At 39.6% G+C, this 144179-nt stretch overlaps 2 protein-coding genes across 7 annotated transcripts in view; one reads left to right on the forward strand and one right to left on the reverse strand.

Annotated features, from left to right (window-relative positions):
* The first annotated feature begins 759 nt into the window (after positions 1 to 759).
* mid2 (midline 2) lies at positions 760 to 118127 on the forward strand. Of its 5 annotated transcripts, none has more exons than XM_056240307.1 (11): positions 760 to 850; positions 39806 to 40514; positions 70865 to 70930; positions 72490 to 72585; positions 89209 to 89316; positions 94988 to 95136; positions 96155 to 96282; positions 96436 to 96579; positions 103497 to 103658; positions 112785 to 112992; positions 117443 to 118127. In XM_056240307.1, the coding sequence occupies exons 2-11, from the start codon at positions 39822 to 39824 to the stop codon at positions 117843 to 117845; spliced, it is 2157 nt and encodes a 718-aa protein (XP_056096282.1). In that variant the 5' UTR covers positions 760 to 850; positions 39806 to 39821; the 3' UTR covers positions 117846 to 118127. The 5 variants fall into 5 exon arrangements, with proteins under 5 accessions (XP_056096282.1, XP_056096281.1, XP_056096279.1 ...); XM_056240306.1 differs by having other exon boundaries at positions 766 to 850; positions 39766 to 40514; XM_056240304.1 differs by lacking the exon at positions 760 to 850 and adding an exon at positions 13055 to 13269 and having other exon boundaries at positions 39766 to 40514.
* A 25349-nt stretch (positions 118128 to 143476) lies between these two features.
* Positions 143477 to 144179, reverse strand: part of nek12 (NIMA-related kinase 12) — a 3069-nt gene continuing 2366 nt past the window's right edge. The window contains exon 3 of one of the 2 annotated variants that reach the window (XM_056240296.1): positions 143477 to 143817. In XM_056240296.1, the coding sequence (XP_056096271.1) occupies positions 143654 to 143817 (164 nt within the window). In that variant the 3' untranslated portion in view covers positions 143477 to 143653. The remainder of the gene's footprint in view (positions 143818 to 144179) is intronic. The other variant, XM_056240297.1, reaches the window with a different exon arrangement.

A 144179-nucleotide genomic window follows, 5' to 3' on the forward strand; every position in this document is an offset into this window, starting at 1 on the left:
TTGACGCATGCAGTTTCGTTTATTAACCACTAGAGTGCAAAAAGTTTTTTTAGATAGAAATAGATTGATTTTTTTTTTAAACAGACTGCAACAATTAACATTTTGTCAGAACATATAGTAAATTATTTTGTTTAGTTGTCAGTTCATCCAAACAAACAATCATGATTCTCTATTTATCAAGAGTCGTACAGCTCTATTACATTATATTACTGGTTTTACTGTATTTTGATCAAATAAATGCAGGCTTGGTGAGCATAAGAAACTGCTTTAAAATCGTAAACAATCGGTAACACTTTACATTAAGGTTTCATTTGTTAAATTTAGATAACTACATTAGTTTACATGAATTAACAATACTTATACAGCATTTAGCCTATTAATCTTAGTTAATGCTAATTTCTACATTTACTAATACAATTTTAAAATCAAAAGTTGTATCTGTTAGCAGTAGAATGCACTGTGAACTAACACAAACAAACAATGATCATTTGTATTTTTATTCAATAACATTGACAACGGTTAATAGATGCTGTAACTATACATTGCTCATTATGTCTATTACTTCCTTGCGAATTCTTTTTTACAAGCTAATGTTAACAAACAAGGCCTTATTTTAAAATGTTACCAAAAAAAAGCATAACTGACGCCAGTCTTTTGGAAGGGTAGTGTGTACATGTATAGTTGTTGTGAGACAATGCTTGTTTGTGCTGCACAGTTAAATTTGTTTTAACCTTATCTTCTGTTTATCTCTGATCTTGTAGGAGGAGGACGTAATGAGATCAGTCTGAACCTCGTTTACCAGTTTTGATTCATACCAGGCCCTGCTGTCTTGACCGAATTACAAACGCAAGTAAGTTTAAACACTCCACTTACTATTAACCAATAATTCCAGAATTACCATGTAACCCACCCAGATTCACCCAGACTGATTTATGCCTGCGAGGGCTGCTGATTTGTGTGTCGAGGTCATCAGTAGGCCAAGGGGCTGCCTGCCAAATTACTTTGAAGCCGCTCTGGTTTGCTCTGTTAATGATCTGTCATTTTAAATGGTTCACGCGTGAGAATTCATCTCACATACCTCACCAGCAGCAATTCCCTCACTGGCTATTTCCATTCACAGCATGGTGAGACCGCATTATGCCTCCTAATGACTTGTGTGAGGTCTGGCGGTTTACAATGAAAGTAGAGGTGCCTGAGATTAGTTCTGTATTGATTTTGCCTTAAGAAGATAAGATACACTAACATGTTTAAAGAGAGTTTAATCCTAAATAACCAAGGCTTGTCTATTCATTTTTAATGGTAATAGTTTCTCTAAAAGCAGTCATTACCAATTAACCTAGTCTAGACAAACAGGTGCTTTGTTTATAATTGATAAGAGATTCATAAACTTAATCAGACTAAACAAAACACTTTATAACATTATAATCACTAAATCACATTATAAGCTGACTGGCCACGCACAATATTTCTCATGTTTGATGTGAATGCTGATTATGCAATCATACATTCATGATCAGTTCAGCTGTTGTGGACCTTCTGTCTGAAGTAAATGCTTTTTTTGTTGTTTCTCCAGGGATATCATATGTGTGAGTGGATTTCTCTTTGTTATACAAAACTTTTTGATCATTATAAAGCCAGCTGGTGATGTTTCCAGTTGAGGGATTACGGTTCAAGGAACAAAAACAACTAGAATATTTTGCATAACAACATAGAAGATTTTACAAAAATACATTGTTATTTAAATTGGGTTAAAAACTGGTAACCAGTATTTTGTTCTGATAACTTTTCATGAAAACATAGACCAAATAAATTTTCTCAGTAAACTTTCAGAATTACTGTACACTTCCTGACATAGCACAATGTGTACTCTGTAAAAAGAAAAACCTCTGTAAAAACCTTTAATTGTGGTGTTAAAACAACAGGTTTTTTTAAAGAAATGAATGCTCTTTATTTAACAAAACCACATAATAATGTTAGAAAAGTTTTCAAACAAATGCTGTTCTTTTCAACTTTATTCATCAAAAAATCCTGTGAAATGTTAATAATAAGAAACGTTTCCTGAGCACCAAATCAGCATATTAGAATGATTTCTGAAGGACCAAATTCAGCTTTGCTATCACAAGAATAAATTGCATTTCAAAATATATTCAAATAGAAAACAGTTAGGCCTGCCTGGTTTCACAGACAGGGTTTAGATTAAGGATTAGACATTAGTTAAAATAGGACCTTTAAGTAGCTTTTTTTAAACATGCCTGAAAAAAAAAGACAAATCTTGAGACAAAACACTGGCACACATGTACAAACATATTAACAGCATTATGTTATTTAATGTTTGATATTTAAAAAGTGGTTATGTTTAACTTTCTATATTTTTGTATAGGTGTGTGTGTGCGTGCTTGTGTGCGTGCTTGTGTTTAATGTATTTGTAAACATTTTAAGGAACACTTGATATTAATGCAATTAATGTTGTTGAAATATTCCAATTTTCTGTGACCTAATCTAAAGTAAGAACTATTTACTCCTAATAACCCACTGGTTTAAAATACCGTACATCGCTTATATGGATAATAAGTTGTTAACAAAGCATAAAAACATTGTCTAACTCTTTATATATGAGCTAATAATTAAACAAAAATATTTGGTCACACTTTAGTTTAGTATCCGATTCTCATTATTAACTACGACTTTTGCCTCAATAAACTCCTAATTACTGCTTATTAATAGTTAGTAAGGTAGTTGTTAAGTTTAGGTATTGGGTAAGATTAAGGGAAGTAGAATATGGTCATGCAGAATAAGGCAATAATATGTGCTTTATAAGTACTAATAAACAGCCAATATACTAGTAAGTAACCGGTAATAACAGGTAAGTAACAGGACAAGTAATATGCATCTAGTTAATAGTGAGAATTGGACCCTAAACTAAAGTGTTACATAATATTTGTGTTACTTACAGTGGCAATGTATGAAGAACTCACTTTGTATATAGCCTAACAATGGAGAGACTATAATATATAAACTATGAATTAACTGTTAACTACTAGTTTGCAAATGAGTTGTAAGTACATTATTACTGTATACTTATTATAAAACGTTACCCATTCATCTACACACAATCTGACCACCAACCGCATATTTCAGTCACCATTTTATTTTTTACATCAACTGTCACATAATAGTGGAAGGATGCATCTATGCTGCATTAAAAAAAAAAGATCAGATAAAGGTATCTCAGTAGAAAGGATGTGACCTTTTGGATTCAGATTTGCCTTGGTACTGTTCATATCATGGCTGCTGAGGCAGCATTTTTAATCTTTTGGATGCAGCCAACATGACTGCAACACAAAGGCTGTCATGTCCGTACACACGGTGTGAGGCACACACTGCCAACTTGTTTTTACAGGCTCTGAGATCACCTGGATTTGTGTGTGAGAGGAATGTAACACATGGTTAAGTGCGGTGGACCATTCATTACTTATTTTACAACTTGAATCACATTTTATTTCCTATTGCTTTCCACAGGGCTGTACAGGCCATGAAATCAAGCAAGATTTTCCATCCCCATAAAACAAATCGCTGCCTTCTGCAATCATCTGCTTTCTAACAGCCAGCGCTGAGATAGCCTTTAGCACAACTTGTTGCGCAATAAAGTCGCTTGTGATTCTTTCTGACAGCTAACGACAGACACTTAGTTTGAGACCACATGTGGAGCTAGTAGCTCATGCAGAGCGTTTCACTGGGCTCTAAAAGATACAGTCTTTTACTGGCCCTGCGTTTTGTCTTTGACTGTAATTTCTTTTTCGTAAATGTATTAATGGTGTACGTCTCAATTAAATGGAAGCCTGGCAAGTCTTCAGATCAATTCACCCCCTCAGCAATCATGAACGTGGCACTAGTGACAGACACAAGCTGTATACCTAATTATTTTGTTTTACTGCTATTCTTCTGTAAAGGCAATAGTGCTATTACCCACTTTTAATTAAGGTCCTCTTTTCATCTGTATTGCGGATTCAGGAAATGCTATGCCTCCAATCTCATTGTACTGAGAACTTGATATGAGTTTATACAGGGTTATACAGAGCAATAAGGAGGGCCCCATGGTCTCCTGTAATATATTGAACATTGCTTTTGCGCATTCAGATCTTGAATACATAACCCAGGTAAAGGTACATAGTCGTGGAAGTATTATTAATTATTGTATTAAAGTATTAAAGAATTATTGAATAAAAGTGTTAATTTCTTTAAAAAAAAATGTTACATAGAGCACACGGGTAGCAGTACGATATGGCTGGATATCAGTGTGTAAGGGATAATGTACATTCAGCCGGTTGTTATCTCAGAATAAATCCCGACAGGGTGATCAGGACCCTGACGTGAAGCAGAGGGGTCATGCATCAGCCTGAAGGGGTTTATTCTGAGATAACAACCGGATGTACATTATCCCGCTTATTACATGGCTACTTGCTACATAAGTAAATAATTAGACACGAAATATTGATCTGAGTTGAAATATTTTATTAGGTCTTTAAACGCAAAGCTTCTGCTGAGTGAGCAGATGGTAGCGCGGCAAGTTCAAACTAGACAGATATTTAAGGAATATATATACATTTATTATGTTTCTACCATGTTTGGCAACAGTTCTTCTAACCCTAATTGATAGAGTGTGTAGCTTTTCATTTCTTAAACAACCATAGGAAGACGCATCATGTATTCCAGGACGCCATATTCCAGGATGACAATGTCAAGATTCATCAGGCTCAAACTGTGAAAGAATGGTTGGGAAGGGGGCATGAAGAATCATTTTCACACATGAATTAGCACCTCTGAATCCAGACCTTAAATTAATTGAAAGTAGTTGTAGGCCTAGATATAGTAGATATGCCCTATATGTGATATAGATATATGATATAAGTAGATATATGGAAGCAGTATGCAGATCATTATTTTGTTGGCTTTTTTTTTTAGTATTACCATATAACACTCCAGACATGAGTTGAGAGCCCAATGGTAGGACAGCATGGCCTTTATCTCAGTGGGATCCACAACAGGGGGTCTACTCACACTTTAACATCTTACACATTGTGACATTTGTGGCTCTATTGCTATTTGCTAATTTATTTTAAAAGAAAGACAGTAAATTAACTTTAAATAGCCATGCAGCTATAAACGCCAAATAAGCCTCTACGTTCCTGTGAAGCATTATAGCCACATTCTGCATTCGTCATCTTAAAATTTCTGTAAGCTTTTGCATTTTAAACATTTTCATGTAATGAATAGTTGCATAGTTGCTTCTGATTTATTGATAATTTGTTTCCTAAGAATGTTGAATAAATAAAGACAGTGCAAATGTTAACGTTATAGGGTGTGAGTCACAAGTATGTGAATGAGGTTATGCAGGCTGAAGAATCCCCCTAGGGACGGGGGGAGGGTATAACTCACATTTGTGGCAGTTTAATTTGGTTAGTCAGTGTGAAAGCATCTGTGTATGATAGTGATGGGGTCTTCGTATTAGAACTCCACATTTCTGTCAGAAACAATATGTCTTTGTTCGACTGCAAGTAGCAACAAAAACTACAGTGATAATATAGCCCGCCTGCTGTAGTTCTGTAGCCTGGCCAAGACATCAGCTCAGCCATTGTTTAATAACCAAGATACACGACAACATATAGAATATAAAAATGTACTGTGCCTCATTTATGCTTAACTATTTCTATATGCTTAACTTTTTTTTTTTTTTTTTTTTTTGCAAGGATGTTGTCATTTTCTAGAGTATTTTACATTCACAATGTGTTATTCCATTAGTTAAAGGTTGTTGTTTTTGAAAAACAAAAATGCATACACATCTAAATGAAGTGCTTGCTTAGAAGAAAAATCATTGTGGGTCTATTGCCATCTCTCTCTACGGTAGTTTGCGAGTTATAGTGAAATAAAGTCTGACGAAGCTGCGGTGCAGACAATAATATAACCGTTTTTTTACAAGACAAGTATTTAACATTGTGTCAAGTGCAGTACACACTTGTAAATACAAAACTATGCAGAAATGAATTGTCCTTCATTTATTTTAAAAAAACTTAATATAAAATATAGAGTATTAGATGTGTGCCATATTGTGCATGTTGATTTTATTTAACTGAATAATTTAGTACATATAAAAAATAATAATATTAGCATAATACTTTATGCATTTTTTTTTATTATTTAAGCAAATGCATTACAGAAAATAAGATATAGTCCTTGACATAACAGAATGTTGCAGTGGAACAGAAATAATAATCCACAATGGTAAAAAAAAAAGGCATTTTACTCCATAGCTGTTCTATAAAATACAGTAATACCTAGGCTATATGTTAAGCCTGGTCTATAATCATATGCATAAAGCAGGACTAAGGCATTTTCACTCATGTGATCAGAGACATCAGGTAGATTAATTTTTTTGCTGAGTTTAATTTCTATGCTGCACTTTAATTTTACACACTGGACCTGTGTGACCTTTCTATGGAAGCTTGTTCCCGCCACAGAATAAAACATTTTAAAAGATAATTGCGACTTTTTATCTAACAATTGCGAGTTAACATATAAAGATATAAAATCAGAATTGCCTGATACAAAGTCACAATTGCAAGATATAAACTCACAATTGCGTGTTATAAAGTCCAAATTAAGGAAAAAAAGGCTGACTTTTTTCCTCCGAATTGCGAGTTGATATCTCACAATTCTGACTTTACAACACAATTTCGACTTTATATCATGCAATTCTGACTTTATAACTAGCAATTGCGACTTTATATCATGTAACTAAGAAAAAAAGTCCGAATTGTGAGATTAAAAGTCGCAATTACATTTTTTCTTTTTTATTCTGTGGCGGAAACAAGCTTCCATAGCTTTCAAATGGCTCCAGTGGTGTGTAACTTGTGCAATGAACAGACACAGAAAACTGGCCAACGGAAATAGGGGGTGATCATGGCAGCACCCACTGGCTGTTCAAGAAACCAACTTGTGTAGCTACACAGTGCTAATCAGAGACATGGTCAAACTGTTCTAAAACAGGAACAGACATGCTTAAAGAACAGTGGGAAAGTTCTGTTAGTGGTTTTGTGCACATGTTGTGGTTCATCCCAAACTCAGATGAAAGTAAGTGGAGGTTTTATAAACCAACCAGAACTGTGCAGCCCATCTGTCTTTAGCTCCACAGCTTTCTGTGAACTTCAACCACTTGCTATTTCTGCTGCAATCAAACGGTTTTCTTTTCTTTCTTTTTTACACTTTTTATTGTTTCTTTTGTTGTTATTGTTGTTGCATCTTCTCAGAGGCTTGATTAGCTCATTGTCACCTAACCCTGCCTCCAATTGAAATATTTTGGAGCATCCATTCGTTGAATGCATTTGAAAGTTTCATTAACATATCTAACTTGAAAGCCGATCTGATCCGTCTCCTGTGTTTCCGACGCATGAGGGCGTGTGGAGGCAGCTTGTCGCCCACCTCAGATAGTCAACAGACTGAGTAAAAAAGGGGCGGTGATGCGTTTCCCCTGGATCTTCATGCTGATGTGTTGATGATGATCTGTTATGTAAGCAGCCTTCATGTCATTGTGCTTCCTGTCAGCTAGAGTTTTACCCTCATTCTTTCACCCAGGCTTCTCAAACCGTTGATCAGCAGCTTGTAATATTTCATCCTCTAAAATAAAATTTTAAAAAAGAGAAAAGAATGGCAGGAATGTCTCAGAAGCATTCAAGGCTTTTAGGCGGCACTAGACTCTTTGCGTACAATGAATGAATTCATCATGAAATGAAAAGGACAGTTTCTGAGAGCGCTCCCTCTCAAAAATTGCCACACTCCAGCAAAATACAAATTGATTTATTCTCCACATTATAATAATCCCCCCCCCCATCCAGACCACTGAGGTTTTGGACTTGAAAGCTTCTCGAGGAAGCTCTTGCAGAAATTGTCTTTATGTTACATCAGATGACCGCAGACACTGCTTTTTATGTTGCTGTAATGTCTTCGGACGTATCATCTCCCCTCAGATTGGAATAAGCTTTGCAAGTCTGACAGGTTTTCCTCTTGCAATGGGTGTGTCATGTGGCAGCAGGCGTTCGGAAAACACAGTCTTGTCTTTCTTCATCTACATGACCACAAGCATTTTATATCAGGCCTCACTGGGCCTCTCTGTTGACTAAACCACAGTCAGTTTGCATATTGGCTGGGTCTGCTTTAGGAAAACACTCAGGTGGCAAGAACAAACTGTACTACCTCATGTTGTGTTTTCATGTTTTATGGGAACTTTCCATAGACATAATGATTTTTATCATTTACAAACTGTACATTCTGTCCCCTAACACTAATCCTACCCCTAAACCTACCCATCACAGAAAACTTTCTGCATTTTTACATATCAAAAAACATAACTTAGATGTATAAGCTGTTTTCCTCATGGGGACAAAAAATGTACCCAATTTTTTTGTCACCCATAATTTAGGGTTTACCAGGACACACACACACACACACACAAGGGGCCGTATCATACACCCGGCGCAAACAGCGTCAGGCTGTGTTTTATGCTATTTTCAGCCAGACGCAGTTATCCTTTTCACGTACTGCGCCACGTTGTTTAAATAGCAAATGCATCATGGCCGTGCTGGTCTGAAAACGAGGTGTGTTCAGGGCAGGTGCATTGTTGGGACGTTGCGATTTTGAGGCAACTGAAATAGACTGCGTCATTGACCAACTGAAATCTAAAGTCAATGGCGCAATATATTTTTGGTTATCTAAAGAGCGCGTTAGTAATGTGCGCCTATAGCCGGATCCACAACGCACGTACACTTTGTCCTGTAGATCAGTGGTTCGGTTCCCAACCTTTTTTTGTCTGAGACCCCCTTTTTCTCAAGAAAATATTTTAGGGCCCCCCTTCACATTTAATGATATCATCGCTCTTGTAAGCTTGCAGCAAGGATGACAAAATATGTTGTTTTCAAACAAACGGTATGCATATGCACAAATAATAGCCTATAATATTGAAAATACAATAACAAAAACATCAGTAGGCCCTTTGTAATTTAAAAACGTAAGCCTAGGAGAAGCCTATAAATTGGCCCTATTTGAAATGCAAAAACAAAAATATTCACACTGGTGTGTAGGTAAAAAAAAAAAGAAAGAATATAGGCTATTACTAAATGACTGTTGTCTGGGGCCTCAATACTTGCATGTTATTTGTGAGGGTTTATCAATGTGAGGCTTTATTTTTTACGTTTTTGGCGCTATAGCGAGCGATAATAAACTTGCGTTTATTAACAGAATCGTGCGTCTTTCGGAAGAACATTGTAGCCGGAACTACTTTTCTCTGTGTAAGTCTATGACGAGTCACGCAGGCACTGGGCTACCTACTCCGCAGCGGCAGCGATCCGAACCAGTGTAAAATAGTAAAAATGTAAACACCTATTATAGGTGTACCATAGTGGTTCAGGATAAGACAAAAACATGGATTGGAAAATGGATTCATGATGAACTCGTTCATTATATAAATTTTGTAAATTTTGAACAGAAAAAAGTTAAGGACTTTTATTTAATGCTCATTGCTCAAACCTTTCAAAATATGACGCGACCCCCCACAGAGCTCGCTGAGGCCCCCCTTGTGGGCCCCCCCCCCCCCCGGTGTTGGGAACCGATGCTGTAGATGGTCTGCTTACGTGCTTTTACCTCGCGTACGAGCAGATCCGTTTCCTCGCTAGAGAAGCGTTCAGTTTTTCCACTTGCAAATTAAACACCATGTAAATAGCGAATCCGCCATGCCGCGAACGCAACTGGCTTTTAAAGGGAATGGGAGATGAGACTCTGATTGGTTTTTTTTTGCACGTTACACCCAAAACACCCTCATTACTCATTAAGTGAATAAGGATAACCCTTTTAGACCATGAGCCGGGTACGCCGACCATTTTCCCCGTCGTTAAACTATCAAAAGTGGATTCGGACACACCCTAAGAGCACTTTAGACCATGCGCTTAGATCGTTAAAATAGAGCCCAGTGACTTTATTTTCACGCCCCTGAGCATAACGCTGAACTAAACACAAACTGTGATTGGTTGCTTTACATGACGGTCAAAAGTCCTCTTGGGGCGGTCCTTGGCCAATGAAAGCTGCTATGGAGTCCAGACCTTCTGCCGTCAGTCTGAAGGTCAGGCGATGAGACTAGCCAAACCTTGACCTCTTGGTGGCAAGTGAGACGTTTCAGAAAAAAAGCCTAAAACAAGAGTGCCAAATCCTATTTATGAAGAGCTGCCTTCCTTCAGAGTTCAGTTCCAATCCTGCTCCAACACACCTGCCTATAGTTATCAAGTGCTCTTAAAGATCTTAATTAGCTGGGTCAGGTGTATTTGATTAGGGTTGGAGCTGAACTTTGCAGGAAGGCAGATCTCTAGGAACAGGATTGGGCACCCCTGCCATAAAGCCTTTTTCAGCAGCTGCAAAGAAGAAATCAATGGAAAATGTCTCAGTAGTTCATAGCACATTTATTTATTTAGCTACCTGTGTTTGTTTTTTTAAACTAATATCATTCAATGAAATCTCTTTATACAGTATTTAGAAGTCTTGTTTGCTCAGGTGACCATACACTAATGGCTCTCATTGAACCTCCATTGCAGGGTCAATCATACTTGCCAGTTAGAAGCAAGTGCCCTTTGATTTCTGATCTCTGTTGTAAATGCAAGTGTAAATTGTTTTGTCAGCAGTGCCGTGAGACTGTATCTGTGCTATATTTCTGGACTAACAATCCAGGAAGCAATTAGCAATTGTTTGTTTTGAATTGTTTGTTGTTTTGAGTGGTCGCACATAACACTTCAGACATGAATTGAGAGCCAAGTGGTAGGACAGCATGGCCTTATCTCAGTGGGATGCCCTCAACGGGGGGTGTGCTCATATTTTAAAAGCTAATACCATGTGTCTACTTCAATTTGCAAGGTTTTTCCCTGAAAAAAAGGAAATTAGGTTCACATTGCTTAGCTGAAAATCAGGATGTTGCTAATAAACTGTATTTAATATGGTACATTCTTGTTACTCATTGAAGTAATTTGTTTGGGATGTTATAGCTTTTGAAAGTGTAATCAGGTAGTCCGTCTTGAGGAGCTCTGACAATCAAATTTGAGAACCAGAACCAGGGCTGCGTTTCCCAAAAGCATTGTAAGCCTGTAAGTTGATTGTAGAGACCATTGGTGGCAATTGTTCTACGATCAACTTAGGATTGCGATGCATTTGGGAAATGCAGCCCAGAACTTGTACAGTATGATAATGTTTTTTCTATAGCTTGGGGCAAGTCAGGGGCAAGTTGTCACACGTGTTTAATAGTTATTTTATTTATTTAAAGTTAAGTAATTTACAGTGTAATTTATATAAAGTTAGAATGTATTGATTAGTATTATTAGTTTTTGTTGGCTAAACAATGGTTTGATATTGTTATCTTTTACATATTTGTTTCATATCTGTTTGACTGCTTAAAGGGATGGTTCAACCAAAAATGAAAATTGTCATTATTTACTCACCCTCAAGTTGTTCCAAACCGTATGAGTTTCTTTCTTATGTTGAACACAAAAGAAGATATTTTGAAGAATGTTAGTTACCAGACAGTTGACGGTCACCATTGACTTCTATAGGAAAAAATAATAAAATGGAAGTCAACGGCTACTAGGGGTGGGAATCTCTAGGCACCTCACGATTCGATTCGATTACGATTCAGAGGGCTGCGATTCGATGCTAAATCGATTATCAGAATCTTTTTTTTGTGTGTGTGTGACTATAAATACTTTGCTTTAAAAGTAGAAAGTAATGACCCATAAAGAATTAACGTACAATATATTTTATTAACATTGCAAAGAACCAACAGGAAAATACATGTGTGTCTGAACTAGCAGGAGCATATTTGTAGTAAATTAATAATATAACAACGACCGGTAACGTTACAGCCGAGTGTTTTTCCTCCTCTGGCTGGAAACGTGTCATATGGCTTCTCATATGTGTCTTGTTTCCGAAATATTTTACTTTTACTCTACAAAGCTTACAACTAGTGTGGCTCTTGTCCAGCTCCTTTCCCCCTTCAACGTCAGAAGCCAAAATATTTCCACACGTCAGCTTTTAACGAGGAGGGTGTTTGGATTTGGCGCTCAGCCATCGCGTCCGCGTCTGTTACGTGCACGCCACAGACGGTCCGGCCACTGCACTTCCGCGCTTCAGAGTTCCGTCTTTCGCGTTCCGTCAATATTACGTTATTATAAATATATATCTAAATTTTTTTTTTTTTTTTGAAAATCGATTTTTGACAATTGTGAATCGATTCAGAATCGTCCACGTCCGCATCGCGATGCATCTAAGAATCGATTTTTTTCCCCCACCCCTAACGGCTACCGCCAACTATCTGGTTATCAACATTTTTCAAAATATCTGTCATATATGCGTAAATGATGACAACATTTTGGAGTGAACTATCCCTTTAAATTCGGCTGAAAAGCCATTGTGACAAGCCACTAAATACAGTGTAGTATATAATATAGATATAATATAGATGTGTGTTCAATTACCTTTTTCCATATCACTGTGCAATAGCTTTTTTGAAGTCAAGACTTTGCTTATATAGAAATAATATAATTCACTGGAAGGGGGGGAAATATGCCATGCCAACTAGCCTCAGTCTCCCGTTTGTTGTAAACCCCTAACTGAGACAAGCAAATGACCCTCTTTATCATCATTGTATTTGCTCTCATAGCTAAGCTGTCCATGATGAGTAATTCTGTTTACCATACATCTCTGTGGGATTCTCGTTAATAATATGCTATATTATATCATCTCTCAACGGGTTTAGTCACAGTTATACGCGAGGTGTAACAAATGGGTCATGGCAGCTCCTTCCACAGCCGACCATAACATACATAATTAATTTTATGGTTGATATTGCTAACCGTATAGAGACGCAGGAGTGCCTTCTGGTGATGAATGACCCTGTCAATAAGGAGAGCCTGACTGGAGGGAGCCCGTAGCCGCTCTTAGCCATCATTCGGGAGACTATATGCGCGTAGCCGGTGGGAGGAGCCCGGTTTCCTGCGATTGTCTGCCTGTCTGTCTGCTCTCGCGCTGCACTCATTTCTCTAAAGTTGCGTTCTCGAGACATACTGCGTCGCGGAGGACTGCGCGTCGAAACAGGAACACTTGTTTCTGATATCAATATTTCTTTTGTGTCCTCTTTTGGTTTCTTTCAAGATGACAGAAGAAAAGAATGTTCGACATTTAAAGCTGGTATGTGAGTATGTGGTCGTATATCTCGCTGTGCTGTAGTTAGTTGCGCTTTGGACAGGATTTAAACTCTGTCAGACGGAGGATAGTTTAATGCATCCTGAAGTAAACGGAGAAGTTTTAATAATTCTTTGAACCAGGGCTGTGTTGCAAAACCTACTGAGCTGCTTGACTAGACGGTGTTTTGTGGCATCGTAGGCGCTTCAAAATGCTGTCTATGTAGTGGACTAGCTAGATATTGAGAAACAACTCACTAGAGTCGGTGTGCTTTACTTCTTAACCTGCCAGTTCGCTGTTGCGCTTTATTTCGACGTTGTCTGGATAAACGTCTGTTTTGTGATGCTGACTAACATTGTATTGTAGCGATCAGCAGTGATGTTCTCCTGTTGACAGAAATAACGGGATTATTAATGTTATACAGCCTACTCTCATTATGTGAACATTTGGGGGATTTGCGCATATCGTTACCATTGCGTCAAAACATAAATATCCCTGAGGAACTCAGCGTTTCTTTTAGTATAGACTTCATAATAAGAGAAAGGACAACAGTATAGTGGCTTTTAAGTAATAGTGTCTATCACGTATAGATTAAGTTTATATTTCAATTTTATATTTTTATTATTTTATTTTTTAATAGATTTAATAGTATTAACCTGGGGTCCGGGGCCCACTAGAACATTTAAATGGGGCCACAACATGTAGCCTTGTAAAATAATTATAATAAATTACATTATAATAAAAAAAACTGCACCTTTATAAACAACTGCCATATGTAATGTGCATTTCTTACTCTAACTGTAAAACATCTTTATTTTTATTTTATTTGTTGCGTTTAAGGGACATATAGTATATGCTACTTGTGATCAGCTGTTCTGTGGACAGGACATTGTTATAGTCTGTACCTTTCAGTGTTTATCCATTTATAGTACATTTATAAACATAATTTATATGAAATTAAAATGCATTTAACAAGCCTAACTGCCTGAAAATGTGTTTATCACAATAAAAAAAATGTTGGTTGTAGTTTAAAAAAAAAATTATTATTATTTTTTAATATTAGCATTACTCACTGGTTTTTGATTTTTGGAAACTCATACTACTTTTCCAAATCAGAGCATAAATCCAGGAACGGCGGTTTGGATCCGTTTTTTATCACAGGACCTCAGTTCAATTGTTTTCATACCTCAGCTGTTTTTGATTTGTAAGTGATTGTTTACACTTCTTTGTACAATATAATAAGCTTGGTTCTTTTGTCAAGCTTTTATCAAAGTCCTTTAACAGAAAGCAGGTATTATGGGGGTTTGTTTGTTCCTCTGGCATGCAGAACACCCTGTAGGCAGACCCCGAGTTGAAGGTCATTAAAATGTCATTTAGCAGCTGTCATTTTTAAAATACGTTGTGGTAGATTGATCTGATTTGCGTCTTTGATGAAAGAGCAACACTGTTGGCTTACATAGCTCATAGTGCTAAACCATTTAACATTTATGACCAGAATACATAAAAGTGATATTTAGTGTCATGTACACCATGGCTGTCAGTCCCTTCATGTTCTTTTGTACAGACAGCTAAAATATGGACGGTTAGCCCTTAAAAAAACATGACTTTTATTCCACTGCGACTCTCTGAGCAAAACAAACAGAAAGCGTGAGCATACACTTGTTTTGAAAGCACCTAATTTTTACGCTCCTGCGACTCATGACATGACACGTCCTCTCAGCTGAATTAAACATGAATAAGAGCGTAATGAGATGATTTGAGGTTCTGGGTAACAGAAGGCTAAATGAGTTGAACTGTGCTTCTTTTATTCCTCGCCATTGTTTTTGCGTCTAGGACATGAACAGAGGTATTTGTGTGTTCAAAAGGCAACCACAAAATTACATTTTGTCATTTAATTCTATAATTGTAATTGCGCCTGCTAGGGGGAAAAAAATCTTCTCTTTAAACCCTAAAATCATATTATTATTATTATTTTACATTATCCTTTGATGAATAGAAAGTTTTTGAAATAGAAATCTTCTGTAACATTATAAATGTATTAACTGTCACTTTCGATCAATGTAATGCCTCCTTGCTGAATAAAATTAATATAAACATATATTGCCCATCCCTAATCATAATCATAGTCTGAGTAAATTATATGTTGTGCATTACTATGCTTAAGATGGATTGCAATTCTTAAATCAGGAGTTTTTAGGCAGTTTAACCTCCCTTCGTTGGCAGAAGGCAGGTGTGGCTGGATTTTATGAGTTTGCATTGTCGTCAGCATTCCATGAGTAACTCTGTATAACCACAGTAAACAGAAACAATAACTTTTTCACAGCGTTCAGAGCTTGCACCCTTCCTGTCGGTAGCAGTTAGAGGGATATTTTTAGTCTACTGTACATGCAAACTTTCTGTCCAGTACTGCAGATATGCTCCATCTTTCACTCCATTATTTGTCACTGATGGTGAAATGATCTGTTGCATCCATTGTGGCCAGCTACTCAGAGCTTCATGTGCCGCTATTCAGCTGCTACTGATTCTACATGGCAAAAAAAAAATCATATTTCACCTGCTTTGCTTGCAGGTTAAATTGAATTGTGAGGAGATAAAAATTAGTTGCACAAAAATTGCCTGGATGCTGATTGCATTAAAAAACAAATATACAGTGCAAGTAGTGTACTTCGATTTATGAAATTATTTAATTTATGAGACCCTTCGAAATCTTTATAGGTGTGTGTGTGTGTGTGTGTGTGTGTGTGTGTGTGTGTGTGTGTGTGTGTGTGTGTGTGTGTGTGTGTGTGTGTGTGTGTGTGTGTGTGTGTGTGTGTGTGTGTGTGTGTAAACTGTATACACATATACAAACATCTATATATATATATATATTTAATTAATTCCATGATGTGCTGATTAAATAATCTAATTAATCGCACATCAAATTTGGCTGAGAAATTAACCCTAAAAGATCATTTAAAGTCATTATTGGTTTAAATGAGAAAAGCAAAAAACAAACATGTAAATATTTAATTTAATAGAATTTTTTACACATAAACTTTTAGGCTACAACGGCCATCAATGGGCATCTGGATTGGAATTTAAATATATTTATTGCAGCTCAGAGGTGGCATGAATGCATTTACACTGCAATAACATTTGCATAAATAATGCCATGAGTTTAATTTTAAATAGGTATTAAAGGTCCCGTTCTTCGCGATTCCATTTTTCAAACTTTTTTAATTAGTGTGTAATGTTGCTGTTAGAGCATAAATAATACCTCTAAAATTATAAAGCTCAAAGTTCAATGCCTAGCGAGATATTTTATTTAAAGTTGGGGTATGTGATTTGGAAAACGACCGGCAGATTTTGAAAATATACAATTCAAATGGTCCTAACTTCTTTCCTCCAACGCCGGCTCTGACTCCACCCATTCGAAGAACATGGACGTGCAATCGTGCACGAGCGAAAACTCAGATGCGCGAGAGATTGTAATGACGATTTACTACTAATCATGGAACCGGCTTTACTGACGAGATGTGCATGCGTCACAAACTTTGAGTATGCACACGACGGGGGTCACGCGCTGGGGGGAGGGGGGTGTGGTACAACCGTTTGATTGACGGACTTACTGTCCAATGATTCTGGTGGTCTTGGAAATGATTGGCTGGAGTCCTGCCCGTTCCACAGATGATTAAATTGCTTAATTTTCATTTCAGTGCTTCTAACTCAGTGGCTGTAAGTGGGTTAGGAATAGGATTTCAAGTTATTTTGAAAAAATTGACAAAAAAGAGAATCACATACCCCACCTTTAACAGAAGTCCCCTTTCAAAGCATACAGCGAACGCCCGGTTTGGACTACATCCCTCTACTTCCTTTTTTAATGACGTAACTAGAACAGTTTTTTTGACTAATCTCCGCCCACAGGAATACACCAAAAAAGGGGGCGTGGTCTTGTTGCGCTCCCACGGAGAAGAAGCACTTTTCCGCACACACTCCAATTTATGGTAAGAGGCGTGACCTTTCCGGGCAACGTGCGATAAGCTGCTGTCGAATCACAACACAGGAACCGCTGGCACAATCAGAACTCGTTACGTATTTCTGAAGGAGCGACTTCAGAGAACAAGGAAGTCATCGGGCCATTTTTTGGACAGTGAAAACAGCGGTATACAGATAAGTAAATTGTGTGAAAAATACCGTGTTTTTTTACACGCGAAACATGAACACATGTTATATTGCACACTGTAAACACAATCAAAGCTTCAAAAAAACATGAAGAACGGGACCTTTAAAGGGATAGTTTACCCCAAAATAAAAAATCTGTCATCATTTACTCACTGGTGCGTTAAATGCGTTAATCATTTTAACGTGTTTTATTTTTTTTTTTTCATAACTAATGCATTAAATCGATAGCCCTAGTATTCATGTATTGTTATTAGAATTGTGTTTATTGTATTGTAATGTATTGTCTTGATGTCACGAGACAGTGAATGCTGTGAGATGCAAGACAATTTTTGGAAGAAATTCCAACAAAAGTGAAATTGAAAGTTGAATTGAAATATTAGGGGGATTCATCAGCAGCAGTAGTACATCATATGGCCCTTAAATTCAGCTCACATAGAGCTCTGTTGAGAGCCTCTAGAGGGGCCGGCTGGGGACCGCGTCTGGATTGCACTGGCTGGCTCTGAGAGAAGCGTGAAGGGTAGGCTACATTTTGCACAGACGTTGCACTGATCAGGTCGCTCTTGCTGCTCACAGAAGGGAGGCGTAAATCTCAGTGCTTTGTAGGGTAAGGTCATTGTGTGCCTAATGAAGTTGTTGCATATTGATCACATGCTCCCATTTAAAATGTTTTATGCAGGGCGTGATGATCCTGTTCAACTCCTTGGTTATTCCACAGTGCCATACTGAGTGTCTATTCAGAGCCGAACCGTTCTAAGAACGGCAAGGAAAGGTTCCAGTTTTGTTTCCCCTTGAGCCTGGTACGCACGGCAGGATTACAAACCATTCCCGACCCAAATTATCATGATAACAGCAAATATTCTGTTAGTTGTTTGACCGTATTTTTGTTATACAGTTCCAATTAGAGACATGGTGGACCGAACCAAGCCTTAGATCAAATCTTCCCGTGAAAACATGAGATGCAGTACTTCCACCTCTGAAACACACTGGATGCTTTCACTCTGCTTTCGGTCCTGGGGCTATTTCTGTACCGCTTCTAACTTACAGTTTGTGTATGTCACATTTCTGAGTGTATTCTGAACAAAATAATGAGGCTTAATTGGATTTTCTGCCTATGTTGATCTCCATCCTGCCGCTCCCAAAGAGAGTGCTGAGCTGCGAGACGCTGGAAGTGAGATGGACGTTTGACTCTCACAGGACCGCTCACCCTGAGGGTGGGTGCTCATGTACAGGCTGTTCCACTGCAGCTTTGCCACTTCCTCCAGCAAACAGCAGCTCAGCAGGAAATGGGCTCTGGTGTGTTCGGTGCCAGAGAAGTCTCTCTCCATAGAGACCCAAACCACTAGCACATCCATTTCAAATTATTGGATTGTAAGTGCTCTGGGAATGTTTAGACCATTTGAAAAGCTGTTATAATTAGTAGTGACAGGCAGAATCTGTGGACTTTTTCACATTTTCAGTGCTGATTTGGAGGGAACCCTCTGAAATGCATTTAAGTTTTACCCTTGGAGGCTAGTCATCATGTATGTTGTCAGATTACGAATTTGATGTTATGTCAACATAAACGATTAGATTTTCAATTGATCAGATGTTGTTCTTTGTTGTTTGACACCTTGGAATTAGGGGTGGGCGATATGACCGAAATCTTATTTCACAAAAGGAGAAATGCTATTTCACGATAATGATATATTTCACAATAAAGTTATATTTTATTTGTGTAATTAAAAATAAGAACAAAGAAGCAAATTACAAACAATAAGACAAACACAGTACAGGTACAGTAAGTTTATTTAACATGTAGTAGGAAATACAGAAATTGAATAACCAAACACTGCATAGGTTTCAGTGTATGATTTAAATATATATTGATTCTTATTAAAGCTTCAAAAGTTATTTTTTGTTTGATTAACATTAATGACACAGACAGAAGCAGGGTTATTGGGCTACTGTCACTTTAAGAGCGAATACTGACACATCCTGTGCATGTTAACTTCAGACATAACAGACTGTTTTTGCATTTTGACAATTGTGTGTAAGGGTGTAATGGATCGTAGTTGATCCATGATCCACACAGACCAGGCCAGGATTATTTTCTCATTCATACATGTTTCTTTATCACTCTAACATGTCAATAACTTGAAGTAGTACTAAATATATTTATATACCGTGATATTACCAATTAAAAAAAAATCTAGAATGATAGACGGTTTATATCATCGACACAATATACCGCCCAGCCATATAGTGTATACCGCGCTGACCACGCCAAGGCCCGCATCTGCTCCGTCTCAGGGCCGGAGGAGGCAGAGGTGAGCATATGGGAGTAATTGGCTGTGCTGCTGCTGAGGTGGAGGCAGGCGAGAGGTCAGGAGTTTCCTGCGGCTGCTGAGGGAGGCTCCCGCTGTGGCTGTTATGAGCCAGCTGCCGCGTGCGCATGTATGCGTGTGTCTGCGTGCGTCTGCGTGCATTCTGTGATCTCACCTGGCATGGTGGTCAGGCAGTGGCGTCATCCACCCTCATCCCAGAACCTTGTCCTCAAGGGCTGGTAAAGCACAGACAGGGTGGAGTGCGGCTTAGCTTTTTGATTATAGACGCACACAAAGTGTGCTTTTCAACTCTAGAAGACACACCAGTGCGCCTTTTACATTGTATTAATATTATTGTTGTCACAGACACTTACAGTATTACCTTGATCCTGTAAAAATATATGCAGTGTTTCCTGCACCGCTACTGGTGGCAGAACTGGCTTTGGCAAGCGTGAGTTTGTTGTCTCTTGACCGAATGGGATAGAAAAGGCCCTATCATGAAATAGTGCAAAGAAAATACATAGGCAACAGATCTTTTGTTGAGTTGTCTCCATTGGCTGCATGCAAAATCAAACTGCACAAACGATTGACTTTTTTTAAAGCTGGTTCATTGAATGAATCAGTCAAAATATTCACAAACTCGCAAGTATTTGCTTTCAAGTATCTCTGTCACTACAAAGTGGCAATAAAGACTTAAATTGTTACAAAAAAAATCAAATAATTGTTCTTTTGAACTTTCTATTCATCAAATAATCCTCCAAAAAATGTAGAACGGTTTCCACAAAAACTGTTTTCAACATTGATGATGATAATAAGAAATGTTTCTTGATCTCCAAATCATCATATTAGAATGATTTCTGAAGGATCATGAGACACTGGAGTAATGATGATGAAAATTCAGCTTGGCCACACAAATTACATTTAAATATATATTAGAAATAACAGGTATTGTTAATTGTAATAGTATTTCACAATATTACTGTTTTTCGGGGTTTATTAGATAAATGCAGTCTTGGTGACCATAAGAGACTTTTTTTCAGAAACATTAAAAAATCTTCCTGACCCCAAACTTTCGAATGGTATACAGTATGAATTTTCAACCTTAATGAAACGCCGTTCGCAGTATATTATCTTCTATGATTTGGTATATTCACTAGTTAGGCAAAATCTTTGATGGAAAATACAGTCATGTAGTATGGGACTTGAATGGCATGTGAGTTGGTGAGAAATTATGCTCTACTCTGTTATTGGTTGAGGTGGCCTATAGGAAAGTTGAGGTGGCCAGAGTAGTTATTACATTTTGAAGAATGCAATGAAAACAAGTTAAACAACTTATTTTCCATAATAATGTATGCTTATGAATCATGAGGCATTTAGGAAAGACCAGAGACAGTTAAGAAAGCAAATAAGGTTAATGTTGATTTCATATTGACTTTGAATTAGTAACACCCAAATGCTGTACATGCACTGCCAGTGACCTTAGTAGCGTCAGCAATCCATATTTTAGCATACACATCATCTGTTCTTGACCCATTTATGACCATATAAAACCACAAAATAAATTCACATGCATAACTCCTTCTCACCTTTTGCGTGTTTACTTAGGACTCTCAGCAGAAGGAGCTCTGCACATTTAAGCTGAGCTCCATGGATTTATGGCCCTTTGTTAGGAATACAGGCTGAGGCTCAGAAAGCAGGTAGGAGGAAGAGAAGGGATGAAGGGCTGCTCACTCGCTCTCACTCACTTTGCCATTGTGTGAGCGGAGAGAACGGGGACTCCTACGCTATCCGTCAGCTCAGTAGCAGACCAACTTAAGGCAGTGCAGGATTACGGTGCATGACTGAAAAGCTCCCTGCAATGTATGCGATGCATAATCCGTGTATTATGAAATCAAACGAGTCAAATGTTTGTGTTTCTAGCTGAGGAATGCTATCTATAGCTCATTGTGTTGAAGCATATTTTTTTCCTTAGCTGTCTGTTTTTGACGGTTGAATTATCTCATTCAGTATTGAATAATCATAGAAATTGAACTGCCCTGAATACTATGTTTCAGGTGAAAATGCATCACTACTAGTACAGAAACGTTTGTGTAAAATAAGTCATATTTTAAAAAATAATCTAGCTGCTGAATTTTGCTACCGTCCATTTAAGATGTATATATGTAAATTACATTTTGCTTGGCTAACTTTGGCATGCACTGATGCTCTTTAGAAGTTCAGAGTTGTACTGAATAGGTGTTGATATGTAAACTTCAGCGGACATATGCTAATGTACTTTTGCTTGACAAGGACATATTTAATTGAACAAAAGTGACAGTACTGCACAACATTCTATTTCAAATAAATGTTGTTCTTCTGAACATTCTAATCATCAAAGAATCCTGTAAAAAAATTTGTTTACATGGTTTCCAGAAAAAAAGTTTCCTGTTTTCAACATTGATAATAATAAGAAATGTTTCTTGACCATCATCAGTATATTAAAATGATTTCTGAAGGATTATGTGACACTGAAGTCTGAAGTAATGCTGATGAAAATTCAGCTTTTATTTTAATTTGTAATAATATTTTATAATATTACTGTTTTTACTGTAGTACGTTTAATAATTTAGTTTAAATAAATGCAGCCTTTGTGAGCATAAGAGACATCTTTCAAAAACATTTAAAAAAAATCTTACTGACACAAACTTTTGAACAGTCGTGTACTTACTAACTCAAAATCGCATTAATTGAGTTGTTAAGTTACTTCACGAAGCCAATATCCATGCAAAAAAAAACTCACCAGGCTCATGGAAGAGCTCTGGCTTCTGATCTCAGTTTGATCGCCAGTGTTTAGTCCATGGTGAATCCACAGTGGTAAATGTGAGGCCTAGGGTGTTGAATGAACATAAAATGTAATAGTAAACCTGTTGTGCTACTGTACACAGCGAAGCCCGAGTCTATGGGAGAAAACTTAAACAGCATGACTGTGAGGGGGGTGGGGGGAAATCATGGCCTTCTCAACTCAACACAAATGGAAATGCATAAACGGAACAGCAAGACTTTGACATTTCAACAAAAAGAATCAGCAAAACAATCAAAGTCAGCCAAGGAAAACAATGCCTTCTCCCTACCCCATCCTCAGAGGAAATACCAAACATTACAGCAGCGTATAAATAGCATCTCCTATAGCCGAGTACAGGAGGGGTACTGCATCTCTGGGGGGCTTTGGAAACACGCCAACATCTCCAGCACGTCTGTCTTGCACTTCCCTTGCACTCTTTATTTCCTCGCTATCTGCCCTCCTTCTGCATGGGTTAGCAACCTTGTAACACCTCACAAACAGCCGTTTATTTATTAATAAGGAGCTGCACTTGTGCGGAGAGTGTTTTCATATGGGTGCTTCATTGGGGGAGTGTGTATATGGACATTGACCCGAGTGACTTAACAAGTTATCTGAGGTCCAGGATTGTTGGCTGATCACGTGTGGGAGTCCCCTCACACATTGTAACACACGGCTAATATAGATATAAGGCATTAGTGCACTACTACACTACAACTACTGTACATTCTTTGGGTGTTTCTTTAACTTTTTAACGCATTTATGTTCCAGAAGTTAGTTGTTTGTCTTGAAAAAATTATTTTTCTTTGTTTTTTTTTTCAGAATTTTTTTTTTTTTTTTTTTTTTTTTTTTTTTTTTTAGCTCCCAGTCTTGGAAACTTGATTTTCCATGTATTTCAGCTTTTTTTCTGCTACTTTTCAGTTGTTTATTTATATTTGTAGATTTACTACTGATTTTATTTTTATTTTCTTTAAAATAAAAACCGTACTGGCTCCAATGGTATTAATCTAAACAAAAGGTAAAATAACCATTTTAGCATTTCAATATTTTTTTTTTATATAAAATGTTCTATACATGTCTACTTGTTTTATTGAGGAAATAAAACTTGTGAGCAGAATATTTTAATTGTGCATAATTTCTAATCAAGCTGTAATTTGGCCAACTTATGCAAAATGTGTAAAAATATGTGTATTTAGGATATGAAAAATACTAACTGTGAAATTGCTCTTAGTAAGACAAAGGAGTCTGTCATTTTATTAAAAAATAAAATTTCCATAACCATAATTTCTATGACAGTACAAAATAAATCAGTTGAGATGTGGCAGAATTCTCTTGTTGGACATTTTAGTGTGCAAATTGAATAAATTGCATTTTAATATAGTAATTATTATTTTCACAGGGTCTACAGGGCCACATGTGCCTTTAGTCAAAGAAACACCCAAATATTGATTCAAGCTATTAATTTTCTCATTTCCTATTACCCAAAGGATATATCTGTTGGTACAGTTGGTTCATGTTCACTGCTGGCCTAAAGATGAACCTGAGGGAGACTCCAATCCCAATTCTTTCTTCAGTAGTATTTCTCATATTAAACTCTGTGCTTTGCTTGTCTTTCTTGCCAATGATCCAGGGTTTAAAAGATGGATTCTCTTGATCGCTTTAGATCTACTCTAATCAAAGGCCTCAGGGGATTATCCATTATAGACTCAGGGAAAGAATAGGTATGAAATTTACATTTTCAGTAGAGTTGTTTATTTTAGGAATTTCACCAGATGGGGTTCATTGACTATGTTTTAAAAAAGGTGACCTCTCTCTGTTATACAGTTCTGAATGAGAAAGGCATGCGATCTCAAAAATCATTTTAGTTTAGGACCTTGATGAAACACTGGACTGTTTTGTAAGGTTACATAAGTGTTCAGGCTGCAAGGTTCTATTAAACCTAGAAAGTTCATCCTCGGAACACAAATGAAGTTCATGTTGATGAAATCTGAAAATTCTGAAGAGATCCGATCGCTTTATATGATAAATAGATTGAATTAAGGCTTTTATTCACATAAACATTCATTAACTCACACATCAGTTGTGGTAAACGGAAGCTCAAGCATGCTCGCTTGACGTGCGAGAACCAATGAGGTTCGTTCTCGTGCGTTACACAGCACGCTTGAGCCTCAAGAACCAGTGAGGTTTGTTCTCGCGCGTCAAGCATGTTCGGTTGAGCTTCTGTTTATGTTCACTGATCAATGTTTATATGAAAATAAAAGCCTAAATTGCATCTGTTCATCATATCAAGTGATCGTGTCTCTTCAGAAAATTTGGACTAAACCGTTTAATTCATATGGATTAGTTTTAGGATCTCTTAAGGAACTTTTTGCGTCAAAGTGGTGGTTGCAGAAAGCTCTCTGAAAAGATCTTCATTTGTGTTCCGAAGTTGAAAGTCTTACAGGTTTGGAATGAAATGAGGGTGAGAAAATGTGGACAGAATATTCATTTTTGGGGTAACCTAAACCTTTAACCCTCTGTCTGAAAAAGGGGCGGCTCCTTTAGGACTTGTCAGTAAATGGCCACTGTTATGATTGGTTAACGTCATTGCAAAGGAAACAACACCCGTCGCTATTGCACGCGAGTAAGTGTTTTGAAAACATTAAAGGGTTAGTTCGCCCATTTAAGACATGAAGTTGTATGCAATCCTTACCAGCACTATAGTGCATACACACTGACCCACTCTGTAGTCACCTCCCTGGTCAGAGTTCTAGCTGCTGGAAGTTTTTCAAGAAAGTACTCCCGGTTAGTTTCCGGGGCCTCAAAACTGTGCGTTTTTACGTGAAAAAATTATTTGCGTTTCAAAGCTTGAATAATTTAACACACAAAAAACACGCCGGTCAAAATTCATACCTCAGTTTTAATCGGCACTATTTTCTTTCCATTTCTATCAATCCGCGCTGCTGTCAACGTCAACAGTGCGCACGTTCCGATCAGCTGTTCCATAGTGTTTACACAATCGATTACGAAACGATGTAAAAAAGTATAAAATGAACGATGGTGCGAACTTGTATATTCCTAGGCTGTGACCACAAGAATGTGCCGGGATCACCGTTCAGATCATTCCATCATTTTCCTGTTTCGGAAATAGCTACGAGACAGCTTTGGCTGGTTGCCATCGGCTACTCTGCGGGAGCTAAAATATCCAGAATCAAGGATTATCGTGTGTGCAGTGCTCACTTCAGCGAAGATGATTACATCCCCAACCAAGGAGGAAAAAGAAAAAAACAGATTTTAAAGAGTTTTGCTGTAACGTTACCAGTACCACGGGTAAGCTCTGTTTACTAACTTTATGATCCCATGTCTAAACTGTACGGTAAACAAGCTGATGTTTAGACTCCAGTGGAAAACACGTGAAAAGATGTCTAATATAAAAACAGTATCGAAATCGATTGTGTAAACACTATGGAACAGCTGATCGGAACGTGTGCATGTTGACGTTGACAGCAGCGCGGATTGATAGAAATGGAAAGAAAATAGTGCCGATTAAAACTGAGGTATGAATTTTGACCGGCGTGTTTTTTGTGTGTTAAATTAATCAAGCTTTGAAACGCAAATAATTTTTTCACGTAAAAACACACAGTTTTGAGGCCCCGGAAACTAACCGGGAGTACTTTCTAGAAAAACTTCTAGAAAAAAAAGAGTGGGTCAGTGTGTATGCACTATAGTGCTGGTAAGGATTGCATACAACTTCATGTCTTAAATGGGCGAACTAACCCTTAAAAAAACTTAATTTATAGACAGAGCATTTTGAAATTGTTTACTTACGGTTTGCGATGCATCTGCAACAAAAAGTTTTTTTGCGAGCTCTCCTTTACACTGTGCCTTGTTTACAAAACAATCTGCAGTCAAATTCTCCGAACAAACATATAATCCTCCGATGCGATTTTGTGCACCATTCAAAACCGTTACACTTGTTCCTGACGCTGGGATCCTTCTGAAATCTGTACAGAGATTCAAACGAGCTGTTTAAACTGGACGCATCAAAGCAAACAATCGTTCACTCTTCCATTTGTCCTGTTGTAGGCAGACTCGAACATGTGGAGTTCGTCAGGAATTGAACACTTATCTGTTTACTGTATCAGTGTAGATCCGGTGTTGACAGGTGTCAGCCATTAAGCGACTGAACAATAGGGGGCGGGGCCTATGCTACAACCATGTATCGTCAATGTCTTTTTCTGGAGGCAGTCATATGCAAATGTATTTGCCTATGTGACGTCATGGATCCCACAGTATCCAAATAAACTGTTTTTGGAGCTTAATTTAAATAATTGCTTTGTTTATATGAGGAGGATGTTTTAAGCTATAAAACTTGCAGGATGTTTTAATGATACGAAGATGTCTTATATGTCAAAAGCTCAAATTTCTCATGTCATGAGCCCTTTAAAGACAAGACCAAAAGCATGGTGTTATCATCGTACCAAAAAAAACAAAAAAAACATGGGACTCTTTTGCTAGTGACAAAAATCAATTAGTTCCAGGTATAGTGACTTTTAATATGTGGAGGCACTTAAATATTAAATATTTTAAGGGGGTTTTAAATATTTGGATAGGATCAGTGATACCCATGATACTGTAGCAGATTCTGGTGTTCATCATTTGACAGATAGGAATGCAGATTATGTTTGAGACTACACAGCAACCCATTAGATTGCCATTTATGTGCAGCACAGGCTGCATTTCATTCAGGCTATGGCAAATTAGCATATTTATGGGAAATTTAGCGAAAAGGTACGCCATTAGTTTGGTAGTCAGTTCCTCACACATTTTGTGTCAGCAAACTGGAAATGAAAGAAGATTGAAAATGAATTTTTGCAAGTGAAATTGTGTTTATGGTGCGGCATAACGAAAGAATTTGCTGCAGCTTTTGCATGTTTCACTCGTATTGATCAAATTCTTAATGCATGTCAGCAGGGACATTCACCGCAAAGCTGAACCAGACCTACTAATGTTTAGAGATTCAATGCATCTTGTTCTCCAAAATGCATGAAATAGAGGGAATATTAAAGAACGTGTAAGAAAATATCACAGGCTGGAAACATCAGAGAAACTCGCCGTTATCTTTCATAATTGTGAATCGATTTCTTGACGTGTAAAATGGAGAAATCAAAGGGTCTTTATGTGGACCGATGCCTGTGCCCATGATGCTGAACTACAGCCTAAAAGCTTCTGATGCTCTTCTGTTAGCTCCAATGGGAAAGGTTGTTCTCATGCCTGTTTTTCTGTGCCTTCCTGCGAGGATTCACTTCAACATTGGACACGGCAGCATAAGCACTTTCAAATTCTCACCCCTGTCTCTTCCCTGAATGAACTGGAGGTGAAGACATAGGGTCAGTAGTCCGTATCAGGAACACTAAGGCAATAAATCGAACCAACTCTCGACAGCTCTTTTTTATTTAGCCTGTTTCTCCATAATCTGCGCTTAATGTTTCATGAGAATTTGTGCTGCATTTTTATCCCGTTTTTGTTCTCACCAGAGCAAATGCACATCAATTATGGACGTGCTTTGGGGTAGCAGATAGAGAAAGCGTGAAGGTATTCTGTTAGTGTTTGACAACTCTTCAGCTAAAAGCATTAGGACAATGACAAGTCTTTCTAGAGTATTATCCCAATTGCGTTTGGTCTATTTGGCGTCAGTTCCATCTGCAGGAGGTAAATAATTAATTTTACAAACAGAAACGGTCGTTGTAGTGAAACTGTTGACCCCAATTCTGGGCTGAAGATTGTTCGGGGAAATAAGCTAGTCATAAGCTTCCTGTAAAAAAGATGTCTCATTTTTCATGTCACATTGATGGTTGCTGTAATTTATCCATAGTAAACTCTCATTGTATTATTGTATTTGGACTATCCAGTGCATGCATTTTACTTAAGACCATAATTGTGTGTGTGTGTGTGCGCGCGTGCGTGTGCATACTGCTGTTAAAAACTTTGCATTAAGTTTTTATAAAGTCTTTTATGCTCACCAAGGCTGGATTTATGTGAATAACAGTGATAATGTGAAATATTATTACAATTTGAAATAAAATGTTCTATTTTAATATGTTTTATAAAAGTAATTTATTCCTGTGATGACAAAGCTGAATTTTCAGCATCATTACTCGAGTCTTCAGTGTCAAATGATCCTTCAGAAATCATTCTAATAGGCTGATTTGCTGCTCAAGATACATTTCTTATTATTATCAGGGGTTTTTTTGTGTGTAAACCGTGATTTTTTCAGGATTATTTGATGAGTAGAAAGCTCAAAAGAACAGCATTTATATATTTTTTGTAAAAGTCTTTACTGTCACTTTTGACCAATTAAATGCTTTTTGAAAAAAGTTTTAAATTAAAATATGAAATAAATATTTAATAATTATTAAATAATGCAAATTATTTTTTAAAATCTTACTGGTCCCAAACTTTTGAAGAATAGTGAATATATTTTTTTTGGTCTTTTTTTCCTTTTATTTATTCTAGATGTTGTTTGAGATGCTGCTTAGTTAAAGGTAAAGTGTGTATTTGTGCCACTAGCAGCACCAAACACACACTAACAAAGATTATTTCCAAAAATAATTTCTAAATGCTTGTAATTCTGCCCTATCCGCCATTGTGAGTCAGAAAAAGCACCACAGAACCACAGTGTTTCAGGAAGATGACCTGAATGGGGGGAAACAAAATTGTCTCTGAAAAAATGAACACATTTTTGAACTTGAATGAACACAAAAACACTTTTTTACAGTTTATTTGTGACTATACATTATGTTGTGAAACACAAGACACATTTCCACTGGTGTGTACCCCTCCCTCCTACATCAAGATCCTGCCACTTCCATATCTGGGACAAAGGAAGCCTTTTCCATCATTTCACAACCCTGTTATTCCCGAGTGGTAGTAGGGCACCAGATGGGCTCTGACCTGGATCCGTAATCTTCGATTGTGAAGGTTACCCATCCGTGTTTTTGCAGATGCCGAGGGTTGAACCTCTCTCTAGTCAGCGGCCATTGCTCTGATCTCCACAAAACTAAGCCACCACGGCACTGTTTATATTCTATGAATAGAATCACATGTTTGATTAAGCTAGCCTAGTGTCAGATAGAGGATGTGGAGGCCAGCACCCACATGGGTCGCAGTGAAGTAGAAGCTACTGTAATCTCTTGGTGTGAAAAACTCTCACTACTTTTTATATGACACATTTGATGTGCAACATGATCTGGTAAGAAAACCAAAAAAAAACAGCACACCTCTGGGAATTGTTACTTGTGATGGAAAAAGGATTCGTAAAGATTTTAATGACTCTACGATTGTGGCTACTCCATTCTTTTATTACTTGTAAGGAAAAAAATGTTTGGGAAAAGAAATGCAGTTCCATTCCCAACAAATCATTTCAATAATCAATCAATTAAAACAATTCTTGCTAAAGGTGTTAACAGTTTTTTTTTATGACTTTTCACAGTCTTTTTAGAGCTGGAATAAATGCAGTACAATAATTGTAATTGACTCTAATTATAAATTAAACAACTGTACTAAACATATTCATATATATATATATATATATATATATATATGCTATCTGGTCACTCTGTACTGATATTTTTTAAAAATGTTGAACTGGTTCTGAATAAGAACCGGCTCTCTGTTCCTAACTGGTATTTATGTTTGTTTATTTTTTGAAAGAAATGTATACTTTTATTCACCAATGATTCATTATATTGTCAGTAAAGACATTATAGTGTCTTCTAGATAAAAGATTTGTTTCAAATAAATGTTCATCAAAGAATCCCGAAATAAACGTATCATGGTTTCCAGAAACATATTAAGCACCACAACTGTTTTCAACATTGATAATAATAAGAAATGTATCTTGAGCGGCAAATCAGCATATTAGAAGGATTTCTGAACGATCATGTGACACTGAACATTCAGCTTTGCCATCACAGGAACAAATTACATTTTTAAAATATATTACAAATAAAAATGGCTTATTTTAAATTGTAATAATATTTCACAATATTACTGTATTTTTGTTCAGCCTTTGTGAGTATAAAAAAAAAAACTTATTTTAAAAAAATCTTACCGACCCCAAACTTTTGATCAGTGTAGCCCTTTCAAAAGTGGAGAAAACACATAATGTAAATGGCCATCTATGACCTTGGTGACCAGAAAGCCATTGTGTATCCTTATAAAAACACACATCTACTGCAATTATCCAAGTCTGCCCTCTATTTCAAGCTTTGACATTAAAAATAAATAAAGTAGCACTTATGGTTTGAGAGACTGACCACTTACTTTCGAGATCTAGGCAGCCTAGTGTTGACCCTCCCTGTGTGGCTACATTAGGTTAGGTTGAGCTGAAGCCAATCGCGGCTGAAATCTCACTGCGGTGCTGCTAAAAACAGGCCTAACACATACCCTTATTACCCTGTCCCACGGGGGATGAAATAAACCGCCTGTTTAAGCAATACTTCAACCTGTTAAAGGCGTATTCACCCTTTGGGTCCCGTTCTAGCACCGCTGTGTACTTCAGAACGCTTATTTAATTAGCGACATGTCTCAGTTCCACATGAAGTCGTCGGTGGAATAATCCTGTAATTTGTAATTAACATCCATAACCTTTTGTTCTCATCAGATATTTGAGAAATGCTTACTGCATACTAACTCCTGCAGCTCAGTTCTGTCTGTCACGTCTTTTGTTAATGCTAATCACTGCAGAAAATCAGCATGTCACATATTAAGCAGACAGTTTTACTGTACAGAAGACACACATGTTCGGTGCATGCGCTCGCACAATGGCTCACCTGTTTGGCTCAAAGCGTTAGCTGTGGGTGAACAGATTATTACTCAGTGTGGGCTCTCCAAAACGTGTGTCGTATTTATATATATGGCAAGATTTAGCAGTTGAGGGTGGATAAGGGAATGGTGAATGTTCGCAGCCTGCAGAGCCGTGGATTCTGTGCCAGGCACTTCAGTTGAAACACACCTGCATGCTTTTATTCACTCCAGCTCTCTTGTGGGATTGAGCTTTTCATAAATGTATCAGTGAGGGTCAAAGACTTTTTGCATTGACATATGTTGAAGAGTTTGTGTGGTGATTATTGCACTATGAAGCTTCAACTGATCACTTTCATTTGATAACCGTAGTTGTATTAATTCACAATACATTGTGTACATTTCTTTTTCTAGATATTTAAACAAAAATGTACAGAGCCCGGAACATGATATGGACAAAAATCTATATATCGTGGCCACGAATTAAGATTGTTCTCTCGTTTTAGTAAATCATGGGGACAAATTAAGAATTCTTTCTCATGACTTTTTAATTCGTTCCCTCGTTTTAGTAAATCATCGCCACGAATTAAGAATTCATTCCCTCAGTTTAATTGAACTAAAACAAGGGAACACATTATGTTATGCCACGATTTAGTTAAATGAGGGAACAAATTATATTATGTGCACAATTTACTTAATACGAGGGAACGGATTATAAAACATGCTGACTTAATAGTAATTAAATTGATAATTTGTGACCACGATATATAAAAAAAAAAAATTCTGCATGTCATATGCAGGACTCCGTAACATAGCTAGATTTGTACTTTTTCTGAAGAAGCCCCAAGTCTATGTTCCCTATGGCTCAGCTCCTGCCTTCGATGTAAGTCTAGAAAAGTACTTATGTACTATATTGGTTATTGGTAATTTATTAGAGAATATAATTGTATTGGTCAATATTGGATGTGCATGCTATTTTTTTTACATTTAGCTCTCATCTAACACTCAATTAAAATAAATCAAGAAGACTGAAGACATGTTTCATACTGTATAATTATAATGTTGTAATGTCTGAATTCAATTCTAGCATTTAAAATGTTGTATTTCTTAGATAAATGAAATTAATTAATTTTGTTCTGAGACAAAATTTCATCTTTTTTAATTGTCCACCAGGAGGACGTTATTAAGAAATATCATTAAGTAAAATCACTTATAATAGCAGACATTATTGCTCAACAATTAAGCCTCAATATCTGAGATGTTCATGTCTGTAGTATTAACGGTGCATTGAGTATGAGCAACATTAATAGCCTAAGCTAGGACCAATTATAATTCAACGCCATATGAGAACTTTATTCAACGCCATATGAGAAATTTCCACAAAGAACTTTATGTACTGGTGCTTTAAGAACTTAGAAATCAATGAATAATACACTGATCTGAAAAGACTATAAAGTAAAATCTAAAACTTTGAAACTCTAAAGCAGGGGTCTCAAACTCAACTTAACTGGGGGCCGCTGGAGGTAGAGTCTGGGTCAGGCTGGGCCGCATCAAGTATTCCACAAAAAATTGTATTCAAGTATTCCAAAAAAGGAGCAAAACTGATCCAATCTTCTCAATATTTATTATTAACGTTTCTTCTGAACTGTTCCTCTGAATTTGAACATACCTCTCTGTACATGATTGGTTCTTTATGAGCTGTCCTTCTGACAGTTGAAGTTCATTTTACAAACTTTCTTTGTCTATAACACATATTTGTGATATTTATATTTGCTTATGTCCTTTTTATTTTCTTTATACAACACATTAATGATATTGAATGTTTTTTTTGGAAGGCACAAAAAAACTAACTATTTTATTATAGTTAGAAAAACAATTATTGCTTTTGAAATACAAATATTTGCAGTCATGTCTGCCCTATTGAATTCTTTCTACACATGTATAGTGTCTCAAATTACTGACTGCACAAATCAAAGCAAACCTTCTTATCAACCTGTTGGACACATATTACAAGCTCAAAGTGATTATTCTCACATTGTTTTAGAGCAGGGTCTCTCTCCAACACGTCGCTCGCGAGCTATCAGTAGCTCGTGGCCTGATTGGTGATAGCTCGCCAAGGGGCCGTTCACATATCGCGCTCACATATTTTGCGCGCTCAAGTTCGTTATTTCAAATGTAGGCGCGCGGTTAGCGCGCTCATAATTAAAGCGACGCACTAATTTTTTCCAGGCGCAGTTTGTTTGTACTTCGCGGTTGTCTATGACAACTATTGACAACAAACCCACCGTAAGCTGTCACGAGACTATCTATGGTAGCTCATAAGGGATAAAAAAAAATAAAAAATTAAAACGCGGCACACGCAACGACGGGCCGCACTAACATTAAAATTTAATGTCAAGTAGGGGGCCACAAAATGGCCGCGAGTTTGAGACCACTGCTCTAAAGGATCATAAAGCAACTCATGAACACTATCCAGCACAAAATGTTCCTTTTTAAGAATCCCACGGTGTAGAATTTGCCCCTCTTGGCTTTCTTAAACACCCCTCCTGCTCGCATCAGCCGCCACTCGGCTTGACGGCAGGTCAGTCGTAACAAATTCGGAGGTGATAAACTGCGAATGGCTTCCCTGGCACTTGTCCTAACAGCAGAGCTCTGGGAATCCCCAAAGTCCAGTCACTCATTTTTAATCGATGTGTCTTCATCCGTCCGTGAGGTGTGGGGCTGTAGTGCTCCAGTGGTGCTGTGTCCGGTCTAGACTTCCTCTTTGCCCGTGGCTCCAGCTCTCTGGCTATTCAAGCGGCAGAGGAGGCAGTGGGGAACCGGTAACCAGCTGCAGGTTGACAGGAGATAAATGGCTCCATTAGTGTGTCTGGGCCGTAGGGTGGAGTCTGACCCACTGGCCCACCCAGCCCCACAGTAAGCCACTTACAAACATCAGACAACATACTTCCTAATTCTGGACGGACCTGCCAGGGAACGCCAGCACAGTGGGTTATCTTGTGTCCTGGCTGGAATGGCCTATATTTTACCATATTGATGGTAGGTCAGTGTTATAGCAGGTTAATTGAAAGATTGCCATTCTAGTTTTACTTCATGTCGAATTCTATTATTTTGTCAAAGTTTGATAAAATGTTTAATTTCAGCGTGAATTAGATTATACTATATCATATGGTATACTGGATTGCCATCTTATCGACCACCTTGCTCTCTAGTTGTCAGACACGTAAAAAATCTATGTCAGTCAACCACTAGATTGTATATTGGAGGCTATATTTAGAAAAAAGTTCTAGAATGGACAAGTGCTTAAACTGATGTAATGATACATATGATACTGGCCTGAATTACTGACCCAGATAGAGTTTGTTGTTTAGACGTGTTTTCATTGCTATGAACGTATTTCTCATATGACCTACTCCACTAAGGACAATGACTTTTGTTTTGTCTATGTGTAAACCAGTAGACTTTCTACTATACCAGATAGATAGGTAGGTAGATAGATAGATAGATAGATAGATAGATAGATAGATAGATAGATAGATAGATAGATAGATAGATAGATAGATAGATAGATAGATAGATAGATAGATAGATAGATAGATAGATAGATAGATAGATAGATAGATAGATAGATAGATAGATAGATGGATAGATGGATGGATGGATGGATAGATGGATAGATGGATGGATGGATAGATATTAATGTGAATTAAACTAGTGACCCTTTATATGAGCAGCTGTAAGTAATCATTGTTTCATTATCATTGTATGCATATAATTCAAGGAAGAGCAGTCCTTAAAGACATTTTAAAAGTGAATTGCCCCTATTGTTTTGACAAGGCTAATTGTTGTCATTGTTCCAGAAATGCCATACTTCTCAGTAACGCACGGGTGTTGGTTTTTCATTTTCCTTACAGACACAGAACAAGTAGAGTCCCAGGAGACCCTGAGACTAGACGATTAAATGCAACTGCCATCTTTTAAACTAGCTTTGCTTCGAATTTGTATTCTATAGGGTTCTCTTGACATTATTTGAGAAAGACGACATTTTGTATTACCTTTGGATATTATTAGCAAATTTATCAGCAGCTATGTTTGCGTTCAAGCAAACATGTTAGGCACCTGATATACATGTGCATCTGTGATTGAGCACTAAGTGGCTTTGTTAAATCATTACCATATGAGTCATCTCTTATAGAGACAGTTTTCCGTCTTTTTTTTTATTCCAATTCAACATCAAAGGGGGAAATAATGCCATAATCAAGCCGAGAACAGATCAAATAAACCAGACTCGGCTCTGAGATCTTGTGCATGAGTGTTTGTGCCTGAGTAGGGCTGTTTGTGAGCAAAAGCAGACTCTGATCAGCCTCCATATGGAGCACTTCATCATAATCAGATTATATGATGTGGTGTCTTTCTTTGAAGGGAGTAAACTGTTTGCTTCTCCACTTCTCCAATCTATCCCTTCTTCTGCTTGTTACACTTAAACTAGACATTTACATGCTAAACCTCCTGATGCTTTCTGTATGTTTTAAAATATATGCATTTAAAATATCAGATCTGTATATAGACAGATCTGCTGACCTCATCACCTCATTGTGACCTTCATTAAAGGTGTGGTAAATGATTTTTGGGAAACATTGTTGAAAGTGGATCATACTGAGGATCTCAACAAACTTGTAGCCAATCAGCAGTAGGGGACGTGTGCACTCATGATGGGGGAGGAGAGAGAGAGGGCAAGAGGGAGATTTGAAGAAAGACTGTAGAAAGAGAGATGGCTGAGAGACATTACAAAAGAGAAAAGGTCAGAGGAATATCACTGGAAAAAGAAGGGTTATGATCAGGCAAGAGCTTTAGGACATGCGTAATATTAGAAATGCTATCTATTGCTGGAGAGATTGAAGCGGGAAGGCCTGAAAATGGATGCCGAGGTTGCGTTGTTTCTGCTCCATACGTGAGTTACATTGGTTTTGAGTGTGTGCTGCTGGCGACTAACAGTTAACTCTTACTTGCATATACTCGTGTACTGTATGTCATTTTTGTTCTTCTTTGTCATTCGTCATCTTCGCTCTATTTTTTGTTAAGATTTATTTACTTCGCTTCTGCTATGATATACAGACACTCTTGCATTGCCTGCTTGTTCATGCATTTTGGGGGTGAAGCAATGAATGGAGGGGTGTGTTTGTTTGGGATGCTTTTTCACATATCAACAGAATTCAACAATGATTCTCAGAAATCACTTACTGCACATTCAAGCCCCGCCTTAAAAACAATTGCTGACTGTTTCTTCTCTAGCAGAACTGCCAGATTACCAGGCAAGCTTTTGCTCTTTTCTAATCTAAGTCCTGTGTGTTTGGATAACTGTCAATGGAACTAACGGTGGCAAACAATTTAAACTTGTATAGAAAAGTTAAGAGCAGTTCTGTCCACTCATGCTAATGGTTTCAGCCCGAGTTTGAGCATTTGCTTCAATTCTGTTTCACAGTCTCCACAAGTTTTTTAGCCAGTCATTTACACTCAAAATGTGTGTGTAGTGAGGTAGAGAGAAAAAGTTTGTAAGTATATTTGTTTAAAAGCATACAAAAAGTATTACTCTTGATCGGCACTCCACTACAGGGTCCAAAAAGACCCACATTGGCGAGCAAACTGTTTTTGGCTGCGAGTTGAGTGTCTCACTTTAGTCCATCGTCATCTCTGATATGATTTTATGTCTTCTTTTTTTTTGTTTTATGAAGGATGGCAACCAACATTAAGGTGCCACCTACCATGCTGGCGTGTCAACAAGATAGCCTCTGGATTATTTACGATATTATCGCATGGGTAGTATTAACATGATATCAGTCTTTGATTTTTAAATATCATGGTTATTGTCAATACCGAAATAGTGTGACACCCCAGCGCAAACTTTCAATCGCACACAACAAGGTGACTATCACACAAGGACACAAACTCTTATTACCATAATATCTGCATGTTATTTATTTTTTCCAGTAATGACTGCATCCAGTTTCCCACTGGTCCACTGCTGTTTTAATCACATGCTTTTCTTGGCTTGCCGTCATAAGTACCTGTCGAGTTAAAGGTTTAATACAAAATCTCAGGATGTCTGCTGACTTCAAGAGCTTTTGGCTCCTCACAGGAGCTGTCAGATATTTTTTAGTAGCAGTCAGGGACTTCAGGTTCCCTGTCAGAAATGGCAGTAACTTGCTGCTCCAGTAGAGCCGTGTGTCTAGAAGATTCTGACACGCTCAATAGCCATTTAAGAGGATGGAGCTGAAGCCTAATGTGAGAATGATAGGATGGAGATGGACGGGGACGGGGTCGTTGTTCGATCAGAAGGTGCGAGGAAATGTGATAGACTAAGGCAATGTGATCATAGCCTTTTACGTGTGCCCGGAGTCTTGCATTGATTTGTATGTAACATCAGAGATGGAAATCGTTAAAAGCCACGAGGTGTCTGGCGCAATCAATATGAATTCACACAGGCCCAAAGAGGAGAGATGTGAATAAAAATTAAAGCTCAAATAATAATAATAATAATCATAATATATTATTGAATGAATTAAAAAATACCATTATTAAACAAACTAAACTTATTATTAAACATGATACATATTATTATTAGAAATATACATACTTTTAATTTAATATTTTTTTTATAATTTATATACTTTTTTTATTTTTATTTTTTTATAATAACAGAAATCCTACGGTGGACCCTTTTAGTTTAGACAACTTCATTGATTATAATGACAGCGATTTACTTTTCTGCTTATGTCTGGTGAACACATGGTGTCAGAAACACGGCTGACATAAGTATGTTTTAGAATTATATGTGATTACACAGGACGTTTTACTCAGACAGCCCAACAGCTAATCATTTTTTTAATTGTATAATTTTGCACATCCCTACTTCAATGGTAGTAATAAGATGTCATTATGCTATCATTTCTTTATAATTTCCCTTTTTGTGTGATTGTATATGTTAACCAAACAGACAGTGTATCATCATTAGCTGAAAAGACAAACACATTTTAACATGCAGGCTGGAGGCACAGGTGCCCGTGCTCAGTGATGTGCTGTGCTGATTTGGGCCCATTGATATTCATCAATACAGAAACATTGTGATCTGCTAAAGCCCCTCCATTAAAACAGCAGCTATGTGGCACGAATGTATGATTTCAAATAAATGTGCAGGAGTGGTTTTACTTCAGGGGGTTTAGCTTAAACTGTCTTAAGTGAAGTGATGCATCATATTGGGTCTTATTCAATGGGCAGAGATGTTCCTTGATTTGCTGTGCTGAAGCCCAGCAGGTGTGTGTGTGTGTGTGTGTGTGTGTGTGTGTGTGTGTGTGTGTGTGTGTGTGTGTGTGTGTGTGTGTGTGTGTGTGTGTGTGTGTGTGTGTGTGTGTGTGTGTGTGTGTGTGTGTGTGTGTGTGTGTGTGTGTGTGTGTGTGTGTGTGTGTGTGTGTTTGCGTGTGTGTGTGTGTGTATTGCTGTGCTTTTTACCGTTCCAAAGCATATGCGTATGAATAGAAGTGAATGGAATATCATGTATGCCTATTTAATCCTCATCTGTCACAATGACAATGCAGCTTGAAGGCAATCCTTGATCATGTTTCCATGTAAAACTATTAGCTTAAACATGCTGCCACTATTGAGCCAAATACAATGCTTTGTTGTTAACAAATCAATGTATGCTTGCTATCATTAACCAAACTGCTTACAACTAGTGATTTTCCGCTCAAAAATCAATCTTTTACTCTTAAAAATAAAGGTTCCATCATTTGCAGTGATGTCAGAGGAATGCCATTTTGGTTTGGTTTATCATCTCGTTCCCCAAAGAAACAAAACAACATTTTTAAAAGAACCATTTTTGTCTTAGTGTGAAGAACATTTTAATAATCTATAGAACCTTTTTTCACTATAAAGAATATTTTGGATTGGAACATGTCCATGGATGTTAAAGGTTCTTCCTGGAACCACAGATGCCAATAAAGAACCTTTATTTTTAAGAGTGATTTTTTTTCAAAGTTATTATTGTTGGATTTTATTTTATTTTTTGTCATTCAAGTTTAGCTTAGTTCAGTGTCCAATTTCAAAATACTTTATGGTCATAATTTGTATAAATGCAATATTACCCCAGCATCAGTACACAACAAAAACATTGAAAAAAGACAGAATAAATAAATATTTGTATATATATATATATATATATATACATATGTTTATTTTTTTCTGAAAAAAAAAACTAGTTTTGATATTATTTTTAGTATTTATAGCTGCCAGTGTTAGCAATTTCCTGATTTAAACCATATAAACACAAGTCACTGATTTTATACCTTGTATCCTTTTTGTTTTTTGAGCGGAATTTCTCTTTGTGCTGCTTTTGCCACACTAAAGTTGCTTGCCACTAACCCATAGCTATCCGCCGCACAGGTGACTGACCAGCTTCTGTGGGATTTGATGTCACCTTTAGATCGGTTCAATTGAAGATGGAAACACTGGAGTCAGAGCTGACGTGTCCAATCTGCCTGGAATTGTTTGAGGACCCCCTCCTGCTGCCCTGCGCCCACAGCCTGTGCTTCAACTGCGCCCACCGCATCCTGGTCTCGCACTGCTCCAGCACCAAGCCTCTCGAGTCCATCTCCGCCTTCCAGTGCCCCACCTGCCGTTACGTCATCACGCTCAATCAGCGCGGCCTGGAGGGCCTAAAGCGCAATGTGACGCTGCAGAACATCATCGACCGCTTCCAGAAGGCCTCCGTCAGTGGGCCCAACTCCCCCAACGAGAGTCGCCGGCCTCGGCCCTACAGCGCCACGCTCGGCGGGAGCGCGAGGGGCAGCCCCGCCAGCAGCGCCATGTCCCTAGAGCGCGTCGGCTGCCAGTTCTGCGATCAGGAGCCCCCACGGGAGGCGGTCAAGACGTGCGTGACGTGCGAGGTGTCGTACTGCGACCGCTGCCTGCGGGCCACGCACCCCAATAAGAAGCCCTTCACCAGCCATCGTCTGGTGGAGCCGGTGGCGGACGCTCAGCTGCGTGGGCTGGCCTGCTTGGAGCATGAGAACGAGAAGGTGAACATGTACTGCGTGGTGGACGACCAGCTGATTTGCGCTCTCTGCAAGCTGGTGGGACGGCACCGCGAGCATCAGGTCACCTCGCTTAGTGATCGCTTCGACAAGCTTAAGGTGAGTCCTGAACTTGATTCTTAAAGCAAGACACCCCAGGTGAATAGGATAGAAAATGCAACTAATAGATATCAATATACTGATCATAGGGAGCCCGAGAAGTCACCTGTTGGAGAAAAAAAAACAAGAGCCACAAATCATGGCCACAGTTTTTCAATTCGTCCCCATAGTTTATAAACCATACTCACAGATTCTTAAATTGTTCCCTCGGTTTAAGAACCCCATCCCTAGAAATCTTTAGTCTACCGACACAAGAACAGAACAAGCTCACAGTTCTGTTATCAAATCTTTTTGTATATTGTTTTATTGTGTATAATTGAGGTTGAATACATCAAACTGTCTTAACGGCATGCTTAAATTCTATGCTATACTTTGAAGTAGAATAGACAAAGACTTAATAAGAATCATATGTGTCAACTGTGGGAACTGATTGCGATAGCGATTATGAATTTGGGAGTACGGATTGAAAAACCGAAGGTACATTTATAAACAAAAAACATTGTTTTTTTCCTGAAGTGCCTTGCCTTAAGCAGCTGTTTCTGTAATGAAGTGCTACTAAGACTCATCTAAATGACCAATAGAAAGGGTTCTTGTTGACTGATTTTAAGCGAAATAGTTCAAGGTGATCTCTTTTGTAAAATCTTTGTTGTCCTGCATCATGTACCATAATTTATGCAAAATTGTTTTGTTTTTTTTCTCATTAGAAAGCTAATTTCATTTCATTAGCATCAAGCTAACCCATTCTATGCAATATCTGTCGGCCTTCATAGTGGAGTGCTTCATGCATAGTAGCAGCTAGAACTGCCCAGCTGTTCCTTTGAGCAGGACTCATTATCATATTAGATGAGTTTGCAGTCCCTAAAGCCATTCTCTGTTCGGCACTGAAACGCAGTGCTGACCTTCAAAGAGTCTGATTGCTGAATCAGGGCTAAAATACAGAAGCTCACACAGAGCCACAGAGCTCCCAACCTGTGAATACAGCCGCGCCCCGTCAGTATAATCATTCACAGCTGCAGAAGGCCAGAATTACATGATCCGTGCCTTGTTTTTTCAATGCCATCATAACTTCAGAGCAGTTCTATATAGGTTTCCTCTAGATCAGCCTCCCATTACCTCTATTATCCCTGCGAGGGTCGAGTTACAAGAGAAGAGCAGGTTAAGGTCACTTGTGCTATGTGGTTGTTGAGTTCTCATGGGGTGGATTTGTTAATATGAGCCCACATAGAGGCCTTTACACCATCATAATCTCGCTCCCATGAATAGACCGCCATTGACTTCTGCATCAGCATTATAATAGCAGGCATAGAGGGCACATGTGATCTCCCTGTGATCTCGTATCCCGGTTGACCTCTTTGTTCACACCAGCTCACACAAAGGAAATTCCGATCATTGACGCATGCTCGCCCAATCTGGTTTTTGAAGAAAACGAACGAGGCTCTGCTGAAGCTACCTCGATTGTGGTAGACGCACTTCATTGTGTGTTGCTGAAAGTTGATAGCTGAGAAAGTTGCTCTTCTTTTGTCCCAAGGTCTTCTTGCAAGGAAACAGTAAAGAGGCTGGCATTATGCAAAGGTTACAGCATCCAGATCGACATTTAATTTCCTCTAGGAATCCCGCCGGACTGAGAGGATTACCTCGGTTTGAATTACTCATTGGAATGTTGTCTCCATAATTACCTCTTGCACTGTAGGTGTACACATTCCGCACGGTATCTGTAATGGTCTTGACGTTTTAAAAGTTGTGCTATGTGTAAAATAAGATGCCAGGTCTAAAATGCACTTTTAATGCAAAACGTCTGGATTGGGTTTTGTATCTACATTGCAGAAGCTTATTCGAATGTTCCCCTGCTGAAGCTTTGAACCTGTCTAACTTTGAACTTCCAATCCACAACCTGAGAAAGAGAGAGAGAGAGAGAGTAAAGAAGCCGTCAGGGCTCAGGGCTTCAAACTTTTAATCTTTTTCCGGCTCAAGTAAAATGAGAAATCCTTGTTTGTACGTAAGCTTCACGGTGGATGATGATGATGATTCAAACAGTTCCACGCGTTTAAATGAGCTCTGCCATTTCCTAGTCAACATTCGCGTTGTGTTCGTGATTTAGTCCAATGAATCTTTTGTGCACATTCATGTGAGTCCCTGCTTGTAAATCAATGTCCCTTTAACGGTGCGATCACAGCTACATGCTAAGAAAGAGTTATTTTTCTGTGGCAACGAAAATATCCTTTATAAGAGTCGATATACTGAGTGTTCGCTGGACAAACAGATTAATTGATTGTAATGTTAATTCAGCTACATCAAGTTAATTCTATTAACTGATCCAAATATTTCTATTTAATCATAGCAAGTTATAATTAATTATTTATATTTCCCTTTTGAGCTAATTTGCTACATGCTCGTGCCCTAAAAAAAAAGGAATTTGTCTGTTAGGGGCTGTTTACACAACACCGTTTTCAACTAAAAACATAAAACTTTTTATGCATTTTGGCCGTTCATTTACACCACAAGGGCATTTTGGGTGCCTGAAAACGTAAACTTTTGAAAACGGGTTTCAAAGTGCAAGTTTTTGAAAACGGTCTCTGTGTAAAAAAAAAAAAAAAACACGAATCTCTGAAGACGATGACGTCATGCACATGCGTTTTACAAAATATAGCGTTTTTAGTCGTTTTCGGGGATCCGTGTGTATGGGGATCGTTTTGACAATGATGTCGTCTGTATGTAGAAAACTCAAAGGAATAACTTCTCCATTTTTAGCATATCGTTGTTGTGTAAACGTACTCTAAATTGACTGTTTTTCTAAAATGATAAGTGGTTTTGGTAACAAAAGTGGTTTTGGTAAATAATTAATTACTTAAAGGCACACCGCGGAACTTTTGGCCACTAGTGGCGCTCGACCTGTAACTTTCACGTCTAGCGTCCCTAGAGGCCACAAGCTCCGCAGCAGTGTCGCAAAAGTCAACAAACAGTCAACCGGTCAGCCCATAGACAGTGGGTCAGCCTCCCGTGTCTTTAGATTGTGTTTGTGTGTGCTTGCAGTGTTTGAGGCGGGCAGCCTTGCCGCGCTCGATTCCCTTATAGCAGTCTGCTGAGAGAGAGCGAGCGGGGCGAGCCCCGTGGGGCTTAGTGCTAACATGTCTGTGAGTGAATGTGGGCGCGGGACGGTGGGCACATTTACTGCACTAAAAACACCGTCGGCCTGAGCTGACTGTAACTTAGTGTGTTGGTTTCGTTTTACAGAAACCGTGGGACATGTTGTGTGTAGTGTTTGTGGGCACTGAGTCGTGGGCACGTTCACTACATTTAATGTAACGTTACATTTGACATGAGTCGACTTTATTTGTGCCAGCCCTGCACTGTGGCGGGCTGTGTTTGTGTGTAGAAATGAACAACGGGCTGTGGGCATTTTATTACACTCATAACACCATCGGCTGTGGCCGGAATACCAGAAAATACTACACTACTTATAGGATTTATCTGGGTCACCTTGGAAACGGCATTTGTGTGCAGGCAAGCGTCAGCATCGGTCGGGCACCCATCCTCCTCCTGTAGCTCACGCCAGCGAGCGAACGCTGGACCAATGGTGATCCTCGTCCTGGCTTTTCATTTGTCACTATGCCTTTTTCTTTTCTTTTTAGTGTCCTCTGACAAAACCTTTGCCTTCTTCATTGTAGCTGTTGGTTCGGCCATGACGAAAACATACAGACGGCAATCAAACGCGAGTTGAGCACTCGCGTCAGAATCTGAGGAAGTTGTGGGTGGTGGGGGAAGTGACGTATGCCGTAAAGCGGTTGAATTTTGTAGTTATTTTTGTGCTCGGGTTCCTACCCGAAACCCGAAGTTACATAGTGCTAGGAAAAGCGATACAGACACCTTCAGGCTACGGCAGACGTGTCATTCAACCTATTGTAAGTCGATGTACCATCTCAATGGGTTTTGGTAATATATTATAAAGGTTGAAAAGTTCCACAGTGTGCCTTTAATTATTTAATTAGAAGAAATTAAAGGGATACTCCACCCAAAAATGAAAATTCTGTCATCATTTACTCACCCTCAAGTTGTTGCAACCCTGTGTGAGTTTCTTTCTTCTGCTGAACACAAAGGAAGATATTTTGAAGAACGATTGGAACTTTGGCACCATTGACTTCCATAGTATTTTTTTTTTTCTACTATGGAAGTCAATGGTGCCAAACAACTGTTTGGTTCCAATCGTTCTTCAAAATATCTTCCTTTGTGTTCAGCAGAAGAAAGAAACTCATACAGGTTTGCAACAACTTGAGGGTGAGTAAAAGGCAGAATTTTCATTTTTGGGTGGAGTATCCCTTTAAGTGATTTCAGTTGAGCTCCTGCACATTGTGTTAAGGGGGAGTGGCTATTAGCTATTTAAATTAATTCAATTAATTTTTAATCATGCAGGCCTGAAAATGAAATCGTTTTTATATCATTAAAAAAACATCATGGAGATTAGTGTTGCTTTTAGGGTTGTCACTGTACCAAAATTTCAGTAGTCTGTACCAATACCATTAAAAAAAAGAGCTATTCTTGGTACCAATTTCGACACCAGAGCAAAAACTTTTAAATTAAGTACTTGCCGATCACTGTCAGTCATCGCAGTGTCTGATTCAATCACGCATTTAAATTCTGTTGTCAACCCAGAAACTTTGCAGTGTAGTTGGCAGCATGAAAAACTAAACTTGTATTCAGATTGTGAATGGGAAATAAACAGAAAGCAAGAGAAGAGCCTCCCTTTATAATCATTAAGGCTGTCTTTTGCCTATACTTTTTTTTTTTTTTTTTTTTTTTTGCAAGGATGCATTCAACTGAAAGTAAATACTTTTATGTTGTTCAAAAAAAATGCTATTTAAAATAATGATGTTCTTTTAAACACTATATTCCCTGTATTTTGTATCCACAAAAATATTAAGCAACACAACTGTTTTCAACATCGATAGTAATAAGAAATGTTTCTTGAGCACCAAATCAGAATATTAGAATAATTTCTGAAGGACCATGTGACACTGAAGACTGGAGTAATGATGCTGAAAATTCAGCTTTGCCATCACAGGAATAAATTACATTTTAAAATATATTCAAATAGAAAACAGTTATTTTAAATTATAATAATATTTCACAATATTTCTATTTTTACTGAATATACATGTAGCCTTGAGGAACATAAGAGACTTCTTTTAAAAAACGTCAAACAATCTTTTAACTCCAAACTTTTGAAACGTAGTGTATACAAAATGTTTGATAATTGGGTTTTCACTGTTGATCCTCTCATGCTTTGTTACAGGCAGCTAATTGATGGAAGAGCAGGTACTTCAGTCATGGCGTTCAACTTTGTATGCAATACTTCAAGGAGCTAATGAGCTGCCATTCGTTTATAACCTCATCAACACCTCTTCACACAGTCTCCACTTCTAAACAGCAGCAGAAATGAGCCAAGACAAATATTATGTTTAGGCGTGCGCTGTCCGCTGCACTCAGCATGTGCCTTCCATCCTTCTATTGATCTCACACGTCTCCTGTGTTTGAACGTGACTTACATGAGTAACATTGGACGGTGGGGCCTTTAAAGCATGACAGCAGTCTCACAAACACTCAGGGATTAGGTTTTACAGAGCCAAAACACAAAATATGAAAAAAAGTGGCGATTAAAGGCTTAATTTCTATTTCGGAAAAGTTGCAAGTCGCAGCAGTCAGCTTTGATTAAAGTTCCACCCTGTTTGGCGTTTGGCCCTCTTACTCTAAGCTCCTTAGGGAAGCCGTCTATCTTCTCGCAGATATATGAGCCCAGCTCAGCAGACACCAGCTCGCCCAATTCTGCTGCATTCAGTGAGCCATCAGTAGGCCGCCGGAGTCATTTTCAAAAACAGACCGTTTTAAAAGGCAAAAGAGCAAGTCAGCTGAAAAGGTGCTTGATATGACCTGGGCTTTCCTTCCACCTCAGCCTCAGCCAGATTTCCCTACTGCAGCCACATTGGCCTGGTTTTGCCTATCCTTTAGCCCAAGGTGTTTAGAAGAGATAATGCATTAGGTAATATAGCATGGCATGGCATGCATCTACGCATTATGGAAATACTCCTCATTGAGGGTAATGAAAGGTACAGATTTTCTGTGCACTTACACCCATATTCAGAGGACAGACTGTGACCACCAATAGTATAGTCAGTAGCAACCTATTTTGAAGCGGTAGCTTAAGATACAAGCCAGTCATAATTTAAAGAAATTAAATGTTATATATATATACACACAGTATATAGTATTATGACCACCAAAAAACTTTACAGCAGAACAGCAGCATGTGTGTATATACACTCACCGGCCACTTTATTAGGTACACCTGTCCAACTGCTTGTTAACACTTAATTTCTAAGCAGCCAATCACATGGCGGCAACTCAGTGCATTTAGGCATGTAGACATGGTCAAGACAATCTCCTGCAGTTCAAACCGAGCATCAGTATGGGGAAGAAAGTTGATTTGAGTGACTTTGAACGTGGCATGATTGTTGGTGCCAGAAGGGCTGGTCTGAGTATTTCAGAAACTGCTAATCTACTGGGATTTTCACGCACAACCATCTCTAGGGTTTACAGAGAATGGTCCGAAAAAGAAAAAACATCCAGTGAGCGGCAGTTCTGTGGGCGGAAATGCCTTGTTGATGCCAGAGGTCAGAGGAGAATGGCCAGACTGGTTCGAGCTGATAGAAGGGCAACAGTGACTGAAATAACCACTCGTTACAACCGAGGTATGCAGCAAAGCATTTGTGAAGCCACAACACGCACAACCTTGAGGCGGATGGGCTACAACAGCAGAAGACTCCACCGGGTACCACTCATCTCCACTACAAATAGGAAAATAAGGCTACAATTTGCAAGAGCTCACCAAAATTGAACAGTTGAAGACTGGAAAAATGTTGCCTGGTCTGATGAGTCTCGATTTCTGTTGAGACATTCAGATGTTAGAGTCAGAATTTGGCGTAAACAGAATGAGAACATGGAACCATCATGCCTTGTTACCACTGTGCAGGCTGGTGGTGGTGGTGTAATGGTGTGGGGGATGTTTTCCTGGCACACTTTAGACCCCTTAGTGCCAATTGGGCATCATTTAAATGCCACGGCCTACCTGAGCATTGTTTCTGACCATGTCCATCCCTTTATGGCCACCATGTACCCATCCTCTGATGGCTACTTCCACCATGTCACAAAGCTCTAATCATTTCAAATTGGTATATATACACTCACCGGCCATTTTATTAGGTACCCCATGCTAGTAACGGGTTGGACCCCCTTTTGCCTTCAGAACTGCCTCAATTCTTCGTGGCATAGATTCAACAAGGTGCTGGAAGCATTCCTCAGGGAGTTTGGTCCATATTGACATGATGGCATCACACAGTTGCCGCAGATTTGTCAGCTGCACATCCATGATGTGAATCTCCCGTTCCACCACATCCCAAAGATGCTCTATTGGGTTGAGATCTGGTGACTGTGGAGGCCATTTTAGTACAGTGAACTCATTGTCATGTTCAAGAAACCAATTTGAAATGATTAGAGCTTTGTGACATGGTGGAAGTAGCCATCAGAGGATGGGTACATGGTGGCCATAAAGGGATGGACATGGTCAGAAACAATGCTCAGGTAGGCCGTGGCATTTAAATGATGCCCAATTGGCACTAAGGGGTCTAAAGTGTGCCAGGAAAACATCCCCCACACCATTACACCACCACCACCAGCCTGCACAGTGGTAACAAGGCATGATGGTTCCATGTTCTCATTCTGTTTACGCCAAATTCTGACTCTAACATCTGAATGTCTCAACAGAAATCGAGACTCATCAGACCAGGCAACATTTTTCCAGTCTTCAACTGTTCAATTTTGGTGAGCTCTTGCAAATTGTAGCCTCTTTTTCCTATTTGTAGTGGAGATGAGTGGTACCCGGTGGAGTCTTCTGCTGTTGTAGCCCATCCGCCTCAAGGTTGTGCGTGTTGTGGCTTCACAAATGCTTTGCTGCATACCTCGGTTGTAACGAGTGGTTATTTCAGTCACTGTTGCCCTTCCATCAGCTCGAACCAGTCTGGCCATTCTCCTCTGACCTCTGGCATCAACAAGGCATTTCCGCCCACAGAACTGCCGCTCACTGGATGTTTTTTCTTTTTCGGACCATTCTCTGTAAACCCTAGAGATGGTTGTGCGTGAAAATCCCAGTAGATTAGCAGTTTCTGAAATACTCAGACCAGCCCTTCTGGCACCAACAATCATGCCACGTTCAAAGTCACTCAAATCAACTTTCTTCCCCATACTGATGCTCGGTTTGAACTGCAGGAGATTGTCTTGACCATGTCTACATGCCTAAATGCACTGAGTTGCCGCCATGTGATTGGCTGCTTAGAAATTAAGTGTTAACGAGCAGTTGGACAGGTGTACCTAATAAAGTGGCCGTTGAGTGTATATACTGTATATATATAAAATAACTTTTTGCTGGAAAAGCTGTTCTGATTTAAAAGCAGCTAATCTACTGTCACGCTATACTGAAAAGCACAGTTAAATGAGTAGCATTTCTCCTTTTTAGTTAGTTATGCCCTAACTCTGGTAATAGTCTATTAAAATAAAATGTGTTTTAATGGTTTTTGCTGCTATTATTGCTTTTTGGAACATGTCTCTTTTCTTTTTCTCTCCCATCTGTATGGAAGCGTGCCAGTTTTTTGCAGCTGCGTGAGAACAGAGTGAAGCAAGAGTGCTGGTTGTTTCTGTATGTAGGCGTTCCGAGACATTCTTTGCGGCTTTTTTTACTCTCTCCTGTGTAAGCTTGCACATACCTGGCACATGATTGCGTGCAAAAATGACCACATGTGTGTAATGCATGGTGCAAGCTGTGAAGAGATATACTAGTGACAGGTTATCAGAGGTGAATATAGAGGCTCGTTATTAAACTGCTTTGAACCTTTCGCTCTCCATACACAATTAATGCAGAGAGGAACTGAAAAGCTTTTAAGAGCAGTGAAGTGGAGTCATCAGCCTTACAATGTGATCCACCCTTCTCTCTCCTCTTTGGTCTCCAAGTTCAGGAGTTTCTTGAGTGCGGGGGGATAATGTGGTGTTTCTTTGCTTTGTGCTGTGGTGTGAAGTGCAAAGCACCACATATATCATCTTCCAGCTGCATACATGATGGACAATATCAGTAATGCTCAGAGAGTGGGATTAAAGCTGTACTGGCTCTGGTTTTAAGAGATTATTCCACTCAGTCTTGCCCCTCTTTGAAATGGGATTTATGTATTAGTAATTCATGTAGATTCTTTTGCATTCATGTTCTACCTTTATTTCTTATTTGGCCTGTCAAGGTTCTGTAAAGTTATTTGCGCAAGCTGTTTTGCTTTGTAATGCCGTTTGCTCAGTTCACCCCAAAATGAACTGTTTTTCAGAACCTATATGACTTACATTCTTCATGTAACAAAAGGAGAAAGTTTGATGCCTCTGTTGGTCACTACATGAAATTACTTTAAATTGTAAAAGAAATTGTGACACAAAAGTATCAAATAAGTATATTCCAAGCCTTCTGAAGCTATACAATAGCTTTTTGTGACAAAAAAAAGTAGTGATGACCAATTTGTAAAAAATTATTTTATTTTTCTTATGAGTTAGATCTTTTTTATGAATCAGCTGGTTCAATTCACAAAAACGATCTGAATGATTTATTCAGGAAACGGACTGATTCGGTTCTTGAGTTCAGTCAATGTCGATCTGTTTCTCTAAAGAGTACTTTAAATAGAGTGAATGTATTTATGTTTTAAAGTGTCACGTTATGATGAAGATGACGAGGCGAGATGTATCTCCAGATCTTAAGCAGGATAAACATTTATTAAAAAAAACAAAAGAACAATTTCCAACAAGAGAAACAAACAAAATAGTGTGCTAAGTCATACCGAACACCAGACCAAGAACTGAAAGAACTAAGGCCAATATACACAAGATAATGAACTGAATACAAAACAGGTGTGATATAATCAAAGAACCAATTAGTCATCATGACAACCAATGAAAATATACTTAGTAACCATAACAACAAAGGAAACAGGAAATAATGAAGACAAACTAAAAGGCCTTGAAAATGAAAATGAAATAACAACCGAATGTGATTGTGATTTATTATTATTTGTATAAATGAACCTTCCAAATGAATCGATTCACTTGATTATTCCTCAAATAGCTTAACTATAAAGCTTAGCTGTGTTTAGTTATTTAAAAAAAAATACCAATGAAGCATTTTTTTACACTATATCACTACATGTTGGAAATAGTAGCTTGTTAAAGTAAAAGCTATTCTGTTGTAAAAGCAGCTGAGCTACTTGCATGTTACTGAAAAACGGTTAAGAGTTATATAGACCACTTTTTTGATAAAAGCTGTGGAAATAGCAACCAGGTCATTCTTAAAAACTTTTCCTTCAAAAGTCATTTGAGTTTGGAATTTTCACTCAGCCTTTTGATTTGTTTTCTCTCCCCGATTCTCTACCGCAGACCTCACTGTGGTTTTCACACAGAATTGGTTTTGTTCGAGCTTTGATGTGGTGGCATTTATCTGCATTCCTCCATCTTTGTCAGTCAACAGTTTTCAGGATCTAATGCGGTTCCTAATACATTTTTTACTGTGTGCTGTGTGGGTTGTGGTCAATTGTGAACAAATATGCTTTGCCTTTCCATCTTTTCCGGCCATGTTTTCAAAGATCAAAAATCGTTTAATTGCTCCGCATCCACTTCCATCCGAGCTATTCTGATCCCAGCAGTTTAAAACTGAGGTGACATGGGTCATCCATTATCTCTGTTGGGGATGCTTGGAGCTTTTCCACGCATTCCAAGAGTTGGAATGTCAGAAGACAGTCCAAGGTAGGAATTTCCTGTGGCCTCTCTCCATCAGGAAAGGCTGTGGTCATTCCAGCTCATCCTGCATGACTGAAGCATGTTGTCCAACAGTCAAGAACGCTGCCTGTCCTAGGAGAGAACAAGTTTGGAGAGTGTGACCACAAGCACGTCTGCATTGATTCTGAAACCTCTCTCCTTGTTTCTCGGCCTCTGAGGAATACCGAACCAGCTCTTCCTGCCCTGGGACACTCATTGACTATGACAAGACCCCCCCCCCTCCACCTATTCTTCCCCTTCGGCTTATCTCTACTTCTGCCAATGAGTTGAAGAGACAGACAGCTTGGATCTTATCATAGACCAATGAAGGTCACTGTGAACATCAGACAAGATGCAACAAACTTAATGACTTAATGATTTCATGTTTCTTAAATAAGTCTCTAATGCTCACTATTTTACCAAAAATATTTGAATATATTCTAAAATGTAATTTATTCCTGTGATGGAAAGCTGAATTTTGAATTTAGACTAAATCAATCTGGGTCAAACTGGGAATTTAGGATAAATCGATTTGCAATTTAATTCTCACTATTGTTATTTAAACATTTAATATGAGCAGATGGGAGAGACTTTTTGATGTGTTTAAATATCACATTCTCTATTCAACAGACCTCTATAAGCAAACTTAAATTTACTTTCTATCTTCACCAGCGAGGAAGTATTAAGTTGGCACAGTTGGTCCTTGGAGCATGCCTTGCTCTCAAGTCTTACTCATTTCATGTGTTTAAAAAAGTCTGGAAAATGAGATATATTGCGAATTTTCATTCTAAGGTTTTCTGAGATTTTTTCCTTGCCTATTCAGCCCACTTTAAAGAGCAGGCACATCATGCATGCTTTATTCCCAAAGCCATCCGTAATGGACTGTTAAAAATGTCACCTATCAGCTGTCCATAGTGCAAGTGTCAAAGAGCCCGGGGTCCAACAAATCTGCCATGCTGCCGCACACAGGAGAATTCCAGCAGTGAGCTTATTTCCCATCATACAGTCTGTTTATCTTGACTCTAGCGTTAAGTCTTGTGCCATGCATGCTAATTATTCTAGAAGATTAGAACCCGGGGAGGTAAAAATAGTTTGTGCCATCTACATAATTATACATTCTGCATCACAATGCGATCCAAAATTCTTTCCCTATCAGTATGGAAAAGCAAGGTAAACGTTGAAATTTTCAGCACAAGTCAATTATAAATGGAATTTCTTATTTACCCCCCACCAGGCACCAACTAATAGCTGTGGTTTATTAGTTTGAAAGCTTCCTTATTGGAGAAGATCCTTTGCTTGTAAATTTAGATCAAATGGTTGGTTCATTGTTCTGATAAATAACTATAAAATGTATTTAAAATTGATCATTTACTTACTTTTCTAGTGTAAAAATATGAAGAATTTTGAAGAATTTCCTGCAAAAGGGTGTGTGTGTGTTTGTGTGTGTGTGTGTGTGCACATGTGTGTGTGTATTCTTATATATACTGTATATACTTTTATATACACACAAAGATTAGTATGTTGTTGATGTTTTTTTTTTTTTTTGAAAATGAAAATGTCATTGGATTGTAATCCCAAGTAAAAATGTCTTAACCCCTATTCAGATGGGATTAGTTTCTTGGGACATATGTCTGTAAAGTAATTGTTTCTGTTGACGTAATATTGAACGTCAGTTTGCACAAGATAAGTGATCCATGTAGAAATCACTGAAATAGGTTTGTGCTCCGGATTATGCACTATGCATTTGTGTACTGCATTTTGCATTATGCATATGCATTGCCACCACACATTTAGCTCAACGTCTTATGCATAAAATTCTAAATATGAAGCATAATCATATATTTGGTATTATTAGGAGGTTGATTAGAATTTCAAGCAAAATGCAGTGATCTTGTTCACATTACTGTAATCCTGCAATGCACATTAAAAGGGCTATTTGTTCACTTTTTGCAGATCAAGTATGTCCTTTTTTCTTTCTTTCTGAATTCTTTTCCCCAGAAAAACAGACAACTGTCTCTGAACAACATATACACACTTGCAACTTCCCCTCGTCTCCCTGCTCCAGTCGCAATGCTTATTTTGGGGCCGTTGCACAGATGGGTAGTGTACATCCTTGAGTGTCGTGACACATAAAAGCTCTTGTGTTCAGGGGCATGTGGGTTTGAATCCTACCTGTACCATGTCTCATGCTCTATCTTGTAAAATTAGATGCCAAAAAAATAAAAAAGCAAAACTTTTCTGCTTTATATAAGTAACAAATGTTATGCATTAAAAAACTATTTAGACTTAAAAATGATAAAATATGTATTTGTTCATTGACCAACATCCACTTGAGACACTTGGAGTGATTGATGTACAGCAGTAGTTAAATGGCATTCAGGCTGGACATGGGCTGTGGAGAGTAGGTTCAAAGCCTTTTTACCAATATGCTAATTATTCAAAAAAATTTTTTTTAACATTTTATAGTAGATAAAAGGTGCTGTATTGTTTACCAGCATGAGAATTCACAATCTTTAAGAATTCACTGAACAGCTACTGACATGGTCAGACCAGACGGGATTAAAATAATGGAGAAAGTCTGATAATTATTACATTATCCTACCTCTCCATACAAAACTAATGCGGTCTAAAAAAGGCTTTTGTTTGTCAAAGCCGTGTCATAAACCAATACTCATGTAAGGTACCCTCTCAGGGTCCAGAATGTGTTCTTGCATTAAAAAAATCGATACAGAGCGCAACAGAATTGATCAGAATGCACGTTTAGAGGTACATTAACTCCCATACACCATTGCTACACACTAAATACACTTAAGTTGCTCATCACATCCGCAGATTCATCCGATTGGTCTATTGATTAAAACTGACATTGATCCACTGCTACGTGTTAAAAGATTTTTAACTTGACACATCCTCTTAAAAAATGCTACGTTTGCTATAAGATTCTGAAAAATATGATGAGGCAGTGTCCACAACGACCTAAGGTGTCTGTGTGTCACAGTGTTTTTTTTGTCTTAAATGAACAGTTTCTTATTTACTCGCGTTATTATTTACTCGCGCTCATGTAATTTCGAACCTGGATGATTTTATTCTGTGTAACACAAAAGGAGATATTTCGAACAATCTCTCAGCTTGTTTTTTTCTATATACTGTACACTGTAAAAATAAATTTGTTGGTTTAACTTATAATAGTAAGTTATCTGTTTGCGTTAAAATTTTGAGTTAATTAACATTTTTAATGAATACAATGAACCAGATTGAGTTTCAACAGTAACTCAAAATATTATGTTATCTGAACCAGCTTAATTATCTAAGTTGATTTGACAAAAGAAAAATAGTTGTGATAAAAAAGTTGATTATAATGAGATTTTGACACAAAGACATTGTGTATGTATAAATACTTGCTAGTTTGTTTTAAGTAGCCTTCTTCCTCCTGCAGCGGAGCATCTCTGATAGCATTAGCCATCAAAAATGCTGTTGCTGTTTTTGTTTTTTTAAGTCTTATGCTTGCTGTGTAGACAGCTTCATTGATTATGATGGTAGCAATCCAGATTTGCGGCACTGCTTCGTAGACAAGATGTAAGAAGTTCCATTTGCATGTTAAATTAATATTTATGTTTTGTACCATTAGTTGTTAAATGTGCAGTGCCATACATTTAGTAGATTGAACAGCTCATTATTCATTATGAGCCCTGCCTGGGGACGTTTTTAAGCAAAATGTTTATTAACATTTCAACCAACGTTCAGCAAATGTTTGAGAAGCCATTTTCTTTACTGACGCAATGCAGGTCACAGCATGTTCGTACTAAACTTATCACGAGTCCAATGAGCTGCCAATGCAGGTTCAGACACACTGACTGGAATAACAGTCCAATAGAAAGACAAAATTATTGATTTGATTCACTCATTTGTGTGGATTAATTTACTAATTTTGTCTTCTTTGTTTTAGCAAATCATTTGGCGCAGGAATTTTCCAAGCAGTGTTGTTATTGTTAACCAGAACTAAAATTATAAAAATTTGTGTAATTGAAATAAAGCTGAAATAAAATCAAATATAATTATTAAATATGAAACTTAAACTTAGAGAACTCAAATGAAAATTAGAAATGTTGATTTTGCAACTATCAGAATTAAAATAAGTTGAAGTTGAAGTACTGGGACTGAAAAATAATACTAGAACCTGAAAACTGGTAAAATAAAATAACATTCTAAGAAAATTCAAAATATCAATAAATACTATAATAGTATATAGATACAGCTAAAATAACACTGCTTTCGAGACTTGTTTAAATTGTGCGTGATACCCATAATAAACCAAATTTTAAGCCTTAATATACAATGTTTTGAAAGCGCATCAGAGCCATGGTTCGTATATCAGGAAGTCAGCCTAGATGGTTTAAAAAATGACACACTTCCACACAGGTTTGAGCTGCAGTTTATTAGTGACTCATTTGGCTCAAGCATTTCTAATTGGCATTTATTTTAGACAAATATCTAATGGTTTGGATGTGCTGCAGAGGCTATCACGACTCGGCATCTGTTGTTATTATAGCTCGTTTGTGTTTTAAAAACCCAGATCACACAGTTCTGACAGAATATCTCATAAAGAGCTGTGTGGTTCGGAGAATATCATCCAGAGTGTTTCAAAGGCCCATCAAAGGGATTTTTCACTCTTATGTAGCTAATTAGACACTGAGAACTGTAGTTTGGAGCATGATACAGTAGTTTCAGTGTCTGTTGCTGCTGTGAGACTACAGTCGTCCCTGTTGTGCATCTCAAATGCCCATCTCAGTCTCCTGCGGTTTGAGAACTAGGCCGTGTCTTTGCTGTGAACCCTTAAAGAAAGCAGCACTTGTCATTCTTGGCATCAACACTCCTTTTTATCCGCCTTTGAAAACATGTTTACACTTCAGAGAAGTTTTGGCTGTGTGAAGTTGTTCGGTTCTCTACAGCCCACGACAGCAATGACCGCCTGTATTTAAAGTCACCTTCCAGTCCAGCTCAAGATTATAGTGTTGCCCGAGTTCTGTGCTTCAGTGTGTTAGAGACGGCTGCTTGTGAAATCTTTTTCTCTTTCTGTGATGAATCAAGAGATGTCAGTGCAATTTTATGTGTAGCACTCTATTCGTCTGCAATTGTGCCTTTTGAAATTGTGGGGTTTTTTTTGCTTGAGGGAGGCAGGAGCACACTGACTGCCAGAAGCAGATGAAGATATATGGATGATCGTGCGCAGATCTGTCTTGATTTACTGTGGTAATTTTGGAATGTTGTATTATACGTAGATTTGCAATGCTTGAAAGATAATGTGCGATAAAAAAAAAACAGTCATAATTTGGTATGTGACATTTTTACATCACTGGAAGGTTTTGAATTTCAATACAAAACAATACTGAAATAGGGGGGGAATGTAAAGAATACATTTATTTATAAATGTCTATTTTTTTATGGCTTAATTTCAACCAAGAAATGTGGCAGTAACTAAATAGTTTTTTTTTTTTTACTATATTTTTATTATTTATTTTATTTTAGTAAATCTTATTATTTTAATAATATTGTTTTAACATTTTATTTTATGCATTGTACTCACTAAATATTTGCTTGGTTATCTGTAGCTTACTTGAATTTTTTTTTAGATTAGGTGCACATGAAGTTAAAAAGTTTATAATAAAACAACAACAAAATACCACACCCAAAATTTTCAAATTTTCTCCAAAATATTTGAGAGGAGTCTTTTTATGCAAAGTAATAACAGAAATGTATGAGAAGAAATATAAGGCATTTCAAAACAGTTGTATCCACTGTAAAATTGACACTGGTCAGTTTTCTAGAATTTGACCCAATCTTGTTCTGGCCGTTGGCAGCCTTGCTCTTTCTCAGCGATCAAGAGTAGAGAGAGAGATGGACAACATGTGGAAGATGAGGACATAAGGTCTCTTGATGCAGGGCGACAGCGTGACTCACCCTTCATCCACAATTGAAGGTTTCAAATGGCAAGTCCCTGCACATGCCGGCCCATGTGCTCTGCCTGAAGAGAGGGAATTCTTGTTTTCTCTTGCTTTGTATTTGAGTCACTTATCCGGGTATTGCTAATCTATGGATTTATGGGTTTTCAATTGAGAAGGACGTTTGTTTTGAGACTTTCTGCTCAACATGTCCTACTCTGCAGAACTTACAAACAAGAAAGTCTCCAAGTGAGAGGAATTATGGGAAGTGTCAGAAAGAAAGATTAATTAATATAATAATTAATGTTCAAAGGAGTAATATATGACAATTTCAAACTTGCCTGAACTGATCAAGTTCTAAGCTTCCCACAGCCATCATTCAGAGGTGCCACACAAATTTCAAAGTTGTTGTTTTTAAAAATGGTGCAAAACTATAGCAAGCCTCATTTACATAGAAAGGAGGCATGTTTTGGTTTGAAAAGAATGTAAATATTCAAGGCACAGCACTATTTCAGCTCATTTAGCACATTTAAACTGATTTGCGGGTGGTTAGCTGATGCTTTGGAGTTTCAAGAGATGGAAAGAGTGAATATGTATGACAGATATGCCTGAGAACATCACTCTCTCTTTTGAGTTGAGGAGCACTCAAACCTTTTACCTCGGACCTAAAAGACATAATAGCAGCAAGTGTTATCTAACATTAGCTGAATTTGCCCGAGCAATGTTTTACATAGACCTGCATTGATGTGAGTTTCAATGAGAACTTAAATGAGAACAATTAATTTAGTTTTCATTCGAAGCCCCGTCAAATGATTTACGGCATTCACAATATCTGTAGGGTGTACATTGTAAGTGGCAATTGTAAATTTGTTGTTGTTCCCTGAGTGCAGCTGGAATAACTTCATGTTGTCGAATGCACAACAGTGCTTTCTATCTCTCCACCTCTGCTATGTACCCACCCTCTTTCACCTTGAATTCATAACACCACTTTTCACAGCCTAATGAGAGTCTGGAGGCAGTGTACGGCATTCCTGGATGGTGATATAAGCCGTGCACCTGTGCACACTTGTGTACGCTTTACCAAACTACAGCCAAATGTTTTGGGCTTCAGAAAGTGATTTTTCAAACCGAAGAACGAGACAATCCTGAACCCCAAGGCCAATCGAACGGCTTGATTCGTCACTAGCATCCATGGCGTTCCAAAGAAAGTGAATCACCATGTCATTCGAATCCAGGGTAAAATCTACAGCAGTTAATTGTTACATAAATGGAATGTAAAGCCATTTAGCAGACATGCCACATGAGTCAGTGTTCATGCTTGTCCAAATTGATAGCACTTAACTCATTGGCAGATGAACCAAGGCTTGTTTCTGCAAATTAATTTTTCTGAATAAACCGTTTGTTATGCTGCCTGTCAAAGACAGATGTCAGGCTGAAAGTTGTCTTCAGCTTATGATTACATGGAGTGTGCTGTATTGAGTTCGGATACGGTTCAAAGTCAAATGGAGGAGACGGTATCTTTCTAAAAGAGCAAAAGAGTCTCAGAAGTTTTGTAGCTATAAATAAATCACAAGCTTTATTTTGCATCTGAGACCTCTGGATCCTCTCGGGCTTGTTTTTGTGTAACAGCCTCTGCCGTGCATTGTTATCATATAGTTTCATTAGCTTTGCATGTCTTTTATGCTGTGACCTCTACTGCAATGACCCAGAGTTCGCTCCTGCTCCACAATGGCCATTAGCTGTGACCCCAATGTTCCTCTTTCAAGCAGACGCCAATATCAGCCTCCCAGGCATTCAGTAAGAGGAGATAATGGCCTTGTCAGCCTCTCTTTCTGCCAGTTTTAAGTATAAAAACACACTTCACCCAAAAAAGCATCCACCTCTACATCTCCCATGTTTTGCTCCCTTCTCTCCCAGGTGTTTATTTAATAAGTGAGTGGTCTGTAACATGATCTTATCAGAGAGTAAAAGCTGGAATATTCTACAACTTGTAAATCTGAACAGATTTTAAAAACTAGGCATCACACACTTGCCGACTTTGTGAATGTATGGTTAGAGAGGAAAACGTCTTGGTTACTATTGAGATGTAACGTCGACGTGACAACGTATTTGGGATCGCCTTGTGAGACCAATCTACTTCGAGAGTATTAAATCGAGCCAATGCATATTGGCTTGCGATAATTGCATCAGCTGCTCTGCTTGCAGTGCGAGCATATAACGAGCAGCAGGTGCGTCGCATATTGTTTTACGCTGAGGAGCCGAGACGTGCTCGGCCATACAGCGATGGTCAGCAACCGTGGCGACGTGACGTTAAGTCTCCCGTTCCCTCCTTCAAGGAAAGAGGGTTACAATAGTAACCGAGACGTTCCCTTTCAGTCGCTCACGTTCGACGTAACATCGACGTGATGACGTAATTGGGATCCCATGGAAAACGCCACGGTTGCTGCCACATCCAGCGCCCTACGCAAGACTCTCAGACCCCCAACTGACTGGGGCGGAAGGCCTGCGTAGAGGGAGTTTGAACTGCTGTTCCTTTATAACCCACACAGTGGAACTCTTGGATAACACTGGGACTCTGCCAAGGGAAAGACACAGGCTCGCCACAGGGATCACCACATATGGAACCCTAGCCTAGCACAAGTTACACAAGCATATGAGCACTAGGCCTGGCATCAGACTCTCTGCAACGTCTGACTGCAGAAGGGGTGCGGAGGAACTCTACAGGGTTCGCCTAAGTGGGGAACTCGACTGGAGTAGAAAAGCGCACGTATTCGCTCCATGTGGAGGGAAGTGGCGCAGCAAGCCGACACTAGAGCGGGAACTTCGGTGTTACCGGCTAGTTGAAGCAAGTACACAGGAAGAACCGGCTCAACACGTAGGCTATAAAACCTAGCGAACGTGTTAGGTGTCGCCCAGCCCGCAGCTCTACAGATGTCTGTCAGCGAGGCGCCGTGTGCCAGCGCCCAAGAAGAAGCGACACTCCTAGGCGGAGTGGGCTCTCAACCCAGGCGGGCAGGGCACGCCTTGGGCTTCATAAGCCAAGGCGATGGCATCCACTATCCAGTGGGCCATCCTCTGCTTGGAGACCGCCTTTCCCTTCTGCTGGTCTCCGTAACAGACAAAGAGCTGATCTGAGGTCCTGAGGCTTTGCGTTCTGTCCACGTACAGGCGTAAGCGCGGACGGGACAGAGAAAAGCCAGGGCTGGGTCTGCCTCCCCCGAAGGCAGCGCTTGCAGGTTCACCACCTGGTCCCGGAAGGGAGTGGTAGGAACCTTGGGCACGTATCCGGGCCGGGGTCTCAGGATCACGTAAGAGTTAGCCGGGCCGAATTCTAGGCACGATTCGTCGAACGAAAATGCATGCAGGTCCCCTACCATCTTGATTGAGGCCAATGCAACCAGGAGTACTCTTTTACAGGACAGAATGTTTAACTCAGCTGACTGCAAAGGCTCAAAGGGTGGTCTCTGAAGTGCCGAAAGGAACAGAGACAATCCCAAGAGGGTATAGAGAGTGGGCGAGGCGTATTTAGTCTCCTCGCCCCCCTCAGGAACCTGACGATCAGGTCGTGCTTTCCCAGTGACTTACCTTCAACGCCATCGTGATGTGCGGCAATAGCGGCAACATACACTTTAACCCTCTGGGGTCTAAGGTGTGTTGGGGTCCTTGAGATGTTTTGATATGCTCTGACATTTGTGCTTTTTTCAGTTGCTTATAAACATATTAATGGCACAGGTGAAATTACACTCTATTTAGCACAAACAGGGCTACCATAATATGTGAGCAACATGTATGTACATGTTTGTATTTTTGAGAGAATATTGTTTATGCATGGTTATTGAAAAAACTAAAAATTAAAGTTTCTGAAATAAGGCCACAAAACACATACTAAATATCTGTCCACAAGACTTTTGACTAATGGATGTTGTCGCCTAGAGTTTTTGCTTCAAAATGAACGGCCCAACCCCTTGTCATGAATAATTAGGTGGTTCACACCTGAGAAGACAAAGACCCACATAATGAGCCTTTCATTCAGGTGTGTCACACAAGAAAGAATGCAAGGACTATATATAAATATATATATATATTTATATACATACACACACACACACACACACACACAAACATATATATATATATATATATATATATATATATATATATATATATATATATATATATATATATATATATATATATATATATATATATATATATATAAAATCAAAATATAAATGAAAGTCAAAAGCACATTTTTAGTCATACCTGGAAACAAATCCTGTTCAAATAGGTTATATGGGCCATTCTACAGAATTGGTTCAAAGTTAGAGTTGGAAACATCTTGAAAAGAAAATTGTCTTTTTCCATAAATGTCTTTATAAAGTATTATTTTTTAAAGTAGGCCAATACATTTTATCATACATATTTCAAAGTTAAGGATTCGTTATTTTGATATAGCTTGCATTGGAACAAACACTATAACAGTTGATTTGTTTATTTTTTGACAAAACATACTATATGAGCAGAAACTGTCTAACAAAAGCTTATTTGATGTCTATTTTATAGTAAAAACTTTATAATTTATCCAAAACTAGTCAACGAAATGTTGTCATTACAGACACTAATCTATATCGCGATTAGAACAAATCTCAGTAGGCTATAGCAATACAGTTTGGATGTGTTCATGTAAAAATAACATTTACTAATGTAGGAACAAGAGTGAATGAACGGCAAAGATGCGATGTACAGCTCTAGTAAACAACATCGCGCGCGCGTCTGTGCCATTCATTCATTCATTCACACACAGACACGCAATTCATATTTAAACAGTCTTTGTGCAGTTTACAGACACTATTCAATAACGCGATTAGAACAAAGCACTTAAGAATAAATAACTTACTACATCAGCTGAATCCATGCTCCTCGAAATGAAACTACCAGCACTTCTGAGGTAACTTTTCCAGGATTATTATGATAGTATTATGTGAATAGTATTACACATCACAAATATGTGATGTGTAGGTGGATGTCAATGTAGACTGTATGTTAGATGTTGTAAACATACACTGTTATGCAAGAAAAATTTCAGACTCGTCTGACAATAAAGTATAAAGTAAAGTAAAGTAAAGTATTATTCCTCACAGCGCAGCAAGACGAGATGAAGTACAAGATTCTTATTAAACTGGATGTTTTATGCAGCTGATGTGGGCGTTGGCATGGCTTGCCTCAACATTTGTGTTTGAATAGCGTGTGCTCTCCGTGGGGGCGTGTCACATTAACACGTAATAAACTATAATGAGCTGAAAGGAATACAGATTACATAAACTGAGAATGTTTGTTTTTTATATAAATTACTTCATTTAAAAGAAGAGGAAGCGGCCCAGCGCACGATGTACTGCTAACAACTCGAGGCAGTTGATGTGCCAACGCAGTTGAGGCCTGGCGGTTGATGTACGCAACGTTCACAGTGCTGTCCGAACGGACCAGTACATGCTTGTCTAGTAGCGGCGTTTTGAAGCGGCCCAGCGCAAGATGTACTGCTAACAACTAGAGGCAGTTGATGTGCCAACGCAGTTGAGGCCCCGCCCACAGACCTGAAGCTGCATGCCCGTTGTACGTGGCCCCCCAGCCGGTGGCAGAGGCATCCGTGGAGACCACAGAATGCCTGGACACTTGTTCTAAGGGGAACACCTGCCCATAGGAACGAAGGGTCCGACCACAAGCTGAGAGTTTGGCGACAGTGCGGGGTCACTTGGACCCGGCACGAGCTGCTCTGCCACGCCCATCTCGGGACTCGATCGTGGAGCCAGTGTTGGAGCGGCTTCATATGAAGCAATCCGAGCGGCGTTACCGTGGCTGCAGATGCCATATGCCCCTGGAGCCTCTGAAAAGTTTCAGTGGTGCCGCTGTTCTGCGTCTGAACGTGCTCAAGCAATTCAACACTGACTGGACTCTGGCCTCGGTGAGGCGCGCTGTCATGTTGATCGAGTCCAGCTCCTTACCGAGAAAAGAGATCCTCTGCCCGGGGGTGAGTTTGCTCTTTTCCCAGTTGACCCGAAGCCCTAGGTGGCTGAGGTGAATGAGCACCATGTCCCTGTGTTCACACAACTGCTCTCTCGACTGGGCGAGAATAAGCCAGTCGTCGAGGTAGTTGAGAATGCGAACACCACGCTCGCACATGGGAGCAATGGCCGCCTCCGCGACTTTCGTGAAGACACGGGGCGACAGGGCCAGCCCGAAGGGTAAGACTTTGTACTGATATGCCCGTCCCTCGAAAGCAAAACGAAGAAATAGTCTGTGTCGAGGGAGAATCGGACATGAAAGTACGCGTCCTTCAGGTCGATCGCTGCAAACCAATCTTGGGGACGGATGCACTTGAAAATGCGTTTCTGCGTAAGCATCTTGAACGGCAGCCTGTGAAGGGACCGGTTCAGGATACACAGGTCCAAGATAGGTCGTAACCCACCACTTATATTGGGTACAATGAAGTACGGGCTGAAGAAGCCGGTCTTATCGGCTGGAGGGACCGGCTCGATTGCGTCCTTCGCCAGTAGGACTGCAATCTCTGCCTGGTGAAGGCCGGGGGATGCCGGGCGAACTGAATCCCATAGATGGTACAGATGAGTACCCGAGGTGGGGCAGCACGGCGGAATGCAGGGACCCGACTCGGACAGCATAGCGGCCCGAGTGGGGTCTGAGTGTGCAACACTAACCTGACTCCACCGATCGGTAGGGGATGAGTGAGACGGCATAGGCGCGGCCTCGAGCACATCAGGCTACAGCTGGCGAAGCAAGTGGGGGCAGAGGGTGGCAAGGCATAGCACAACCTTCTGGTGCCTTCAAAACTTTCTGCAGCTTTTGCCACCAAAAATGCTTCCATACTGGAAAAAGTTTTTCACACACATCCGGGAAGGCACGGGGGCGGGGCAAGGAGATTACGCGTCGCACTGCGCCCCCAGTGTAACCCGGGAAAGCATGGCTGTCAAGTCTAAATCTGAATCAGCATGAGCATGCACACCATTATAGTGGGAGCTCAGCATCATCTTCATTTCCGGAGCGTAACAACCCTCTCTCTAATGTAGCAATCGACGTCTATCCTCTCCTGGAGCCCGAATGAAATGCTAGGTCCATCATGAGAATGACCAGCATCCCATCCAAAAGCTGCTAGGCATGCGAAACAGTGAATGTGGCCGTCACCTGGACGGCACACAGCACGCTGATCGCTTAACCTTAATGAAAAGGCAAGACGAACAACGTGCTGACGTGGTTATGTTCTCATAAGAGAATACAACCACCCACAAACAGAGTCTCAACATGTATGCGATGCGATAGAGGAGTGAGGGGCCCACACAGATTGGTTACTGGGCGGGGAAACTATAATCCTCCGGTCACCCTGGCTACATGCAGAAGTAGCCCTTTTCTGGAGCGCCAGAAAAAGAACTAGATCGGGGCATAGGCGAGGGGACCCCACCTCGTTTGAGGCACTTGAGTCTTGACCACGCATCTAGAGCGCCGAACGACATGCGCTGGGTTGCCGTGACAACCCGCGCTGTCAGCCGACAGCTTGACGGCACACGGCACGCTGATCAATTAAACCTTAATAAGAAAGGCAAGACGAACAACGTGCCGACGTGGTTATTCTCTCAGAGAGAACATAAACCACCTACGAGCACAGCTTCAGCACACTTAAGCCCAGGCATGTGAAACAGCGATCGTGCCGTCACATGAGGATAGGAAACGACCGCATCCAGAAACACACGGTTTGAATGACGTCTTGAAAAAGATGCAGTGTCGAACCGTGTATGCTCTTTCAGGAAAAACTGCTCTCTCTGGTGCTGAAGCACCCAGGGATGACCGCGACTACATAAACAGGACGATAGTGCAAGCCCGATGTGAGCACTCACATTCTCATTGAAGGCGCAACATTCTGAGCTGTGAAAACAGCTGTTTTGCCGGCTCTCTGTGAGATCGCGGCCAGCGCTGTCTGCGCTGTAACACCAACACTAGCTTTGAAGAGGCGTTCCCCTGAAGAGCAGACTCGTTTTCTTCTTTTGAAGTTGAACACTGTCAGAAGATTGTAGAGCAGGAACAGTAGAACCGCTCGGCTCCGAAGCGAAAGACAATATGCGACGCACCTGCTGCTCGTTACATGCTCGCGCTGCAAGCAGAGCAGCTGATGCCGTTATCGCATGCCAATATGCATTGGCTCGTTTTAAAAAATCTGAGGAAAAGTTGTGTAATGTATTCCAGCCTTAAAGTACATAATCTTTTGGATTTGAACACTGCCATTGTAGTAAGTGTGGACAGGAAAACCTGGCAGTCCAAAATACTAACTCAGCCACTTAAAGGCACTGTTTAAACCTGGTATTAAGAAGCGTTTTCTTTGATCGGATCACAAGTGGACGACGCTACATGTAAATACAAGTGTAAACAGGGTCTAAAAAGTTTTGTGCTTGTCCACTTTCAACCACTTCCAGAGGTAGTTGAAAACGAATTGGACCGAACTGTTTTCGTGGTGTAGACGCTCATGTAGTCGAATGCATTCAAACAACCACAAAAGACCGCCTACTCTATGCCTACTGAATTAATGCGTACACATTATGGGAAGCGCGCTAGCCAGACGGGATTTAAACTTGTCGGCTGGAGACCCACGTTTGGTTTGAAGACGAAAAACGTACCAAGCACAATGTTCTCTCACCATTCCTGTTTTAAAACACCAGGTGTAAACAGTAATGTGTCACCGTCGTCTACTTGTGATTCGATCGACCAAAACGCATCTTAATACCAAATGTAAACAGGGCCAAAGTGTCATGAAAGCCCCCTGTTTTAGTACTGGTTGTTCACACCTCAGATTTGAAAAAGACTCAAGAAATTGGCGTGCAAAGCTGTGGAAAAGTACAAGGGTAGGAAGAGGGGAGACAACAGCGCAGTGATTAGATAAAAAGAGTTATCATGAGTAACGCGGAGAAAAGCTTAGAAACCTACTCTCCAGCCACGGCAGCCAATCACAACTCCGAATTAACGCATATCAAACTTTTCATGATCTTCGTTCAACTTTCCTTTTTAAACCAGAAGAACGAAATAGCTCAGAAAACGAAAAAAATAACCACTTTATGGAGTCACTATTAGGGGTGTAACGGTTCACAAAATTCACGGTTCGGTTCGATACGATACAGTGGTGTCACGGTTCGGTACATTTTCGATACAGCAAAAAGAAAGAAATGCCAGAGAAATTTCCTATTTATTAAAAGAAAAAATATTTTTAAATAAGTTTGAGTTTTCCTACATCTTGAAACTTTCAGGTTTATAAATGGGGGTAATCTTTGAAGGATGAACAAACAATGTTTTGGTCATCACATTAAAAATAACATTTAAATATAGGCCTATATTTATATAAATAATATTTAGATAATATTTAAGTTTTGAAGTGCTGGAAAAACATGTGTGAAGTACTTGAAAGCATTTCACTATTCCAGCCAAACTTCCATGGTTACAGTTAGTGTTACTACATTAAATCCATGGTGGATGTTGCTGATCTGTGGACTTAAAGCCTATAACTAGATCATTCACGGCACAATGTTTCTCCTGGTTTCCACGTCAGCGCTGTTTGATCTAATAGAGATCTACGGTTAATAACGAAGACATTTGAATGCTTCTCACTAGATCTTGTAGCGATGTTATTACTTCAGTGGCGAATTCAACTGTTTTCTTCACTGGATCTCTTGGCGCTGTGTAGTAACAGCTAGTGTCGCTTGATCAAGATCGGCTCGCGCTGCACAGATGTTGCTGGTCCGAACTGATAAACGGTCCGTGAAGCACAATATAATGATTAGTGCAGTTTCGTTCCGCTTTCATTACGTTTGCCATTTGATGTTGCGCAACATTGTGGTGGTCGCGCCGTTGCGGATTTTGTCGGCAGGAAAAATGGTCCAAGGAATCGTTAGGTTTGTATGCGTACCGAACCGGAAGCCTCGTACCGAAACGGTTCAATACGAATACATGTACCGTTACACCCCTAGTCACTATAATTCCACAGTATGTTTGCAAAAGAATAAAGTATCACAAAAAGTTATTTTCTTTTGCTGTACTTTATTCTTTTGCAAATATATGTGGCATTATATTGACTCCATATCACTTTCCCCTTAATAATACACATACTGAGTGCTATTGTTGTTTTCATTGATGTGCAACCTGTACGTATCTGTTAACATCTACAAGAAAAAGTGAGACAGTATGACATATTTTGAGACAGTATGACATATTTAATGTTAAATATGATATATACGTCAATCCCACACAGCCTTGATTTTGTTTGCGTCAATTAAAATATGATTAACTAACCTCACTAATGTCTGTTGCTAGAAGCTGAAGTGTCCCTGTCCCCTCAAACTCTGACAAGCAGAGGCGCCGCTGCGTCGTTCAAAGAAGCTCTGCTTTTTGATTAAAATTAATTATTGTCTAACTGAGCAATTCCTTTCCTTTTAATGTCCTCGGTGGGTGTAATTAACTGAAACGCGTTCCTCTTAAGTTGTTTTGCATGAAGCACATTTTCCCTCAAGGGATCCGTCTTCCCCATGAGAGCAAGTAATTCCTCTGACACTCGTCCCTTTAACCTTCAAGCTGGTTAGTGTGTGGGGGAAACTGTGGTCTTCAGGCTTGCGGATCTGTTCCCGGAGGAATACGTAGATGTGCACCTGCCCTTGTCTTATTAGAAAAAGTGAGGTCAGGGAAGAGATGTTCTCATGAAAAAAACACCTGAGCTCTCTGAACTCCATCGTACATTTTCATTTGGATTCAAAGCAAAGGCATGCTAGACGGTTGGACGAGGTCAAAGCTTTAAACTCGGCATTACGGGATTGATTTTTTTTGTTTTTGATGGAGAGAAAGGGGGTGTATTCGACTGCGTTAAAAGCTTAATGGCACTCTCCAGACAAGCCTCAAACAAGGGTAATGTAGACAGAATTAAATGACTGTCTAATTAATTAGAAGAGTGAAGGCTGGGAAGAAACAGCAGTGGCTTCTCATTAGAGCGAGTTTGCGAGTCTCTAGAGAGTGCTGGTTCCGAATATTATCCGGTGCGAGCGACATTTCCCAGCAGGCTCTGGTTGCTGACACATGCACGCACTCAACCGCCCGTTGTTAGCGTCGTAGCTGTGTTTCCGCATTGTGTTCCCTCAACAAAAAAACCACAAGAGAAGATCACAGAATAATTAAACACACCCACTTTGAAGTTTGTTTTCTCGCCTCAGGATGTAATTCTGTTTCAGGATTTGTTGTTGTTGTCACTCTGACCCAGAACTTAATGGACGCGGCGCACGCCTGTTATAGCGTGTAACGCCTACAGTGCGAGCATCAAACGGCAACTCTGTACATATCTTGTACATCTCCACTTCCCCCTGTATCTGGGATCATCTCTTATCTGAAAACAAGGTCTAGTCAAACTGGGAATCATTTGGACTAGAGCTTTCCGACTTGGTTGGTGTGAGAGCTGTTTTCCGAACAAGCTGTTGTTTGATTCTTTTAGTGAATCAGGTGCTATTAAAAGACATTACAGTATCAGCAGACATAAGTCAATGTTAGTATGCCCCCAAAATGCAGCCTAGATAGTAAGTCCTTTCCTTGGTATCATTCACTCTCACTCACTCGTTGCTTTATTCCTGCCAGTCATTCCACAGTGTGTGTTGTGTACTGCAACACTGCGCTTGTTCATGTGAGATTATTTCTCTGGTCTGTGTTCCTCTTGCATGGCTCTGTGTGTTTGAAGTCTAGTGTCTGCTTTAATGAGTGTTCTTCAGACTTGTTCAGCCCAAACCACACTAGGCCTGTGCTGTCCTGAGGCCACTGCAGTGCCACTGCGCTCTCTCTCTCTCTCTCTCTCTCTCTCTCTCTCTCTCTCTCTCTCTCTCTCTCTCTCTCTCTCTCTCTCTCTCTCTCTCTCTCTCTCTCTCTCTCTCTCTCTCTCTCTCTCTCTCTCTCCTTCCTTCTTTCATTCATTCTTTCCTTCTTTCTTTCTTTCTTTCTTTCCTTCCTTCTTTCCTTTCTTATAATTTCATTCCCTTTCATTCTGTCTTTTTTTCTTTTTCTTTTTCTTTTCTTTTCCCTTTCCTTTCCTTTCCTTTCCTTTCCTTTCCTTTCCCTTCCGTTCTGTTTTTTCTTTGTTTTCTTTGTTTCCCTGTTTTTTTCTTTTGGTGTTTTAATTATTTTTGTCCTTCCTACTTTCTTTTCCTGGCTTCCTTCCTTCTTTCCTCCTTCCTTCATTCCTCTCTCTTTTGTTCATTCTTTCTTCATTTACTTCAACCCTTCCTTCTTTCTTTTTTTTACTCTTTGCCTACCTCCTTCTGTCCTTCCTTTCATTCCCCTCTATCCTTAGTTAATTTCCTCCTTGTATTTCTTTCTTTCATTCCAACCTTCCTTCTTTCTTTCTTTTATTCTTTATTTATATTGTTCCTTCCTTCTTTCTTTCTTTTATTCTTTCTTTCTATTGTTCCTTCCTTTCATCCTCCCTCCCTTTTTTAATTTCTTCAGTTTTTTTTCTTTTAGTCTTTCCTCATTTTTATTTTATTGATTCCTTTCTTTTCTAACCTTCCTTCCTTGTTTCTTTCTTTTATTCTTTCCTTCTATTGTTACTTTCTTTTTTCTTTTTTTAACCTTCCTTGTTTCTTTGTTTTATTCTTTCCTTCTTTTGTTCATTTCTTTGTCTTTCTTTCTTACCTTCCTTCATTGTTTCTTTATTTTATTCTTTCCTTCTATTGTTCCTTCCTTTCTTTGTTAATTTATTCCTTGTTTTTAGTCCTTCATTCCTTTTCTTTCTTTATTTCTTCAATCCTTCTTCATTTGTTCCTTTCTTTTATTATTGTCCTACTTCCTTCAGTCCTTCCTTTCATTTCCTTAAATCATTCCTTTCTTCCTTCTGTCCTTCCCTTTGCATTCTTTTTTATTCTTTCCTTTCTTCCTTTGTTAATTTCCTCCTTGTTTTTGATTGTATTTATTTATTTCTTCAATCCTTCCTTCTTTGTTTCTTTTATTCTTTCCTTCCTTCTTTCAATCCTTCCTTTCATTTCCATCCTCTCGCTATCACTCACTGTCCCTCTCTCCCCCTCTCTATTGCTCCATTTGGGCTCCAAGCTCATACACCCCCGGCAGCTTCTTCTGTCTCCTGGGAGGTGATACTTGGTTTTGATGTATAAATCATCCTCGACTCCTCAGTTTTTAATTAATGACCCCCATCTGTCCTTTCCGGGTGAGTTTGAATTTTAAAATGCTGACACACCAAGCAAACAAGCACCTCTGCAACTGCCTGACGCAACAAGCCCATGAGTAAAGCAAGCCATCAGCGCACAGAGAATAGGCAGTCTGACATAGACACCCTCACCTGCTCCGAGGTGCTTCCAGCCCATTTACCCAGCAGAGCAAGAGAGATAAAGCACGAGAGAGGATGAAAACCAGTGGTCGGACAGAGCAGGGGCAATAATACTTCCATCCATCAGTGGGCCAGACCAGTAAGGCTCTGTGTGTATGTGTGTGTGTTCATAGGCTTTTCAAGTGAGCCCTGCCAGAGTTTCTGAAGCGGTTATGGAGGCATCAAAGACAAGCGCCGCGGTGAGTCACTGGCTGCCTTTTACAATCTATGTACTAGATGTGTGCAAGACAGCGTTTCAGACCATAGATGGGGGGTGCGGCACGTGCAGGTGGACAGGGTCAGGCTGCATCACATATGCATGAATAGCCAAACAACACAAAACAAGAGAACATAAGGGCTCTGTTCTCGCTTTTGTATGCCAATGTTGCCAATGCTGTTGTTCCCATCGCTCTTGCCTTTCAATCCGTTTGGGCTTCTTTTTGTTTCCTCTCATGTCATTAATATCAGCTGTTCATCTCTCCCACTGTGGGGATCATCACTTTGTACAGCTGCTCATATAGCATGGTGGGGTGGTTCTCTTCGAGTTGTCGCTCTTTATCTTTATCTTTCCAACTTGTGTTTGAGTGAAGCATGTGCAACTCTTTTAAATAATTGCATAGTTTTCCACCTCTCGCCATTGTGATGTCACACAATTCAGAACCAATGAATTTCAACACCCTCATAAATCATTTGTATGTAGTGTGAAAACCCATTCCTGTGCAATATTTGACATGCCAGTACCTCACCATCCCTTTTTCATGAGCTAAAGAAAGGATCTCACAGTGACCCAAACACACAAGTTCTGATCTCAAACCTCATATTAAACTTTAATTGCTACATACCTGTTTCTACATAGTACATATCAGAGCTCATGAATTAGGACATGAGCTCTGATATGCTCATGTCCTAATTCATGAGCATACCCCCCCCCCCCCCCCCCCCCAGTGTAAAGTCTCAGCCCAGCGCGCACAGTTTCTCGTTAGTGACGATTAGTGGTTGTGGTGTGGAACTAATTTGCTGCTAGTTGCTTGTTTTGAATCTAATCCTTCTTTGTGGGATCTCTGTGGATTCTGTATGATTTATCTATGCGCACCTACACTAACATTGTTGTCCGCACATTGTCATTCCTTATTTCTTGAAAAGATCTGCCGCTATCAAAAAACACAGTTTAAATCCTTTGAGTGCAGATATATTATCTGATACAGTTTTCAATTCCAAATGTAAAAGCCTGTTTTCTAGCACTGCATTTTGGAAGTGTGCATTCAATGTTATAGTAAAGGGATAGTTCATAAACATTTTGTCATTTTTTTATAATCCCTTTAATGGCATAAAATTATTATATTACAATTAGGTTGTATACAATACCATTCAAAAGTGTGGGGTCTGTAAGACTTTTTAATGTTTTTGAAAGTCACTTATTCTTGTACAGTGATATTGTGAAATATCATTACAATCTAAACGAACTGTTTTCTATTTGAATGTATTTTAAAATGTAATTCATTCCTGTGATGGAAAATCTAACTTTTCAGTGTCACATGATCCTTCAGAAATCATGTTGATTTGCTGCTCAGGGACATTCCTTTTTATTACTTCATCAATTTAATGTGTGAATAACCCGAGTATTAATTTCTTTTAAAAAATACCCCAGACTTTTGAACTGATATCATATCTTGATGGGATTAAAGTAAAATGCTTGTCTGTGTCAGACAGAAAGAGTGATTCATTCTGTCTAAGTGCCATGTCTCTGCCATTCCAACAGCAAACCCTTGAGAATAACTTAACCAATCTGGTGAAGAGGAACAGTGAGCTGGAGAACCAGATGGCCAAACTCATCCAGATTTGTCAACAGGTGGAGGTAAGTCCAGGCAAATGTATCATTATAATCTTCATCCTTCATATCACCATCATCATTCTCATTTCATTTCACCTTCAGTTATTTTCCCCACATCTGCAGATGTGTTTTTGACAGTTATACAAACAAAGTAGTTTACATTTTATTTTTAGTGACAACGTTGTTCTGATTTCTTGCCCTTTTGAGCAACAAATGCTTTACAGGTTCAAGGCTATTCCAGGGATGCAGTTACAGAATGTAAATATTAAAGGGTTAGTTCACCCAAAAATGAAAATTTTGTCATTAATGACTCACCCTCATGTCGTTCCAAGCCCGTAAGACCTCCGTTCATCTTGGGAACACAGTTTAAGATATTTTAGATTTAGTCCGAGAGCTTTCTGTCCCTCCATTGAAAATGTATGTACGGTATACTACTGTCCTTGTCCAGAAAGGAAATAAAGACATCATCAAAGTAGTCCGTGTGACATCAGTGGGTTAGTTAGAACTTTTTGAAGCATCGAAAATACATTTTGGTCCAAAAATAACAAAAAGTACGACTTTATTCAGCATTGTATTCTCTTCCGGTTCTGTTGTCAATCCGCGTTCAGTGACGCTGCTGACGTGTTATCTGGTGCGCCCGAGCTTTGTTTACAGTCTGAGGGAGACGCACGCTGTAAACAAAACAATCTTCGCAAACATGTCTAAGGATTTCGACACAGAGGAAGACTTGCATTTTTTTGCCCAGCCATATTTATTTGAACCCGAATACACGGACGCACCAGATAACACGTCAGCAGCGTCTTACGTCATCAGTGTCACTGAACGCGGATTGACAACAGAACCTGTGAAACTGTGTTCCGAAGATGAACGGAGGTCTTACGGGCTTGGAACGACATGAGGGTGAGTCATTAATGACATAATTTTCATTTTTGGGTGAACTAACCCTTTAATATATATTTGATAGTTACGTTATTATTTAGATATGATTGTTGCAGTTATATGATTCTGTGTTTGTATGAATGTTTTATGTGATTGTGTGGGTTTTCTTCATGTATCAATAAATGTTTTTGTTTTTTTTAATTCACAGTCCAGTAGTCGCCTGTATGAGCAGCTTTTGCATGGCTTGTCCTGTAGTCCTGTATTGACATTAATTTTCTTTCAATTTAACTGCTGAGCCAAAGGTTAGAAGAGCCTTCAAGACTGTTGCAATATGATTTTTTTGTGAATAAAAGAGACTTTACATTAATTCGCTGAGTGAAATAAACTCATGGTCTGCATGAGAGAAAAAACCTAGAACAGGCAAAAGACTTCCTGCTGTACAGTTCATCAGGGGTGTGGACAGTTGCTTGTACAAACAGAAAAGTATTCCCTTGTATTTGTTATTGTTTTTCTTCTGTTTTATTTATAGATTTGGTTTATCTTTATTCCTAACTTTTATGCATGAAAAAGTATGAGAACCTTCTAGATTTACCTGGTTTCCTGCATATATTTGATCGTATCTTCAACCAAATCAAATCAAAACACACACTCACACAGTCAACTAATAATATGCACACAATTATACACCTCAAACAAAAGAGATGACCGAGCACTGAAGATTAAGAATTTCGTCTTGCTTAAAGCTGAACACTGAAATCTCTCTAAAAGTCAGCCATCGTTCCACAGTAAGACACATTTTTCTATAAATGGAGAAAGTATTTAACATATGTATGTATATCACCTTTCAGTAGTTTTCAGCAAGGATGTATTAAATTGATCAAATATTTCAAATATTTCAAATAAATGCTAGTTTTTTTTTAAATGTATCACAATTTCCAATTAAGGCGAGACACTACAGGTGAATAGGATAATTTTTTTAACTTGCAGATATCACCATGAAACTTTCCCAGTTGATTACAAGATTACAAGAAATGTATTACAAGTTTTCTGTAATTTAATGTTTAAATATGCAAATTAGACATTATCTAATTAAATATGCGCTAACTTGCATATATTTCAAAAAATGAAATCTGAGTATTGGATAAAGCCAGCTTCAAAATTCTTTTTTCATTGTGTTCACATATTAGATGGGAAAAAAATTACAGAGGGATTTATGGATATCTACTTTTGTTATCCTATAAATCAGAATATACTGTCAATAGCCTTAAAAAAAAAAATTTTGCCATGTTTTTTGGAATAAAATGTTATATAAATCGGGCTAGGAATAATATATTTACAAATCCCTCTGTAAATGTCTTCATAATATAACTAGGTACAAGACTGTAAAGTTTGGTGTGTATAGGTGCTACTGAAGTGGAGATTTCGGACTTTGAGTATGAGAGAAAAGTCATTTTGAGAAAACGGGCTTTAAAGATTTAGCATCAGCCAATGAGATTGCGCATTTGCGCCCTTTTACTTTCACGATTGGTTGCTGATAAAAAGGAAATGACCATATTTGGATGCGACAGCATTGTACAGGAGAGAGAGAGCTTTCTAACGGTGTGTGTGATGAGAGGGTGCAGATCGCGATCGCGGAGCAACGGATGATTTAGATCGCCAACTTTTGATGAATTTAGGAGAAATCTACAGACGCAAACAGACAAAGTGCAGTAAAATAAAGACCTAAATGTGCATTTCGGACTTTTTTTCACCACAAGTCTGAAAGAAGACATGTTACTGAAGACAAATATCCCGAAATCTCAAAATTGACCAGTGAAAAAAAAACTATGTTTTTGCCTGCCGTGTCTCGCCTTAAAGCTCCTGTAGGTAACTTTTGAAAACATGTATTTGCTAAAACTGTCATTATGTCCTGACAGTAGAATATGAGACAGATAATCTGTGTAAAAATCAAGCTCCTCTGGCTCCTCCCAGTGGTCCTATTGCCATTTGCAGAAATACACGCTCCCGGTCAGAAACAACCAATCAGAGCCAGGAGGAATGTCTTAGCAGTGTCAATCACGCTCGTGTACGCGCTGATCACACCCCTTTCTTGCACAGCGCGAGCGCCGGAGCGCGAGCCGTCGTTCAAACTCAAGATTGCCGGCGTGCTGCAGCTGTGCTCATGACGGAGAAACAACCTAAACTGCCAATTCTCGAGTGACACCTGCTCATAAAACAAAGAGGTAAAAGGAAAAAGACTGATGACGATAAACAAGTGAAAAAGAAAGAATTACACAGAGCCCATTGACTCGGTGTCAAAACTCTAGCCGCATAACATGTAGATAAAATGTCACGCACTCTGCTAAGCAACAATTGAAACCTGCTAATTCACTGGCTTGTCATGTTGCTGAAATAATGTACTAGCACACCTTATCTAGCATTACATATCGCTAGAATAATTACTTACATACTGTAACGTTAGTTACCGTTATATTAACGTTATCTTACTAGCTATTTATAACTTATAGAAAGAGTGCAACGATAAAGTTACATGCTATTGGAAAATACATAATGATTTGAGGACCAAGTTTGTAGTCAAAGTATGGGCAGGCCATAGTCAATGTAAAGCATATTATTGACGTTTAGTCCCTATTAGTGAATGTGACATATAACTTTTTATCCGCTGTTATCGGTGGCCATGTTTACTAGCCTACGCGTTCACGACAGGCTCCGCTGTGGAGGACGAGCTGTGGAGGGAGGGCTGTAGCGCAGCAGAGAGCAAGGGGGTGGGACCTGTAAGTTGTGCTTGTTCACATTTTCAGGCTAAGTCAACGTTTTCTCAAAACTCCCTACTGCAGCTTTAAGCAGCACAACTGTTTTTTATATATATATATATATAAGAAATGTTTCTTAAGCACCAAATTAACATATTTAATAAAAAAAATTATTATTGATGTTACAATGATACATGCTTAGCCCTGCCCCTTTTCAGCGCTGTGCTAGTTGTGTTTGGTCTTCCGGTTTGTATTTCCACCGCATGAATGTAATATCTTACAGATTTATGAATCAACCTCTCGTTTTAAAATCATCTCGGCCTACTGACATTTCTTATGGCATCCGCTTCAAACATTTTAGTGCTCATGATAACTTTTGTTAACTCTACAATAAGTAAATCCACATCACCTCTAATTACTTTTCGACAGCTATGTCATAGACATATATAGAGCTATTGCAAAAATGGAGCTTCAAACACAAAATTCTTAAGATGGCTGCACACTTGTTCTCTGGTGCATAAGGTCTATATTTGCAGCTGCTGTGTGGTAGTGATGTGGCGTATTTATGCATACACATCAGCACACATGATAAACGGTTCTTTTGAAAGTCAATTAGTATTTATCTTTGAATCAAAGCTTATTAAAGGCAAGACAAACAAGGCACCAGGGATATATTTGGGCCTTTTCTTGATGTCACCTTGAACATCGGCTGAGGAAGTTGTTCTTACTCCAAAAATGACTCAAGATCAGCACTAAGACATCAGGCACAAGGGAAATTCAAATGTGAGCATCCTTTTTAATGACTCTGTCAGGATGGTTGTCCTTGCCGTTTGAGAAAAGAAAGCAGGTGACAAGGCATTGTTACTTCATTAGCTGAATCCGTCTTGTTGAACCCCAGGGGGACTGCATGCGTATCACGTCTCTAACCTCTGCTGAACCGCACATAAAAAATCTGTGCATAGCACCGGCTGCTTTAAGCACACAAAGAATTTAGCTCACAACTCAGCTGAGTGAGTTAGTGTTGAAGAGGGCGTACAGTTTGAAGCATTTAAAAAACAGCTTTCTGCAGTAAATCCCCAGCTACATGTATTATAGAGTTGAACTCCCTCAAGGTGATTTAAAACCCTTAAACCAATCAAAAAAAAAGGTTTAACTGCGTTCCGTGTGATTTTTCTACTTAATTATTAAAGTATAGATTCATTATTCATGCCTGACTGTTGTAGAATAATCATTAAACAGCTTTTCAGTCATCATGTCTCTTGAAGGCCAGGCTTGCTTTGTCATGTTTATTTGAAAGGCACAGTAAATTATTGAGGATCAAATGAATTAGGTGTGATAATTTTAAAGCAGATTTCAGGGACACTGCAAATTAAATGTATTGGCGATTAAATGCTGAAGGTTTGACCCAAAATCCCTCAGCTGTGAACTTCGTTCTTCCTTTGAATTTATATATGAACTGGCATGAACAGAAAATGTGCATCAAAATGCAACATCTAGAGTTTTACTTTTCAAGCAGCCTGTTAAATTATGCTATTTTTGCTCTTTACTCTTGTAGTCATGATAAAGTACATAATATATTCAGTTCAGTTCCATACCTTAAAAAGGACCATTTAAACACCTTTACTTCTCAAATTATGAATATTTGTATTAAATGATATAGAGTAACTGCTTTAACAAAAAATACAAGTTTCTCATTTCAGATTAGAATAAAAAATCCGTCATCATTTACTCACCGTCGCTCCAAACCTTTGACTTTTTTTTTTCAGTGGAATTCAAAAGAAACTATTATGAGAAATCAATGTTGTTTTATGTCCTTGCAATGGAGATCAGTAAGGTCAATTTGTATTTTTGTTGTTGTTATTTTTTTTATCCCATTGACTTTCATTAAATATACAAAGACATTTGAAACATTCTTCAAAATATCTTCTTTTGTGTTCCACAGAAGAAAGAATGTCAAATTATGGCAAAATCTCCATTTATTTCTGTTTATTTCTTTAAATCCCTTGTAATGCTGTTATAGTTGAGTTTCAATTGTAAGTACCTGTGGCCAAACTGAGACCCAAAAAGCATACAAATCAGAATTATCTTCCATGGTAATTAACATTTTGCCACATATGCTGATAATAGAATGTGAATGTGCTATAAATTATTTATGTAATAATTAAAAAAAATGCCCCAATTACCCATTTAGCCAACCAAAAGACTTTGTTATGCTTTCTGCCTGTCAATCATTTTCACAGGACAGCCCATATGAGAGACGCAGGAAGCTGTCTGGTTTTTGATGTGGATCATTCAAGTTAAGCAGCATAAGCAGTTTTACAGTTGTTAGTTTAAACTTGTATAAAACTTTGACTTGAGTCAATGTGTATTGAACACAAATCATTACTTTGAATCCGTAACTTTCCCCTATAGTATGTAGCTGGGTATGACCCTAAGATGTCTGTCAATAAGGGCATCATCTGGAACGCATCACTTTCTATTTTAAGGATTACATCTGCTAACATCAGCAAATCTCAAAGCAGATTCACACAGAAACATCTGCTTGAATGTAGTTCAAATAGCATTCAACAGTGAATGAATGCAATGTATTGCAGATGCAAACTCTCTACAAATTACATTATCCAGATGAAAACACACATCAAACAGACCCTTCGGCATTTGTGCTGTATGAGAGGAACATCTGCAGAGATGTTTACAACCGTCTCTGTAAGCGTTATATGAAACATAGCATATATGGCAACGTTTTCTATGGATTCCATTAGACAAAGTGTTTTAGGAAATGTCCTAAGAGTGTCTGTGTATAAATAACTCATGAGGGATGCTGTCAGGGGACTGAAGGTGTCTGGGGAACTTAGCACTTTCAGTTGGGAATTTCCATTTTAGCTTTGGTGATTTGAAGCCTGGACTCCATCAGTCCCTTGCTTGACATTCCAGGTGCTCTCTCTGGGCCACTGTGGGTTATTAGCCCTGTGGTGCAGAGGGACACTTTGTTTTGTTGCTGTTCCACCGAGTGTACATGTGTGCAGCAATGTGGTGAGGGCCGCCACGCAGTGATGCATATGCCTCTCCCTCATCCATTTTTAACAGGGCCACTTGGACTCTCCGGTGATGAGACAGGCCCCATAGGAGCGCCTTGTACAGCCGTGCACTTAGAGCACTCAGACCTGCTCCATCTGTCAGCATATGGGAAAGATACACAGTAATCAGAGCTGCCACAAAAAAAACAGACCTCTGCTTAGTGGCATATGTTCAACAGCACTTTAGATTGTTTATGTACCCAAACTGAACCGCTGGAGCTCATTAACAACCTTTTTATAGCGGCCAGTGTCTTTCCTGCCCTGTGGATTAGCAGATTAAGGATGTGGCAATATGAAGAGATAAAGGTCAGGAATTGATGAGCTTCGTCAATAATGAGTCTTGCGGCAGTCATTACATGCAGTGCACATTATCATCTGTGCTTAATCCAAAAATAACTTAAGTAAATATGTGCAGGCATTCTTGAATCGTTTTACGGTTAAATGTGCACACACAAAAAAAAATCCCCACAGCCTGTGCTTGTGGAATTAAATATTGCACAAATTTTATTTTTAATACCATAAATGGTATCTGACAATTTTGTCTTGTTTTATTATTGTATAACTCAGTTTTGCTTCTCAGGTAAATGCATCTTGTTTTAAGAATCCTGGATAACAGGATTAAAAGTAGTGATGAATGTTTTTTTTTTATTATTATTTTCTTTTTTTTTTTATAGCACTTACAAAAAGGATATTGATATTGCTAAAATAACTACAATTCCCTTTCGAGAGGTTCCTCCTATTGCGTAATAGCTTTACGCTATGGGAAAACTCCTTTTCTCGAGAAATATTGAAGTCTTTATGTAAAACGCATTGCAGCTGCACAGCATACAGCAATGAGCGAGGCAGCTCGGTCATTGGCTGTGCTGCGGCAACTTGCACGAACCAATGATGGGGCGACTCTGAACCCGCTTCCAATGAGCGTGCTTCGCGCCCACGCGCGTCAGAGCCCGCCAAGATGGGCGTGGCCAAGGGCTATATATTGGGCGCCCCGTCGTCTGAGTTCTTTAGATTTAATCTCCTTCAGCAAAGAACCTTCTCTTCGCTGGATCCTCCGGATTTGTTGGAGTCTTTTCGCCGCCGCCGTCGACAAGCCTACAGCAGGACTGCTTCGAGGACGCCGGCGCCTTCAGCCGCCTTCGATCGCCCTTCTGCTAAGCCATCCGGCGCGCACCATCTATATCCTTTTACAAAGCTATCAGTGTTCGCCCCCGCGACACTTTTTCTAAAAGAGTCAAATTTCCAAGGCGTTGTTTCAAATGCCTTCCTGCGCCTCGTGTCGAGGCCCTCTTCAGGACGGGGATCGTCACATCATCTGCGCCCGCTGCTTGGGACCGGACCACGCAGAGGCTGCCCTTACTCGAGGCGGATGTCCCGAGTGTGACGCCCTGGGCCTCACCGAGCTGCGCGCTCGCTTCGCCGTTTTCACCGCGAAAGAGCCCACCTCTTCCGTGCTGCCATCTCCTCTAGTCGAGCCGCGAAAGAAAAAACGCCGCTCACAGAGGCCGCCGGAGCACGCGGTTTGCAGTGATGTCACGCCGGGCCAATCCCCGCGTGCTTCACCACCACCCGAAGACTCCCCGCCGCCAGTCCAGTTCACACAGGCGGACCAGCACCCCTCCAGCGGAGCGATGGGGCTCGTCTCGTTTGGCGCGTCAGGGGATGACGATGATAAGGATGACAGTTTTTCCTGTGATGCTGCATCCGACGATTGGCCGGGCTCGTCCTTCGACCCCGCGCCATCGACATTAGCGGGCACGAGCGCGGGCTCCAGCATGGACTCTGAGATCGTCCGCATTCTCTCTAAGGCCGTGGAAGACCTCGGGCTCGATTGGTCTTCCCCGGAAGAACCCGCCCGCAGCCGACTGGACGAGTGGTTCCTGCAGGGGCGCCGACAGGCCCCTCGACAAAGACCCTCCCCCTTCTTCCCGGAAGTTCACGACGAACTCACGAAGTCGTGGAAAGCCCCGCACTCCGCTTGCCTGAAGCCTTCTTTTTCTTTGTCGCTCTCCTCTGTGGACGGCGCGAAAGAAAGAGGCTATGAGGGGACTCCGCCCCTCGAGGAAGCTGTGGCCAATCATCTGTGTCCACCCTCCAACGCTGGATGGAAAGCTAAAGCTTCTCATCCCTCGAAGCCTTGCCGATCTACTTCAGCTCTCGCCGGTCGCGCATACGCCGCCGCCGGCCAAGCTGCATCAGCGCTTCACTCTATGGCTGTCCTCCAGGTTTTTCAAGCCAAACTTCTCCGCAGTATGGACGAGTCTGGACCCGATCCTGAGGCATTTAAGGACCTACGCAGCGCCACTGACATAGCGCTGCGAGCTACAAAAGCCACCGCCCAATCCATCGGCCGTGCTATGGCTAACCTGACTGTCCTTGAGCGCCATCTGTGGCTGACGCTAACAGAAATGAAGGATGCAGATAAGGCGTCATTTCTCGACGCGCCTATCTCCCAAAGCGGCCTGTTTGGACCAGCGGTGAAGGAGTTCGCCGAGCGCTTCACCGAAGCCCGTAAGGACTCACAGGCTATGCGTCACTTCCTGCCCAAGCGATCTAGCTCGTCGCAGAGCCGCCAACGGCCGCCTCAGCAGCAGCGAGCTAAGACGGCGCCCCCCGTTTCTCAGCCCAAACCTGAAACGGATTTTCGACGCCGCTCGCGCTCCGCCAACAGGAAACAGCCGCCCGAGCGACGGGGACCTCGGCCCAGGATTGTGCTGAACCCAGAGCCTCGTAAGTCCTCCTAGCTACAGGGAGGAAAAGGGAGAGCGCGTGTCTCGCAAGAGCCGGACCGTTCTCTCCAAAACGTTTAAAGCATTACCCAGTCCCCTCACAGGCGGCTGGAAATGTCTATACAGCAGCCAATGTGCCAGCCACACAGCTCGCCCACCTGCAAACAAACGCCGTTTTTACAGCGACACACAGAAATCACATAAAGAGCTATTTTCTGCCTGTGTCATTAAAGGGTCACGTGTCCACACCAAAGTGCGCATTCCCACATATCAAAACTGTAAACTCAGTGCCAAATGTTTTCCCAGCTCAGGCTGGACGCCCCATAAATGTAGATTGTGTGCCAACTGTTACGTATGCACCACTACACACAAGCACTGTTCCCACAGTTATAAACACTTCCCCAGTAAAAGCGGGAAGTTGTATAAGAGTAGCGCGTGTGCCCGCTGTTATGCACGCACCCCAGCTCACAAACACTGTTTATATGGCCAAAAACCTCCCGCCACGAGCGGGAAGTTTTATGAAAGTGGCGCGCGTGCCTACCACAGTCTATGCACCCCCACCCATAAGCACTATACACACAGTGTTAAACATTTCCCCATCTCACTCTGTGAGCATTACAGCGAGCGTGCCTGTAATCTCACACGCACCCCTGCACTCGTCATTCAACAAAGCTGCTCAGCGCGCGCCCGCGCCGCTGACAGCTGTGAACTCGGTATTTACACAGAACGATTCGCTGGCGGGGGCCATACGTCACTGCGACACGCCCCCGGCCAGCATTCAGCCCATATCTGTGCGAGCGAAAGCTTGGGAAAATATCCCCGACATGCCGAAATGGGTTTTGAACATAATAAAACACGGTTACTCGCTCCAATTCGCTCGCAGACCGCCCCGCTTCACAGCAGTGGTAGAGACGAAAGTGAGAAAAGATGTTTCACATGTTCTACGCACCGAGATGCTCAAACTGATAGAGAAAGGCGCTATAGAAACAGTGCCCCCCTCTATGAGCGAGGCAGGTTTTTACAGCCGCTATTTTCTCGTCCCGAAAAAGGATGGCGGTCTCCGCCCCATCCTAGATCTCAGACATCTGAACAAAGCTTTAATGATTCGCTCGTTCAGAATGTTAACAACCAAGCATATCCTCGCGCAAGTTCGCCCGGGGGATTGGTTTCTGTCAGTGGATCTGAAAGACGCTTACTTTCACATTCCAATAGCGCCTCATCACAGGCCATTTCTGAGATTCGCTTTCGAGGGACAGTCATACCAGTACACAGTACTACCATTCGGCCTGTCACTGGCACCCCGTACATTTACGAAATGTATGGATGCAGCACTTTCCCCCCTGAGACAGCGGGGAGTGCGAATACTAAATACTAGCACAATCAGAGAGCCAGTTAGTGACACACAGGTCTTGGATTATCAGTCATCTAGAGTGCCTAGGTCTAAAAATCAATTTTGCAAAGAGCATGCTATCCCCCAGCCAGAATATTTCTTTTCTGGGAATAGTGCTAGACTCGGTGCAGATGACAGCACGCCTCTCATCAGAGCGCGCGCTCACTATTCGGCGCCTTGCAACATCGTTCAGAGCGGGTGCGCGCGCCCCCGTCAAGCGATTTCAGAGGATGCTCGGTCTCATGGCCTCAGCATCAGCTGTACTCCAGCTAGGATTGTTGCACATGCGTCCTCTCCAACGCTGGCTCAAGAGCCGTGTCCCCACTCACGCATGGCGCTCGGGCCACTTTTTAATCAGAGCAAATCACGGCTGCATAAAAGCCCTGACGCCCTGGAAAGCTGTCGACTGGTATCAGTCCGGCGTGAGTTTGGGCGTGAACACAAGGAGAAAAATGATCACGACAGATGCCTCCAAAATAGGTTGGGGGGCCCTTTACGAGGGCAGGCCTGTCTCCGGCTTGTGGTCAAACCCGGAGAAGCACCTACATATAAACTGTCTGGAATTGAAAGCGGTCGCTTTGGCTCTCAGAGCCCTACTCCCGTACCTGAAGGACGAGCACGTCCTAGTCCGAACGGACAACATGACGGTAGTCTCGCATATAAATCGTCAGGGTGGACTCAGATCGAGCTCCCTGCACTCGATGGCCAGGGAGCTCCTACTATGGTCCCAGCGCAACCTGCGCTCGCTGAGAGCGGCGCATGTGCCAGGTGTTCTGAACCAGGGAGCGGACATGCTGTCCAGAGACAAAGTTCTCCCAGGAGAATGGTCTCTCCACCCCCTGACGATTCAGTGGTTATGGCAAACCTTTGGCAGAGCAGAGGTCGACCTCTTTGCCTCCAAGGAAAATGCGCACTGCCCTCTCTTCTTTTCAAAGAGCACAGACGCGCTCGCCCAAGTCTGGCCGAGCCGACCGCTGTATGCCTTCCCTCCGGTCGCGATGCTACCTCAGGTCATCAGTCGGATCAGGGAGGAAAAATGTGCAGTGCTCCTGGTAGCCCCACTCTGGAAGAACCAGACGTGGTTTCCAGAACTGATGCAGATGACGCAATCTGCCCCATGGCCGATTCCACTGAGGCTAGATCTCCTCAGGCAGGCCAACGGGATGATCCTCCATCCCCGCCCCGATCTGTGGGCCCTCCATGCGTGGCCCCTCAACGGATTCCCGGGAACCTCCCCAGTGGAGTGTTGAGAACCATCACTGAGGCGCGAGCGCCCTCTACGAGGCGCTTATATGCCCAGAAATGGAAGGTGTTCAGTGACTGGTGTAAATCCAGGAACCTGAATCCTGAGACATGCGAAGTGCCGAGTGTGCTCGTTTTCTTACAAGAGCTGTTGGAGGCAGGCCGCACCCCCTCCACGCTCAAAGTATATGTGGCTGCCATAGCGGCATCACATGAACCGGTCGAAGGACGCACACTAGGGAAAAACTGCCTAGTTGTTCGTTTCCTGAGGGGCGCCAGGAGGATGAATCCCCCACGCCCCCCCTCGGTGCCGATTTGGGACCTGGCCACGGTCCTGGACGCACTTAAGCGTGCCCCGTTCGAACCCCTCCGAACTGTGCACCTTAAACAGCTCTCGCTCAAAACTGCTCTCTTGCTGGCTCTCGCCTCGGTCAAGAGAGTGGGCGACCTGCACGCGCTGTCATCAAGCGCTAACTGCCTGGAGTTTGGACCTAACGACAGCAGGGTTGTCCTCAGGCCAAAACACGGGTATATTCCTAAGGTGCTCTCTACTCCTTTCAGAGCACAGGTGATATCTTTGGCCGCGCTATCGTCCCCAGCAGACGAAAGTGACGCTAATTTACTCTGCCCGGTCAGGGCACTCAGAGTATATTTGGAACGCTCTGCCCTGTTCAGACAGACAGAGCAGTTGTTCGTATGCTTTGGCGGCCGCACTAAAGGTCTGGCTGTGTCAAAGCAAAGAATATCGCGCTGGATAGTTGATGCTATAGCGCTGGCTTATGAAGCCAAGGGCCTTCAGTGCCCCTTGGGCATCAGAGCTCACTCTACGAGAGGCATGGCCTCCTCGTGGGCGTGGTCGAGTGGGATACCCATTCAAGATATTTGTGCGGCTGCAGGCTGGGCCTCACCGTCCACATTTATCAGGTTTTATAACCTACAGGTCCCCTCATTGCATTCTAACATACTGTCGGTCTAGCTATCATAGGCTGGGGTGTGTACATGCTAAGCATTGTCTCCTCCCTCATAGAATCACATCTTTGAAACTGATGTGGAGGATTTTTCATACATGACAGTACATGAAAATGTGCTTGTGTGTGTCTCTGGACGCCCATCGGGCCGTTCCACGTTGTCCTTTATAAAACCCGCCTTCGGCTGGCTCGTTGGATAATTACTTCGCTCAAAGGCTCAGGCTCCGGCCTCCGGCTTAATAGAAGCGAAGTCAGCACGCACGGCGTTTTACATGGCGTTCCCATAGCGTAAAGCTATTACGCAATAGGAGGAACCTCTCGAAAGGGAACGACTCGGTTACTAACGTAACCTCGGTTCCCTGAGAGGAGGGAACGAGTATTGCGTAATCTGCCGTGCTTGTGCTTGGTCAGTTTGCTTCAGTCGATTGAACCTAAAGAACTCAGACGACGGGGCGCCCAATATATAGCCCTTGGCCACGCCCATCTTGGCGGGCTCTGACGCGCGTGGGCGCGAAGCACGCTCATTGGAAGCGGGTTCAGAGTCGCCCCGTCATTGGTTCGTGCAAGTTGCCGCAGCACAGCCAATGACCGAGCTGCCTCGCTCATTGCTGTATGCTGTGCAGCTGCAATGCGTTTTACATAAAGACTTCAATATTTCTCGAGAAAAGGAGTTTTCCAATAGCGTAAAGCTATTACGCAATACTCGTTCCCTCCTCTCAGGGAACCGAGGTTACGTTAGTAACCGAGTCGTATTCTGGATTAAGTCTGCAAATACCTGCAATATAGTTTTAAAACTTTTTTATATTGTAATTTTTTTTTTTACCTTTTTATATTATATAATTATTTATATAATTGTATATACAGTAATGCAGTGTGTGACATATATTTATGTTAGTCACTGATGGGCAGAAACCTTGTATCGCCAAAAATGCTACTTTTCTGGAAAATGGTTAAAACACTTTTTTTAAATAACTAAACACTGTGTTGTCAAAGTTGATTTTGTGGCTTTATATATGTTTAGACACTTGCATGTGTCATAATAATATAATAATAATATAACATAATATTAATGCTATGCACAGGCTAACTGGCTAACTAACTACGACAAATACTAGACTGTTTGTATCTATATAGTGTTTTAGTAAAGAAAACTCTGTACTTATTCAAACAAACAGTTCTTTATATTTGTTGCATTGCAAACAAGCAGAGACGGTCCAAAATGTGTGCTTTGACTGACAGTATGAGGATCCAATAGGGTTACAAGGTTTAGTCACAAGCTCTTTTTAATACTTTTAATTGGTTAAATATTTGCAAAACCCACAGACAGACGTAAAGGGTGACTACTTTTAATGATTTATAAAAATAAAAAAAGGACGAAATATGGAGATACGAGGTTTCCGCCTGACACTGACATTATATACAGTATATAATTGTATTTTTTATCTACATTGTTTATTGCATTGAACATTGAATTGACACTGCTTGATACGCATTTATAATTTATCCAAAAAAGATTACATCCTGATAATATTTGTGTACTGAATTGTTATTTGTCTTCTTTCTCACATTTATTTATCCCTCAATATTGTCTTTTACTTTACATCTCACCACCTTTCCCTTTCTTTGTATGGATTCAGATGTATAACTTTTCAAACTACCATATTACTACTAAACTTTTTCAGCATTTCAAGCACTGGTTTTCCTTCAGGATATGCAAGTCTAGTTTATTATGTGGGCTACATTGCACAATGTCACAAAGGCACTATGTTAAGTTGGCAAAATGGTCCCGATGGAGCAAGCTAGGGTATTCGAAACTACATTTACATTGAATTTACTTTTATGTAGTTATCTAATGTAGTTTTGAATACCCTAGCTTGCTCCATCAGGACCATTTAGCAACTTAACAACATTTTCATCATATTAGGTTTTTAAATAAAATCCATGTTAAACTCCCTTAAAGACTCAGCATATGTGTTTGTAAGGGATTGCAGACTCTTTTTATTTGGTACAAGACCCCAATCCACAATGATACAGTCTTTCCTGAGTGTCCAATAAACATTAATCCAGTCCAGACCAGTCTAAATGCATAGACAAAGTGTCTGTGCGCAGCGCCACACTTTATAGGTGTCAGCATGTATCTGCCAAAGTGCGAGTCGAGTCAGCCTTCAGGGTCTTTGCTGACTTACGGCAGGCCAGTAGGGTGCGGGCGCCACGGTAAAGTGGGGTCACACATCACTTCCCTACCAACCTCAGAAGAGTCCTTTATAGTCCCTAGAAAAGCTATGGGGATGTATTTAATCCCCAGTGGAAGGACGGCGTGCTAAGAGGTCTGATAAGGAACACATCAACAGCAGGAGACATCCATCACTGCACTCGTCCACTGAGCCAGAACGCGCAGAGATAGTGGTGGATAGGGAGAGAAGGTTGCTGTGCTTCAGACTAACTATATGTGTCCTCTGGCTTTTTTTATTTTTATATATCTATTCTCTAGATCAGCTGAGCGATAGAATTGTACCAGGCATTGTGGGATCAATGACAGCGAATCATCTAAAAGATAATAAATGCTCAACTTTGTGCAAAATACCAATCTTTCATTGTGGATAGACTGCATGACTGGGTGTTAAATTGGGCATTTTGACTTAAAGTTAGCATTTTTCTGACTATAACGATGCATATGTTTTAGGGATGCACGATATATCATTTTTCATTTTTCATATCGGACAATATCGGTTCATTTTTAATGTTATCGTTATCGGCCTAATAAGAAAATTGGTCTGATATATCAAAGCCGATAAATAATGGATTATTTCCTTCAGCTGAGACACTTCAGATGCGCACTGTTCACCATGATGGTTTTGAATTGCTTGAAATATGAAGGAAATCACTTCAAAAAAGGAAAATACAGTTCAGTGCAACATGTGCAGCAAGTCTGTCATATAGACTACATAAAATTATCATGAGGACATCATTATAATTCTGTGTTTGGGACATGGCTTTTAATGGTGAGACTTTTGTTTTTGTAATCAGGGTCTCAAAAATTACATAAAAATTTGGATTTAGATTTATTGGCCAATATATCGGTTATCGGCTTTTAAATATAAAGAATTATTGGTTATCGGTATCGGCCAAAATGTTCATATCGGTTCATCCCTACTATGTTTGATGAATTTATTGACTGCACAAATGGGCTGTCCTTTGAAAATTATCTTTTTAAATGGGATCGAAGCCATGACAGTAATAAAGAATGGTGTGATTAATTGTTTTATTGAATGTGTCTGTTTATTTAAGTGTGTGCGTGTGTGATAAACACAAATGAAGTGGATCAATCTTGAATAATAATCTTTGTGTATGGATTGGGTAACACATCAACACTGGGTAAAGTACAGTGATGGATTTTTGATGGGATATCACTACCTTGTGTAATTACTTACAGGTATGATCTGAGGAAGGAATGTCTGAAATGTCTCCTTTCCGTAATGACATGATCCACATCACTCCAGACAGGACATTTTGCATAAACTGAAGCAGAGACACTGGGGAAACTTAGTTATCCCAGTGGACTGATTAAGTGCCATTGTATTTCTTTATGCAACTCTTTGCTCTTATCTGCAGGTGAACACAGCCATGCATGAAGCCAAGCTGGTGGAGGAGTGTGATGAATTGGTGGAGATAATTCGCCAGAGGAAACAGGTCATTGCTGTCAAGATCAAAGAATCCAAGGTACAGTTTCTCTCTATTTGCACCACCGAGAAAGATTAGGGCGGCCAGAATTGTAATTTGAAGTCAAACTTGTATCTCGCACTTGGTTCATATTTAGGAAGGTTTTCGATTTGCTTTTCAATTTATAAATATCAAGGTGGAAGCTAAAACATTTTAGCTTCTTTCATTTTCACCTAAAAATGGAAATTACATCATTTAATTGACCGTTCGCAAAGACCCGCCCCCCCCTTAGTTACTGTCGCTATGTCCGACAAGCTACGCCGCTCTCACGCCGTCACCATGTTCTCACGCAGTGAAAAATACATCGCGGAGCAGAGAGGAGACTACGACAACACGCTGACAGACAGGACAGACCAGGTTACTTTTCGGTTACTTTTGATATTAAACATATTAAACAAAGTCTCACCTTTCAAATTTGGTCATTTTTTAAAATAAATTTAAACAATAAATACCGTTTTGTGGCTCTTTAATGTGTCGTGACAGATCGCTGTAGAGCCTCAGTTAAAGCTTCTCGTGATCCGATCATCTCTTCCTTCTAGTTTATTTATAGCATCAAATAAACATGAATGAACATAAGAAGGAATGTTGTTTTTACCGCGGAAAGGCATCAGTATATTCCGTTTTTTAAGTGCAAATCCCCAGATGTTAATCTACTAACTCTCCTGACTGCTTTGTCAGACAAAATGGCGGATGGCGAAGTATGACTGGTCAGATCACCTGTCAATCAAGCTCCCTGCGAAGGGTCAATTACATTCATTCGAGAAGATATTTTGAAAAATGTTTCAGTGTTTTTTTGTCCAAATAATGAATGTCAGTGGGGGTCCAGTGTTGTTTTGTACCCTTTTGACTTTCATTGTATCGACAAAAACAGTTGAAACATTCCTCCAAACATCTTCTACAGAAGAACAAAGTCATACAGGTTTGGAATGACTTGAGAGTGGGTAAATAATGATGACAGGCTTCATTTTTTGGTGAATGTTTCCTTTAAAACACACATGGGAGAGAAACAGATTTTCAGAGCTCAAGCCTTCACTCACTTAGAGAAACTCATTTGAATTCGATTCTCGACAATATGTCACACGGCGCACAAATACAGAGTTGACATTTCTCACACATCTTTCAGAACATGTCACTACCCCTGTTATAGCAAGATAGAGACTGTCAGGCTCTGTTGGACCCTACGCTGTGCGGAGAGATAGGTGATGTGCCTGATGACAAGATGGAGAAAAAGCTGAGGAAATCACAGCATATTTTCCCTGTGTGAATTAAAAACTCCCCTTTTTGAGCGTGTGTTAAGGTTAAGCTGGTGCAGATGAGTAATAATATGGCTGTGAGGACATCAGTTGTGGCTGTAGAGATCTTGTCAGAAAGTCCACAGGCCAAAGTGAGGTGGCCGTCGAGTGAGGTTGCAGTGAAGTGTAAAGATACTACTTGAACAGGATTGTTGAAGTTATGACAGGAAGCTTGGCTGCTTGAAGCGGACCCTGGCCATGTGGCATCACTTAAGAAGCTTCCCTTGTGTAACAGAAACCGGGCCTAGATAATCTTCATCAGCAAAAACATAAACAGCAGGCCAGTACACTTGACAGCACTGTTCTCCTATGGGACACTAAAAAATAGACACTTACGAATATAACTAATGCTAAACTAAAGATTTTTTTTTTCTTTACAAGGGCCAAAATCAAAATAAATGTAAACAATGGAATGTTAATTTGCATTAAGTATGAAGAAAAGGGGGATTTTTACAGTACTTTACAGTACATTTGTTTTACTGTGTGTGTGTGCGTGTGTGCAGTATATGCAGTAAAAATAAATGTAAATAAATATTTCATAAGCATATTACTTTACACTACAGTAGGAAAATACTGTCCAAATTTCTTTACCTAAACTGAAGAGTCAGATTTTGTGCTCCAGTTCATCTGTGTGTAGTGTTTTGTGTTTGACAGTGAGCATGCAGCACACAGGCACTTTATCTTGACAGCCTGAATTCACACTCTTATCAAGTAGGGATTTGAGCTACGAGACAGGCCTGCGTTTCTCTGTTTTAGGGTAGTGTGATGTGAGAGTCCCAGACAAATGCAGTAATCTCCATCAGAAGTGCCTACGTAAGGCCTTCAGTGATGTACTCCCGCGCGGCAGCCCTGAGTTGACATGCACAGACTGCGACATGAGATTATGTTTGGCCTTTTGCAAACATCAGTAATGCAGCTCCAGCACAAAGTGCCTGTAACTCTAGTATTAAGGAGGCTTTTGGAATCATAAACCCAGATGCAAAGCGTCTGTAAGATTTGATCTAAGGCTTTAGCTGTTCAGCCTGGTTTGTTACTGGTTTGTTTTTGAATGGTTTTCTATTTATTTTTCTGATGCAGTCCAATTTCTTTATGCCGTCCTGAAATTTCGAAACTTTTTGGCAGTAAACCATCTGATCAAAGCGAATCATTTGAAGCTGTCTTAAAGAAATGGGGTCAGATTCGGATTTGATCTAATGCAATCCACTGCGGCACAGAGCAACGTTTTCTTTTCTCCTATTTTCTTGATTTATCTGAATGCTTCCAATGATTCCTTCCTGTCAAACATAACTCTATTGAATGACACTGTGACATAGGCTAGATCCTGCTTAACCGATTTAACTGGCTTATTGAGGAAGCATAGCTAATGTCTCTCATTCTCTCGCAAAAGAAAATATAATGTATACGCACATGAAACATGCGGTTATATGAGTAAAAGCTGATTCATAGTGAATCTGTGGTCAGGTAATGTGGGCGGTAAGAGCAAAATCTTATTTCATGCTATTGAAAATATTATATTATGGCAATGGTATATATAAGATTGCTTTATATAGCTGGAAATTCTTTTATTTTTTCTGTTAATTCAACAAGTAGTAATGCCTATTTTTGGAAAATCTAGAGAATTATATATGCTTTGCAGACCAAATGCACAACATTACATTTGATTCATTTATTTTTTTAATGAATCTTGATGGACACAAACCAAAATATATTCTTATACACTACTATTAAAAAGTTTGGGCCCAGTCATTTAAAAAAAAAAATACTGTATAATAATATTTTTTGTCAGCAAGGATGCATTAAATTGATCAAAAGTAACATTAGTACTTTATTAGTATTAGCATTAGTAAAGACATTCATCTTGTAAAAAAAAAAACTTACAATAAATTAAGTTACTTTAAACTTTCTATTCGTCAAAGAATCCTGAAAAAAGTTGCACAACTGCTCTTTAAACATTGATAATAATATAAATGTTTCTTAAGTACCAAACCAGCAATGATTTCATATTCAAGACATTTTCAGAAACATTAAAAAAAAAAAAATCTTCCCAACCCCAAACGTTTTAACGGTAGTATAACTATATGAAACGGTAAGCCTGGATTAGTGCAAACTAAGCACAATCAGAAACACAGTGAATCCAATATTAGTCAATTCTAATTGGATAAGCCACATTTGAAGTCCTTGTAAAGTAGCCGAAATAAGCTGACCTGTGACCACACATCAGTTAAATTCTATATTAATGCAGAGAGAGGAATTTTATACAAGGACAGGGAAAATTTGAAAAGCTACCCAGCTAGATACTAGAAATATTAATCATTTAAAGCTATTTCAACATTAAATTAGATTCTTTGTACAGCGGTCTGAATTTGGCCATACTCTTTTCTTGATAACATCTCTGAGACTTTGTCTAATTGATTTGGCTCAATACAGCATGAAATATGCATTAGATTTTCCTTTCGGATGTTTTTAACAGTGCTAGTTCAACATTTATATGAGTCTTTAAAGAGTGCTCTGTGTTTTTTTTAAGAATAGGAGGATTCGAATCCATCACTTTATTGTTTCTCTGCTGTAATTACACAAAAAAGCAAACAAAGCAAAGTGCTCATTTAGCTCTGATGATGAGCCAAGGGGCGATAATGAGTTTTTGATGAAAAAAAAAAACTCCATTAAAGGTTCTCTAAGCGATCCTGGGTGACGTCACTTCTTGTTGACGTTCGAACTATTGTCAAACAAAACGGAGGCTAGCTAGACCCTCCCTCCTCCTCATCCGCACACTAACCCCCCAAACCACACCCCCAAACCCTTCTTGTCGGTCATTGGCTGGAACAGTTTGTTATGTTTTGGGGAGCGGGTCGCTGCAGTTTGTTTTTGGTGCTGTTTGTGAAGCATGGGGTGTCTACAGAGATCGCGTTTCTTTACAGTGTGTTCAGGGGACAGGCAGCCAGCGGATAGTGAGGAGATGTTTGCTGTATGTGACAAAAAATGTTTTGGCCTAAAAAACACATGACATCGCTTAGAGCACCTTTAAGGGTCTATTATTTTTCAAACATCTTGGAGAACGTAAACATATGTAATATTAATAGCTTAACAAGTTGCGATAACAGCCACATACATGTTAGGGGTGGAACGGTAGGCTACATGTATTCGTATTGAACCGAAACGGTACGGGCGTCACGGTTCGGTGCACGAATTTACACGGAGAATATACGGTATAAAAATAAATAAAACTCGCGGGCAAATTAATTAATGTAATGCGGAACTACTGTTAGATACGCAGGTTCTTTAGGGACACATAATCTGTATCATCGGCTTAGCTCTGAACGCGCGTTCACTTGTTTGCTGGGAAGCGCGTCCTATTCGCTTTGGACTAGCGTCGAACTAGACGCGATAGACGCGAATTTGACGCTCTATTCGCGTTTGGTGTGACCGCATAATGAACAGGCTGCGATGTCAAGATTGCAATGCTGGAGTGTGTGTGTGTGTGTGTGTGTGTGTGTGTGTGTGTGCGCGCGCGCGAGAGAGAGAGAGACTCGGGCGCGATCGAACAGTGGAAACATAAAAAACATACTCCGTCATTTTGTTCATACAGATCATTAAACCTGCAAAGTGTTTACTTATATTTGTGTACACTCGCAATAAAACACAAAATTGTGCTTTTTTCACACTGTAAACTCTTGTCAAACTGTAACCTACAACTGTCACCCAACCAAAATCACACACACACACACACACACACACACACACACTGTTTTAAAAGCAAAACATATTTTTACCGACTCCATTTCAAAACAGTCTGTGGGTCCCATCATCTTTTGGACATTCATCATATTGCATTGGTTTTCATTTCTTGTCCTCGGAGCACTAATCTTACACATTCTACATTGATTAAAAAAGAAAATCGACTGTGTTTTTAATGGTAGTATTATTTTAAACAGAAATCAATTATTTATAATTCAGATGAGAATAATGTTACATTGTTAATTAATAATGTTAATTAAAATTAAGGAAAACAAATAGCCTATATTGATCTGAAATATAGCAAATTAATTTTAAATTAATTCAGGTACAATTACCAAACATATCGCAAGGTCTTTTTGTCTTTTTATTAATTTAATTAATAAACTAATTATATAAAACTATTGTCAGTGTACTACAAATAAACTGGTTCTATGCCTTTATTAATAAAACTTATTTAAAAAATACAATGCCTTCTGCATTTTTGTTTTGCTTTTTCCTCCATTATACCGAAATCGTACCAAACCGTGATGTCTGAACCGAGGTATGAACCGAACCGTGACTTCTGTGTACCGTTCCACCCCTAATACATGTATCTCTCATATAACACTGTGAATAGATTGTAATAGGCTTGTGTGTGGGTTTAGGTGATGAAGTTGAGGAAGTTGGCTCAGCAGATTGCGAACTGCAGACAGTGTCTTGAGCGCTCGAGTGCCCTCATCACACAGGCTGAGCACAGCCTGAAGGAGAACGACCACGCCCGCTTCCTCCAGACGGCCAGGAATGTGGCTGAGAGGTGAGACTGCACACACACACACACACACACACACCAGCACTTCTTACCGCTGCCAGCGTGAAGGCAACTTTCAGCTACTCCACACATTTCCTGGTGCCGCCCCCTCCTTTCAGCTCTGTTGCTTGTGGCTTATATTCACAATAATACAAAATATGCCTTCAGGACTCAATATTTAACAAGATTTGTGCAGCATCAGGTGTGGAGAAAGACTTTGTGGTGTCATGCGTTTTACAAAACTGGGATTTTTCTGGTGCTGTCTGACTGCCATCTATCAAACCTTTGCTATTATAAGCCTTATCATCACCTCTCCAAATGCCTTTCTGGCTTTTTGCAATACTGACTGTTAGGATATTGAGTCAGCTTTCAAATGCTTGCATGTGTTCAAGCGCACATGCCTTACAGTGATACAACAGTGTGTGAGAACAGTCAAATGCACTTCTTGGTAAAAATGCCTGTCTTGGTGAGCAATGCATGTAAACAGTTTGACATATCTGTGCATTAGACAGTGTAAATGCAGCATAATAGACCTGATGCTGGGTGTATAATAATATTAATAAAACAACAATTTTGACAAAAAAAGAAGAACAAAAACTGCTTACTTCTCTTAATGTTTTTGTTGTTGTTCTGTATTTGTGACTGTTTACTTTATATGTACTGTTATATATGTTTATGTATATATATATATATTTGTTATTATTACTATATTTATTATTAATATTTAAACAGGCAGGGTAAACCAAGGAGTATGGTCAATAGCATTTTTGTTTGCTGTAGAATCCTTTTTTTTTTAATCAGGAACCTTAAAATTTCATTGGTTTTAGGTATCCCTACTGACTGTACTGTCTTCTATATTATTTGAATTTGCCGCACACATTTCTCTGCATTTGAGTGCGGCCAGATGCTGTTTATAATTCTGTCACTTTGGGTGAAATCACATCCAGCCTTGCTGCCTGTAAATAGACTGTTGTAAATAGAAACATTTATAAATTAATTACCAGTTACCTCTCTTTCCACCCAGAGTTGCCATGGCCACCGCCTCCTCCCAGGTCCTCATCCCAGACGTCAATCTGAACCAGGCTTTTGACAATTTTGCCCTTGATTTCTCCAGAGAAAAGAAAATCCTGGAAGGACTGGATTACTTGACAGGTAAAATCAGTGAGAAATCTGAAACCACCTTCAGCGAGTGTTTTCCTTGTATCTAGTGCAAAGTTAATGAATACATGGCCAGAATTACATCAGCCATCCTTTTTGCGGAACCAAATCAATACGTCCTGTCTTGACGCTTGCCTTCTTTTCCAGCACCCAACCCTCCCTCTATACGTGAAGAGCTCTGCACAGCCTCTCATGACACCATTACAGTGCACTGGACTTCTGAAGATGAATTCAGCGTCACCTCCTATGAGCTTCAGTACACCATCTACACTGGCCAGACCAACTTCATCAGTGAGTCTAAATACATGCCTTACACAGCACAGGATCTCCCTCTTTTACCATCAATCCCTCATTTACTTTTCAACTGCTTTTGCTTCTATACACAACCTTTACATTAGAGCTTCTAGTATCATCAAGTGACTTTACAAAGGCTGAATAGGAACATTTAGCAATTTTTGTAAAGAAAAAAACAGTATAGCCTAAATATTATAGAAAACGTGACTGTTTTTTTATTTTTTTTATTTCAATGTATTTTATTTATATATATATATATATATATATATATATATATACACTACCTTTCAGAAGTGTGGGATCTGTAAGAATTTTTTGTTTTTTAAAGAATTTCTGTATGCTCACCAAGGCTACATTTATTCAATTTTTCAATCATTCATTGATCAAAATTACAATAAAAGATAAAAAAAAATTATATTTAAATGTATTTTAAAATGTCATTTATTCCTGTAATGACATTACTCCAGACTTCAGTGTCATATGATCCTTCAGAAATCATTCTAATATGCGGATTTGATGCTCAAGAAACATTTATTATTATTAATGTTAAAACATATTTTTGTGGAAATCGTGATAATAATTTTTTCAGGATTCTTTGATGAATAAAAACAATTTTATTTGAAATCGATTGTCACTTTTGATCAATTTAATGTTCTTTCTGAATAAAAGTTTTAATAAAAAAAAAATCTTACAGACTTTTCAACATTTTACTTTTATTTTTATATTATTTGTTACATTTAGCATTTTATTCCATATTTTGCATTATTTTGAAGCACTAAAACTACTGCTATACACCCTTAAAAATTCCAAAGGAATCATAGCATTTTTTTTAACACATACATGTTCCCCCATATCTTTTTCTGCACTTGTAAATAAAAGTCTGGAGTGAAAGAGTTGTTTAATTGCTTGAAGGCCGAGACAGCATTTTCTTCTCTCGCTCTCTCACTCGCAAACCTGCTCCTCCGTTCCCATTCAGCCCGCTTCAGTAAATAACAGTATATTCATTTCAACCACTGATAGTTTAGAAGCCCAGGAACATCCACAGAGCTACCGCAGGCTCCTTAGAGGATACAAACCAACAGACGCAGAAATGGAGAGCAATGCTTTCTTCCCAGACCTTTTTAAAGCATTGCGTCTTTGAATGCGGATGCCTAAATGCTCCAATTCTTAGATGCGTACTCTTCACTCCCATGAGAAGAAATGTAAGCCTTTGCTCATTCATTTTCTCAGCCATTGGCCAAGTCAGGAAAAGTGTCTCTGAAACATACTCCGGCCCCCAGTCAAGATCTATCCGCTTTAGATGGATTTCCTTCTGTGGGGAGCTTCAATCACGTGTAGTTTCAAGGCATTTTTAATGGAATCATATTTTTATATTGTTTTGTTATGGTTTTTCATGTTTGCAGGCCAGTGAAATTGATGGCTTGTTTTATGTTCCCTTTAGCAAAAGCGTATTACATTTCGCAATCATAAAAGCATCATATTAAGGTCTCAGGCTGGATAACATGCAGGATCTTTTTCATAACGATCATTTACTGTGATCCGTCAGTATGCATGCCAGCAGCGTTCTTTTGACATACAAAATAACAGTCATGTGCTATGTAAAAAAAATCAATACTTTTCCCCTGCAATGCACTCGAGTCCAATAATGTGTAATTGCACAGCTGCCATGACTGGAAAGCCAACCTTTCATGATCAATTAAACATGCCTAGAATTCATATGCATCAGCCAAAACAGTTTTTTCTTTGCTTTGTCATTTGGGAAGAGAGTCGTTCGAGGTGCTGTTGAAAGAGCGGCTCAGGTTTATCGTCAGGCCTGGGAAAGTGAGGGCACTGGCCTGGCATCAGCCCTGATGAGATCTGACACGAGCTAATGCTCTTTGCTCCGCTCTCATTGTGACATTGATTGATAGTGATACAAGCCGCCGGACTGGCATGCTAACCTGCGGCAAACAGTATGCAAATGCCGCTGTCCTTGCGGAGGAAACGGGCCACATCACCTAATCTGACGTGCGCACCTCTAGCTCAGGGATGCGTGCCGTGACTCATGGGTAGTTTATAGAAAACGGGAGAGACGTGGATGTTACGAGGGCCAGAAAACATGTGGTCGAACAACTGTAAAGCTGACAGTTGTTGCAAACAGCAATGAGGTCAAACCAGTCTAACAAATGACTATTATGGTCATCTGATTCTGTCTTGTTTTCCTGCAAAACTCATTCATTTGATTATGCGTGTCCTCAAAAAACATAAGCTAAATGTGCTTTGCAACCTTGAAAAACCCAAGAAATCTTGTGTATAGACAAACCCACGCAGAGAGCAGTGAGTGTGTTGACCGTAAGAGAGCTTGTATTAACAGTCAGCTACTACACTGGAAAAAAAATGGGTAGGATTTACTTTAAAACAGTTTTCACTCAGAAATTGCTAGTAAATTTCACAAAAGAAGCGGTACCATGCTGGTGGAATGATCTGCCCACCCTCATCCGGAATGCAGAATCCCTGACAGCATTCAAAAGACAACTGAAAACTCATCTCTTCCGTGAGCACTTAGCATAGCAAAAAAAAAAAAAAAACTCTTTCCTTTTCCTTTAAATCCTTGCTTATCTGGCTTATGCTACTCCGAGCAATGTCTGAACTTTGTATTTTGAGCACTTCTTGCATTGTTTTTGTCTCTTCACGATGACTCGCTTGGTTTAGTCCTCAGTTGTAAGTCGCTTTGGATAAAAGCGTCTGCTAAATGACTAAATGTAAAATGTATGTAAATGTAAAAGAAACAGCAAGTAATTGCAAAGTTATGGCAAGTAACATTGAAATAAACGTGACATTTTAAAGTAGGACTGAAATAGTATTTTACAGCATGTATGTAATTTCAGTTCATCAGAAATTAAAGGGATGCATACTTCTGTGCAACACAAAAAGAATATATTTTAAGATTTAAGTATATACAGTACATATAGTATCTCACAAAAATGAGTACATATCTCACATTTCAGCAAACATTTTAGTATATCTTCTCAAGGGACAATACTATAGAAATTAAACTTGGATATATTTTTGTCATTGTGCTGCTTGTATAGCAGTATATATTTACTGTCCTCTGAAAATAACTCGACATACAGCCATTATTGTCAAAATAGCTGGCAACAAAAGTGAGTACACCCTAAGTGAACATGTCAAAACTGTGTCCAAAGTGTCAATATTTTGTGTGAGCACCATTGTTATCTAGCACTGCCTTAATCCTCCTAGGCATGGAGTTCACCAGAGGACACAGGTTGTTGCTGGGACCCTCTTCCACTCCTCCATAATGACATCTCGGAGCTGCTGGATGTTAGACACATGGCGCCTCTCCACCTTCCGCTTGAGGATGCCCCACAGCACAGGTGCTCAATAGGGTTCAGGTCTGGAGACATACTTGGCCACTCCATCACCTTCAGCTTCCTCAGCAAGGCAGTTGTCATCTTGGCGGTGTGTTTGGGATCGTTATCATGCCGTTCGGCCCAGTTTCTGAAGGGAGGGCATCATGTTCTGCTTCAGAATGTCACAGTACATGTTGGAATCCATGTTTTCCACAATGAAGTGCAGCTCCCCAGTACCAGCAGCACTCATGCAGTCCCAGACCATAATGCTCCCACCACCATGCTTGACTGTAGGCAAGACACAATTTTCTTGGTACTCCTCACGGGGCATCGCCGCACATTCTGGACACCATCTGAGCCAAACAAGTTTATCTTAGTCTCATCAGACCACAGGACATGGTTCCAGTAATTCATGCTCTTGGACAGGTTGCTTTCAGCAAACTGTTTGCGGGCTTTCTTGTGAGGCAGCTTCAGAAGAGGCTTCCTTCTGGGACGACGGCAATGCAGTGTGCGGCGTATGGTCTGAGCACTGACAAGCTGACCTTCCGCTTCTGCAACCTCTAAAGCAATGCTGGCAGCACTCATGTGTCTGTTTTTTAAAGCCAGATTCTGCACCTGACGCAAAGCACGAGGACTCAACTTCTTTGATTGACCCTTGCGAGACCTGATCTGAGTGGAACCCGTCTTGGAAAACCTCTGTATGACCCTGGCCTGTACTGTAACTCAGTTTCAGGGTGTTACCAATCTTCTTATAGCCTAGGCCATCTTTGTGGAGAGCAACAATTCTAATTCTCAAATCCTTAGAGAGTTATTTGCCATGAGGTGCCATGTTGAACATCCAGTGGTCAGTATGAGAGAATTGTACTCAGAGCACAAATTTTAACTGCTCTAATACAAGATACACAAATTTGTATGGTCCTGTCAAGCAGACAAATGCATGAACATGATGAATAGGACATGTGGCTTTGCATGGTTAAACGACGTACAGCTGTTATCACTTAGGGTGTACTCACTTTTGTTGCCAGCTATTTTGACAATAATGGCTGTATGTCGAGTTATTTTCAGAGGACAGTAAATATATTCTGCTATACAAGCAGCACAATGACTACTCTAAAATATATCCAAGTTTCATTTCTATAGTGTTGTCCCTTGAGAAGATATACTAAAATGTTTGCTGAAATAAGAGGGGTGCTCACTTTCGTGAGATACTGTGTATATAAAGACATATATACACACACACATAAATATATTATATATTATATATATACACATATATAAACATAATAATATATAAACACACACATATATTACATAAATACACACTTTTGTTAGATGCGATTAGTCAGCATGGCTTCACTAATATATACAATATATACTGTATTATATTATATTGTCTACAGTCAGTGGATGTCAATAATCACCAAAATGGTTTTGTCCAGTGAGTCCTGATCTTTTATCTACATTTGAATTTGTATCTGTTTATTTATAACTTCTAGATTGCACATATTTCATATTTCATTATATTTTATTCTGGTCTGGTAATGGGTTTAGTGCCGCTGCAGAAAGCTGGTGACCTTTAGCTGTAAAATATATGTTTATTCATTCTCAGAGGTAAGTATTGTTGATTGTGGAGCTCATATGAATTGGTTTTGATGAAAAAAACTGCAATCAGCTCTGACATGTAAGAAAAAGACCTATAAAATCTATTTTAAGGACAAATATTAATAGGAAATATATTGTTTGTTTATTTAAGGTCAAACTAATGTGTTTAGAAGGCCAGCATGAGTATAGAAGGTAGACAGAAACGAGTTTTAGCTTCCTTACTATTTGTTGGTCCAGTACTGCACCTTTAGGAAAAGTTAGACCATTTGTGCAATGGTTTTATATGTCACTAAATCTTCCCTGTCAAATTTTGGAATGACTTTCAGCTGTTTTCACAATGTTTACGAATTAGAAAGGATGTAAATCTACTTATGTAAAGATGTTGCTTAAAGTTGAACGCAGCTTTCTGGTTGATGGACACATTTGTGACATTCTCACAATATTCCTAATATTCATGTCCTGCTTCTATGATTTATCCTCAGCCCTGGTGGTGGATATTGCTCTTCGAAGCAGAGATAATCACAGGACTGGTCAGCCAGGCATTGATTAGGTGTCATATTATGTTTTCTTGATGTCGTTGGCCATCTTGCTGCAGTGTTTCCGTTGCTTTTTGGGGCGTTATTATTTGACAGCGGTTACTGCCAAAGCCTAGGTCTTTGTACCTTAAGATATTCATAAGCTGGGCTTTGGAGAGCCGCCCAAGAATGTGAATGTGAAATGAAGACACAGTCCACAGTGGCCACTGATGAGAAGTGGGACATTGTTGAAGTGAATGTGACCGTATGTTTTTTCTGGGTGTAGGAAAATGCGTTTATGTGGAATCATATCGTATGCACATACATACTCATAATGTACTAGAATTAATTCTTAACTATGTGTCCTATTGGCATTGGTGACATCTAAGCACATGCACAGTCATGGAAACACACACACACACTCACACGCACGCACACAATAGAAGCATCAAAGGCTAGTTTAGATTTGCCGACAGTATTGGGAGCAGCCCCGTTCCAGTCTTGTGTTTTGGCTCCCTTTCATCTGCCAACACACACACACACACACACTCACTTATGCACTGTCTAGGATCCCTATTCACACTGCTTTTTTTTTTAGCCAGTGACACATATCTTCATCTGAACCTCTTTGAAGTCTCTCTCCCTCTGAATGTCAAGCAACAGCAGAGAATTTACAATGTAAGCAGCATATTGTAGTCTGTTATTCTAATTCGATTCATCAAGCAACAACATCAAACGCCTTTTTGTTATGGACATGGATCAAATGACTTTTTTGCTCATGAAAAAATATTAGCGACATGCAGATACTGGAAGAAAATGGTTGACACTATACAAGCTTTGTTTTCTTTTTAATCCAGTGATCATTTACTTGCATACAGATATAATTTGCAATTGCATTTATAAGCAGGCAACAATTCATTAGACATGTATTTTACATTCAGCTGAATGATGCAGTAAATGTCTTTGCTTTCAGCAGGTACAAATATCCATTTCGCAGTTTTCTTTAATGGTGAACGATATGGATTTTTATTAATTGCTAATTCTGATCTAGGAAGCAGGCTGACCAGTGGCTAAATATATTGTTGTTAAGGGTTCAAGCGCGTAGCCGATATTTGTCTGGCACACATTTGGCATACCTTGAGTGGCAATGCCAGTGGTTTTAATGGAAGTGTTGATGTTTCCTAAGGGCATTCTGGGCAAATGGTTCACCATGAGAGACTGGCTTGGGGGGCATCTCTACTTGCCTGAGGCAAACATCCCGAGTCTCTCTCCGAACGTGTGCTATATGTGTTTTCATATCAAACAGAAATAGGCATGCCTTGAATAATGAACTTCATATGTACCATTCCCTTTTTAGAATCACAATGTGTTCAAATATTTATTTGCACGTGGTGATTATTTCACCGGCATCTGTCATTAATGTTGTGCTCTTTCTCTTGCCTTGCAGGTCTGTATAACTCTGTAGATAGCTGGATGATTGTGCCCAATATCAAGCAGAATCACTACACAGTCCATGGCTTGCAGAGCGGCACCCGTTACATCTTTTTCGTCAAGGCTATCAACCAGGCAGGCAGCAGAAACAGTGAACCTGCTCGCCTCAAAACCAACAGTAAGTCCAGCGGATGCAAGGATCAATAGACCTCATGCTAGTGGTCAGTCGATATGGCTTTATCAATAGCTGGTGCCAATATCTAGAAAGTACTATGAATTCTATATCCCCAAAATGAACATTTATTTTACACAACATTAAGCCAACATTTACTCCGAAATATATAGCACTGCAGGGATGATGTATTGTTGTAGGCAACCCAGAAGTTATCATCACCCTTGTTCCCTTGACAATTTTTGGGGGGGATTATTGCAGAAAAGGAGCTCTGTGACTGACAAACGTTTATGATTCTTACATGTATGATAGATAATGTGCAGAAATGAACACAACTTCTATGAATTTTGAAGCCTAAATAAATACAATCAGCAGAAATAAAAAGATAAAGTTTGGCTGTAGACAGACTGCACCACAAACACATGACTTCAGCATCCCCACCATCAAGCTTCTGACAACTCTTTCAGTCTTTATTTAAAATCTATAAGTTGAAAAGTTTGAGTTAGAATAGTTTGCAAGAGCAAAAATATAAACACAACAGGCTGTAAAAGTGGACCAGTGAGTAGATGAGTCGAGAACAATCTACATAAAAGCTTTAAAAATCATTAGTGAGGTATTACTGATGTATTTTATGTTGTAGAATAAAACATGAAATAAAACATCTTGAGCTTGTTTTAACCACAGACCTTATTTCAGGCATTTAACCAAAAAATGTAACCATTTATTTGCATGTACTCAAGATTTGCTCAAAAATATTTGTAAATGGAAAATATGCCCTCTGAACCCCAATTACTAGAGGATCTTGGTAGGGGAGAGTTATGGACTGACACAAATAATCTCAAATGATTGATAATTTGAGCAATAAATCAGGCCAAACACACACTTCAGCACCTCTTAGGTCTTATATCCAGAGTCCTAGTAGATATGGTGGTGGTACATCAGTGTAAATGCAGCAGCTCTGTCATACTCAACCGCTCAATACCTTTATCAGTGTTCTATCTGCGACTAGCACCCGAGCATGCAAATAATGGGAACCATCAGTTAGTTTGGTGTCGAACTGCTGTGTGTGTGCGAGAAAGAGATCTGGGGAAGCCCAGGTCCCTCACCTAAGCTGTCAGACGTTACCCAGCCTTCTCACAGCAAAGAACTCAATCAAGATACGGGGCACCAGGTGACAGCATTCAAATGGGTTATTGCATCAGAGACTCTCAGCGGCCTTGTGGAGGAGTTTGAGAGAGAAATACAGGAATGTCTAGAGGAATTGCAAACATTCCTCTCTCACTCATTTTCATTGTCTGTTTCTACCTCTTGGTCCGCTCCTTTCTCATAGTTCTTCAAGCTTCTGTGAGAATACTGCAGCAGTGTATCTCTCTCTCTCATTCTCTCTCTCTCTCTCTCTCTCTCTCTCTCTCTCTCTCTCTCTCTCTCTCTCTCTCTCTCTCTCGCTTTTCTATCACTCACCAACCAACAGTCTTTTTTGTTACTGTAATAATGCTATTTTAGGCAGCAGTGCCATTAAATGTAATTTTCCCCCAGACACATACAAAGCTCCAGTGTCTGTATTGTGCTGTGAAAGCCTGTCCTATATGTAGGAAAGCATACACTATGTTGCTCTACAGTTCACTGGTGTTGAAACTCGAAATCTAAGCCCTTTCAAATATTTGTGTGTTTTTTTAATTTTTTTCAAGAGAGAAAGGCTTTTTCCCATAATGCATAGGATCATCTAAACTAAAGATGTATGTTATTTTATGATCATCCGTTTCCTAACTTGGCACATTAATTGCTCATTACTAAGTGGAACTTTCTTAGAACTACTTCAAAATTGTGTGTTGATAATATTTGTCAATGTCTCTTGTGCTGACCAAGATGGCATTCATTTGATCAAAAATATAGTGAAACAGTAATATTGTGAAATATTCTTCTATGATTTCATGAAGTTTATGAAATCATTCTAATATGATTTAGTGCTCAAGAAACAATGTTGAAAACAGTTGTGCTGCTTATTATTTTTGTGGAAAACTTGATACCTTTTTTGATGAATAGATTTTTAAAGAATGGCATTTAATTGAAATACAAATCTTTTGGAACATTTTAAATATCTTTACTGTTACTTTTGATCAATTTGAATGCATCCTTGCGGAATAAAAGTATTAATTCCTTTTTTTAAGTCGTACTGATCCCAAACTTTTGAACAGTGCTTCTTAGATAGTGCTGCAATTGGGAAATGTGCCGTTTGAGACTAAGCACTATTTTTCTACTAAATGCTTTGGGAAGCCTAGCCAAAGTATAACTTTCTCTCTGTGTAGTACGGTAGCATTGAAATTCAAAGTAGGAAATTTAAGGCTTGCTGTTTCACCATAGAAGACATTTTAACCCTTGCATTATCAAAGAAAGTCCTTTCCCACAGCTGTGCCTTCTGCCCATCTGCCTATATAAAGAAGGAAACTGTCTTTGGGCCAATTCTATGTTTCACGTTTTCTCTGGCACACGCATGCTTGCCATGCCTACTCGACCGTGAAAGTCCAGACACCTCCCCCCGTCTCAAGAGAAATGCTATTTAAAGACATTTACATAATCTCTTCCTGTTTTATTCAGGAATCCAGAGTGAGCGTGTGCTCAGCCCCCAGTTGAATCCTAGAGCTCAAGCTTGATCATTGACAATTAATTTCTCAGAAGCCTTTAAGTGGCGACTGTAATTTGCAAAGGCAGAGATGATGTAGAAGTGATCGTATCACAGGCCCACTCAATTTTGATATGTACAAAGGCCAAAAATCAGGATTGCTTTAGCTTAAAATGCAGCATTCTTAATTTTTAATGTAATTATTTAATATTAATTAGGCAAGTGGACTGTGTGGTTATATCTTGTATAAGTAATGTTATATCAGTTCAAGTCAAATTTATTTGTATAGGGCTTTTCACAATACACATTGTTTCAGCTTTACAGAAAATCACAATGTTTATAATATATCTTAATATCTTCTTGCCCTGTATTCACAATTAGCAGATTTGAGCTGGGCAATAATATAGTTTTTGCAACGATACAAGCAATCATGCAGTTGAGATATATGTCACCCTACACGTGGATATTGTATGTATGCTGATACATTTGGACATATTTATATATCCAACTTTATATAAAGAGCTGGCCGATAATATAGGCCTAGGTATAATTTGTGACAAAATAAGAAAAATCAAATTGAGATTTGCTATATAATATATAGGCTATCACAGTAAAATACAGTATATTTTGCTGGAAATGCAATCTAAAATGTTTTATATGTTAAACCATGTAATTTTTATTTCTGATAATCCAGTTACAACATTAAATAAAATAAATAAAAATATCATGCATATAATAATTTATTATATATTTTTATATATTAGGGCTGTCAAGCAATTAAATTTTTTATCAAATTAATTACATGATTTGCCAATTAATCAAATTAATTGCACATCAATTGTGGCTGTGTTAAAAGAGAAAAGCATCAAATAGACATTACAAAAAGTATAGAAGCAGAACTGATCTCACCATCATTCGAGTCTTTCTGTGATTACATGAAGAAACTGAAAAAACTGAGCCTGACTAAATCCAGAAGAACTGCGGCAACGTCTCCAAAACGCTTGAAGAAACCTTCCTGCAAAGTTACCTCAAAAAAACAATGTGCAAGTGTACCTGGGAAAAAAAGTACCTCTTTTAAAAGCAAAGGGTGGTCGCGGCAAATATTGATTTGATTTAGTTAATTGAAGTTAATTGATAAATAAAATCAATTTATGACATTATTTTTGAACATTATTTTGGTTTCTCTTGGAGAAGTTGCTGCAGTTCTTCTTGATTTAGTGTGTCTCATGTAATCCCAGATGGACTCGATGATGGTGAGATCAGATCTCCAAAAATACTAACATGCCTAAGACTCTTGCATGTGTATATATATGTAATTTTATTTACTTGATTATTTGGAAATGTACGAACGTACACCAAAAGAAACCCTGAAAAATCATATGAAATAAATAGAATAGAAGCAGTGTGTGCTCCGTCCACTGCGGTCACCCTTCCTCTTATTTACCATCCCTGCTCCTGCTTCTCCATCCCCCAGTCCATCACCAGGGTCTACGTGACTGTTCCTGAAGCACAGCCATGCAGGCTTACAGAGCAACAACGGGAAGACATCAAATGGCTCTTTGCAAGTTGTGTTGAAATGAAAGTTTTTTGTTTTTTTTTCCAGCTGAACTTTGGATGAGATAATATGTTCAAAAGGGATTGCTGAGATCTATAATACAGGCAGCAGCAGGGGTCTGCATACAAACTCAAGTCTGGACACTCTATATTCGAATCTATTTTTTATTAAATGTGTGTGTGTGTGTGTGTGTGTGTGGCCTGGTAAACCCTACGTTATGGGGACAAAATGTCCCCACAAAGATGGCAATATCCGAAATCCTTGTTCGTGTGGGGACATTTTTTGGTCCCCATGAGGAAATCAGCTTATAAATCATACTAAGTGATGTTGTTTGAAAATGTAAAAATGCAGAATGTTTCCTGTGATGGGTAGGTTTAGGGATAGGGGCAGTGTAAGGGAATAGAATATACAGTCTGTACAGTATAAAAATCATTATGTCTATGGAAAGTCCCCATAAAACATGAAAACACAACTGTGTGTGTGTGTGTGTGTGTGTGTGTGTGTGTGTGTGTGTGTGTGTGTGTGTGTGTGTGTGTGTGTGTGTGTGTGTGTGTGTGTGTGTGTGTGTGTGTGTGTTTGTGTGTGTTTGTTTGTTTGTTTGTTTGTGCGTGCGCGTGTATGTGTGTGTAGAGTCACAGCTGTGTTCCTATAGGAGTTTAGTCAGAACTGCCATGGCTGGTGACCGTACATAAAGCCTATATGAGAAATATCACATGACAAGCAGCCCCAAGGGCAGCCATGTTTATTTGTTGTTAAAAGATCTTGGAATAATATTTACTCATCCTGCACAGCATAGACATCACTCAAGCTGTCAGCAGTCAGCCCTCCCCTGAGCACCCCATCCCAAGAGCAGGAGTCCAGCCAAAAGTGAGGTCACACTGTGTGTAATGTGTATGTATGTATATAAAGTAAAAACTTTCTCGTGTGTAATGTGTATGTATGTATATAAAGTAAAAACTTTCTCATTTAAGGTTCTGAAAAATGCTGCAGTACACTTTTTAATGGCATGGCCCCAGCTGACACTGCAAATTATGTTGTTGTCACATTTTAGTGCATTACAAATAAACCTTTGAATATATGTGACAGGTGTCAGCGTCTGACTGCAGCTGTCATAAATCTAGTTGTTCTCACTCAGCGCTGTTCATTTTTGCTCATATACAGTGGGGAGAACAAGTATTTGATACACTGCCGATATTGCAGGTTTTCCACTTGTCACTTACAAAGCATGTAGAAGTCTGTAATTTTTATCATAGGTACTCTTCAACTGTGAGTGACAGAATCTAAAACAAAATCCAGAAAATCACATTGTATGATTTTTAAGTAATTCATTTGCATTTTATTGCATGACATAAGTATTTGATCACCTACCAACCAGTAAGAATTCCGTCTCTCACAGACCTGTTAGTTTCTCTTTAAGAAGCCCTCCTGTTCTCCACTCATTACCTGTATTAACTGCACCTGTTTGAACCCGTTACCTGTATAAAAGACACCTGTCCACGCACTCAATCAAACAGACTCCAACCTCTCCACAATGGCCAAGACCAGAGAGCTGTGTAAGGACATCAGATAAAATTGTAGACCTGCAAAAGGCTGGGATGGGCTACTGGACAATAGGCAAGCAGCTTGGTGAGAAGGCAACAACAGTTGGCGCAATCATCAGAAAATGGAAGAGGTTCAAGATGACGGTCAATCTCCCTCGGTCTGGGGCTCCATGCAAGATCTCACCTCGTGGGGCATCAATGATCATGAGGAAGGTGAGGGATCAGCCCAGATCTACATGGCAGGACCTGGTCAATGACCTGAAGAGAGCTGGGACCACAGTCTCAAAGAAAACCATTAGTAACACACTGCGCCGTCAAGGATAAAAATCCTTTAGCGCACGCAAGGTCCCCCTGCTCAAGCCAGCGCATGTCCAGGCCCGTCTGAAGTTTGCCAATGACCATCTGGATGATCCAGAGGAGGAATGTGAGAAGGTCATGTGGTCTGATGAGACAAAAATAGAGCTTTTTCGTCTAAACTCCACTCGCCGTGTTTGGAGGAAGAAGGATGAGTACAACCCCAAGAACACCATCCCAACCGTGAAGCATGGAGGTGGAAACATCATTCTTTGGGGATGCTTTTCTGCAAAGGGGACAGGACGACTGCACCATATTGATGGGAGGATGGATAGGGCCATGTGTCGCAAGATCTTGGCCAACAACCTCCTTCCCTCAGTAAGACCATTGAAGATGGGTTGTGGCTGGGTCTTCCAGCATGACAACGACCCGAAACGCACAGCCAGGGCAATTAAGGAGTGGCTCCGTAAGAAGCATCTCAAGGTCCTGGAGTGGCTTAGCCAGTCTCCAGACCTGAACCCAATAGAAAGTCCGTATTGCCCAGCGACAGCCCCGAAAACCTAAAGGATCTGGAGAAGATCTGTATGGAGTAGTGGGCCAAAATCCCTGCTGCAGTGTGTGCAAACCTGGTCAAGAACTACAGGAAACGTATGAACTCTGTAATTGCAAACAAAGGTTTCTGTACCAAATATTAAGGTCTGCTTTTCTGATGTATCAAATGCTTATGTCATGTAATAAAATGCAAATGAATTACTTAAAAATCATACAATCCAATTTTCTGGATTTTTGTTTTAGATTCCGTCACTCACAGTTGAAGAGTACCTATGATAAAAATTACAGACTTCTACATGCTTTGTAAGTGGGAAACCCTGCAAAATTGGCAGGGTATCAAATACTTGTTCTCTCCACTGTGTATATATATATATACAGTATATATATATATACACTACCGTTCAAAAGTTTGGGGTCGGTACGATTTTAAATACTTTTAAAAGAATTCTCTTCTGCTAACCATGGCTGCGCTTATTTGATTAAAAATACAACAAAAATCAGTTATAGTATTAAATATTATTCCAGTGTAAATAAGCTGTTTTCTGTGTAAATATATAGTAAAGTGTAATTTATTCCTGTGATTAAAGCTGAATTTTCAGCATCACCAGTGTCAGTGTCTTCAGTGTCAAATGATCCTTCACAAATCAGTATAATATGAGGATTTGATACTCAAGAAACATTTATTATTATTATCAATGTTGAAACAGTTGTTGGTCTGTCAGTTGTACAGTTTTTTTTTTTTTTTAGGATTCTTTGATGAAAAGGAAGTTCAAAAGACCTTTGTAACATTATAAATGTCTTTACTGTCACTTTCGATCAAATTAATTATTCCTTGATAAATAAAAGTATTGATATCTTTCCTCCAAAAAATAAAAATAAAATTCTCACTGACCCCAAACTTTTGAACGGTAGTGTATATACACACCGTCGTGCAAAAGAAAGTCCACCTTTTGAATTCTATGGTTTTACGGGTAAGGACATAATAAGAAATCATCGGCCTTGGCAGATCTTAAAACGAGGTAAATACAACGTTAGATGAACAACAACACATGACAGATTACACCATGTCATTATTTATTTTACAAAAACTAGGCTAAAATGGAAAAGCCATGTGTGACAAAGTTAAGTTCACCGTTTACTGCTTCCATAGGAATTGAGAGGGAAAGTAGCAGTCAATGTCTTTGATTATTTGATCATCAGTGAGGGTGACCAACTTTATAAAAGCAGAATTTTTGGCAGTTTGCTGGTCTTGAGCATTCAGGTGTGTGTTAACACAATGCTAAGGAGGAAAGACATCAGCAGTGGTCTTAGAGAAGCAATTGTTGCTGCCCATCAATCTAGCAAGGGTTACAAGGCCATTTCCAAACCATTTGAAGTACATTATTCTACAGTAAATTTTCACAAGTGGAAAACACTCAAGACAGTTGCCAATCTTCCTAGGAGTGGACCTCCCAGCAAATTCACCACAAGGTCAGATCGTGCAATGCTCAGAGAAATCGCAAAACACCCAAGAGCTACACCTCAGACACTACAGGCCTCAGTTAACATGTTAAAAAATAAGAAAAAGACAGGACAAGTATGGCTTGTTTGGAAGGGTTGCCAGAAAGAAAGAAAAAGGCAGCACTACTTCTCTCTTCTCTCTAAAAAAGAACATGGCAGCACGGCTTAGGTTTGCAAAGAACATGGAATATTCCAAAAACAAAATCCCAATGTTCAGTATAATTTCTAAATATATGCTTTTTTTTAGTACTCGTTTTTAAATAAAAATGATACAATAAAGACACCTGCACTTTGTTCAGACACCTGCACTACACAATTATGCCATTTTACTCCTTTTTGTCTTGAAAGGTTCATCAGTTTTAAATAGAAGGCAATTAGCATTTTATGGGATTCTCGCTTGTAGTGTGTGTGTGTGTGTGTGTGTGTGTGTGTGTGTGTGTGTGTGTGTGTGTGTGTGTGTGTGTGTGTGTGTGTGTGTGTGTGTGTGTGTGTGTGTGTGTGTGTGTGTGTGTGTGTGTGTGTGTGTGTGTGTGTTGTGTGTGTGCACATGCATCGCTTTTCCTAGTGCCCTCAAACACATGCTGTAAAATGGCATGACTGCACGAGTGTTGAGAATGGCTGCGCTCACAGCGATAAGCAGTTCAAAGACAAGAGCGTGTTAATGTAATTGGCTTCCAGCAGCATGTTGCCAGAACCTTTCATATCTGGGTGCAGTAAACCTCACTCTGGGTTGAGATGATTGGTTTGTGGGCAGGGACACAGCGCAGCTGATTGTTTTGCTGCATTGTCAGTCATTACGCTGGGGATGGGAAGATTTAGACGTGCCAAAGTTAAATGTCGGGTCTGCGGGGTCACCTCTTCTTTTCAAGAAATATAAAACTCAAATCATATACTTGATTCTGTCTGTCTTTCACTCTCGCACACACACACATTGCCTTTCATCACAACCGCTCATCTCTTAATTAACCAGAAGAGCTAAAACTGATATTTAACAAATTGCATGAATTGGGAAATTCCAGCAGACCAGTGAGAGTTTCTCCTCACCCATCTCTATTCTCTCTGCTCATCAGGTCAGCCTTTCAAACTGGACCCCAAAACGGCCCATAAGAAGCTGCGCCTCTCCAATGACTGTCTGACAATGGAGAAGGATGAAAGCTCCCTAAAGAAGAGTCACACTCCGGAACGCTTCAGTGGAACCGGATCCTACGGTGCCGCTGGCAACGTCTTCATCGACAGTGGTTGCCATTACTGGGAGGTTTTACTGGGAGCCTCCACGTGGTAAGTGATTTCGGATTTTACAAGCTTGTAACATATGTAACTATTACCTTAAGAGGATGTTTTGGTTGTACTTGTATACCACTTCAGTCAGTTTGACACTTTCCATAGATAATTCCATAAAATTTGCTATAAACTAGAATTTTCACTTGGTGTATTAAAAAACAATTAAACAGTGTTGTAGTCGAGACCAGCTCACTCGAGTCCGAGTCGAGACCGAGACCATAGAGGGTCGAGTCCGAGTCGAGACCGAGACCATAGAGGGTCGAGTCCAAGTCGAGACCGAGACCATAGAGGGTCGAGTCCGAGTCGAGACCGAGACCATAGAGGGTCGAGTCCGAGTCGAGACCGAGACCATAGAGGGTCGAGTCCGAGTCGAGACCGAGACCATAGAGGGTCGAGTCCGAGTCGAGACCGAGACCATAGAGGGTCGAGTCCGAGTCGAGACCGAGACCATAGAGGGTCGAGTCCGAGTCGAGACCGAGACCATAGAGGGTCGAGTCCGAGTCGAGACCGAGACCATAGAGGGTCGAGTCCAAGTCGAGACCGAGACCATAGAGGGGTCGAGACCGAGACCATAGAGGGTCGAGTCCAAGTCGAGACAGAGACCATAGAGGGTCGAGTCCAAGTCGAGACCGAGACCATAGAGGGTCGAGTCCAAGTCGAGACCGAGACCATAGAGGGTTGTACTTGTATACCACTTCAGTCAGTTTGACACTTTCCATAGATAATTCCATAAAATTTGCTATAAACTAGAATTTTCACTTGGTGTATTAAAAAACAATTAAACAGTGTTGTAGTCGAGACCAGCTCACTCGAGACCGAGACCATAGAGGGTCGAGTCCGAGTCGAGACCGAGACCATAGAGGGTCGAGTCCGAGTCGAGACCGAGACCATAGAGGGTCGAGTCTGAGTCGAGACCGAGACCATAGAGGGTCGAGTCCGAGTCGAGACCGAGACCATAGAGGGTCGAGTCCGAGTCGAGACCGAGACCATAGAGGATCGAGTCCGAGTCGAGACCGAGACCATAGAGGGTCGAGTCCGAGTCGAGACCGAGACCATAGAGGGTCGAGTCCGAGTCGAGACCGAGACCATAGAGGGTCGAGTCCAAGTCGAGACCGAGACCATAGAGGGGTCGAGACCGAGACCATAGAGGGGTCGAGACCGAGACCATAGAGGGTCGAGTCCAAGTCGAGACCGAGACCATAGAGGGTCGAGTCCAAGTCGAGACCGAGACCATAGAGGGTCGAGTCCAAGTCGAGACCGAGACCATAGAGGGTTGAGTCCGAATCGAGACCGAGACCGTAGAGGGTCGAGTCCGAGTCGAGACCGAGACCATAGATGGTCGAGTCCGAGTCGAGACCGAGACCATAGAGGGTCGAGTCCAAGTCGCGACCGAGACCATAGAGGGTCGAGTCCAAGTCGAGACCGAGACCATAGAGGGTCGAGTCCAAGTCGAGACCGAGACCATAGAGGGTCGAGTCCGAGACCGAGACCATAGAGGGTCGAGTCCAAGTCGAGACCGAGACCATAGAGGGTCGAGTCCGAGTCAAGACCGAGACCGTAGAGGGTCGAGTCCGAGTCGAGACCGAGACCATAGATGGTCGAGTCCGAGTCGAGACCGAGACCATAGAGGGTCGAGACCGAGACCATAGAGGGTCGAGTCCGAGTCGAGACCGAGACCAAAGAGAGTCGAGTCCGAGTCGAGACCGAGACCAGAGAGGTTGGATAACCTAAGGTTGGGTCTGAAACCAGACCTAAAGATGTCTTCAAGAATATGTAAAATATTTGGTGGTAACAATAAAATTGGCACCATACTCAAACAGTAAATCAAATATACCATGGAATCATACACTGTAATGGTAAAAAGGCCACATAGCGGTGTAAAGGTAATTTTATTAAAATTATGACACAATTATTACAATCAGTTAGTGCTCTTACACATAACATTACTGCACACGAATTCTGTGTGGCTCTTATATGCAAATTGAATTATGGATGATAAGGCAGACATTTTCAATACATAGTTGAGCTAGAGGCCACATCACATCTGACCTGGGTCCTGCTACATTTGCGCGCCGCGAACGTTACGGTGTGTTCACACCGAACGCGAATAGAGCATCAAATACGCGTCTATCGCGTCTAGTTAGACGCTTGAACATTCGGTCAAGTTCAAATTTTTCAACTTGAGCGGAAGACATTCGCGGCAAACGCATCGCCCAATTCGCGTCATTCGCAACGCCCGGCGCGAATGATGCGCCTATTCGCGTCTTTACATTGACTTTGTATGTAATCTACTCGCGCAAATAATTAAATTCGCGTTCGGTGTGAACACACCATTAGTCTCAAGTCATGCGCAGTTGCGCACAAGAAAGTCAGCAATCATTGGACGTTTCAATCAAACAACAATTTAAAGAAATATTAACATACAGTAGCCTAATAATCATGACATATTTTGAATGGGTCTCGAGTGGATTCGGGAAGAAGTCTGAGTCCTAATATGTTCGAGTACGAGTCAATTCCGAGTCAAAATGCACACGAGTCCATGACAAGACCGAGACCATTAAAATATGGTTTCGAGACCGAGTCCGAGACCGAGTCCGAGTCTCGAGTACACAACACTGCAATTAAATATAAGTTAAGATATGGGAACCTGGGTCCCCTACACAGAAGGTGTCCCCTACACAAAAGTAAATAAAAAACATATTAATAGAATAAGAAGTCTTACACATATAAAGTGTACTACTAAGGAAGCTTTCACACTGTGCATGTTTGCTGCAGTCCAAACATTTTGTGTTTTTTTTATTTGTATTAATTTGGTGCTGTTATGCACAGCAGAGTGAACGACACTTGGATCCACTGTATGTGCGGCACATAAAGGCAGATTTCTGCTTCTTGCAAGCAAACACTTTTGAGGAGAAGGCTGATTGCAAGCCATTCATTTGCCCCTCTTAACTACACGCTTACTCTCGCTCATATCCAAGGTGTTTTCTTGAACTAATGCCGTCAGGGCTTGACATTATTTCAGCAGTGGCATGTAACACAGTCACTCCTACTAGCCACTTTGGCGGTGGCTTGAATTTTATGTATTATATATATATATATATTTTTATTGTAGTCTTTCAAAAAGGCATCTGAAATAATAAACTAAGTGCACCGTAGTGTTGTTAAAAATCTAGATTTGTTGATACAGATCATCGATACTGAAATATCTGAAATGCTTCCAATACTAATTGTTTGCAGAATGGATACACAATACAAGCTGCGCTTTCTCGCTCTCTCATGATCCCTCCGAAAGCGAGTTGACACACAAACCCTCCTCCCCTCACTCACTCCTTTCATTCGCTCCGATGAATATTGTTGATTACAAGGCTTGAATTTCCAATATTTTACTCATTCCTGTAGATTTTGTGCTCACACCCAAAGTGTGTGCACATAAAGCCGCATGTCAGTACTAAATTGAGTTACTTTTTGCTGCTTATTCCACTAAAACAGTCAAATACACACAAAATAATGTCAAAATGCCTGTCTTGGTGAGTATTCACGTAAACACAGTCAGTTATGTTTAAAGTGAAGGTAAACAGTTGAGAAAGAAAACGTGTAACATTGTAACGGATCTGAGCGTCACGTCTTAAATTGACTGCAGCCTAATATACCTGCTGCCAAATGATGATATAATATTTAAAATATCTATATGGCTTTCCCCATGGTATCGATGTCAAAATTGTGGCTAGTGAAAATGCTGAATGGCTGGTAACTTTGGAAAACCACTGGCCACAGTAGCTTGTGAGCAAAAAAAGTTAATGCCAAAACACATGTGCAGGCTACTTTACTTCCTGAACAAGTGCACAACCAAGTTGCTTTCACATTCACGCAAATCGTGCCACAGTTCCAGTGCAACTGAACTTAGACCAGTTCCTACAGGTAGTGTCGGGTTCTGTACCCCGGTGTGCTTCCGCATCCTCATGGCGGCTTTCACATTACCAATTTTTCCATGAGAATCGTGCTCTGTTTCGAATAAAAACTGTATTCGAATATAATACGAATGTAGTATATAGTTAAACACCGGGAATGACGGCTACATAGTGTTTGCACGTGTCTCGACCGTTACAAATAAAGCCACAATAACCTCGTGGAGCGAACTTGTCAATCATCTTGATGGATGACGCAGAGGAAACTGACTAATAAGAGGACAGTAAGTTGTACTCGCATGTGACTTGCATAAACACATTTTGGTACGCTTTGAAAGCGAACCGAACCAAGAAGAAACGTTTCGGAACAAAACAAATGATCTATAGGTGTGTAAACGCCCTAAACTGTCAGTATGAAAACCCCTTAAAAAAGTTTTGTTAAAAACTGTTTCTTTATTCCTAAGGCACCAAGTGAGCTAGGACAACCACCCTAAAAAAAAGTCTATCAAATGACAGCATTCTACATCTATTTCCTCTTTCAGGTATGCGCTTGGTGTGGCCTACAAGTCAGCACCCAAAAACGAATGGAGCGGTAAAAACTCATCGTCATGGGTTTTCTCACGCTGCAACAACAACTTCCTGGTGCGGCACAACAACAAGGAGTCCATAGTGGAGGCTTCGCTTCAGCTGCGCAGGGTGGGAGTGCTGCTGGACTACGACAACAACGCCCTGTCCTTCTACGATGCCATGAACTCTCAGCACATATACACCTTTGACATTTCCTTCCTGCTTCCAGTGGCACCAACCTTCATGATCTGGAACAAATCGTTGATGATCATGTCAGGGCTGCCCGTGCCTGACTTCGTGGACTGCAGCGAGCAGCAGGAGGGTATCTGTCGCCAACAGGATTCGCCCTATGTGTCTGGAATGAAGAGCTGCCACTGAGGCATCATGGGAGCTGATTATTCCAGAAGGTTTCCTTGCCCCTCTTCTTTTCCTGGTTTTCACAGCTGGGTTGAAGTTGGACCTTTAGTTGTTCCTGATAGTTCTAGTCACATAAATGAGCGGCTAGTGAGTGAATTATGAGCTCTCAGATTTAAAGAGCTGAAATGGGGGAAATTAAATTGTAAATTATTGATGATGAAACGTCAGTTTGCTTTTTGTCAGTTTTAATGTATCCCTAAAAGCACTTTTTAGAGTTGAATTTGTTGCCCCTGTGTATAAAAAGACTTGCTAACTTGCGACAGGGTTGGACTTCCTTTTGGACAGGAATATAATGGATTATATTAGGATGACAGATTGGTGTTTCTATTAAGGGTTGCATTTATTATCTGATGGGTCTATAACACTCTTTTCATATTCAGGGAAAAAAGATGATTCTTTGGTTTAAAAAATGTCTGGAGATAATGGCATGATATGTATTTCCTCTGTGATTTGTTCTCACTATCTCAGTTTCTGTTTTCTTTTTTGTTTTGTTTTTGTGAAAAGCATGAGGCACAAGTTTCCCCAGGTGTTTTTAACATGTATCTTTAATAATTGATATATGATGATGTACCACAAAATCCCATCCGTGGAGTTGTTTGTCCATTGACACGCATTCAGACGCCATCAGGAACTGATGACCATAGTGCACATACAGTATATCACACGTCCATTCATTCAGAAATATTTGAAAGATCATTTTGTTTCATCAGTTTAAGATTTGTAATGATCCTTCAAAGCAAATACAGTTTAGTGGATTTATTTTCTCAATGGCTGTGATGAATCGTACATGATCATCCACATGTCCAGGGCTGTAATAAGGACACCCGGTTCTGGGTTCAGATAAAGACAATCACTTGAGCTAGTGCAGGCAAAAAACTTTTTAAAAAAAAATCAAGTGTGTAGCAAGAGATCTTTGCAATAGCATGCTAAACTTGAGATACTTCCCTGAAAAAGTGGTTTGTATGCATTCGGTCCATTGTAAATATCCAGATTTGCACTACTGACGCCACTGTCCTGCTGCAGTTTTTGCTTTCTGTCAGTGGGGTTTTCCTCTTTGCTCTGCTGAATGTACATGATTGCTTTGATTCTTTTTATCTTTCTGAATGAAAGCACAGAGCATTACCATCAGATCCACTTTGAAAGCACAGGAAGTATGTGGGTCCTCCTGGTACATCTTGAGAGCTTGACATCCTCTACAAAAATATAGAGGGGATTCACTAAGAACAAGTTGCGTGCACTGATAGCATCGTTATTTGTGTAGGATAAGGACACAAAAAAGATGTTTATTCAAAACAATCTCATAGAAGTTCCTAACTATTTTATATTTTGGCAATATTGGTGACTAATTCGTATAATTTCATGTGTTTTCGTATTTTCGCCTCACTGCAGGTTATGTTTCGAGGTGGGGTTAGGGGTGGACCTTCATGATATTTTTAATATTTTTTTTTTTTTTTTTTTTTTTTATCATACGTTTCCGTACAGATCGCATTGTATGAATTCATACGAAATCACCACCTTGTAAAATCGTTTTCTCATGAGATCAGGTCGCATTTACGTCACTCCCAACTGTTTTTCCAGCATCATCCTTCTCAGCATCGAGACGCCATGAACGTGCACTCATGAGTTGTTTCAAAGTTTAATCTGTGGCTGAATCGTGCGTTAATGGTGTAGTTGAGCAATAAAGAACAGGCATGGCTTTTGTTAGCATTTATTATGATTTCTGGCCAATTGCATTTAGTTCTTGAGATGGGACTAGGGGCCTCATTTCTAAAACGTGCGTACGCACAGATTTGAACTTACAGTGTGTGAACGCTAAAATCCACTCCAACGTTCATATTTGTAAAAACGGTCTTTGACGTGGAAAAGTGCTTAGCGTAGCAGACGTACACACTTTTCCTTGTGGCAGATAGTCGGAGAACTGCAGGTATTTGGAAATCTAAGCACTTCTTGCCTCCCGCGGTTCTCAAGTAAAGGATTTGGACGTTGACTGGTTCTCTTTTATATGTTAATAACATTAGGTGCTGTTTACAAAGCGGAGATCAGAAACCATTCAGCTGCGCACAATTTCAAGATTTTTTGCGATTTATGAATTTAACTTCTGGTAGAGAGGCGTTCACACGTTTTTTTGTGTGTAGGCCTACATTCGTTCTCTGAATCACACGTACACACATTTGAGGAATTATCGTAAGATCAAACGTAGGATGGTTTCTACGCAACATTTTATAAATGAGGCTCTAGGTCACAAACCCAATTTCTACTTGATCATTTTGTTCTTAAATCCACTTTGTCTTGGTCTCGGGCAATAAATAAATAGACAGACAGCATAATGAGACACTTTTTAGACTGATGGAGTTCTACAATGCTGAAAGTGCAAACAGTAGGCCTATGAGAGATGTGTGTGACACAGCGACGTCAAATCATTATCAGTGTGTTTCCTGTATGAGCACAAACCTGAGATGTCCACTACTGCACTGTCCCTCCCTCTGAGTCTCTCTCAGTTCATTCAGTCACACTGTTGTCAGTTCTGTTGACACTGTTAATGCAGCAGCCGCTGTCACATGTCTTGGTCTTACATTCTCGAGTGCAACCCTGCATGCTAAAAAGAGCAAGATGACATGTATTGCAGGAAGTCTTTAACAGCTCTGCGTATCATTAGTAGTGATAGCCATAGGCAAATCTTGAGGAATTGTTTTGAGATTTGCAGGTCAGGTCACTAATCATGCAAAAGCTCAATTTCTGGCTTTTCAGGGGCTAAAAGATGAGAAGCTTGAAATGCGAGTCGATCTCTGATCTAGTTTGATCCACATGATCTATTTGTTCAAGTGCGATTCACCGGGTCACTGCATGACGATCTGGTCCGGCTCGAAGCATTTCCTGTGATATTCTCTGCTGTTTTATATAAACATTTTTTATTGGAAATGTCCAGGAAAGATATTGTTATGGCATATCAGGTTTCTAGTTATAGCCGTGCTTCTCTTTGCATTTAAGACTAATTAACTAATTACATTTGTTTTCAAGCAATTGTTTTTACATTTCTGAACAAAAAATGAAAGAACCGAATCCTCTTCTTTGATATTTCAGTCTTTATTATGTGCTCAAGCAGCTGTGTGTTCATCAACATAATGCTCCTGTTTCAATAGATATAACTTAGCAAAAAAAAAAGAATGTAAATCATAGGAGGAAATATATATTATATAAAAATTGTATAATATACAAAAAAAAAAGTATATATATGAACTATTGTTATTTATGTGAGTCCAAATAAAAGTCTGATCCCAAATGCGTGTATTGTTGCATCATTGTCCTATTTTTCCGAACATTGTGTTGTAGGAGGAGGTTAGTAAAGGCCCATAAGGTTATGAGCAAGAGCAGATGCACACAGTCATATGATAAGCTATTGCTTATGTTCCTCAGCTGTATATCTGGCACGAGCAAGGGTTCCACACACAGGATGATTGACAAAACCATAACAAGCTTTTGCAGTATAAGCCTAAATTATAGTCACATTTTAAGCATGGATAAATGCCATTGTATTAGGCAACATAATAATAGTTAATAATAATTCTTTATTAATAATAACTTTCAAAAGAAATCAACAAAATCCCATTATTGGAAAAAATAAAATTGCTTAAAACGTTTTAAACCTTTTCTTGCCTTACCCCCACATTACAACGGGAAGCATTTTAATCACCAACATTGATTTATATTTTAAAAGAAAGGTTGGGACAGGTATAGCAAGAAGTTGCGGTTTTACATCAATCGTCCTTGCCTGTTGTATGTCCGTAAACGGGGGAAAGGTGGCAGATATGCTACTTACTTGCTCAGATTATCTATTTTTACATTACGTGACAAATGGCAAAGCTCGGCCTGTTCTGATTTTGCCGGGTTAGACGCGTTCCTGGGTCAACATATTTTGTTGATCCTGGAAAAAAATTCCTGTCCGAAAATGTGATGCTAACCATATCCCTACCCTAACCCTAACCCTAACCATAGACATAAGTTATCCCTAAAATCAGATTTTGTCAAATGTTTGCAACTGCTGGACAGAACTGAAGTTTATTTTAAATCGCAAGCTATTGAAAATCGAAATGTTCAAATAAGGCTATATCATTTTTTTACATTGCATTTTTACAACAGTATGTTGTAAGCGTGTCCCATTAAGTAATCAAAAGTTCAGTTATGGTAGCACATATGGTAGCCTTATTCTCCATGGCCATATTCTACACCCTTAATCCTACCCAGTACCTAAACTTAACCACTGCACTACAACAACTACCTTACTAACTATTAATAAGAAGTAAATTCAGACAGGTAGGACATTGTATCGTTGCATTCGGACCGAGGGCAATGATTGGACGAACATTTTATGGTCCTACAGATATATATAAATAAGGGTGTATTCACACCAGGAAAGTCCGATAGTTCACTTGCTTTGGTCCGGACCAAATCATTTTTTTTGGTACGGTTCGCTTTCACACTGCTCTTTTTGCAAGTGAACCAAAATTTGTAAACAAAACCACACGTGTGCTAAGGTCGTCCATTCATTGGACAAGGATTCTCAAGTAGGGAAATCAGGAAGTGCAAAAAAGGCTCAGCATGGAGATATTTCGTACTGCAATATTTGTTATTTTACTAATTTTGTGTTATATTCTGTACAAACGCAATATGACGAAACTAATGAGTATCATATGATACAATGTCATCTATACGATGTTGTAATTCGGATTTTGAGAAGACGACGATGTGCTGCAAGACGGTTCCGGCGGAGAGAACATGCTCTCATGTCCGCCTACCATGGCATGCTGACAGTGGCACTGCGCAGAAGACGGATAAGGTATAAAGATCACTTTCCCATAAAAACAGATCACTTTCCCATAACGCAACTCCGACTACGGATGCCTGTTAACTCAAAGGCGCAGTGCTTTCTTGCAATTGGGTAGGTTCATGTTCACACTGTAAACGAACCGTACCAGAGTTCGTTTGGAACCGTACCGAGACCACCTCTTCAGCTGGGTCTCGGTTCAGTTGTTTGGTCCGCACCCGAGTTCGATTGCTGTATTCACACCTGCCCAAAAGGTCCGCACCAAGTGGGGAAACGAACTAGAGTTCGATTCAATCGAACCAAACAAGGCAGGTGTGAATACACCCTTAGACCACTTAACTTAGTGATTGCTATCAGGATATGAAGAGACTTTCTACCAGCGTAGCAAAAAAATAAAAAATCTGGAACAAATCGTCTACCCTGCCTTTAATGTAATGAACTTTACCTGTGGTTAATCTCTAATAGGACAACTGGGTCAACTAGTTTCATCTGAAAATCACCTTCAAACCAAGCTTAAAAAAAAGTATCACAATTGACAATCAATGATCCAATCGATTCCTGATGGACAAACTCAAGTGCCGCCCTACATTTTTTTCTTGTTTGAGAAGCAATTTCACTTGGATCACAATAGGGAAGAAAAGACAACCACTTCAGTGTGACTTTTAAGTGTTCAAATACTTTTTGGGGCTACTGGAGGTCATGGGATATGATGTGACCATTACAGCAGAACATACTGAGACAATGTGACTTCTTTTAGTTCTTTGAAATTGCTTGTTCTAGTATCATAATTAGGATGAATGTTACCCCAAAGGTTTGAGAGAAGTGAAATGTACCTTTTATTTAACTAAAGCTGCTGCGTCTGTTCCCTTCCGTGTAATTGAAGACAGAGTTTCTGCTACAGTGCTTCAGTATCTTGGTTGAGTCCTGCACTAGTACAGTCACAGCGGAGGCAGTGATTAGGGTCCTCTGCGATAATGACTCTTATCACAGACTCCATGTTTGAGCATGGAAATCAGGCCCAATTTGAAGAGCTCACCCCAGCCTGCTCTTCAGCACAACACAAGACCTTCGATTGCTTTTGCCACTACGGCTGCAAAGGCTCCAGATTGAAATATTCAGTTTCAGTGACAGTGAATGTGTCAGAATGTCAGCAGAATTGTAGAAGATTAAAATGTGTGAACGAAAGCTTCTGGCTGGCATGTGCCAGATTGTTGTGTTGAACGTGTGATTTGTTTAGCTGGCTGTACGCAGCGCAGGCTTAGCTTCACATTGATCGAGGAATAGATTTCAGGTTAATCTTGCTCTGTGTTCAGTGAGGCATTCTTTTTTTATTCCTTTACCCCGAATACTCTGGAGATGTCCTGTTTAGTCTTCTAGTAAAGTTGTTTTTCTAAAAGATAAAGATCCCCAAGCCTTTTAAGCATATGCAGAGCTGTAAAAAAGTACTCAGAAATTATCTTCAAGAAATTGCTGTAAAGACAATGTATTGCTTTTTTTTGTGTAGACTGAGACGTCTCTTCAAATAGACAACCACTATAGTTGTATTCAAATACAATCTACTCTGAAATGATTGATAGTCATAATTGATTATAAAAGTTCAGAAGGGAGGGTCATTTGATTGATTTGTAATATAGCAAATGTATATAACGTATATAAATGTAAATAACAAAAAACTTGCAAAAACAAAGAATAAAAAGTACCACTTTTGCCTAGGAAACTTGGTAATTGAGTAAAAGTATTAATTTTCAGTAGGTTCTGTGTAATGTAAATTCACAATTCCCAGATAATTTTTAAACAGGGGCATGCATGGACACCCTAGCATTTTTTATTAAAGCTGCTGTAGGTAACTTTTGTAAAAAATATTTTTTACATATTTGTTAAAACTGTCATTATGTCCTGACAGTAGAATATGAGACAGATAATCTGTATAAAAATCAAGCTCCTCTGGCTCCTCCTAGTGGTCCTATTGCCATTTGCAGAAATACACGCTCCCGGTCAGAAACAACCAATCAGAGCCAGGAGGAATGTCTTAGCAGTGTCAATCACGCTCGTGTACGTGCTGATCACACCCCTCTCTTGCACAGCGCGAGCGCCGGAGCGCGAGGCGTCATTCAAACTCAAGATTGCCGGCGTGCTGCAGCTGTGCTCATGACGGAGAAACAACCTAAACTGCCAATTCTCGGGTGACACCTGCTCATAAAACAAAGAGGTAAAAGGAAAAAGACAGATGACGATAAACAAGCGAAAACTAAAGAATTACACAGAGCCCATTGATTCGGTGTCAAAACTCTAGCCGCATAACATGTAGATAAAATGTCACGCACTCTGCTAAGCAACAATTGAAACCTGCTAATTCACTGGCTTGTCATGTTGCTGAAATAATGTACTAGCACACCTTATCTAGCATTATATATCGCTAGAATAATTACTTACGTTATTATTACCGTTAATAATAACGTTAGTTACCGTTATATTAACATTATCTTAGCTATTTATAACTTATAGAAAGAGTGCAACGTTATAAAGTTACATGTAGGCTATTGCAAAATACATAATGATTTGAGGACCAAGTTTGTAGTCAAAGTATGGGCAGGCCATAGTCAATGTAAAGCATATTATTGACGTTTAGTCCCTATTAGTAAATGTGCCATATAACTTTTTATCCGCTGTTATCGGTGGCCCTGTTTACTAGCCTGCGCGTTCACGACAGGCTCCGCTGTGGAGGACGAGCTGTGGAGGGAGGGCTGTAGCGCAGCAGAGAGCAAGGGGGTGGGACCTGTAAGTTGTGCTTGTTCAAATTTTCAGGCTAAGTCAACGTTTTCTCAAAACTCCCTACCGCAGCTTTAACCCTAAAAATACATTTTCTGTATTTTCAATGGGGTGCACAGAACATTTTAGAAAATCATTTTGTTTCCACAATATTTATTTATTTATTTATTTATCGGCTATCGAAATTAACATGTTGTTCACTTAAAGTTTTTTTTTTATTATAATATTAATTAAATGTTTAACAGTAATTTAACTAATATAGCCTACAGAAACTGACACTATACTTATGTTTTCTAAAAAAATGGCCTCAAATCATGAGATTTATTTTTATTCTATTGACAGACCCAGGTTTTAACAGAAATAATTAAAATATCTGCAAATATTTTTTTTATTTGAGTTTTTTTGTAAATCTTTGTATTTTATTCATAGTTTTGGCTTTAGTACAGTATAAACAAATACAATTCCTTACTATTTTTCTCACACAGTATAAATGGGTCTTTACATGAAACTGCAGTGAACACTTTGAACTGAAGTTGTGAATCACATCAAAGCCTCAACAAGTCTTGTCGATCAAGCTCTTCAGTGCCAGTGATAATGAGAGTCTTATATGCACCCAATAGCTAAATGTAACGTTAATTCCCACTTAGCTTCATCACCTAGTCTGCAGTCAAACACCCTCTAATTACCATCTTAATTACACAAGTAATTAGAGGATCCAGAATGACTTGTTATGTCATTTGTCACCTTGTCTCGGTGATGTAAAACAACAAATTAATTAGATCTGCCTGAAAGTGCGTTTTAGCATCAATCTTATGTGTCACAGTGGCACTTTGTCAGGATAAATGAATATCAGACTGAAGCGTTCTATTATGAACGCAGGGTCAAAAGTTCTTTCGGTGACCCTGAAATGACATTTAAATGCAACAGATAAAGCCTCCAATAACATTTTAGCGCAACACAATAGCTGGCATATATCCAGCTCACCTGACCTTGCACTCTCTAAAATCTCTTTAATTCACTAAGTTCTGTTGAAATCCGGCAGCATTATTCATTGCATGAAGGTGTTCCGCTGGTAGCATTATTCAGTGGTGTAGTGGAGTTTTTAGGCTGAATGTAATGAGGCTCTGGCTGATGGCTCATGAACACCTGCGGCAGCTGCATACCTGATGACTCTCTGACACCTTCATAACATCCCCAAATCAGCCCATTTTAGTCCCATCTGTTCCACTCATAACTGTCCCACTGCACCACCTTCAACAACCCCACCTCCACATTACCAGCTGCTGCTCAATATCAGGGAAATCGAATAGATGCGCAAAAAAAATAGCTTAAAGGATCAGTTCAACTAAACACTAAAAATGATGTCATCATTTACTCACCCTCATGTTGTTCCAAAGTTTTACAGAGTCAAAATTAGACCTTATGACTCTGTCTATCTATCTATCTAGTCTGTCTGTCTATCTATCGATCTAAAAAAAAAACATAAGATGAAATTGAAATTACTACCTGTAGTAGAGCAACCACTGAAAACAGGGACAACTGGTCACCATATTAAATAGTCATTAGCATGCATCACTGTTCCCATTAAAGGCACAATATGTAGGCTTTTTTCGCCACAAGAGGGCGCAGTTTCCAACAATAACAAAGGCGTAGGTTGATGACGCAGTGATGAGCTGAATGATTGGACTTGCTGTCACGCTGATGGATCTAATAATGTTTATGGATGAGTGCAAACATTCATGTTTTTTAACATTACAGTGGTATGAAGCAGGTCGCGATTGCTAAAGAGACAGATATCACACGCGAGTCCCGCGGATATAAAGGAATAAGGACATTTAATTCTACCGAACTACCTGCAAGTGCTGGATTACTCACACAGGTCAGTTTATTAGACGAATTAAACTTGTGAGATAACGCAGCGCTGCTTCACTTGGTCTAACGTTACACTATCACACTAAACGGCATTTAAATGTGTGTTGAAAGTTATAATGTTATACCACGTGTTAGTTCGTTTGCTATACGAAACTAGCAGTAAGCTAGATCAACATTAGAATGACATGACCATATTCTACCATTTCATCATGTTGAGCTATAACGTTATATAACATTGATTTGTTTTATGTACATTTGCTCACCTGTCTAATAAAGCTGTCAAGTCGTGACTCTGAAGCTCTGTCAAGTCCAAGTTAGTCGCGGACGTGGAGCTCTCGGCATCTCAAAAACGGCACGCTGATATTGATCCTCATTTTAGTTCTCCTGGTTTGTCCCAAAGTCTGCTTGCCATGGTCTATGTTTGAAAGAAACAAGAACTGCGTGCCGCTAAACGTTACACACTACGCAGTTGTCCACGTCTGTCGCCATGGTTACGTCATGGCTATGGCAGTATGAACGGAAACCGAGGATAGCGCGGATATTGCGTCATTGACAGGCGACATTTTTTTCCCGGGGCGGTCACTTGTTTAAAATTGGAATTTCTCTGAAATAAAAAATCTTTGGAGACTTTTGGGATATTGTAAGTACACAACTGCAGGAAATATATCACACTGTGCAAGTGATTTTTGGATATTTTATTAAAAAATTCTTACATATTGTACCTTTAAATCATAACAAACCATTTCTGGCTTGCGCATTCAGGCTTTACTGCAGAGAATGTAAAAAAATGGACAGTATTATAATACAGTTGCCGGATGGCCTATTTTTTCAATTCATGCATTATTGATCACACTTCTTCACAATATATTAATGCTATACCTTTCCAATCAGTCTTGCACAAGAAAATGTATCATACTTGGAGGTGAGGAGGAGCAGCGAAGGAGTACCTCCTGTCTTTTAGAAATAGCACACTGGGCCGGAGGCATGGCGTTCAGCCAACTGACTGATGAAGCGGCGTTCTAAGTCCTGGGCAATGAGGATCTAAGCAGGCAGTAGATCATTACTTTCCTGGACCCAATCGAGATTAATCTCACAAGGAGCCATCAATCACACCAGTCGCACATGTATCCCTGAGCCTCGGGGCTTTATGGTAGTGTCTGACAGAGAGTGATGTACCTGTGATTCTGCGAGATCTCAGCACACCTCTGGAGGTACAGGACCTCTGACATGCCCGAGGAACTGGTCATCGGCTTGAGTGTGTGGTCATAGGTCTCCAGCTGATTGATGCTGCAATACAGTTGATATCAGCTAAGGGTGAGTGAGCTTTCTCTGGCCCTTTCTCAGTGTGAGACCCTAGCCATTCATTTTACACAACCTCGACTATACTAGTGTGAGGCTTTTTCCTCTGCAACATATTCTGTTTGTATCGACCAGTCAGATCCAGCTGAGAACAAAAGTTGCTCCCTGTGTTGTCAGACCCACAATTGGCTTTCACTTAAAAACAAAAAGAGATGGTAACAGTCGCGTTCTAAATTCCAGTCCCAGGGGAATCTGCGCATTCTGTTATTCTGGGATCTGTGTCTTCTTACAGTGCTTTCTGTCTTTTAACCGCAGGATCTCAATCACAAGGAAGTGTAGAGACAGAAACTCACTTAACACTCAGGTTATGTTGAGATTGGTGTTGTTATTGAAATGTTTATTATTGGTGTTGAAAAATATATTATTGGTTGCAAATGAGATTTTGGTTATTGGTGTGCTTGCCCAGGCAAAATTCATTGCCATGTAATTGCAAAGGTTATTTTAGATACAGAATTACAGAAAATTACAGAATTGCGTAATATGGATGGTTGTTTAGAAGCAGTTCACTCAGTTCATTTGTTGGATTTTACATTTTGGTAAATGTAAAATGCTATTATATATATATATAAATCAATTTCCACCAAGAAATTCAGACAAAATACAGTTTAACTCATAGTGAACATACCCACAGTGGAACTCTTGTACTACTAGATGAAAAAACGGTAAAAACAGAATGGGAGAAGTAAGTTACAGACCGGGAAATAGTGCACTCCAAGGAGTCTAAAACTTGATTTATTTTTATTGTTTACATATTTGTACATAGTTTTGCCGGACAAAAATCTAATTGTAAATGACTTGAAGAAGTTTTGACATGACTAAAACTCACCATCAGAGCGCTACAGCATAATATCAGTTATTATGATTATAATGTCAATGTAGACAGCACTGTTTAACTGAATTATCCAAAAACAATTCCTGAAAGTGGTGGGAGGAAATACATGTTGTAGAGATGGATGCAGATAGGATAAGCCTTTGAGACGTGATCTCTTGGGTAAGAGCGATGGTAATTTGAATGTTAGTCGATTAATGAATGAAAAACAGCACCTGAGCTCTTTGATCTCGGAGCGCATGTTCTGCGTAAACACCTCTCCAAATATACCACTTCGTCCTTCTGGGAATGATTTTCCTGTGTCTTCGCTAGTTTTGTCTAACCCTTTGATATTTAATCGAATCAGTCTTTCATGTGGATAAAGAAAGATTAACTACAGATTTATTCAGGGCACAGTGTTTGCCTAATTAGTTCAGGCGCTCATAATAAACTGGATGAACAACCTTGACTCGTATGCTTCTAGATTTCCGCTTCGAAAGCCGTTACAGGATTCTGGAAAAAGCAGCTTGAGTGGCTTGAGGATTATTACCGCCATGCCCCATTTTCCAGACCATTTAGACATGAGTGTTTACAGTTGTTCATCTCTGATTAGTGCCTGTTTCAAGAGCTTTGGTTGGGTACGACAATCCTGAATGTGCCCAACACATGATGGATTTCTACAGGAAAAAGGCAATGAAATGTATATCATTGGTGTGCTTGGCCAGGCAAAAGTCATTGTCATGCAATTTTAAAGGTTATTTTAGGTACAGAATGTTTGGGGGTAATTTACCTTAAATTACACAGCATCATTTGAGCCACTGGTCTGTAAAACAACTGATGTAGTCGCTACTGAAACTATACATCAGAGTAACGGTTCATTCTGAATCAGACATAACCAAAAATGATTTGAGGTTTAGTGAGGGAGTCAACTGGGAACTCAACTCAACCTCTCTGAACGATTCAAACTGCTAACTCACATTCAAGTTTGTGAATCTTTATGGTTGACTCACTAAAAAAGAACTGGTTAATAAAAGCTATTTGTTTGTGAATAAAACATCAAGGCGCACACTGTGTTTATTGTTGAGTGCAAGAAACACTTCTGTATACTCTCTAAAGATGTAGGCTAATTAATGCACGGCACGAGATATCTGATGAAACTGCACATGGACTCACAAAGTGTTCCGAACTGTTGCCAGTGGCAATTAGATTATTAGAGGAAATCAAAAAAATGTGTCATATTTTTCGACCATTATATTCACTGTCCCTACTTAGCACAAACTTTGCAGTAACGTGCTGAAGTTTATAGTTGTTAAAGTCGCCATGAAATCAAAAAATGTTTTTCTTATTTATAATAACATGCTTATTATAAATGATTTATCTGTGCACATCATAATCTTTTTTTAATTCATATGCCCTCATAATCTTTAATTAAAAACATTAACCTCCCCTCCCCCTCGAAACCATAGAGTTAGCAACGCCCAACTTCCAACAAACCAATCAATTCCTGAAGGATGAAATCAAGTCCCGCCCTACATTTGTCTCATTCCAGAAGCCATACATAGGGAAGAAAAGACTATAGCAACCAATATTTCATGCCGACTTTAAGTCTGATGTCACGCTTCACTGTTTCCAGATCCAAACACTCTTCAAGATCCCAAAAGCAAATAAAAACAGTTCCAACTATTATATTGTAGACTCACAGTGTGTTCCGTATTACTAAAATAATGATAACCATTATCTCCATTGCAAAATCTTAGTTGGCCAGAGAGTGATTCACATTTTCTGAATCGTTAAAATACTGGCGTCTGAGACAACGTGAGTTTATTAAAACTTAGCTTAAAGGTGTGCTATAAATGAACAGTGCTCATAAACTGCAGTTGAATTTTTATGAATTTGTACGATCTCATTCATGCGTTCCTTATGCCCCAGTGATGGTTATATTTTATCATGCTTACTTTTGTGTTTTACATTTTCGTCCGATTTACATCATACAACATTTACATTTACATTGTGTTTACATTGTATATCTGGTTTGATAACAATCTCAATTGGCTTTCTGCACAGCTGCACTACTTCCTGAACTTCAGCCAGCTCTTTTGTTTCCTGTCTGCCATTATTGGACAAACTGATTAATCCAGGTGTGCCTGGTCTCAGTAAAAATAATCAGGCACACCTGGATTAATCAGTTTGTCCAATAATGGCAGACAGGAAACCTATTGAAACAGAGTAGAGGCTTGGACCCGGAAAAAAGTATTTGATATACTTACTCCTAAAAACAACATTAACGGACAACTGAACTGAACCAAACAGGGCTTAAATACACAGTGAACTAATCAAAGAAACAAGACACAGCTGCACATAATAATTAATCAATGCATGTAAAAATGTAGGCCTATACATGTGAAAAATCACACAAAGAACACTGATAACGTGTAACATCTGGTGGGCTATGTAACGCCCACATTTCCTGATCTAATCGATTCCCAAAGCCAATTGGCAGTGCTTGCTAATTAAGAGCACAAAATATGGATTGTGTGCTAAAAACGTAGACAGCCTTATACTAAATGTGTAAATCTGCCCCTGCTAAGCGCTCTGTAAACACAATTTACTGCTGTAGCAATCAGCAGTGTTGAGTTCTGCCAGGTGTGTTTGTCCTCTATGTCAACCCTCTGTGCTTGTCTAGCCACATTATCCCTGAGTTCTATAGAAGAGATGAGTTAAAACATTGAGTCATTGATCAAGCGTTGGTACTTGTGAGTGTGCTAATGCCCACACACAGCTGGAGGCTGCTGCTGTCCTTCCTGTGAGACTCCAGTGCACGTGTCCTCTCCTCAGAGGACAGATAAGAAGGATGTTGTCGTCTTCCTCAGGCTTCAGTGGCTCTGCACCAGTCTGTCGTTCTCTCTGGAGTCAACCGTGACCATTGTCTCAGAAGAGCTTCACATCATTCTGGGTAAGAGTTTACAACAGATTCAACAGGGGGAACGTTTGTGGTATTTTGATGCCCTTCAGTGAGTACTGCACATGAAATGCCACACCTCGGTGGGATTCATCTAGAAGTATTTAACTCTTTTATGAGGAAATAATACAAATTTTGACCAGAACAAGTAGACTATTATAGATGCATAGACGAATTTACAAATATATTCTGGAAGTACTATGCTAAAGTGTTGGTATTGGAAAGGAACACCATGATATTTTGTTATCATTCAAAACTCAGTATTGCAGTCCCTTTAAATAATTTTAACATTGATATCACACTTTTTCAGTTGTGTTCATTCTTAGTTTCATTTTCATGGACTTTTAGTTTGTTTTCATTAGTCACATGTGTTCATTTGTTTAAATTTCCCGCCACTCATCAGTTTCCATGGACACTAATCATCATCACAGCTGTTTGTCATTCAGTTAATCACCATGTGTATGTTAGTTCCTCACCTTCACTCAGTGTTTGTCCTAAACACTGATGCTAACTATGTTTATGTCAGCATCGGTGTTAGTTGGGTTTGTTTTAAGTTGTCTGTGGATTACCTTTTGGATTTTCTGCAAACCGATCAGATCAAAAAGGTTGAAAGTATACTTGTTAGAAGCACAAAACTTATTTTAGCTTTAGGTAAGTTCCTATTACCAACATAACCCTGTCAGAAATGAATTAATTTAATAAATTGTTTTATATAGATTTTATGTTTGGAAGCTACGTAAGGAAGCAACGTAATACGCACATGACGACAGGGAGGTGACGGCGGTGCGTAAATTGAGTTGTACCCTTCCAAGATCTCTTATCCTGTTCGAATTGACCATTAATATTACAGACGTCCTCTCCTGTGGTAAAATAACATTACTCCATCTATCCGAATAGGTCTTTAATATGCCTCTGTTTCCTATGCATTACTGCATGTAATCTCACACTTGCATCACAACGTCCTCCAATACAGTTAGCATTGCAAGTGTATTGTGTCAAATAATGCCTCAACAGTTTGCACCTAACAACCCTTCATAACTAACACTTGTCCTGGATAAGTATTACATTAGGTTTATTTCTGTGCATTTCTTTCTGACTGACAGCTCTTAGAATGGCACCTAACATTGAGTGATGGGCCATTTTTCCTGAGCTAGATGAAACCGATAAAACACAAAAAGGTATTGACTTCTATAACATATTTGTGTGCGTGTGTTAGGCTTTTTCTCTCCATATTGTACCATATTAATGTTTACACACCATGTTATGATTCTTAGGATGTTATGATTGCATTGCAAAGCCGTTAAAATAATGATTATTGATAATAATAATATTAATAAATTGAATTTATATAGCGCTTTTCAAAAGCAAACTCAAAGTCGCTTTACAGGGCAGGTAAATATAGAGATTCAGACACAAATACAAAATGGAAGGGGCGTGGAGCTACGGATATAGGCAGAGGTGAAGAGATGGGCAGGACTGGAAGATGGTGAGGGACTCAGAGGTGTGGATCTCATGGGGGAGGGAGTTCCAGAGCCTGGGAGCTGCCCTGGAGAAGGCTCTGTCCCCAAAACTTTGGAGCTTGGACTTGTGGATGCAGAGGAGACCTGCTGAGGTGGATCTGTGGGACCGTGAGGGTTGGTAGGGCGAGAGGAGGTCAGTGAGATATGATGATGGCTTTGTAGGTAAGGACCAGGATTTTGTATGTGATCCGATGGGAAATGGAAGCCAATGTAGTTGTTTCAGGACTGGAGTGATGTGGTGCCAGGATTTGGAGCGGGTGATGAGTCGGGCGGCTGCGTTCTGGACCAGTTGGAGTCGTTTGATGTAGGTTGGGCTGATGCCAAGGAGTATACTGAGTTGCAGTAGTCCAGTCGTGAGGAGATGAAGGCGTGAATGAATCTTTCAGCAGCAGGGGGTGTGAGTGAGGGTCTGATTTTGGCGATGTTGCGGAGGTGAAAGAAGGAGTTTTAATAACATGGCGGATGTGGGGCTCAAGGGAGAGGGTTGAATCAAAAATCATGCCGAGGTTGCGAGCCTGGGGAGATAGTGGTGCCGTCGATGGTGAGGGTGGGGTTATTGGTTTTGCGGAGTGGATTTGGAGCCTATGAGGAGGAATTCTGTTTTAATGCTGTTGATGTACAGAACTTATTCTTGTACCATTTTAATATTATCAGATGTATTTTAATGTGGGACACAATTTTAGCTTCTTAACTTTAGCTTTAGTTGAAGTTTACTTTATATTGTATTTTTGTTCAATACAGCTTTTCACGTTTTGCATAAAAATTGAGAATAAATAATAATTGCCAGTCCCCCCTGCAGTACAGGCCGTGGACCTCCTGTCGAAGACCCCTGCTGTATTGCTACATTTTCAGAGCATTAGATTTTGGAAAGTTTACTGAGAACAATGTAGGCAACCATACAAAGAAAGCAATTCCGAAACAAAGATATAAATTGGTTTAGGCTTTTGCGTGTTTCAGAACTCTCTGATGTACTTCGTCTTTGAATCAAGCTGATCTTTCATCACAATAGACTGTGGTCTGAAATGTATCAAATTTGTGTTGTGAAAATATATCACTACTTGTAAAGGAGATCACGAGATAACTTGGAGAGATAGATACCAGTCTTGAATTACTCTTGAAACTATTTACCTATTTATATCCATTTATTTTATTTTTCACTGATACAAGAAAATAGGGTTTTTTTTCTTGAGGCAAATAGCTTATGAAGTCTTTCTTTAGCTCCCTGCAACTGCTCCTGAGGAAATGTGTCATGTTGAATGTACCGTTATTTGTGTCTGTATGAAATAAAAAGAAATAGGGCTAAGATTAGATATGCCTAGTGACCTGGGAATAATCCACATATGATACATTGACTGTTACACGTCTAAACTGATTTTATTCTTCTCAATGCATCTTAGGTTCATGCATCGTATTAGCCTCATGTTACAAACCCGTAGAGGTTAGAAAATGTTCTGTATATTAAACATGGTTTTATTTATTTATTGTTGAGTACATAGACTAACGTTCACAAATTTGGGGTCAGAAAATTTTTTTTAAGGTTTCATTTAAGAAATTAATACTTTTAGCATGGATGCATTAAATTGATCAAAAGTGATAGTAAAGACTTTACATCTATTTTAAATAGATGCTGTTCTTTTAAGCGTTCTATTCCTCAAAGAATGAAAATGTATTACTGTTTGCTCAAAAATATATATTTTTTTTCAACATTGATAATAATCAGAATTGTTTCTTGAGCAGCAAATCAGCATATTAGAATAATTTCTGATGGATCATGTGACGCTGCAGACTGGAGTAATGATGCTGAAAACAGCACAGGAATAAATTACAATTTAAGATATATTAAAATAGAAAATAATTATTTTAAATTGTAATAATATTTAATAAAACGCATTTGTGTATTTTATTCATTTAAAAACTATGTAACTGTGTATTTATATATAAATGCTCAATATTCCTTTGAAAAGCACTTACAGGAAAACCATGCTGTTTGTTTCTGGTCTCAGTTGCCTCTGTTTTTTCACTGTGGATTATCAGTAGTTTGTTAAATTATCAGCACTTAAATCTTTAGTCTCTAATCTCTGACTCATTGCAATTTGATTGTATCAGTTTAATCCATTTCCCCGTCCCCTCAAGAGAACCACACTAAATATGTTTACAGAACAAATGCTCCATCACCCCAATTAGTGTTTCCATAATGCATACTACCTTATATTCACAAAAATATATATATTTTGCACCTCCATTAGTGGCAGGTGGTTACCAAACCAGCATTTGAAATCTCTTCACCCATTGTGATTCATCTCCTTCCTGTGGCAATGGAAAGATAAAAGAGCTTTTGAAGGAGAAAGAGTAGTGAAAAGAGGATGACCTGACCTCATGCCCAGGAGGTGACCTGTTCTTTCTACCAAATGAAGGCGGTTTATATCCCAGCCTCCTGTTAGCAGCCTCTGCACTCCCTAAAAGGACAAGAATTCTTCACGCATTTACAATTAGCTAAAGCAAACAACTCTCTAATTGACAAGCTTCCACCTCGGATCCAATGTTATCAAGATATTTGACTAATTAGATCATTTGCACCACAGATCGCATCCCACTGTAAACCCCATACTGAGAGAGCATCTGAAGTCAGCTGTAATGGCTTTTAAAGGGGGATGTTGAGATTAAAAAGCATAAAGATGATTGGATGACCGTGTTAAAGGTTATTTGTTAAAAGTGTCTGTCTGCCTTCCCCTCTAATCATAATTATGCAAGAGAGGTCTGAAAAGGTTATGAGCATTCACTCTCTGGCACATTGAAGATGCCTGCCATCATCACCCTCTGTTTTTCGATAATGGCAAATTAAATTTGAAGTTATGAACTTTCTTTGCCTTCTAGACATTTATTTGGCTTTTAACTGTACTGAAATGGCATTCATGCAAAGGTTCACACATGCAAAAAGTAGTAATAGTTTCTGCTCACATCTTACAGTGGAAGGTGAAAGCATAGCACATTCTTAGATAGCAATCTTGGAAAGGAAAGCACAGTTGTCCATCAAATTCCTTCTACGGATCTTCCATTTAGACAAGACTTATCTTCAAAATCTATCCCGTTTTCCACACATGGGATTCCCCCAGTGAGAACGCTTCCCAAAGCCCTTACAAAACCGCTACCACCCACTGAGAAAAACGTGGGTTTTCATACCGCTGTAAAATGAGATGTGAAGTGGTCTGTGGAGAAAAATGGTTTAGGACTTTAGGAATAACCAAGGGTGAAAGCTCACTGCGGAGGTCAGTTCTACTTGTCTTTGTCCAATATTAAATATAAAAAGCACTTCTGTTTAAGCTTCAGTTGAAACAAAGCTCTTGTATTCTCACAACTTTTAATCTTTTTGATTCATGACTGTTATCATTGTACGCTCTTCTGGCCTTTTGTATGCTGGATCTAAATCCAGTTTGGAACAGTTTACGATTGCAAGTGTGATGTTGCTTTTATAAAACAGTTCAATAAACAATAAGTTAGTACTGAAAACATACATTTTAGACCAAGGGCCCTATTTTAACGATCTGAAACGCAAGTGTCAAAGCGTAAAGCGCAAGTAACTTTGTGGGCGGATCCCGGCGCTGTTGCTATTTTCCCGGCGGGATAAATGCCTCTTGCGCCTGGCGCAAATCTAAAAGGGGTTGGTCTAAAGTAGCTTCATTATTCATAGGTGTGGTTTGGGCGTAACGTGAAATAAACCAATCAGAGCGTCATCTCACATTCCCTTTAAGAGCAGGCGCGCTTGTTCTAAAGCGGATTCCTATTATAACGGCGGATTTGCCAGGCGCGCGCCAGGAGCGGTTCACAGCCGAGGAGAGCAACGTTCTCGTCAGGGCCGTAAAACACAGAGAAGTGACATTGGGGATGGAGAAACCCACCCAAATTAACTCCTCTTAAACAGGCGTATGATAATTTGGGTAAATGTGTAAGCTACATGCTTTTATAATAAATGGTCTATCTATCTATCTATCTATCTATCTATCTATCTATCTATCTATCTATCTATCTATCTATCTATCTATCTATCTATCTATCTATCTATCTATCGTAATAATGTATGATTTGCAAAAATGAAAACTGCTGCTTAGATGAGAGAATCAAAGTGTATGCGCGTTGTGCACACGCTACATTGATTATGGCCAAGCATGCGCGCTTAAAATAGCATTATGAACAACGCGCAATGCGCCACTGACTTTAGACTAGTTTTTTTCTGGTCAGTGGCGCAATTGTTTTATAGAACAGCAAAATAGCATGAGGGAAAGTTTGCGCCGGAACACGCCTCCTCTTTGCGCTGAACCGCCCCGGGGAGCGCAAGTGTATTTCTGAGTTAACCGACGTGCGTCTGTGGAGGGAAAAGTCCGCTTTGCGCGGGTGCAAAATAGGAATGATACATGCGTCAGTGTACAAAGTCATTTGCGCCGAGTGCAAGATAGAGCCCCAAATATTGAAAGTTCCTTTGGCGATTGTGAAGGCAGTGAAGTTACAACCAAAGTCAACACATAATCGATGTTACAATGGCTGTCGTGTGCATGTGAAGTCCACAAAACTGTAGGGTGTCCCATTTGTCTTTTTAGATTTCAGAAATCCAGATGTTCTACATCTGTCATGTTGTCATGTGACCTACAGCATCAGTTGCGTCGCTTCACTGCCATTTCACAACTCTTCCCCCATTTTCATCAGAAAGAAGTATAAAAGGCGAAAGGCATTTCACATAATACTTTTCGCCTGCTATATAGAAGGGAAGTAGGCATATAGTATATGTCACTTGTTTTGTTCCTTAATGAATCAGCATCTTTGAACAAATCAATGCAATAAACTTTGAAGTAACTTGTATTGGTGTTACACTTTTTACACAGTCATTGATAAGTCTAATCCGTCACACACTGTCATCTGCAGTGGACTTTCAAATGAGAGCTTCACTGTGAATTATGATTGAATCAAAAACAAACACCATGGAAATCCTAATGTTGAAGAGATGCATGAGTGACCGCAAAACTGCATTAGGTTTATTTCTGTTTCAATACATCAAACACTCCACTTTTGAGGGGTCCAAATTCTCCTGCACCATTTATTGTGTGATTATGGATCTAACTCTTTTGAAATACCTTCACAGGAAGATTATGGAGCAGCAACCACAATAGCAGAATGGGACCAATAGCCTTTAATATCACAATATTGTGCTGAGTGTTATTGGACTTCCAATAAACTGGGATTAAAGGATCTGAGGAGAAAAATCGATCTTGCTCCCTGTTAATCTATACCTATCGAGGGTCTTTAAACAGTTTCTCCATGAGACAACTGTCACTGAAGGACAAAATACTAACATTGAACCAGAGAACAGTCTGTCCATACATGACTTAAAATACCTATTTCAATGAAAATATTCACGAAATCCCTCATGTGTTTGGGGTGTCAGAGTTTTACACTCTGAAATCAATTATATAAAGTTGGAAATTACATTCTGCCAGTTTCAGCTTACGTCTGAAAGGCGTAAAGACCCTTTCACCTCTCGTCATAGGATAATCCTCTCAGGAGTACACTACAAACTCCATAAAGTGCACTCTGTTGACACCGATCATTTACAAGGACATTTACAATAGCTCTTATTAAACTGCCCCACCGCAAACCCCGAAGACTGGGCAGAGATCGAACCGAGACTCACACCTCAAGGTCTCCTTCATGTCAGGTAATAAAGTGAAATTATGTGCCATGACACTGCAGCTTTCTGACATGTAATTGCTTTGACCTGCTCTCATCATTTGTGATTAACGTGTCATGCATGGTGAGGGGGAATGTGAACACTGTTCTCTAGTCACTCTTTACAGTAGGCCACTTAGTACTTTACATTTTCTCCGTTAATGTGAAACGGGAGCATTATTTAAAGAGTCACATTATGTGGTGAAGCCTGTTTATGAGAAACAATGTCACAATTGTGAGATTTTTAAATCACACTGAAGATACATAAGTCATATTGTGAGTAAACATGCAATTATGTGAAACACTGCAATAGTCATTGTAGGATATAAAATCACAATTTGGATTTTGTGAGATTTAAAGTCGCAATTGCGATTACTGCAAGATATAAAGTCATTTTGAGACCGTCCTATAAATCGCAATATAAGTTATAAAATTGCAATTGTGAGAAAAAAACATTGTAACTGCAAGATTTAAAGGCACATTGTGAGATAAAATCAATATTGAGAGATATAAAGTCATATTGTGAGTTGTAAATCAATTATGCTTTAAAGTCACATTGTGGTGAATAAAATGGTCATATTTCAACAAAATCACATTGAACGTTATAAAACAATTATGAGAAACAATATGGCAAGATATAAAGATTCACATCAACGCAAATTACTTTTTCATTTCTTGTACTATGAGGCGTAAACAGGCTTCCATATAGAATTCAGCTCACATTTTCTAAATGACTGAGTAACATTAAATTGGAGCATAATGGTTATTCGAAAGTAGTAACACCTATGAGCCAATATATCTAACAGCTGAACTGTATAAATCTGTGCTGTTCAGTTTCATGGCTAGATTCATGTTATACAGTCCTGATATAAGCCGTTTAGACAGCTGTTGTTGTAGGTATTTTTAACATATAGCGTCAGCACAAGATGGTGAGATTAAAGTGCCATCAACCTTTCTATGGGGCTTTTACTCTTCCACTGGACAACACAGTTTGCCTTCTACACAGTCGTAGCTGATAAGTTAGATGTAATTTTTAGTGCTGCTTTTAGTCCCTCTGTTCTTGGGTTAGAATAGGGCAGATTTTCAATGTGGTTTGTGATATATGCCGTCTCTGGAGACGCAACTGGAGCGAGTGCAGGCTACTGTCACCGTCTTCCACCTCACTTCTCTAATACTCACTGGTCTCCAGTGAGGCTGTTTCACCGGAAACAATGGCACATCAATATTTTAGAGCTGTGACATACAACAGTCAGCCTGGAGATTTGTAGTATTCCTCTACTTGGAAAAGGGACAAAACTTATGCTGTGAGCTTGACTCTCATGCATAGTTTTTGATGTTTTTCTTTACTTCCTTCCTGTGGTCTTGAATGAATAGTGGGTTCGAGATTTAGAGTACTGCTGGAACCAATGAATTTTCCATAAAAATATGTTCTGATAAGCAAACAAGGAATTTAAACATCCAAGCTTTCAATGGAACACATGTGTGAGGAGCAGTATAAGCTATCTATCAGAGAAATCTCACACCAATGTAGGCCAAACATGTGCTGTCTATTAAAGGTCAAGGGGAACATGTTTGCCTGCATTTCCTCCCATTCTCTCTGCAGCACTTCCTTTCTCTTGAATATAATGACTGTTAAATAGGACTTTCCTGAACAAGCCTGGCAAGCCAATAAGCATGAGGCTGTTCGCCAGAAAAGGCCTATAATAAAGTTTTTTGAAGATCTGCAATAAGCAAACAAAGCTCATTGCTATATAACAAATGTTTTTAATCAATTTGCATGTTAAAACTGGAGGCTGCAAGCTGATATGTCCTTTAGATGCAATCTGCCAGCAATCACAACATTATTGCATGGTGGCACAAGCTGATTGGCCTCTGCTGATCCTGCAGCCAATGAGATTGCTTGCTCAACATTTAAATAGTCTGAAGATGAAATACTCCAAGGCACTCACGTGGTGAAGTAAACAGCCAATGAGCACCAGTGGCTACGTAAAGACACCCATGTAGCACTCTCTGCTTCTGTTGTTTTATTTAAATAGTCTGCTTCCTCTGAAACCTTCCACCTCCCCCAGTTCCACCTGCCTAGATCTGCTAGAGTATTTATGTATGTCTGTTTATGCAGCAGCAGGATAGCTTGCATGCTCACAGCATCATGTCTGTGTTTAAGCAGAAGCAAGTCCATACTTGCAGCAATAATCAACAGCAGCAGCCTATAGCAGATCTAGTCCACCAATACCAAATACATTAATATTGCCATATTCAATAACATGCAAAAAACTACACCAAAGGTTGTCATAATTGAAAGCAGGTTGTTCAATTCACCAATTCATGAAGTACAATATAATTAGGACACACCAAGGTAAACAACACGAGATAATAAAGGAAAAATCTAATTATAATTTAAGAAACTTTTAGAAATGCAAGTCAAAACAAAAACAAACAAATACACTTAATTAGGATCCCATGGTATATATATTTTTTTAAATATGCAAACAAAAAAATCAAGCTGAGCTAAAGGGCGGAGCACTCGTGCAGAAATCAATCAATAATGCATCAAACTTTGTACAAAGCCCTAAAGACACAAGTGACAAGCTCGACCTGTAACTATGGCTGAAATATTGACAGGTTTTAAAGTGACAAGGCATAGATGTGATTGCTACTTAAAGTGGTCTTGACCTGTTTGCATCTATTCTGGTCTCTCATCCACTCTTCTAAATGCATAGATGGATAAATAAAGAAACATGCTAGACAATCAATCAGGCATATGGGACATTTTTAAAGCTATAACCTGAAAGACTCCTCAGTCCATGTTTTACTTCTTTCAGAACATTGCATTATAAAAAATAAATGTATTTTGTGGGAATGACTTTACATTTTTAATGTTCAGAGTTGTTTTCTTTACAGTGAATAACTTAAGTCTAAGTAAAAAACAGTTTTTTAAGCTAGTGTTGTTTTCTCCACTCCATCTATAAAAGTGCACACTAGCTTTAACATCAACATGACCTTGGTTTTTGAAGAACGAGGATTCTCAAGTCTCATGATACACACACACACACACACAACAGCCCTTCCTCGCTGGGACTGATACTATTTTGATTAAAATCATTTTTATTCTTCTTTCATTTTTAAAGATATTAAAACAAACAAAATATTTAAAAAAAAAACATTCTGTGAGGAGACCTATCTCCTATTGATGACACACTTTCCTCTGGGGGCAGATTGTGAACATTCTTAAATAACATATAACACAGGGCCATTTATACAGTTACACATGGCAGTTTCTCTATCGCACTGACTATTCCCTGCTGGAAGAATCTGGACAAGTTTAAGGGAAAACGCCTAAATGGAAAACAACTGCAGCTGTGACCCATAATTTCAATAGTGGAGTGAAAGAACAGGAGGAAATGTTCACATGATAGTCTCCACTGCTTTCACAGTTACAACCATTGTTTAATGGACATGTTGAGAGATCATTTTTGTAAATAAGAATGTATGAAATGTGTTAAATCTTTTCAAAAAGTAGTCGGCTGGGTGCCATTGATATAATGAATTTCTGTATCCACTATACAGGGTATTTAAAAGGCAGTAGTTTTATACTTCAGTCCTGTGAAGTGACTGATAATGCCAAGATGAGAAACTATGGTGCGTTCATTTTCTGGATTGGTATGTAACACCACACATTTTCTTACTATAGAGTGCCACCTACTGGTTATACTAGGTAACACTTTCAAAAGAGCATTGAATGCATGCGGTAAAAAAAAAAAAAAAAAAATCTTGATGACAAATATCTATAAAATCACACTATTTTATAATATTAGTTATAATTCATTACATATATTACAAAATTCTGTATTTAATATACAATTCCAGCATTTGCTTAAGTTCATCATTAAAGCACTGACTGTTATAACAAGGAAAATGAATTTCTCTAAATAGGACAGGCATGATTCAGCATGTTGTTTCTTGGTCAAGGTTGAAAATGAGGTAGCAGGTCTCCAGATGGTCTGTCCCGATCATGTGCTGGAACTGTGGCTGCAGGTCTCCTGGCGTGAGGCCATTCAGAAAGTGCTCACTGATTTCCTCATAGACTGAGGCTCCAACATCCTCTATAACTCCAGAAAGCAGAACAGCATTTACTTACTTATGCAGAGACACTCTGAGAACCAGATTTGTTGGCAAACAGTATTTAGAATAATACTTATATATATATATATATATATATATATATATATATATATATATATATATATATATATATATATATATATATATATATATATATATATATATATATATATATATATATATATATATATATATATTCATTCAAATGCTCTGAAACAATAATAGCAGTAATCATTAAAGGGATATTTCACCCCAAAAATATTTTTGTCATCATGTACTCCCCCTCATGTTGTTCCAAAACTGTATGAGTTTCTTGCTTCTGTTGAACACAAAAAGATATTTTGAAGAA

This window comes from Rhinichthys klamathensis, unplaced genomic scaffold, assembly GCF_029890125.1.
Source record: "Rhinichthys klamathensis goyatoka isolate OS25496 unplaced genomic scaffold, OSU_Roscu_1.1 h1tg000591l_1, whole genome shotgun sequence".
Lineage (NCBI taxonomy): Eukaryota > Metazoa > Chordata > Actinopteri > Cypriniformes > Leuciscidae > Rhinichthys > Rhinichthys klamathensis.

Bases quoted from the DNA above. Each gene is read 5' to 3' on its own strand.
- mid2 (XM_056240307.1), top strand. From the start codon at position 39,822: ATGGAAACACTGGAGTCAGAGCTGACGTGTCCAATCTGCCTGGAATTG. The intron at 72,586-89,208 runs GTAAGTCCAGGC...TCTTATCTGCAG, and splicing joins AGATTTGTCAACAGGTGGAG to GTGAACACAGCCATGCATGA. The intron at 89,317-94,987 runs GTACAGTTTCTC...GTGTGGGTTTAG, and splicing joins TCAAGATCAAAGAATCCAAG to GTGATGAAGTTGAGGAAGTT.